The sequence below is a fragment of the Neltuma alba genome, unplaced genomic scaffold, assembly GCF_004799145.2.
Source record: "Neltuma alba isolate B1F8T4 unplaced genomic scaffold, ASM479914v2 tig00004862_pilon, whole genome shotgun sequence".
Lineage (NCBI taxonomy): Eukaryota > Viridiplantae > Streptophyta > Magnoliopsida > Fabales > Fabaceae > Neltuma > Neltuma alba.
The window spans coordinates 1-138,309 of NW_021633885.1; the positions used below are offsets into that span (position 1 = coordinate 1).

At 35.8% G+C, this 138,309-nt stretch overlaps 16 protein-coding genes, 1 non-coding gene and 1 pseudogene across 20 annotated transcripts in view; 13 read left to right on the forward strand and 5 right to left on the reverse strand.

Moving 5' to 3' along the window:
* The first annotated feature begins 11,648 nt into the window (after positions 1-11,648).
* LOC114745985 (probable xyloglucan endotransglucosylase/hydrolase protein 32) lies at positions 11,649-13,265 on the forward strand. Its single transcript, XM_028934164.1, has 5 exons — positions 11,649-11,958; positions 12,063-12,163; positions 12,248-12,465; positions 12,555-12,916; positions 13,039-13,265. The coding sequence occupies exons 1-5, from the start codon at positions 11,763-11,765 to the stop codon at positions 13,089-13,091; spliced, it is 930 nt and encodes a 309-aa protein (XP_028789997.1). The 5' UTR covers positions 11,649-11,762; the 3' UTR covers positions 13,092-13,265.
* Positions 13,266-16,078: 2,813 nt separating this feature from the next.
* On the forward strand, positions 16,079-16,169 carry TRNAY-GUA (transfer RNA tyrosine (anticodon GUA)). Its single transcript is given in 2 exon segments — positions 16,079-16,115; positions 16,134-16,169. It is a non-coding gene; the product is annotated as a tRNA-Tyr (tRNA).
* Positions 16,170-18,218: 2,049 nt separating this feature from the next.
* Positions 18,219-20,319, forward strand: LOC114745984 (dual specificity phosphatase Cdc25). The gene is made up of 3 exons (XM_028934162.1): positions 18,219-18,386; positions 18,508-18,646; positions 19,880-20,319. Exons 1-3 carry the CDS (start codon positions 18,295-18,297, stop codon positions 20,048-20,050), a joined length of 402 nt encoding a protein of 133 aa, XP_028789995.1. The 5' UTR covers positions 18,219-18,294; the 3' UTR covers positions 20,051-20,319.
* A 6,415-nt stretch (positions 20,320-26,734) lies between these two features.
* On the forward strand, positions 26,735-30,187 carry LOC114745983 (ACT domain-containing protein ACR10-like). 2 transcript variants are annotated; one of them, XM_028934160.1, is made up of 6 exons: positions 26,735-27,180; positions 27,471-27,689; positions 28,213-28,318; positions 28,547-28,883; positions 28,966-29,250; positions 29,500-30,187. In XM_028934160.1, the coding sequence occupies exons 1-6, from the start codon at positions 27,027-27,029 to the stop codon at positions 29,635-29,637; spliced, it is 1,239 nt and encodes a 412-aa protein (XP_028789993.1). In that variant the 5' UTR covers positions 26,735-27,026; the 3' UTR covers positions 29,638-30,187. The 2 variants fall into 2 exon arrangements, with proteins under 2 accessions (XP_028789993.1, XP_028789994.1); XM_028934161.1 differs by lacking the exon at positions 29,500-30,187 and adding an exon at positions 29,334-29,492.
* Positions 30,188-30,954: 767 nt separating this feature from the next.
* On the reverse strand, positions 30,955-33,741 carry LOC114745981 (heparan-alpha-glucosaminide N-acetyltransferase-like). Its single transcript, XM_028934159.1, has 13 exons — positions 33,573-33,741; positions 33,310-33,447; positions 33,139-33,220; positions 32,951-33,027; positions 32,721-32,836; positions 32,515-32,623; positions 32,284-32,400; positions 32,060-32,151; positions 31,895-31,961; positions 31,739-31,820; positions 31,539-31,630; positions 31,292-31,435; positions 30,955-31,211 (listed from the first exon to the last, which is right to left on the reverse strand). The coding sequence occupies exons 1-13, from the start codon at positions 33,726-33,728 to the stop codon at positions 31,065-31,067; spliced, it is 1,419 nt and encodes a 472-aa protein (XP_028789992.1). The 5' UTR covers positions 33,729-33,741; the 3' UTR covers positions 30,955-31,064.
* A 2,235-nt stretch (positions 33,742-35,976) lies between these two features.
* LOC114745972 (protein NUCLEAR FUSION DEFECTIVE 4-like) lies at positions 35,977-39,204 on the forward strand (annotated as a pseudogene).
* Positions 39,205-42,615: 3,411 nt separating this feature from the next.
* LOC114745973 (protein NUCLEAR FUSION DEFECTIVE 4-like) lies at positions 42,616-44,635 on the forward strand. Its single transcript, XM_028934152.1, has one exon. It carries the CDS (start codon positions 42,655-42,657, stop codon positions 44,494-44,496), a length of 1,842 nt encoding a protein of 613 aa, XP_028789985.1. The 5' UTR covers positions 42,616-42,654; the 3' UTR covers positions 44,497-44,635.
* A 2,906-nt stretch (positions 44,636-47,541) lies between these two features.
* On the forward strand, positions 47,542-59,257 carry LOC114745942 (alpha carbonic anhydrase 7-like). The gene is made up of 9 exons (XM_028934121.1): positions 47,542-47,556; positions 55,693-55,694; positions 57,236-57,425; positions 57,506-57,723; positions 57,837-57,943; positions 58,125-58,233; positions 58,342-58,506; positions 58,824-58,877; positions 59,029-59,257. Exons 3-9 carry the CDS (start codon positions 57,335-57,337, stop codon positions 59,113-59,115), a joined length of 831 nt encoding a protein of 276 aa, XP_028789954.1. The 5' UTR covers positions 47,542-47,556; positions 55,693-55,694; positions 57,236-57,334; the 3' UTR covers positions 59,116-59,257.
* LOC114745940 (serine/threonine protein phosphatase 2A 57 kDa regulatory subunit B' beta isoform-like) lies at positions 49,249-53,929 on the forward strand. 2 transcript variants are annotated; one of them, XR_003740242.1, is made up of 3 exons: positions 49,249-50,905; positions 52,477-52,936; positions 53,243-53,324. XR_003740242.1 is itself a non-coding variant. In XM_028934119.1 (2 exons), exons 1-2 carry the CDS (start codon positions 49,766-49,768, stop codon positions 53,561-53,563), a joined length of 1,461 nt encoding a protein of 486 aa, XP_028789952.1. In that variant the 5' UTR covers positions 49,254-49,765; the 3' UTR covers positions 53,564-53,929. The 2 variants fall into 2 exon arrangements, 1 of the variants encoding a protein (XP_028789952.1); XM_028934119.1 differs by lacking the exon at positions 52,477-52,936 and having other exon boundaries at positions 49,254-50,905; positions 53,243-53,929.
* Positions 59,258-65,489: 6,232 nt separating the features above from the next.
* LOC114745944 (zinc finger protein ZAT5-like) lies at positions 65,490-66,697 on the forward strand. Its single transcript, XM_028934122.1, has one exon. The coding sequence runs from the start codon at positions 65,768-65,770 to the stop codon at positions 66,563-66,565; it is 798 nt and encodes a 265-aa protein (XP_028789955.1). The 5' UTR covers positions 65,490-65,767; the 3' UTR covers positions 66,566-66,697.
* A 2,128-nt stretch (positions 66,698-68,825) lies between these two features.
* LOC114745945 (ras-related protein RABC2a) lies at positions 68,826-71,245 on the reverse strand. The gene is made up of 6 exons (XM_028934123.1): positions 70,835-71,245; positions 70,427-70,495; positions 70,133-70,198; positions 69,670-69,791; positions 69,096-69,224; positions 68,826-69,018 (listed from the first exon to the last, which is right to left on the reverse strand). Exons 1-6 carry the CDS (start codon positions 70,971-70,973, stop codon positions 68,908-68,910), a joined length of 636 nt encoding a protein of 211 aa, XP_028789956.1. The 5' UTR covers positions 70,974-71,245; the 3' UTR covers positions 68,826-68,907.
* Positions 71,246-73,481: 2,236 nt separating this feature from the next.
* LOC114745941 (splicing factor 3A subunit 2) lies at positions 73,482-76,474 on the forward strand. Its single transcript, XM_028934120.1, has 7 exons — positions 73,482-73,776; positions 73,896-74,065; positions 74,442-74,518; positions 74,623-74,688; positions 74,904-74,978; positions 75,050-75,124; positions 75,802-76,474. The coding sequence occupies exons 1-7, from the start codon at positions 73,625-73,627 to the stop codon at positions 76,204-76,206; spliced, it is 1,020 nt and encodes a 339-aa protein (XP_028789953.1). The 5' UTR covers positions 73,482-73,624; the 3' UTR covers positions 76,207-76,474.
* A 3,248-nt stretch (positions 76,475-79,722) lies between these two features.
* LOC114745952 (protein SHOOT GRAVITROPISM 6) lies at positions 79,723-84,658 on the forward strand. The gene is made up of 5 exons (XM_028934132.1): positions 79,723-79,904; positions 80,424-80,483; positions 81,352-81,444; positions 82,099-82,177; positions 84,568-84,658. The coding sequence occupies exons 1-5, from the start codon at positions 79,812-79,814 to the stop codon at positions 84,615-84,617; spliced, it is 375 nt and encodes a 124-aa protein (XP_028789965.1). The 5' UTR covers positions 79,723-79,811; the 3' UTR covers positions 84,618-84,658.
* LOC114745947 (phosphatidylinositol 4-phosphate 5-kinase 9) lies at positions 82,701-92,373 on the reverse strand. Of its 2 annotated transcripts, XM_028934126.1 has the most exons (9): positions 92,219-92,372; positions 89,769-91,156; positions 88,824-88,991; positions 87,215-87,380; positions 85,898-86,008; positions 85,469-85,656; positions 84,665-84,822; positions 83,785-83,950; positions 82,701-83,307 (listed from the first exon to the last, which is right to left on the reverse strand). In XM_028934126.1, the coding sequence occupies exons 2-9, from the start codon at positions 91,028-91,030 to the stop codon at positions 83,031-83,033; spliced, it is 2,496 nt and encodes an 831-aa protein (XP_028789959.1). In that variant the 5' UTR covers positions 91,031-91,156; positions 92,219-92,372; the 3' UTR covers positions 82,701-83,030. The 2 variants fall into 2 exon arrangements, with proteins under 2 accessions (XP_028789959.1, XP_028789960.1); XM_028934127.1 differs by lacking the exon at positions 82,701-83,307 and having other exon boundaries at positions 83,925-84,004; positions 92,219-92,373.
* An 11,554-nt stretch (positions 92,374-103,927) lies between these two features.
* Positions 103,928-104,983, reverse strand: LOC114745957 (expansin-A9-like). Its single transcript, XM_028934139.1, has 3 exons — positions 104,842-104,983; positions 104,327-104,630; positions 103,928-104,234 (listed from the first exon to the last, which is right to left on the reverse strand). Exons 1-3 carry the CDS (start codon positions 104,981-104,983, stop codon positions 103,928-103,930), a joined length of 753 nt encoding a protein of 250 aa, XP_028789972.1.
* A 4,558-nt stretch (positions 104,984-109,541) lies between these two features.
* LOC114745951 (thaumatin-like protein 1b) lies at positions 109,542-110,825 on the forward strand. Its single transcript, XM_028934131.1, has 2 exons — positions 109,542-109,596; positions 110,085-110,825. The coding sequence occupies exons 1-2, from the start codon at positions 109,542-109,544 to the stop codon at positions 110,759-110,761; spliced, it is 732 nt and encodes a 243-aa protein (XP_028789964.1). The 3' UTR covers positions 110,762-110,825.
* Positions 110,826-112,635: 1,810 nt separating this feature from the next.
* LOC114745950 (thaumatin-like protein 1b) lies at positions 112,636-113,696 on the reverse strand. The gene is made up of 2 exons (XM_028934130.1): positions 113,634-113,696; positions 112,636-113,488 (listed from the first exon to the last, which is right to left on the reverse strand). Exons 1-2 carry the CDS (start codon positions 113,683-113,685, stop codon positions 112,809-112,811), a joined length of 732 nt encoding a protein of 243 aa, XP_028789963.1. The 5' UTR covers positions 113,686-113,696; the 3' UTR covers positions 112,636-112,808.
* Positions 113,697-121,817: 8,121 nt separating this feature from the next.
* Positions 121,818-138,309, forward strand: part of LOC114745946 (protein SHOOT GRAVITROPISM 6) — a 25,465-nt gene continuing 8,973 nt past the window's right edge. The window contains exons 1-35 of the mRNA XM_028934124.1: positions 121,818-121,852; positions 121,927-122,017; positions 122,095-122,149; positions 122,257-122,388; positions 122,962-123,033; positions 123,462-123,552; positions 123,679-123,774; positions 124,196-124,274; positions 124,369-124,432; positions 125,533-125,636; positions 125,832-125,937; positions 126,831-126,920; positions 127,573-127,650; positions 128,249-128,316; positions 128,392-128,491; positions 128,586-128,723; positions 129,404-129,493; positions 129,628-129,693; positions 129,938-130,033; positions 130,153-130,227; positions 130,668-130,727; positions 131,544-131,633; positions 132,000-132,121; positions 133,311-133,440; positions 133,521-133,600; positions 134,405-134,540; positions 135,003-135,084; positions 136,401-136,543; positions 136,619-136,699; positions 136,778-136,878; positions 137,093-137,331; positions 137,415-137,524; positions 137,696-137,827; positions 137,956-138,030; positions 138,114-138,247. Of these exons, the coding sequence (XP_028789957.1) occupies positions 121,840-121,852; positions 121,927-122,017; positions 122,095-122,149; positions 122,257-122,388; positions 122,962-123,033; positions 123,462-123,552; positions 123,679-123,774; positions 124,196-124,274; positions 124,369-124,432; positions 125,533-125,636; positions 125,832-125,937; positions 126,831-126,920; positions 127,573-127,650; positions 128,249-128,316; positions 128,392-128,491; positions 128,586-128,723; positions 129,404-129,493; positions 129,628-129,693; positions 129,938-130,033; positions 130,153-130,227; positions 130,668-130,727; positions 131,544-131,633; positions 132,000-132,121; positions 133,311-133,440; positions 133,521-133,600; positions 134,405-134,540; positions 135,003-135,084; positions 136,401-136,543; positions 136,619-136,699; positions 136,778-136,878; positions 137,093-137,331; positions 137,415-137,524; positions 137,696-137,827; positions 137,956-138,030; positions 138,114-138,247 (3,419 nt within the window). The 5' untranslated portion in view covers positions 121,818-121,839. The remainder of the gene's footprint in view (positions 121,853-121,926; positions 122,018-122,094; positions 122,150-122,256; positions 122,389-122,961; positions 123,034-123,461; positions 123,553-123,678; positions 123,775-124,195; positions 124,275-124,368; positions 124,433-125,532; positions 125,637-125,831; positions 125,938-126,830; positions 126,921-127,572; positions 127,651-128,248; positions 128,317-128,391; positions 128,492-128,585; positions 128,724-129,403; positions 129,494-129,627; positions 129,694-129,937; positions 130,034-130,152; positions 130,228-130,667; positions 130,728-131,543; positions 131,634-131,999; positions 132,122-133,310; positions 133,441-133,520; positions 133,601-134,404; positions 134,541-135,002; positions 135,085-136,400; positions 136,544-136,618; positions 136,700-136,777; positions 136,879-137,092; positions 137,332-137,414; positions 137,525-137,695; positions 137,828-137,955; positions 138,031-138,113; positions 138,248-138,309) is intronic.

A 138,309-nucleotide genomic window follows, 5' to 3' on the forward strand; every position in this document is an offset into this window, starting at 1 on the left:
TACAAGGTTGAGTCCCCTGGCCATAGGCCACTTCCCCCAGCTTCGATCAAACTGAACTGTTTAGAGTAGACTTTCCAGGGCCTATTAATAGAGTCTAGCATGACAATGACCATGGCACTCAGCCAAGAGGTGCATCTAATCAGAATGAAGCCAGAAAGTTTTATTGTTATGAAGATTCTTAGTCAGTTCAAGATGCTATCATCTAATCCCTTGCATAAAAACGACTGATAAGAAAAAGGAGCTAGTAACCAGTCTTCACCAGTCCAGAGATTATCTACAGGGTGAATCTAGCCTAAGAAGTGGTTATACCTTTGTCCTTGAGACTCATGACACTATCTGCTCCATTCCTTTCACTGCACATCCAATTTGATGCTAATCGTCTCTCATAACTTGATTAACAGTAACACAGCTCAATTACATCTTGCAGACATTCATCAGCAGTTATTGACCAGCTAAAGGACACAGCACAAATTGAGCTTTTCCCTCAATGTGCTGACACAAGGTTCATATATATATGATTAAAACTGACAATGATAGCAAAATATATTTATGCCTTCTCTAACTTTGTAAGAAGGATAGATATCTGTGCTCGTTATTTCAAAAGGACACTAACATAATGGCAGGTAAAGAGGTTCGAGACATTGTTATGAACCCATTTCTTTTGTGCTTCGCAGTCATCAAGCAAACTACAATTCAGTCACGCTTTTCTCTAACATTTTGGATTTCACTTCATTGTCCAAGTGTTTAATGCATTTTTCTTATTGCATCATTTGCGCCGCTTGATTGGCAAGTTTGTCCACATGCCTACGATCAAGACATCTACTGGAAATGGCAACCACTTTTCAAGGGTTTCATCACCTTTAAAGAAGTAAATCTTCCTCACTTTTTTAAGAGCATGATTATAGAACACCTTGGAACTACTAATCTCCGTCTTTAATATAAAAGTTAGCTGACTAATTTGAGTAAATCAAAAAAACTAGTTAAGTTAGTTATTTGCAATAAATATGTTTGTCCTTCCTAAAATATCCTTGCTAATCAAGTGTATTAACTAGAACTACCATTATTAAAAGGAATACCTTGAGAAAAAAATAGATAAATATAAGAGACAAAATGGATTAGGATCTTATATTTAAGACCAAAATAAATGTCAAACGAGTTTTATATTAAGGACCAGAGGTAATACTTTACTGGAAAATTTTAGACATGAGAAGAAAGTCAAACTCATAATCAATACAATCTCCTGAACTCTAGGAAAATGATCCTCCCTTCTTTCCGCTGCCGCTTTTTTTTCCTCCAACGCATATACAGCACACACGATTCAAATTTCCCAATTCAAAACCCGTAGTCTGAGGAATTCAATGCAAGCTTATAACTACTATTTTTCAAGGGGAAAAAAGGGAATTGTCACAGTCGGTTTTTTCTAGTTGTCATGCCATCAGAGTGGTTTTTTTTTTTTTGGTGAAATAATTTTTAGGAAAGGGGTTGGGCTCACCCACAATCCAAAGACAGGGCACCTAACACTTATCCACTGGGCCTGTCCCTATGGGCACGGGAGCATGACAAGCAAGCCCTTTTTTTCTCGCCCAATAGGTAAAAATCACCCAACTTCACTACGCTGTGGAGATGCCTCCCCCAGCGCCTCGACTGGAGCCACAACAAAGTGGCACTCCCCAGGATCGAACCCCCCTCTTTGGTGAGAGAGTCCGACCCCTTCGCCAGCTGAACCCACAACGAGGGTTTTAATTGCGCGTATGCACGTACCTCGTGATGGATTCTCTAGGTGTATCTGCAATCTTTAGACCGATCACCTACCCACTCTTTCCTCTTCTGATGCCAAGCAACCTCAGCTGCATCATTAAGTCGTAAGATTCATGAGAGAGGGGGGAAAAAAAAGGTTACAGTATATAGCATGAAATAACACAATTATTTTTGCATTAATTTTCAAAGACTTCATTCATTAACCTGAAAGTTACATTATAACAGCAACAATTTTCCGATGTTCAAACAGAAGGTGGGAATCACAAAATTTATGACATGTACTGACCTATTTATTTAAATCTAGACATAAACTCGCTAGTCTCGACAAAGGGTTAGCTAAGATCTCTGTTTCAATGTTGACTGTCAGACTGCGTACAAGAAGTACTCTATGCATCAACATCTAAATGTGGTGATCAAATATTGGGAAAACAAGATCATATTCTCCGCTAATTTCAGGCTATCATTTAGTGATAGAGTGTCATTGATGAGAGAATTTATATGAAAAGTTGTAAGTTTTTGTGTTTATTGGAACAGAACTACAGTTATAGGAAAAGAATTTACCGCGATTTACAAAGCTTCTTTCCCGGCAGATATCTCTTTTCTGGCATCATGCGAAACCTCTGAAGATTGACTCTGATGGTTGTTTAAACTGCTATCGTTGGGTTCCATTTTTTCTAAAGCAGTAAACCATTGCCTTCAACAACAAATATCCATAAAAAGTAAGTAGAAAGAAGACTGGCCATTTGGCCATCAGCTGTAAATCGCCAGTCATGGACAACAAAAGCTCTGCTCCGAGCAGTTTTAAAGGGTTTAGCTTGAGCCCTCAGGCCTAAAATGAAGCGTCCACATGTACTGACCGGATACCTAAAGAGAGTTCTTATGACTATGATGTAACTAATGAAATTTGAAGTCTTCATTTCCACAATTTGAAGCTACTTCTATATTTTGTTCTTCAGTGAGATTGGAAAAGCCATCCCGTTGCTATTTCAATCAATCAAACGATTCCCTTGCTTCCTTCCTCGACAAGATCCACGACAATCCTTTTCTACTTTCTGAAATTACATTATTCTTAACTACAATCAATCGAATCCATTTTCTACACCCACATTTTGGTAATACCCGGTGTTATCAGCGATTTCGATAGAACAGTAACAGTAACATCCATTAGTATCGAAGCTAAACGATAAAGGAAAATATTCGTTGAGAATGTAAGAGAGAAGTTTAAACAAAAGAGATGCTCGTAACACTGTAAGTTCAGTATAAAAACTCCATCGACAAGATATGAGTGCGCAGTTCAGTTTCAAAAAGTTACATTATGCTCATTGACTATAGGAAAAGCCACATCGCAGAGAGAAGAATATTAAAAAGAATGAAATGGAAAGCAGCGATGAGCCGAGCAAAAGAAAAACGTGGGCAAACCTATTCGGGTCACAGGGACCAGCGCCGAGGAAGAAAGCAGTGTTTGGAGTTGGCGTGTATGTAGCCTACGAAGAAAGAAAGATTTTTTTTGTTTTTCCCGGGAAGTTTTATGAAGACTCGAGAAATTCAGCACGAAAAATAGGAGAAGTAGCTACTCCTGCCAGAGACATTTAAGTGAAAAAAGGATTCCGTTTCTATGTTGCAGGCTCAAAAATACAGACTGATATGATCCCTCCGATCAAGACACGTGGTCAAATCAAATGGCGATGTGACGGTGGCCACATATTTCCGTTTAGCCCGTCTTTCATTTTCAAACGTCGGTTCATTCCAATTGTCAAGCTTGATGGTAATACTCTTTTCTTTTTTTTTCGGTGCATAAATTTTAAGAAAAAAGCCGGGCTCACTAATGATCTAATAACAGAAAAACTAACTTATAATCCACCGCGTGAGCCTGTGCGGGAGCATGTCAGGCAAGTCCATTCTGACTGGCCCAGTAAATAGAATCTCCCAGCTCCACTTAATTGCGAACATGTCTCCTCTCCAGCGTTTCGACCAGCTCAGGAATCAAACCTACTCCATTTGTAAGAGTGTCCAAGCACCTTGCGGACTGAACACAAGGACGAGGGGTGATAGCAAAAATGGTCATAATGAGATTAAAAAATTTATTATAATACATTATTATTGTGTTGATTTTATATTATTAAAAGTTATAATTTCTATTAAAAGTTATATTTTTTTGTTAATTTCATTTATTATTGTGTTGATTTCATTCTTAAAAGTTATAATATATATTAAATAAGAATAAAGTTAAAAATTTATTAAATTTATAAAAAAAATTAATGAGATTTAAATTTTTTCTTAATCTGTATAAAACATGTTAAAAATAATTTGCAAATATAATTAGACAAGTGAGTTTTTTTTTGTGTGGACAATTTGATGTGTGAGCTGCAGGATACTAGTATTGTTGTCCGAGCGTCTATTTAAAAATTTTTATTTGGTTTTAAATGTAATATCATGTTTTTGTCACTCCTATTAAACTTTTTCTTTTCTTGTGATACGCTGTCGGACATTTTCATGTCTGTCCATTAAAATTTATTTACTAGATAATAAAAATATTTTTAAAAAATATTATAAATTGTTTGTGTATTAATTATAGATAACTAGCTCATTCAATTTTTTAAAATCAATGGGAATTAGTCAACATGATATCATGTTTAAGATGGCAGATAACTGGAGTGGGTTTGCAAACTCTTGAACAAAACATGCTTCTGACACTAAAATAAAGTGATACTGCTTCTGGTTTTTATGTAATAGCTAGCTGGCTAATTTGAATATATAAAAAAATTAATTAAATTATTTATTTGTAATAAATATGACCTCATTAATCAAATGTATCAATTGAAATTATCATTTAATGAAACATTTAACATATATAATTATTACAATAATTACATTGAGAAAAGTGAATAAATATGAGAAGTAAAATGAATTAGGATTTTATATTTAAGATAAAATTAAAAATAAAATTAACTCTTATATTAAGAATCGAATGTAATAATTAATTTAAAAGTGGCTTTTTATGTTAAAAGATACAAAGACTCGTTTACAATATATTTCTAAATATAAAGGCTAAAACTTGCATTTACCTATTTTCATTTCAGTTGTGTTGTTTGATGCTTAATGTTATCAATCTTCATACTTACACCATATTAAATTTAAATTAAAGCGGATAAAGTAGTGTTTGAAACGTTGAAGAAAACATGTAATTGGGCGTGATTAGGAAATAATAAAAGACAGTTGGCTAAAATATGTTTTTGGTCCTTTAATTTTATATAAAGTTTTATTTTGGTCCCTTAACTTTAAAAAGTAAGCTTTTAATCCTCTAACCCTAGAACCGTTAGCAAAAAATGATCATATTAAGCTTTTGAATGTTAATAAAACATTTCTAAATGCTATGATATTAAGTTTAATTTTCAAAACAACAATGATTGTTACAAAAAATTATCATTTAAGATTAAAAGTATACTTTTTAAAGTTAAAGGACCAAACTGAAATTTTACATAAAATTAAAAGACCAAATGTATATTTTAGCCAAGACAGTATTTGAAAATTAATATTATTAGGTTAGCGACAGAAAAAGGAAAATAATATTATCATATTTCACAAAATATGCATAAAAATAACAACACTAGTGAAAAGAATTAGTTTCTCATGTTATCAAAAAAAAAATCACAAAATGACGAATTCATGTCATTATTGAAAAAAAAATGATCATATTTGATTCCTAACAATATTTTGAAGGAATTAACAAATTGTTGGTTGAAATGGTAAGTGATTTTATCACCTAAAAATAAAAATACAAATTCAAATCCCGAAAAAGATATTTGTTAGGAGGGCTTTAATCTTAATATTTTCAACATGATAGAGATTAATTTCAAGCCTAAAATAATTTAAGGATACTATGAGGTATAAAAAAACAACAATGCTTTGAAGTAACATGCCTCTAATAAAAAATAGAGTACATGTGTTTACTGAAAATTAGCAATATTAAACTGTTGTTCATAATTTTTTATTTAGTTATAATGATTAAATGCACACAGACGACTAGCAATTGGATTAGTTCGGCCTTTGGACATTCATGGGTCGACCCGACGAGACGTGGATTTAGTTTTGGGACTATCAAATGTTTAAAATTGGTTCATCGTGCCTTGCCCTTTTCATTCGGTGGGCTCTCATAACGACCCAACCAGCGAGGAAACACTGGACCTTTGCAGTTTTTAAGAAGTCTAAAAGACTATGCTTTAATGCTTTTATTTATGACCGTGTCCCTCCGACAACATTGCTTTCAATACAAACATACTAGTATTTATAAAAATAAAAATCTGCATTTATATAATGCTTTAAGTTATAAATTTATTGTAAATTTTTGTCGACATGCTTTTATACAAGTGATAGTTTGACATTTAATTTAATTCTAAATATAAGATTTCAATTCATTTTATCTCTTACATTTATTCAATTTTTTTCAGGGTAGTCACTATAAGAGTTACACATATTAAATATTTTATCAAATAGTAGTTCTAACTAATACACATGATTAGTAAGGATATTTTAGAAAATATAACGATTATTTATTATATATAACTAACTTAACTAATTTTTTAGTCTACCCATATTAGTTAATTAGTTCTTATATTAAGAATAGAAGGTAGTATTAACGTTGACAGGAAAAAAAACTTAACCGATCAATTCCACTCTCTGGTCAGGGGGCGTTCAATTGCACTATGCGAAGGAATAATTAACGAGAATATGGCCATGATTTTAAAGTTTTTTGTTAAATTTTTTTATCAGAATGATTTTAAATGATTTACATCTTGATTAATAACTGCTACTTGACGTTAATTATTCGTTGGGAGTCCGTACCGGCAGCCGTTTTTTTTTTAAATTCATTTTTGTGCCTGAGTACCGACAGTTTGTTTTGCGGTAGCAAAATCCAGCGGGCGAGAGGCGACCTTGTATTCTGGACGGTACACCTTCGGCGCGTTAATGGGACAACATTCACAAGAAAATTTAATACTACTCTCTGTTTATATATAAAAACTAATTGAGTAATTTTAATAGATTAAAAAAATTAGTTAAATTAATTATTTATAATAAATATGTGTTATCTTTTCTAAAATATATTTACTAATCAAGTATATTGATTAGAACTATTACCATTACAATGGCTACCTTAAAAAATAAATAAATATGATAAATAAATTAGATTCAGATTTTATATTTAAGATTAAAATAAAAATTAAACAATCTCTGGGAGGCATAGTATTTTCCATGTTCCTCTTCATCAAGGTATCCCCTAAAACCATGAAGAGAGATGAGGGAAGAGACGAGACTCTATATTGTCTTTATGGAGACCAATTATATTATGAGTTGAACTTGAAATTAAAGCCTGTACATACGCAGCGACAATATGCATGGCACGTATACAACCTTATAAAATTCGAAGCAGGCGTTACTTTCAATTCTAAAGCTAAAGGCTTTTCGTTCTATCGAGTCTAAGGTAAGGAGCATTCCCGCTGATCACAAAGATTGTCTTTTTAAGTGCATTGAGGATAAACGGTAGACTCCTCTTAACTAAATTTCTGCACGCTCCAAGATTAGGGTTTGTGTCCCAATTATCTGTTAAGTACTACCTCCGGTCTTAATTATAAGAGCCAGTTAACTAATTTAAGGAGATTAAAGAAGTAAGTTGAGTTAGTTATTTGTCCTAAATAGGTATTGTCTTTCCTAAAATATCCTTGCTAATCAAGTTTATTGATTAGAATTATCATTATTTGAAGGGCTACTTTGGAAAAAAGTATAAATATGAGAGACAAAGTGAATTGGGGTCTTATATTAAGGACTAAAATAAAAGTCAAATGAGGTCTTATATTAAAGACCGGAGCAATAATAATAGGGTTCCTAGCTACTATTTACGCCAGCTTAATTCAATTAAAACTAAGGCCTTTTTTTGTTTTTAAACCATTCTCCTCAGCGTGGTAATGAAGTGAGCGGTGTCGGTGGGGCCTACCCTTCTTTCCCTAGAATATGAATACCCCCAAATTCAATCATCATATACTTTGCTCTCTTATATTACCGAACCTTTTTGTTTCATTTTTCTGTCTCCACTGGCTGTCACACACATTTGTGTGTGCCTGATGTAATTAGCATCCTAGGGTTTATTTTAACCCATTATTCTCACCCTTTTAATTTCATCTCATCATTTCACACATGTCATTATTCCATCTCATTTGTCTTCATACTTCCCTTCATATATCCTCGCTAATTTGTCGTGCTTCCCTCTGCCTCTATGGTTGTCGAGATTCTCCTTTTCGCCCCTCATATTAAAAAAAAAAAAATCTATCTTTTCATCATATACTATGCACAAAATCTCACGTACCATTTCAATATTAGTATTAATGTAAAATATACAATAAATCGTATTATTTACTTGCGTGTCATAAATGGTGGCACAAACGCAGGAGTCTGCCCTGCTGCAGTGGTGTGTGCCAGACATTATATTACTAGAGATACATAGGGTATGTTTGGATTGGCGTTGGGCAAAACTGACTTCTAACTCAACTGACTTTTGTAACTGAAGTTAGAATAAAAGTTAATTAGGGTATGTTTAGATAGGTGCTTTTAAAAAGTCAGTTAAAAAAATTAAAAGTTGTTTGGATGATTAATAGAAAAGTGAGTTTAGTTGTAAAATGACTGAAAAGGACATGGACTTTATTGAATAGTAATGTTTGATATTTTATGTTTTTAATATGATAATTGTTAAAAAAATATCTAAAATTATTATGATAAAATAAAAATAGTTTATTTGTGAAATTATAAAATATTGATTTATTTTGTTCTCAAGTAATCCCTGTAATGATTATACATATTAAGGAATTTTTATTAATGGGTAGTTTTAATACACATGATTAACAAAAATATTTTAGATAAGATAACATCAATTTATTATAAATAAGTAACTTAATTAATTTTATTAATATCTTCAAATTAGTTATCTGATTCTTATATTAAAAATATGTAGTATCAAATTATTGGGTTTGTTAGGGGTAATTTTGTCTTTTTCCATTACCATCTTTTCTCTCTCCACGTTTGTGACGGCAAAAGCCCCAAAAATTAGCTTCAGCGTTAGGCGGCTTTTTACCTAGAAGTTCATTTGCAAAAACGCTCACCCAAATATTTGGTTAGCATTTATCTGCTAGTAACGTTAGTTTGCGTCATTCCAATGCACGTTTTCCGCTGGAAACGTTGATCCAAACATGCTGATAGCTGGCAGGAAAAGCTGTGGTATTTCTTTTCTGGGCCTCGTAAGAAATTGCCGACGGCTTTTAAGATTGCTTATTATTATTACTTACTTTTCGTTTGAGTGTGGCAACGAAAAGTTGACATGAATCATTCTTGCACGAAAAAACAATTATAGCAATAGCAAGTCTCTTATTATCATGGCTAATCAAATAAATCAGGAGACATATGCCGACAATATGGTCTCAATTAGGCGATAATGACGTCTAATATTAACGTCAAAGTAACAACGACAAGCTACAAATGGAAAGATTCAATCCCATCAACCCTTACTCTGTAACGTTTAAATTCCACGAATCAACGTAATTATTGAACCAGGATTTTATCAAGTCATTATAATTGCACAGGATCTATCTTCATCCTGCACAATGGATATAATTCGTGCCCTAAAATGTTACATACAATTCACTGATGATAATTGCTTGTACTGGAGAATAATGTGTATGTCTTATCATTAACCATCGAGGAAACAAGATAAAATCCCATCACGTGACGCTTACAGTGACTAATAAAGACTTCCGAAAAGAAAGAAAAGAGAGTTGATAGTTTCCTTGCTATATATTGTCTTTGTTTTATGAAATCCAAAACATGCATGCATGCATATTCAAAGTACTTAACCAGTTAATTAATCATGCTCAATTTGTTAGAATCTCGCAAAAAAAAAAAATTGTTCAAATAGCCAGACATGCAAGATCTCAATTAAACAGAATAAAAGCCGGGTCGAGTCGCTTTCATATGAAGAGAACAAAAGTGGGCGATAATGAAACAATGAGGTGAAGTTTTTCTTGGTAGCTTTTTGTGCATTGACAAATGGTGTCCAAAAGCAAAGTCTGCGACAATATGAAGCAGTGAAATTAAAAGTAACATTAAATAGAGCAGAGTGAAGCCAATCTCACGAACCTAATTAATAGGGGTAATTCTACAGAAACTTATCTCACTCCACACAGAAAGCAAAGACAGCCGTATGGTATAGCAGAGCAACCAACTTTGAAGGTTGTTGTGAGCTTCATGATCTGTCGGCCAAGCTGGTCCCACTTCAATCCTCACCACGCCTTCACTTCTTTCTCAATCTCTCTCTCTCTCTCTCTCTAAATCTGTGACCGACAAAATAGTGCGTATATATTCAAAATCTTGGGATTCTGTAGCTATATGTATATAGGTCAATTAAAGAAGCTCAAGTAAGTTGAATTGAATATTATCTTATCTGCATTATTATTGATTTTGCATCCGTTTGTGAGTGCGGCTCTGGTGACAATGTGTTAGTCTTTAGGTTTATCATTTTTTATACATATTGCTCAGCGGTAGGAGTAGCAATATAGCTCAATAATACTATCTGTGTCTTGAGATTCTGTGGTTTGGTCCTGGGGAGCCATGCCTTAAGTTCATGTACTTTTACACCTAAAACTTTTAAACGCCATAAATGTCAGATTCGTGGGACAGTGGTCCACAATATCAAGTATTCTGAATGATATGTATTGGCCTTCTTCTCTCACTCTTAACAGTTAATTGCATCTCCGATTATTGCCCAAGCTCGCTGTACTGATAAAACATTTAGGTTGATATATTTCACGGAGCCTGACACTATTTGCATCTTTGGAGTTATATCCATTTCATTACATCTGATTGTCTACTTGTGAAAGCCACATATAGTAGGTTTAGTTGGAGCAGTAACCTGTATCATTAACCTCCTGTCTGCTGGTATTATTCATGAGTACACATTCAAGCCAAGAATGGATTATAACTTTTTTGCTATCTAGTGTGATTGGCTGCAATCTATTGGACTCTTTCCGCTGATGAATCAGCTTCTTAAGATTATATATGATTCGTACAAAGGGTTATTCTACGTGTCAATCAATGACCTCGCTTGTCTCCTGGTTATCTAATCAAGCTCTGAGGGTCTATTATAGATAGATCCTGACCCACTCTATTCATGAAGTTCACAGATTCAAACACACCATTCACGACTTGCTTTGTCTCATAAGAGTTGGCCGTCTGAGAATTTGAACCTCCCACATTTAAAAAGGGCAAAAAAAATTGTTTGTTCATTTTGGTATTCACATTCAGATTATGGCTCGCTAAATTCACTGGATGGTAACTGATACCAATAGAGGAAGAGGGTATGGTGAAAAGGATAGTGAAGTTGGGTTCATTATATTCGATGATGAAGAAAGAATCTTCTACTTACTAGCTAGTTGTACAAAACTGAAGTTTTAGTGGGAATTAGAAAGCCATGCCTGAACCCAAACGTATTTGTACAATACAGGGAGGCACATTTAAGATATGCCCATCTACCCCTTCTGCGTACTTTCACCTTTTTCGAAGTTTTCCAACTCAGCAAACAGGTTTTGTTACAAAAGTGTGGGAAAGAAAGTGGATGGAACGGGAAAATAAAAAAGCACTGGTAAATTAACCAATGTTATATCATTTAGCAATTAAAGCCTCTGCTTTTTGTCCATAATTAGTATTCACAATAAATTAGTGGTATGCTATTTGGATTCGCCGATGTCTAATCCCTTCTGAATTTCACCACTGAAATCATTGAGGGTGGACCCACTGCTATTGCTATTTATGTCAAAATGTACCGTCACAGTCTTCTTCATTAGGCATCTTCTTCGAGCAGTCTCTCCCTCGCTCTCGCTCTCACGCTCTGCATTATATAGACAAACCAAAATCATTCTGCTTTCTGCTATAAAACTTCGGATTACTCACCTTTTTCTTCTATCTCGATGGCTCTCTTTCTCCTTGCTATATTAATCGCGATGGTCCCTTCAGGCCATGCCTCTTGGCCACCTTCACCAGGCTACTGGCCAAGCTCTAGATTCAGGTCTATGAGCTTCTACAGAGGATTTAGAAACCTCTGGGGTCCTCAGCATCAAAGGCTAGACCAAAACACATTAACAATTTGGCTCGACAGAACCTCAGGTCTGATCATTTCTATTTCCCAATCTCTCATATCTATATTCCTGTAAGATAGAACACGGATATACTTCCACTGCTTTTTTCATTTATTTCTTCTGGGTAAGCAGGAAGTGGGTTCAAGTCAGTTCGTCCCTTTCGGTCCGGCTACTTCGGTGCTTCTATTAAGCTCCAACCGGGCTATACTGCAGGAGTTATCACAGCTTTCTACGTAAGATATGGCCAAATGATCTGATTATTGGTTGCTGAATAAATTAGTTGATTAATTATAGTAAGGTTTTATTTGATATGGCAGCTTTCGAACAACGAAGCACATCCAGGCTTCCACGACGAAGTAGACATAGAATTTCTGGGCACAACATTTGGAAAACCTTATACTCTGCAGACAAATGTTTACATAAGAGGGAGTGGTGACGGCAAAATCATAGGCAGGGAAATGAAGTTCCATCTCTGGTTTGATCCCACCAAAGATTTTCATCACTACGCTATACTCTGGAGTCCTAAGGAAATAATGTAAGTAACGCAAGTCCATTCACTACGTGATAGAAAAATGATTGTATAACAGGGATCAATGATAGTAATAGCAACAATAATAATGTCAGATTCCTAGTGGATGATGTGCCGATAAGGAGGTACCCGAAGAAGAGTGATGCGACATATCCGGTGAGGCCAATGTGGGTGTACGGTTCGATCTGGGATGCGTCATCATGGGCAACGGATAACGGCAAGTACAAAGCAGATTACAGATACCAACCATTTGTGGCCAAGTACAGCAACTTCAAAGCCAGCGGTTGCTCGGCCTATGGGCCGATTTGGTGCCGGCCGGTCTCAGTTTCGCCCTACAGGTCCGGCGGGTTGAGCAGCCAGCAATACAGGGCCATGAGATGGGTTCAGAGATACCATATGGTTTATAACTATTGCAATGATCCCAAAAGAGACCACAGGCTTACACCAGAATGTTGGGGTTGAGTAAAATTGGGGGGCGCTTCATTTAGCGCTTATTATTGTCATTATTTCTCTTCATGTGGCTTGTTTTTCTTCTCTCTCTCGATGTCTTTCAGAAAGTTTCTCTATTTTGCTTGACAGGGGTGACGACTCAGGATGGGTCCCCCACTCCACAAACAACGTTGATGTATTAAGGATGTCCAAGTGAGCCTCAAGGCCCTCCCCAAAAAACACAAGAAAATTTCGACCATTGTGTGGCTTCTTCGTCTTTGTTATTCTTCTATTGTTGTGTAAAGAAATAAGAAAGCCATGAAAGTGCGAAAGAGAATATATTTAAAGAATCAAATGTATAGATGCAATTAATAATATAATTATTGCTTGTGTGTATTATAAATACATCCAAGTTAACATTAGTAGTTGAGTAGCAGTATTTATGAATAGTGTAAAAATTTAGTATATATTGATATATTAATAATAGTGTAAATTATTCTCAGGCTCCTTAGAATGTCTAAAGTTCGCTATTGTTTATTGCTCTCATGGGGTTATTATACAACAGGACACATTAAATAAAGGTTATTTAATTTGTAATTTAAGACGTCATCACCAATGACCCAGCAATTAATTATTTAACTGGAATGGTATCTGTCACAATTATGATTTACTCCCTCCATTCCTTATTATAAAATCTTTTTAACTAAATTGTGTGGTTTACAAAAATAGTTAAAATTAGTTAAGAGCAATTAATATGTAATAAATATAATTTTTTTTAAATATACCTCTATATATAAATGAGCAAATGTGAGGGAGTAATAATAAGATAAATGAAGAAAGAGAATGTATTAAATATATTAAATTAGGAGTAAAATATACAATAATACATTAAATGCTCAGAGAAATTCAAAGAAAATCTTATAAAAAAGAGACAAACCTATTTAAAAAATTAGATCTTATAAAAAGAGATGGAAGGAGTAATACGAATGTCAAGCCAGAAAACAAAGAAGCCGAAATGATCACGTCGAAATCGTTCAAACTTTTCTTTGAGACCTTATTGGATTCGTTTTGGGCCGCGAACATTATTGGATTGGAAATGCTTGTCTTTCGTGCTATATTTTGAATTCTTTTTATTTAATCTAAGTAATTTATGTTTAAATATTTTATTATAAACAAGTAGACAACAGAACAATTATGATTGTTTCTAACTCACTAATATAATTTTTTTTAATACTTCACCTGAAAATATGATTTTTATATCATAAAAATTGAAATTTTAAAGTAAATCTGCGTCAAACTAAATATGTTAATTTATCCCAGGGCACATCAAAACGATCCATTTCTGTATCATTAATTGCCGTTTAATTGATGGGGAACTGATAAACTGAATTTAACGAATTATTCCTTACACTATCAAGTAAAGTCTGTGTGTGTGTTACTTGACAATCAGACATAAATTGCATACTAAAATGAATCGACCATGCATTGGTATATTGATGATTGCTAGCGTCCTAAAGTCCCATTCATGCCCTTATTATTTTTGTCCTCTGTTTTGCATTCTAAAGACAATCGGCAGACAAGTGTGAATTAAATGGGGAACAAGACTAGAAGATCCCAATCAGACTGTGACAGAAGGTACACCAGATTTAATATGACGCAGAGAAACGAGGTTCTTTCTCCATATAATACAGAAAGAATCCATTCATAGAGTGAAGGATCGTCTTTAATATGAACCATTAATACAGAGAAAAGGATCGAACTGTGCATATACAATACACGTTCTGGAAACAGAGTAGATATGATCAGGCAATGTGGAGAAGAAGACCCTGACTTTTTCTGTGCTTGGCATGTTTTGAGGATTTGATGGGAGGTGCTTTGCGTGGCAGAGGTTGTGAAAACGATGCCGGAGCCAGCGCAACACATAGAAGCCGCAGCCATTATTTGCTCCGAAATTGAAACAGAGACCCCTCACTTACCGGCCCCATTATATAGAAATCAGGACATAGCCTGGTTTTATTTCTGATGTAATAAACAAGAGTCATTAATGGGGTTGGTTAGTGTGTCAATGCCAGAGGGGCGAATTAGAGGCTATGTTAATGGCATCCAAATTAGCCAATTAATTGTCGGATCAGTTATATGGGCACGCTTCGTAATAGAGACGTGCCTGTGGATAAAGAATGGTCAAGTCGCTTACTCGTGAGAAGGAGAATAAACCAGAGAGCCTATTCATCCAAGCCGGGTCCTTGCACGTAGGGCTCACGTGAAGTGCAATCTAGCTGGCTTTGCCCAGAGAGATGGCCTCTTCCCCTGTTCCCTCACTATAGCCGTGCTCGTTTAGCCATTGTCGCCTTCTTCTGGGCCACTCTTGTTTTGGAATTTTCTTTAATGTGGCTCAAACACAATTGCAATTCTCTCCAAATAGCTGCTGATCTTCAAAATCTCTCTTTTCTTTTTCTTTTTCCCAGCGCACAGAACGGAAATAAGAGGATGGCAATTTGTTACTTATGACGAACTCAACTTCAAGCAGCGTATACAAGACTCATGCTTCCACCCATATCGTTTTCCGCATCATAGTCTTGTAAAATGTTTGGATGAAATCAAAATTATGGTTTTAAAAATATTTTTACAGCGTACGGAGTAAATATATGAATGGGTTTATCTTGATTTGCAGAAAAATACTTTTAAAAAACACTTTTTCTATTACCCAAACACTTCCTTAAATGATCAACTTTAATAATTATTTATTTAACTTGCCCCAATATACCAACGGGTTTTAATCTAATTGGGTTAACCCAAGTTTAAATACTTATTAAGAAGGATGTCAACATTTAACGTATGACAATGTTTTAAACAAGATTATTTTTAATATAAAGAATACGATGACACTCAGCTTAAGGAAAATGAATACACAAATGAGACACATTAAGAATTTATTTAATGGTGATTAACTAAATAACTAGTGTTCAACAAATCAGTACTTTTTGTCAATCACTACTTAGATAATTTTGATTCTCATTCAAATATTATGTTAGAAATATGATTTTTAGTCGAATTTTTTAAATTAACATCAAATCATTACCTTAAACGCCATTTGCATCAAAATGGGATTTGAAACATCTGCATGCATGCCTCATTTGGGGGCACTGTTTAATTAGTAGAGTTAATCGTTCAGCACCACGAGTCATCAGGTCCGACCTTAGCTCAGTTGGTAGAGCGGAGGACTGTAGTGGGCAAATCCATCAGATATCCTTAGGTCGCTGGTTCGAATCCGGCAGGTCGGAGTTTATTTTTCCCTTTTTTCGCTTCCAAGCTAAAAATGATTTATTCTCTCTTTTTTAATTAATCTTTTGATTCTTAAACTTTTAACTCGTTTTTAACTCAGTTTCTCAACTATTATTCAGCGTGACTCGGTTTTTAAACTTTTAACTCATTAAATTTTTCATATTTAATAATTCAATCCTTTTCATATATAAATTATGTTGAGTCATCAGTTTATTATTTGATGTGGCATAAAAAAAAGTTATTTTAACGTATTAAAAATTGCAATTAGAGCTTCCACCTTGGGAAAAAAAATTATCAACGTTCTTCTTCACACAAAAAAAAAAAAAGTGTGAACCAAATGGTGAACTCCACGCACTGATACTCTTATTCTAATGTCGCAGCAAGCAAGAGGGTGAACTCCGCGTTTTCTCTCAGAAAATCTGCAAATTAGAACAATAGATACAACAAGAATGGATGTAGAAAAACAAGTGAATAGAAGTTTGGTGGACTAAAGACAGAGATTATCAGAAATCACAGCAATTTTATGTCGTACTTGAGAGTCCATCTGAGGTATCCTTCTCTACCCTTGTCTCCAAATATCAATAGCGGGAGAGAGGAAAAAGTGTCCAGGTAGGGCTGCACATGGGTAGGGCTGGGCAGGGCAAACCCCTTGCCCGATGCCCAGCCCGAAAGACGAGCGGGCTGCGTTTTGCAGCCCGCTGCCCGGCCCTGCCCAGTAGAAGCCCTAACCATTTTGGACAGGGCAAGGACGGGTTGGGCAGGGCGGGCTTTTCTGCCCAGCGTAATGACACCATGCCTTATATCATATGTAGAAAAAAAATTCAATTATCGTGTTTTGAGATAAGTGAGAGGAAAAAAATTATCACGAATGAGTCTATCACTCATATATATATAAGGCCTATGTAGTCTTGTTCTTCAACTTTCAATTTCTTATGGGAGGTAAAAAAAAATATATTTAATAATTAGAACATTTAATAATCAAGCTAAATCAGTAGTTCAATTCCTTAGTTTATTCATATAGTTGGCAGATTTTTATAATCATGTGAAAGCACAAAATTTGAAAGGTGGTTTTATTTTTCTTTTTTTTTTGTTTTAAAAAATTGGATGTAAGAGAAAAAGAAAGAAATTTGACTTGGAGTAATTTAGCATATTGAATCTTATATTTTGATATTTAGCTCTTTTATATAATTATAATTTTATGTTCCTTTCATTTTTTCTAATTTTACCTAATTTTTTTGGCCAAAACAAAAGAGATAATTGCTTAAAATAATATTATCTTATATATAATTATATATTTTTTCGGGCAGGGCCAAATGGGCAGGGCAGCATACCCTGCCCGCAGCCCTGCCCTGCCCGTGAATCAGCCCAGCCCGAAGATGCCCATTTTTGCTTGGGCAGCTTTTTACTGGGCTGGGCTGGGCGCTTTTCTTGCGGGCTCGGGCGGGCTTATTGGGCATGCGGGCCTCATGCACACTCCTATGTCCAGGTGCTTTCAGTTCTGCAATTGATTCAACTTTAACGATACAATTCGATAGTGCTGATCTATGTTGGAATTAGATAGTGTTGTCACGGGGCTTGGGCTACGCACAGTGTAGCTGATACTCCCCCCCCCCAAAGGCGGAAGCTCTAATTGCAATTTTTAATACTTTTAAATAATATTTTTTGTCATTAATAAATTGATGACTCAACATAATTCATATATGAAAAGATTAAATTATTAAATATGAAAAGTTAAACAGGTTAAAAGTCCAATAACTGAAACGCGCATAATCATAATTGAAGGATTGAGTTACAAGTAAGTTAAAAGTTAGAAAAGAATAGTCTTAAATATAAGATCTAGTTAGAGAGTTAGTTTTAATAATAATATAACCTTTAATCTATATTATCTCTAACATTTATCAATTTTTAAACTAATCTATCTAATTTATAAATTGATAACATTAGGGCATCTGAAAAACCTGGTATTTTCACATTTTCAGTTTTGACAGAAAATCTGAAGAATAACCAGGAATAAAATATTGTCTAGTTTTTCTTTTGTTTTAGGGCGCTGCCCCCTCTCTTGGACCAAAAACAAAAGAAACAGCTGAGGACGAAGCTGAAAAGCGGAGCAGTGGAGGTCTCTGAATGAAGAAGATGGCTCGCAGCATCTCCTACATAACTGGTTCCCAGCTCCTCTCTCTCAGACGCCAGCCCAATATTGCCATTATCGATGTCAGGTTTTAATCACTCCCCTCTCTGCCCTGATCCCTCGATTCGCTCTTTCTTGCCATGTTTGTTATTTTGATTTGAGAGTTCAATTCAATTGGTATTTGTTGTTGATGGATTCCGAAATTGAAGGGACGACGAACGGAGTTATGATGGACACATAGCCGGGTCTCTTCATTTCGCAAGCGACTCTTTCTCGGAAAACATCTCGAATCTCGTTCAACAAGTCAAAGGCAAAGACACCCTTGTCTTCCACTGTGCTCTAAGTCAGGTTTGCTTCTCCTGTTATTCACATCTACCCTTCCAATTACGTACTTCTTGGCTCTGATTTTATTTTATTGTCGAATTTTCGGTTCCTTTTTCCGGTATTTTGTTCCATCAAATATTCTATAACACTCCCGGTGAAATTCCAGGCTCCTTGATTTCTCAATGAGCTGGGAAGACAGCAAGAAAATATCTCTAGCTAAGGCCTTATAAAATTTGAATAGTCACGTTGCTGTAGTGAAGCCGGTGTATATAAAGTGTACTTAATAGTGAGTCACAGCATATGCTGCTCTCTAACAGCCTTCTTATTACAATCAAGATTAATTAACTTGGGTTGTTGTACCACTAGTGTTATTAAGTTTGGATCAGCATCGGAAGTTCTAAAATGGGATTTTGAACAGGGCAATCCTATTTAAGAAGATATCTGAATCTGTTGTAGATTTAGCTGATGCAGATGGCATTCAAGATTCTGAATGATAAACAAGAATTCTATACTTGTCAGATAGATTTGGCAATCCTGCTCAAGCAGATATCTAATCTGTTGATGATTTAACTAACTCAGGAGAGGTTCAAGATGCCGCTAAGCTAATGCGCCTTAAACTAATGCAGTCAAATAAATGCTGCTCAAACTATATCTTTTTTAATAGAAACGCCCAGGGCAGCATATCGTATTCAAGTAACCAAATGAACAGGCTGCATCCTGCAGTTGATTCCCCCCCCCCCCCCAAAGCCATGACTTATTAGGCTTCACTTGGGCATGTTATTAAGCGTTGATCATATATTCTGAAAAGTTGGCATGGATGGTTCATTTGGAATATGAAACTTTGGTTTTACGGAGCATCAGGATCATGGCCACATTTGAAGTAGTCTTAATTCATTGAAGTCAGATGTAGTGGCCAGAGCAAAGCTGAGTTTCAGACTGACGGCATAATGAATGCCTGCAATTGTCTAGTGGGATGAGAGAGCTCGTCTTGAGAATGAAAAATGAGGATTCAAACTCTGTGATTTCTTTGTGGATGGGATATTGTCTTCCCACCCTTTTCCATTGACCTGGACAAAATGCAGCATAAATAATTTTTTACTCCACTACGTGATTGTTATGTATGTTTATTTTATCCATTCTTGATACCGCAGAAGTTTTAATCTTTCTGAGTGTCTTTCCAATATCTGTTCGTGTGATGCAAGATGGTTCTTTCTGACTTTGCCGGGGGCATAAATTCTAAATAAAACGCTTTTGTAGGTTCGCGGCCCAACATGTGCTCGAAGGTTAGCCAATTATCTTGAGGACTTTAAAGAAGATCCCGGAATAAAGAACATTATGGTCCTGGAGCGTGGCTTCAATGGCTGGGAAGCTTCTGGAAGGCCTGTCTGTCGCTGCAGTGATGTTCATTGCAAGGGTGAGGGTGCTTGATGGAAGCATGATATGATGGTCACGTTCACAAATGAATAATATGATCACATTGTCACTTTACTGTGAAAGACAGTACTATATGTTTGTGAGGTATTTATTCCTGGAGATGTCGTATTATGCATCTGAGGGAATGAATTAAAAAGCCATTTCCTTTGATATGTACTCGATTTGGGCTTAGGGGCCTTGACATTAAATGCTAGAAAATTCTGCTCTAGCGTAAAAGTTTTTGTATATTTTTGTTTCTTAAAATTACTGACTTCAGTCTAAAAGCCGAACACACAACGAACTGACCAGTGACCAATACACTTAATGATTATAAAAGCACCCCAACGGTCGGGTCAGATCCTTCTCCCTTGACGGTCTCCTGTTCCGAACCTTGTCAGTATGATGAACTCTCGTCTCGGAGCACCTGTCCAATTAAATTGTGATTTAAATCATCTTGAGTTCTGCACGCAGATATGTGCGCTCCCGCCGCCGCCGCCCTTCTTCTCTCCCTCTGTTGTGTGTGAAAAAAGAAGCTGAACGGTAAACTGGGCCAATGGGCCCATTTCTTGAAGCCCAGATATGGGTCCACTGACATGGCAACCTGCCGCATTCCGTTGTCCACCACAAAGCTGAAGAAAAGTTGATGCGTTGGCGGAGGCTGCCTTATTCATAAATCATAACTGAGAGAGATTTATTTCTTGTCAATTAAAAAAAAGAGAGAAATTTATTTCGTGGATTCGAATTTTTTAATATCTTGGTGCGATGTCAACCGACCAACGGCTCAATAATATCATTTAAATTATGTATTTTGACTTGATGGCTTGCTTAGCCGACAAGGAAAACTAAGATCACAGCACAATCTAGTGAAATTTCATATTGAGAACGCTCAATCTCTTCAATATTCATGCCCTTGATAATTCAAAACATTTTATATGTTGCTCGCATAATCGGGAAATGCTTATTTATTCATTTCCAAATCCTAACGTGGCCCTGTCACACCAGTTTACAGTAGCAAAGTAATTAAACAAAGTTTTGCTATTGTTCACGTGAACGAGTCGGTGAAGTTGGAGACTGACTTTGACTGAAACTTGATTGCTTCTTGTGGCCTTCCGCGTAGATGCAAGCGGATGGAATTTTGTATGCAGAAATCGAGTTTTTTAAAAGACGAAACGATTATCATGACAAATTTTATATAAAACAAAAAACAAAAAAAGCGAGAAGACGTTTGAAAGATGAAAATTAAATGGAGAAAAGTGGGAAACCACAGTTAGCAGTTCCTCAATGCTGCATTGAAATAGGTCTAATGATTGAAATTACTACTTAATTATACTCTCTCTCCCCCTTAATGGGAGTACAGTGGAAAAGCCATCCCCATTATTGAGCAATCCTTGTTTATCTTTTTTGTTAGCTGTGGCTTTTTTCCCCATTTGGAGCTGCTCAGAATTGTCTGTTTGCTGGCTTTGGGCCCCTCATACCTTGGGGTTTTCTGAGTTCGTTGTCACGCGTTGTCCTACTCCAACATGGTGGCACGGGATCGGCATGCCTATCGTGAAATTCGAAGGCAGCAATGTCAATTGTTAAATATTAATCATATCCCCCTCCTCCTCTTGGCCCATAAGTGTGGAGGTTAATGAAATATAAGCTTTAACCTCTTGTGTTCTTTTTGAGGTATTTTTTCCTATTCTAATTATACGACTGTATTTACAGTCTATTTCAAAAACAATATTCATCCGGTTTTTAATATAAGATTTATTTAACTAATTTGATTAAATTAAAAAATTTAGGTAAGTTAATTAATTATAAAAAATGTGATATGTTTTTTCTAAAGCACTATAATTATCTTTTTTAATATCCTCTTTCTCTTTTCTACTTGATTATGGTTGAATGAAATCCATACGGGTAATTTAGAAAATAATAATAATAAATCTGAGAAACATGTTTTATATTTAAGATCAAAATCAATTTAATTATTAGGTTTCATATTAAGAAGTGGATGAGTATTATTCATTTGTGCTCCAACTAAACTGTGTCCCCTGATCCTTGAGAGGAGGAAAATGAAATCAAGAAGCTAGTAGCAATGCGGGCGTTAATTAACGGCCACCGTAAGCCTTGTTGTGAGGGATAGCATTGGCATCTAATCAAATCTGCACAATGAATCTACGGAATCCTCATCCGAATCCACGCGTCCCCTGCCTATGGGTGGGGTCCCACTTTCATTATCTGTCTTACTTGTTCCCCCCAGTGGTTCCTCACTTCCTTCCTCTTTCCTCCTCTAACACAGCATCATCCTCTCGCTCTTAAAAAATTGAAGGGCCAGGCATGGATAGCGAAATCACCAGTGTATCAAATTCGTGATCTCGCTTTTATGAAAAGGGCTAGCACGTCATTACCATCATTCTCTCTTTCTTCTCATTTTCCTCCCAATTTTTCGCTTACAGATATATTCCTTCTTCACAGTACATTTGCGTGTTTAGGGAGCAGAACATATTTCACAAAATAAATCCAACACTCATGAATATTAATATTTGTTAGAAATTTGCACTGCATTTAAATATTTATATTATGTGAACATACACACGAATAGATTACATGCAGCAATAATAATCACGTTTATAAACACTAATATATATTTATAAGATATTAAATTTAGTATATCTTGCGGTATCTCCCGCCCCCACCACTCAATACTGTATTATGCTCCACCGTTTGTTAGCATCCTTGCTCGTTTGAGAATGGGGTCCCAGCTCCCACTCTAAAACTGATAACTATGATCTCATTAATTATGATTTAATAATTCATGTTGTATTATAATAAACAAATGTCATTATCTTCTTCGCATACAATAATGTGCATTATTTGCGCCAGTGACGGACTTGGACATCGAACAGTTCAGCGCGCCTCTTTTGTTATTTGCATCCCTCTTTGCTTTTTGTGTCTTGTTTGTCTCTGCTAATGCAAATTAATGCCATCATGCATATATAATGTGAGTGCTTTTTTTTTTTTGCACGTGTTTCTTTTTCAAAATACAATCATCGTCAAGTAATTAACGAGCTTGCAATATACTCTTCCGGTTCTAGATATAAAACTCTTATACACACTGGTATAAGGATTTTATATTAAGGACCGGAAGAGTAAAAAGCTCAAAATTAAAGCAACGAGGCACGAAGATTGTAATTATTCTAGTTTTTATCTTAAAAATAGTTATTACTTGTATTTTAAAATTGCTTAACCTCGAAATATTATCACATACAGAATTACAGACTTTAATCTTGACATAATTCAATGCTGTCATAATTAGGTGGCCAAAAAAAATCATCATAACTGGGCGAGTGATTAAGCAATGGCATTGCTTGTTATCAGATTACCACATTTTAGAAACACATCATAGCCGTATACATATATAGATGTTATGCAATACCAGGACATATTATTATTTAAAAAAAAATAGTGAACACGTTTTATCATATCTTTTTTTATTTTGCAATTATTTTATAAATGTTGCCCAGTGGTTAAAATTACAAATAAAAAAAACGTTAGTCAGGGTTGGTGGTAAGCAAATTTAGGTGGAAACAAAATTATAATTTTAAAAATATTTTTACGGTATACGAAATAAATATGTAAAAAAATTTATTTCGATTTATAAAAAAAATACTTTTAAAAAATACTTTTAATCCAATCCAAACATCCGCTTGAAAAAGTAAAAAGGGAAGATTTCTTGAATGACCCGTCAAAGAGGAAAGAATGTCACGTGTGAGGGAACGATCTTTTGGTGTATATACGTTCTGGCGGGGCAGGGCTTGTGGTTCCTAATGATCTGAATCACGAGCTGTTAGGTACTACTATTAGATAAATTTTCTTTTTTAGAGGGGCAGACACTTGATGCTTTTATGGTGGCTTTTTTTTTTTTTTTTTTTTTGAAAAAGATGCCACGTTGCAGATTTGCGTACCGGTATATTTCTTCAAAGTATTGCATAAAATATATGAATAATATTCTTTGTTCTTAATATAACAGTTAATTTAATATTTGATTTGATTTTAAATATCATATATCAATTCATTTTGTTTTTCATATTCATTTATTTTTTTAAGTAAACCTTGCAGTAGTCGAGCAATTTAAAAATATCATCAAATGGTAGTTTTAACTGTTATACATGATTAACAAGAATATTATAAAAAAGAAAACAAATATTTATTATAAATAATTAACCAAACTAATTTATTTAATCTTTCTAAATTAATCAACTAAGTCTTATATTAAGAATCAAAGTAATATATATATCAAATTTGTAATAAAATCACACCATTTATTTATTAAGTTACTGATAATATAATCCACCCTAGCCTCCATAAGGAGCAAAGCTTATTATCGTCACAATATTAAGACCATCTAGTCATATTATCCTGCTACGGGACGTATCTTTGGATCCTCGAGAAACGGGCGAGATGGTTCCAACTTCTCCGCAAACGAATTTTTGAAGTTTCTCCGAGGTTACGGGACCATCGAGTGGTTAAAAAGCTGTAAAGTGTGGCCCTTGGGTCCCTATAAATTGACCCGTCTTCCCTCTCTGCATTAATATTTTTTTTTTCTAATTACTAAAAAATGTCAATAGCAAGTTAGCAGCGTAAAAATATGTAACAGGTTTTAAGACAACAAATAACAAATTCTCACTTGTTATTAAAAAATTTTAGTAATTATTTTATTTTATTAAAATCTTATAGTAATTCTCTCTTATTTTTTTAATATTCTTCCACAACTCACGGAATATTACGTTCAGTTTCGCAAATTTTATCATTTCATATACATTGTACTTCTCTTATTTTTAATATAAGATCAATTTAACTAATTTGATTAGATGAAAAAATTAGGTAAGTTAGTTAATTATAAGAAATATGACATTTTTTTTTTCTAAAACATTATAATCATCTTTCTTAATATCCTCCCTCCTTCTTCTATTTCATTATGGTTGAGGGATTATCTATAGTGATAATTTAGAAAATATTAATAAATATAAAAAATAGATCTTATATTTATGACAAAAATTAACTTAATAAGTAGGTCATTTACTAAGGATTGGAGGGGTAATTTTTCATAATTCAAGAATCACAATGTAATCTGCTTCCCTAATAAAATTGTTTGATAAATAGGTTGACACGCGCTAACAACTTTTTTAAGTCTAAAGTGAATAAATGGACTCTAAATTTAAAAAAAGCCAAAAATATTATTAACAAAATCTGCTAGCATGGCAACTGATGCATAAAAAATTACCGGCTAAAGTATACATTTTGTCTTTTAACTTTATACAATGTTTCAATTTAGTCCCTTAACTTTAAAAAGTATAATTTTAATCCTTTAACCCTAAATTTTTTTTAAAAAAAATGATGACATTAACATCTTAAGTGTTAATAAAATATTCTCAAATGCTAATATATTAAGTTTAATTTTCAAAAAATCTATTATTGTTACAAAAAACTATCATTGAAGCCTAATAATTTTAGGGTTAAAAGATCAAATGTATACTTTTTAAAGTTAAAGGACCAAATTAAAACTTTGTACAAAGTTAAAGGGCCAGATGTATACTTTAGCCAAAATTACCTGATCTATCATTATTTTAAAAGAAATTATTTATTCTATTCAAATTTCTCATAGTCATTGCCATTTGCAGTTGCTTTTTTTTTTTTTTTTTAACCAGCCATTTCCAGCTGTTACCGAACAAGAGCGAGCAACCGCCAACCAGACGGGAAGTAATCCTCTAATTGCTTTTCTTGGCCCTTCATTGGTTAAAAGTCGTTGTAATATTTTGAAACTATAATTATAATTTAGTAAATACTACTTTTCTGATTTTATTTATAAATTACTTTCAACGTATCCCATATAAATAAAAAAAACCTTAAACAAACCTCATTAACTCTTATTGAGAGTTCAACAACTTTTCATTCTATCGTTGTTTAATATACATTATGCTTAATATAAATAAAATTAACACAATAAAAATTAAAAGATAAAATTAAACATTCATATAAAAAATTTTCTTATTGTCCTATTTACCAAAATTTTTCCCCCTCTACTCTATAAGCAGAACCACACAAGTACATCTTAATGGATTAAGAATACATTTTTTAATTGGGGAAAACATAATACTATCTCTAGTCTTAAATAAAGAGCTAGTTGACTAATTTGAAGAAATTAAAGAAACAACTTAAATTAGTTATTTATAATAAATAGACGTTATTTTTTCTAAAATATCCTTGTTAATCAAATATGTTAGCTAGAACTACTATTATTAAAAAGATTAACTTAAAAAAAAAACAAATATAAGAGACAAAATAGATTAGGATCAAAGTAAAAGTTAAACAAGATCTTATATTAAAGATCAGAAGTAGTAGTTTGAAAGGACAAACACTTGAGGGGGTGTTTGGGTAATATCAAAACTATGGTTTCAGAAGTGCTTTTACGGTGTACGAAGTAAATATATAGAAGATTTTACCTTGATCTGCAGAAAAGTGTTTTTTAAAGTGATTATTGGGGTATCTAAACACTTCTGGATTCTTGTTAGAAATAGCCGAAAATAAAAAATTATTGAATCTTATGAGAATCTTTCTATAAGTTTTGCAAATTGTGACTTAAGATGTAATTTTCCATCCTTCTCGAGATACTACGGCGCGCTCGATATTCTCAAGGCTCATAAGTTAGATGAAAAAGAGGTGGGAAATGGGAAAAGGATTCAGCAACTACTACTACCCCAAAGCATTGCATTGTGCAGCAAGGCAAAGTAAGAAAACTGTGGCGTTCTATTCCTTGTTTCCTGGGGTCATCTCATCTCTTTCGGCTTCTCTGTAACTGTAACCTAACACTACCACAGTTAAAACTTTGCTCAAAAGCGAAGAATAATAGTGAATCCTGCTGCTTAGCCTCAAATATTGGATTGCGTTGAATAACAACCACATCAACAATCGTGGGAAGAAGAAGAAGGGTTAGAAGTAGAACAACATTATGGGCATACTGTACGACGACGTTGTAATAATCCGGCCGCCGGAGAAGGAAGGTGATCCAAGCGTGATTACTGTTAATTGTCCTGATAAGACGGGTCTGGGATGTGATTTGTGTCGCATCATACTCTGCTTCGGTTTGAGCATTGTCAAAGGAGGTAACTCAACGTTCATGTAATCATCCATTTGGCTCAGAAATGATAGATGGGGTTGGGATTTCTGATAATCCGCTTTTTTTCTTTCCCTTTGTTGATGTTGCTGTATCTGTGAATTTGATTGAGGGGTGTGTTTGTTGCTTTGTCTTTAGCAAGAGATTCTCTCCTATATTACTGATTCAATCTGCCAAGTTCCTGATGGGCCTCACTTTCTATCCTTGATTACCCGATTTAAAATTGTCAAATTTGGGACTGATTTTAATCTTTGGTTGTCTTATTTTCCCGCATTCAAGACGTATCAACAGATGGAAAATGGTGTTACGTGGTTTTCTGGGTGATTGGGAAACCCAAGACGAGGTGGAGCTTGTTAAAGAAGAGGCTAATTGAGGTGTGCCCGTCTTGTTCTTCTGCGTCTGGAATCTCTTATTACCGCTCTGACTTGCAGCTTCCCAGGCCTCCTGATGTGTTCCTTTTGAAGTTTTGTTGCCATGATCGTAAAGGCCTTTTACATGGTAAGTCTTGGTCTTTATTTATATGTTTAAAATTTGATGGTAGAGTCTTGACAATTTTTAGCCGGCCCAAGGCTTCTTCAGTCTGCTAAACTGTTTCCAGCTTTTCCCCCCATTAAAATCAATTTTCATGATGTTGGCGTTAAATTCGCGTGTTATTTTCCATCATCTCTCATCCATTTGTTCTGCTTTTCTAGAATTCTTTCAGAAAAGCTGGAAATGGGTCGTAGAGATCTGTTAGATTGAAATGAAAATCATCCCCCCCCCCAACCGGCCAAAAAAAAGAAGAAGAAGAACAGGCGATCTTACCACAGCAGTTTGATGCCTTTATCAGGATTCATTCTGGTTTTTAAGGCTATGTTTTATGCTACCCGCAAGCTTATGCTCCTCTTAATTGTAGCGACTCCTACTGTAGATTTCTCAATGAGAAGATATTTGCTTTTTCATCAGACCACGCCAATTAGGGTTGTTCTTTGGAATTTATTATACAGGACAAAATAATGAAATGTCTTAATGATGTCCACAGATGTCACTGAGGTTCTTTGTGAGCAAGAGCTTATCATCAAGAAAGTGAAGGTGTCTACAACACCTGATGGAAAAGTGATGGATCTGTTTTTCATCACTGACGCCAGGTTGTGCATTCTCTATATATCTTTTGAAACAATCTCATTCTGCGAATCGTAAGCCTTCCAAAGATTTTTAAATAGTTATTAGTGAATGGTGAAATATGTTTTCTGAATGAAAATGGTCACTGTTGTTGTTTTTTCCCCCAAGTTCTCAAAATGTCTATATATGTAAATTTCCATCTCCTCTTGGCTTACTGTTTTATTCTTTGTTTGATGATGTAACTATAATATCAGGGAGCTTCTACATACAAAGAAGAGGAGGGATGACACTATGGAACACCTGACAGCTATATTAGGGGATGCCATAATCACTATTGATATTGAATTAGTTGGCCCAGAAATTACTGCATGTTCCCAAGCATCTTCTTTCCTTCCAACTGCAATCACGGAAGACGCCTTTGATTTGGAATTGTCTGATTCAGTTCGGAGTGGAATTCTCTCTTCAGATAAGGTTTCTATTACAATGGATAATTTGCTGAGTCCAGCTCATACGCTTGTCCAAATTATGTGTCAAGACCACAAAGGTCTTCTTTATGACATCATGAGAACTCTGAAGGACTACAATATTCAGGTATTGTGAATTGAAATTTGAATAGGCTGCGTGCATTGGATAATGGCATATGGCCTCACTGTAAAATTTGTTAATCAACCAGATTTCTTATGGGCGCTTCTCTAAAAAACCTAGAGGAAAATGTGAGATTGACTTGTTCATCATGCAAGCAGATGGGAAAAAGATTGTTGATCAAAGTAAACAGAACTCATTGGCATCTCGCCTCAGGATGGAATTACTTCGTCCTCTCAGAGTAGCTGCCGTGAGCAAGGGCCCTGATACTGAGCTTCTCGTGGCAAACCCTGTGGAGTTATCAGGCAAAGGACGACCCCTTGTTTTTTACGATATCACTCTTGCTCTCAAAATGCTAGACACTTGCATCTTTCTGGTAATTACTTATCTATCTCTACGCTTTCTGCTGCTTAGTTTCTTACATTTCTCCAATTGTTAAGTGAATTCATTTCCCCCAAGGCTGCTGCCGCTAAACTTGGGGGATTTCTTCCATTCTCTCTGAAAGACAGGGTTGAAAAATAAAAATGGCCAGAGATGTAGCTGGAAAAGTAAAAGTTACACGTTGTTCAAGATTGTTGTTTTGAACAGACCGCGTGCTAATACTGTGGGTGATTGTTGAAAACAGGCTGAAATTAGAAGGCACATGATTGGGGACAGAGAGTGGGAAGTGTATAGAATCTTGGTGGATGAGGGGGAGGGAATGCGTGTTGCAAGGAGCGACATTGAGGAAGGAGTTTGGAGAATGTTGATGGGCTGGGACTGACATGATTCCTGGTGGTGGCTGGGTGGCTGACTATGGAGCCTATTGGATAGCCCTATGCCTCTCTGTACAGTGTAACTTTGTCTGGTCTTTAGATGTAATTGTGAGATGTATGCTATGAAAACGGTTGTGTTGGCCAATGTTGTACTTTAGAGCTGGAGTAATCCTAACTCGGTGTATATAGAAAGAGAAGGCGTCGACGAGGAGTTGATGCATATGGAAGGAGAGTGAGAACATTTGCACGAGCGAGTAGATGAAGATGAAATATTGTACAAGTCATAATCATATTTGATATTTCCATGGCATGCCCTCTATGAAGATAAGAGCTTCATGGAAAAACTGGGGATTCCGATATCCCCAGCCTGTATGTTCTGCATGGGTTGTTGGTGGTTTTATGTAGAATTTAACTGGATAGATGTCTTGTTCCCTACACGGACAGCAAGGAGTGCAGGAGTAGCTTTCAGAAACAACTTCATTTCTATCCTTAATGCCATGGATTGTGATTACTTGTCCTAACGTCAATCATTATATATATGGTGAAAATTGACAGGGACGGCAGGTATTTTTTTAATATGTCAAAATTGGTGGTTCCATTAAAATATAAACGCCAGCAGGACTCTTACTGTGGTATTTTGGAGTTTTATATTGCTTGATGTGGCTTCCTTGCCAATTATGATTGTTCTCTGCTCACCCAAAGATTCTTATCATTTTATCGATACTTTTAAGATTCCTTGTCCACACTCCCTTCCTGTCGGCATCTTACATAGAACCCCATGGATTCCTCTTACTTGGACAAATCCATTACTATCATATTTATTACTCACTCAAGAACTTGCTTGACGTCCGAGAAGCCTCAGAACCCATTTTCCCCGCCCTCCCATATTGAATTTAATCTGTCAGACTGGTCACTGCATGCTTTATTGTAGGGGTTGAACTGATAAGAGATTAAAGATCGGTAAATTAGGCCACGTGGAGTTTGATCAAAACGTTTGTTCAACCCTTTACTTGTGTACAATATATATTGAGAAAAAGAAATTAATACCGAGAAATGCAGTTGCATGCAGAGCCTACTTTTACTCCATAAAATTTTCTTCTTTTACTCTTTTCTAAAATATAACAACTATAATTATTTTGCCACGAGAATTCGGGTTGAATTTTAACTCAAAGATACCATCTAGTGAGAAGAAAAGTCAATTCTATACCCCTACAACGGGAGCGTATTCAGTGGGATTCCTTCTACGCCAATATTCTGGGATCCACGCTCACAGTTCTAACACAGTAACAACGCTTTTTTCTTCCCAAAAGAAGAACACTGAAAATTACGGAAAGGACTATGGAAATAAAGAACAATGGGACCGTTGTGCATAGACCACCAAAAACAAAAATAATGAGAGAGTTGAATAAACGGACAAGAATCACCGATTCTTCATTTATAGTTTCCAGTATATTCCCAACTTGTGCAATATTCCAGAGACCACAGCCCAGAAACCAATCTCAGCAAATATAACATATAAAAGAGTCCCCACTTTTTCTGAGTTCCAAACATTCACAAACACGTGCTTATGGATCCAGTGTACCTGATTCATTCAAAAATTATCATTGATACAGAACATGATCAAAATAGATCATGGATGATAAAATGGATCTTTCTTCTTACCAGTGAGTTCGGTGGATCTTCGTAGTACCATCCATTGACAAATGCTGCAAGGATGCCTTGTGCCCCCAACACAAACACCAGCATTGCGTTCATTCCTATCCACTCCAAGAACAAGAATGGAGTCCGAAGCCCCCACACATCGATCTGTTTACATAAATATGTTCAAGAAGAAAGGCAAGCAGGAGGAAAATAAAACAACCAAGCATAAAGGAAAAAAATTGTAGTCGAATTACAATATATGATTTACCAGCACGTAAAACCCAGAAAACACAATACCAGCAGCCCCTGCTGTGAAACAAACGTAGCTGAAGCTGTAGAGTTGCTTGTTAAGTGGAATGGCTGCATTTCAGGGAACTCAATGGTTAAACTCCATCATTTTCTCACAGATAGAGAAATTGACAAATATATTTAATTCATTTTCGAAGAGATGCGTCTTTCTAAACTTACCGTCTGTAAAATGGAGAATGATGGCTACAATGAGTAATGCAAACCCCATTGAGACCCACTGCTTGAGCCTCTCGGAGTGACCCTGCACAAAAATTTTGGGACCTTTAACTCCCAAATGACTTGGCAGTTATAGGTAATGAGGATGAATTAACTAACCTTGAAGTGAATCAAGACATGCCCATAATGCACGCCGATGGTCCCGGTCATGATAGCAGATACAGAGCTAGTTCACAGAAAAGTAACACAATAAAGTCCATCCTTTGGAAGCTTCAAAATTAACAGTTCTTCATATATACATGTAACTCGTCAAAAAGAAGAAACCTTAACAAGCCTTCCGGTTCAAAGGGAGCACGGCACCAAGTTGGAGCATCATCGCGCAGAGGACCTTCATCTGGGGAACTGAATGTGCACACCTGCAATACGGCGTAGTAGGGAAAAATAATAAAAACGAGACTAAAAATTGACTTAAGGGGGTTAGCAAACGAGAATTTTCATATTTTACATAAAAAAAAAAAATTTAAAGCAGATATAATTGAAGAAGTGACCTTGAGACGTCTCCAAACAGGATAGGAATACAGATGGTTAACTCCCCAAACTTGTCGGTCCACATATCCAACGGCGTTACATGCAGGTTCTAGGTCTCCTCTGACTCCGCAAATGACCTATTCGGGGAAAGAGAAAGCAAAAAAAGAAAAAGGTAAAAAGAAAGAAAGAGTGTTGCAGTGTGATGCGTGTATATGACTAATGGAAAATGAGGAAGCAGAGAGAGTATATACAGTGTATCTCTTATGTTCATCTTCATTACGATCCACAAAGCTCCAATCTGGCACGTAGAGTGTATACGCTGTGATCATGTATATGAGGAGCGCCACAAAGCTCCCTAACCTATCATAAGGTCACGAATCGACATCATTCAGTAACTATTTTAATAAGAATAGGATGACAAAGAATTTGGTGTCTTTCTCACGTTCTTAGTTCTTACCATTGCCATTTATATGCTTTGAAAATGGAGAGGAGCCCAGGGCTTAAGGAAGTTGGTCTGTGCTTGGCGGTGAATGTTTCTATCAGAGCAATCACGCAGTAAACAAGAGCTATTCTCTGGGCATCCACAAAGACCAAGTGGTTTCCCAAAATTAAGGAATGAGTTGTAGAATATAGACTGTAAGACGACTTCGAATTAGAGCCTCATATATCTCCACAAGTTCAAATTACCTGGAGAATGCCACACCATCTGATTAGCTTCATGTTAACTCCATAGGAGAGGGCATCAGGAGCATGAGAGTAGCCACCTACACCATGTTATATCATCAGAGCCTCTACATTCCTTGTTACACAACTCACTTTCTATGATCGATACAAAACTATTGGACAGAGATATTTGGTTTGGATATTGGTATTACCTTGCAGAAGAATACCCCAGAATATGAGCTTCAATGTCCTGACAATTATCTTCTTCACTGCATCCTTCGTCTTGGGGACTCTCTGCTTTGTTATAACACCATCGACAATGAAAAGATAAACTTTCGAAAAGACATGACTCTGATAAATAAATTAAAACAGAGTGTAGATACCTTAAAAGCGAGGGCAATGGCAACCCCAACAATGAAAAGAAAGAAAGGCATAACAAAATCGGCCAAAGTACATCCATTCCATGGGGAGTGATCTATGCGTGGGTAAGCTACTCCAGCATCGTCTACCAGGATCATCAACTATAATAATTAACATCCCCAAGACACAGCAAAATTAACTTGACAGTTCAAATTCAAATTTTACCACTCTGTATATAGACACGATTCATTAAAGTACTAATGATGAAATGGAGAAGCATACAGACCACTATGGTGAGGCCCCTGAAGGAATCTAAGGTTGCAATCCTTTTAGTCTTCTGCTTCACCTGGGGCTTTTCCTGCTGCTCCGCGTTTTGTTCAACGCCTGTTGTCATAACTTTTACCTCTTTGTCATGCTCATGGTCCTTTTCTTCCAAATCCATATCATTTGGTTTCTTTCTTTCCTTCTCATGATCATCATTCCCCGCAGCTGTATATCCGTGTCCCTCTTCCATTCTCTTTGCTTCACCTTCATCCATGCCTCACTGTTCTCAAACTCCAAGACGTGACTTGTTTTCCAATCTCTTGGTGGAACCAAAAGCGTAGAAAAGGAAGGAGCAATGACGAGCGACAAGTACAAGGACGGGTGTAATTGTATTGACGACCTTGGATTAAATAGGTGGGACGTATTTTATACAGAGATTATAGGATGGGGTCGTACAGGCTTGTGTTTTTCATAGAGGTTGTTGTGCTTTGTTGTTTTTATGATATTTGCATTGCCAATATACTTCTTCTGTAGCTTATTATAAGATCATTTGTCCCTTTTTATAAGTTTCTTTTTGAGTTTTTCTAAATATTTAATGTATTATTACCTATTTTACCTATAATTTAATACATTCTCTTTCTTCATTTATCTCACTATTACTTTATCACATTTACCCATTTATATATAGGAATATATTTGGAAAAAAATTTGTATTTATTACATATTAATTGCTTTTAATTAATTTTAACTATTTTCTTAAATCACGTAATTTAGTTAAAAAGATTTTATAATAAGAGACGCAGTAGTAGTATTTGGTGGTTATGTGTTACCGCATTAATATCTGAAGTGTATTATTTGATAATGTCCAGAGACAAAAAACAACGAACATATTTGGATATATAAGTTCAGATAGAGACGAACAAAAATGGTGGGTGTGGCCGCCTGCAACATTTTTATTAGTGAAATTCAAAGTCGGCTACACACATATTTCGCCTTGTCGCATAGTGGGAGTGAACGATTCATTCATGAATTGACCATGACGCCTAAACTTATCACGCCACACTTAAGCAGCCGGCCGTGAACCTCTCAAAACTAGTTTATAAGGCACCCCAAGCACTACAGCCTGTTTGGTTAAGCGGTAGGATATCAAATAAGCCTGTTTAAATTCAAGTAAGTGTTTATGAAGCATGTTTGGAGTGTTTGGATAATTTTTATAAAATTCTCATAAATTGTGATTTTAATCTTTTACCGCACTTTTAGGATAAGCAACAAGAAGTAGTTTATGTATTTGAAAAATCCCGATGAATCTTCAGCAACTAAATTTTCTCTAATCTACCCCTCATTCTAATGGTAATTATTTTTTTTAAATTCAGTCATTATGAAAATGAAAGTATCCTCGAAGGAAATTATGATGATCATGTTGTTTCATATCCATGACCAAGTGCCAACATAGTTTCCTCAAATGGATCGTCTTCGAGAGTCAATTTGAGATCAAATTTTGAGAAAATAATTAGCTATCATTTTTATTAATTAGTTTTGTTGTTTAAATTTTATTTCTTAGTTATAATTTTGATTGAACATTCAATTTCCTTATTTATGTTACTAAAATTGCTAATCAAATTTTTTTTAAAATTTTCATTAATATCTTATTTATATGGGGGTCTTTTATTTAATATTTGTACTACACATAAATTTTGTAAGTGATTTTAAATAATAATAATAATTTTAAAATAAAAATAATATTTAAATATTCACGTCATTTATTAAATTATATTTAATAAAATTTATTATTAAATATAATAATTATGAAAATGCAAACAATTTTATTAACTTCATGTCTTTTTTAGTAATTATACACCTATAAGTGATTTTAATAAATGAAAACCAAATATAATCATAATTCTTAAAATTACTTATTTAAAAAAAATTTCAAACAGAAATTACGATTAACCAGTATCACTTATAAAATTTACGATTATTTAAAATCACAGTTGTTCACCGCTAATCGAAGCGGACACATAGTATTTAAATCGTTATAAGCTGAAGCAAACGGCAGCATTGGGTGTCCTAGAAAATTGGAGCTCATAGATTCCTGGGATATATGCAAGAGACGTACGTGGATGAGTTTTCCCGGCCGCAAAAGCGGGGGAAAAGTATGGGAATCTGCTCGATCATATTTATCCAGCGTATGGTAAATTAGTTCAAAGGCCTGTCATGTATCCATCGCTGTCATTCACAGCACAAATTCAACATAGGAAAGCATAAAATAACCAGACACAAGTCGGGGACTGATCTCATCATAATATCACGATAAGTAACAATAACACGTAGCCCCAATGCACGATGGTAACTGCTCCGATAAGAAAAAAGAAATAAATAAATAAAATGAAAGGGGTCCCCACTATCCTTCCTAGCTCATGTTATTCACTTATGCGGACCTCACCCTGCATCCTCTCACGGCCCCATATTCCTTCGTTTGCCTACCTCCGTCTTCATCCTCCTCCCTTGTCATCTCCGTCAACATCCTTCAGCGGCCACTCTGCTTCACCAGAGAAGCTTCTCCGCCAACGTTACTGATTAAGCAGAGTTCACCCCTTGTCATCTCCGACGAACCCGGCTGATCCAGTCAAATCTCGAGTCCGGCAATCTTTTTCCTCATTCCGATCTTCATCAGCTCGTCGGCGTCTCGGACTTTGGTGTCGTACACCGAGTGGTAGGACTCCAGCGAGGGGAATTTCTCTCGTAATTGGCTGATCCACGAACCACGATCTATCTTGCTCCCGGAACACCGTCTGACCGCCGTGGTTGAGCGAGTTCCACATCAAGCTGTCGTGGCCGAGGCCAAAGACGAGGACGTTGCAGGGCGATTTTTTCTGAAGAACTCGAGCTGACACTGGAATTTCCCTGGTCAAACTCCCTCAAACCATTCTTTTACTGCCAAGTCTCCCCCGTTGGTTCATAGTGCATATCCGCCCCCTTTACAAGGTTTGAATCTGGTGCTTTAATTTTTAAAAAATATATTTTTAGTCTTGTTTTTATACAACACAGTTTAATTTAGTACTTTAGTTTTTAAAAATTATATTTTTAATCTTTTAATTCTAATATTGTTAAATTTAAATAATAATTTATGGTAATTATTTTAAAAATTAAGCTTAATAGATTAGTATTTAAAAATATTTTATTACTCATCATTTTTTAGTTACAATTTTAAAATTTAAATAACTGAAAATATATTTTTTTAGAATTGAGAAATCAAATCAAAACACTGTATAAAAATTAAATATATATCTTACCCTAATTAAAATATTTGCCTCTTTACTTGCCTGGTTTGTTTTACTCCACCCACCCCTCAACAAAGAATTGCACCTCAACCATTCAACAGCACGTCAGCGCGGACGATGGACATACGGTTATAGCTTCTTGTTGGATTTCTCGTCTATCATTTAAACCGGATCCCAACAGGTAAGGTTATACATAAAAGATGATCCCCTTGGTTCCTCTATCAGTGTCGTATTCTGATATAATTTTCCTCTTAGCACCTGTGATTCTTACTCCGTTTGGATCCTCCTGCTTTCTCATTTGTCTATACAACCTCGTTCCAAACAACAAGCTCCACAACATCAGAGCAACAATGGTAGCCACAGAGGCCAGTACCAGTGGTAGTGGCTCCCCAGAACTGAGAAACATCAGCCACCAAGTGATCACCGGCCGCTGGTTCATGGTCTTCGCCTCTCTGCTAATCATGGCCGTCTCTGGCGCTACGTATATGTTCGGTTCATACTCAAACGACATCAAGACCTCGTTAAGCTACGACCAGACCACTCTCAACTTGCTCAGTTTCTTCAAAGACTTGGGTGCCAATGTGGGCGTCTTGCCCGGACTCATTAACGAGATCACTCCTCCTTGGGTGGTCCTTTCCATTGGAGCCGTCATGAATTTCTTCGGCTACTTCATGATCTGGCTCGCCGTCACCGGTCGTATCGCTAAGCCCCAAGTCTGGCAAATGTGTCTCTACATCTGCATTGGCGCTAATTCCCAGACTTTTTCCAATACCGGTGCTTTAGTCACGTGCGTTAAGAACTTCCCCGGAAGCCGTGGCAGCGTTTGGGGCTTCTTAAGGGTTACGTTGGGCTCAGTGGCGCCATTATAACTCAGCTTTACCATGCCGTCTATGTTGACGACTCCAAATCTCTCATATTGTTCATTGCTTGGATTCCTGCCGCTGTCTCCATCTTTTTCCTCCCAACAATTCGGATATTGAACAACACTCGACAGCCTAATGAGCTCAGAGTTTTTTATAATCTTCTTTATATCTCACTCGGCCTTGCAGGGTTCCTTATGGGATTGATCATCGTACAGAACCAGCTGAGCTTTACGAGGATTGACTATGTGTCTGATGGCATCGTGGTTCTGTCCTTACTTTTTCTCCCACTGGCCGTAGTTTTCAGAGAAGAACTGCACCTCTGGAGAGCCAAAAAACAAGGCTTGATCGGTACTTCTGAAGTGGCAGTCGTCGCTGAAGCTCCGCCTCCAATGACGGAATCAACTCAGCCACAGCTAGAATCTTCCACCAATACCACAAAGCCAGAGAAGGAAAGCTCTTGTCTGGACAACGTTTTTAAACCACCCAACAGGGGAGAGGACTATACCATATTGCAAGCTCTGTTCAGCATTGACATGCTAGTTCTGTTCACGGCAGCAACCTTCAGTATCGGTGGAAGTTTGACTGCTATTGACAACTTGGGACAAATTGCAAAATCCTTGGGATACCCGAGCAAGAGTACCTCCACCTTTGTGTCCTTGGTGAGCATATGGAACTATCTGGGACGAGTAGTCGCTGGTTTCGTCTCCGAAATCTTCTTGACCAAATACAAATTCCCTCGTCCTTTGATGCTCTCTCTAATTATACTACTGTCATGTGTGGGGCATCTTCTAATTGCCTTTGGCGTCCCCAATTCTCTCTACTTTTCTTCCGTGATTGCCGGGTTTTGCTTCGGAGCACAATGGCCGTTGATATTCGCCATCATATCTGAGATATTCGGCCTCAAGTATTACTCCACTCTGCTCAATATGGGGGCAATGGCCAGCCCTCTGGGAGCTTACATACTGAACGTGAAGGTGACAGGTTATTTTTACGACAAGGAGGCGTTGAAACAGTTGCAGGCAAAGGGACCTAAAATGGAAGCAGGGGAAGACTTAACTTGCATAGGAGTTCACTGCTATAAGATGGCCTTTCTCATAATCACAGCATCGGCGGTTATAGGGTGCTTGATTTCTTTGATATTGGTAATCAGGACCAGAAAATTCTACAAAGGCGACATGTACAGCAAGTACAGAGTTGAAGCACAGCCTGGGACGGCCACTCCCAGAAGTGGCACTGTTTCGACCGAGACAGAATCATTGTTGGGACATTTTCAAAATAAAAGATGCGTCGATTGAAAAATGGAATCATTGTAAATTAAGGTGTTTTTATAGAAAGTTATGTACAATGTTAGACCAAAAGTCGCCGAGATCATGTCTTCGTCATAATTTTAAGGCACTTTCACAAAAAGTTATGTACATGGTTACAGCGAAAGTCAGTGAGATCATGTCGATTGTTTTTGTTTGTCTGTGTTAGGTGTGAATGAATGAATTCCAGTTTCTATTTAAAAAAAGAAAGAAATACCTACCTTTAATATAAGAGTTAATAAACGATTCTAATATAAAATTCTAATTTATTTTATCTTTTAAGGTTAGAATGTATTCTTAAAAATATCTTATTTACTATAAGATATTTTTACCAAAGTGTAGTTTCAATAAGCATGATTGAATAAGAATAATTTTAAAAGTCAATATATATTTATCACAAATAACTAATTTAATTAATTTTTTAATCCCTTCAAATTAATTATCTATTAAGGACCGGAGGTAGCATATTAAAACCAAAAGTTGTGATAATTACGATTTAGGTGGGGGAAAAAACCAGATAACCATGCTCCAGTTCATATGAAAACGGGACGAAGAGCGAGCATTGGAGTCCCTGAGAATTTTGGATATTTTCAAATAAGGTGTCGGGAGTTTATTTTCTTATCGCATCTATTTTAAAGACGAAATGCAAAACAAATTTAGGCTTTTTATTTCTCTTCACAGGCAAAAAGTATATTTCAAATTAAATTAGCCCTGCGCACTAAATTCTTTAATCAAAATATAATACAATATATTATTATTTTTTTATGATAACATAATAGATGAACAATTTAATGACGAAATCACACAATTGTTTTCTAAAATATATCATTATCAATTATAAGTTTATTGTATTTGACTGAAGAAATCAAAAAAGTTTGTAATTTACATTTTTTCTGAAATTGAAACAAAAATAAAATTGACGTCTGCCCGACTTTATATAAGTTTTCTTTTTATAATCTTTTTTGGACGCCCTTTATATAATATCTATACTTGATAGAAATTAAACGTTTCATTTATTTTGTCTCTTTTAACAAAGTCAGAAAGTAAATGACAAAAAAAAAAAAAGAACAAGACAGAAGGATGATTGGTCATCGACTTTTTTTTTTTTAAAAAAAAAAGAGTACTAAATTAGAACTTCGTTAAAATTGAAGTTCTCAAATTAAGTACTCATCTTCCTAAACATGACGACAATTTTTTTTTTTTTCAAAAACAAGTTATGATTCTCCCAGTAGAAGTTTAAAGGCCGGTTGGCATGTTGAGCAAGCTTCGGCAGCACAAGATCAAGACTGGGCCTTCTGTTATAGATATGATCTATGAATACATTGGGCCTGAAGCCCAGAAATTGTCGATCGTGGAAAATCGAAGCAAACGTCAGCTCAGCACCGAGTGCGTCTAGAAAGGGGGAGCTCATAAATTCCGGGAATCAAATGCAAGAGGCGCGGATGCGTGCATGTTATCCCAAAACAGAGGGGAGAAAAATGTGGGAGAATCTGTCTGATCCTTTTGGACTCACTGAGGAGTTGTTATTCCATGGGAATCACCCAAGTGCAATGAATTCACAAGGAATCGTCTCCGTTGGTAGACTCCAACCGTGCTTTCACACGGACGTCAATCGCCGTCATACGCAACCCAAATTCAACACAAAAAGCATAAGATGTTCCCACACTGAATCATAACAAATAAATGAAGCGTGGGCCCCAGTTGAAGGTTGTAACTAACTGACCCGAAACGAGAAGGGGGAGGCAGGTGCTGGCAAGGGCACAGGATTCCGATCCCCCCAATCTGGTCAGTCTCTGGTTGCCCTCCAACAAGAGAGCCAAACATGGCCAGTTTGGATGGAGTTGATGACGCGCTATACGACGTCATCCCCAGACGCTCATCAATTCTCAATGGAGTGACGAGGTTGGGCCAGGGACATCATTCTTCCCCCAACACTGCACTGAATCTCAACTTGCATCCGCAATGATCAAAGTGCACTCCATTATTTCCTGTCTCGAGGGCAGGCAATTTGACCCGCTGATATGCTCCCGAATCTGGGAAAGGGAAACAATATTGGCCTTACTGGGAAATATTTTAACCGCGCTTTGGAGCCGTAACAGATACTACTCTACTAATGTCTAAATGTAGAATACGCACCCACCTAGGAGTAGAACCAACTGGCCAGCTCAGGAACGGTCTCTGCATTAAACTCCTAATTAGCACGATCGGGTAAGGGGGCCAAAAACCTCTCGTGAAGAGTTCTCTTTTACTATTATGAAGCCGACAATTTAATAGCTGGACGCTGATGAGTGGATGAAAAGAAAGGAAAAAGGCCCCTCGAACCCACATGAGTACAATTTGGAGATGATGCAGTAATCGTCGCCTATCCTGCCAGGTTACCTTAGAGAATCTTGGAAGCCATTAATATTACAAAATAATAGTCACGAGAGGAAGAATTGTCAGATGATGCTCTCATTATTCTCTATGAACTTTTGTCACTGCCAACGTTCCACCTGGACAAGGATTCTACATCAGCTCCATCCCCCCGAAGTCATCATGTAGGTCCAGTAATTGATTTATCCAGAAGCAGGCATCAGTCAACCCTATGTTGATCTTTCAAATAACTGTTCTTAGACCGCCGGGCTTAAATATAAATTATTCTGAGACCTCTCCTTCTATGATCCTTCTAATTCCAGAGTTTTTTTTTTCCTTCGTTTTCCGGCCGGGGTAAATCCTCCATTAACTTCCGATTTCAAATGAAAACTGATGATTATATTCTTGTTTTATGACGTGAAGCACCTTTGGTGCTTCTAATTTCAGCGCGGTCAAAAAGTAAAAAGGAGGCATCACCCCAAAAGCGCAGGCTGGAACCTTAGGAGATGGGGAACTATACGGTTAAACTCACTTAAGCTATTTTTATGGTTAGATCTCTACCTACCATGCATATCGCTAATTAAAATATTTTACAGAATTACTCGTCTGATTTAGTTTTCGCAAGTTCGAAAAAGTATTGCATCTCAGCCATTCGGCAGAAACAACGGTGAAGATATGGTTCTATGTTCTTGTGTGATTTCTGGTCAGTGATTTAAGCAGATAACAACAAAAGTCCTCCGTCAGGGTCATGTATTGAGATGCCCACCCACGGTAACGAGTTTGGATACTTATCATAATAATTGGCCTTATCTTATAATATTTATGGTTGCGCTGAAATCTAAATAATTCAAAATCAGTTTTAATAGTCTAGATTTAAAATTTTTAACTAATAATTTTTAAATAAAAATTTTATTTTTAAAAAATTTATACTTAGGAGATTATATTTATTTTAGATTATGTACTTATTCAAAAAATATTTTTTAAAAAACAAAAATATTAAATATTAAAACCCATCCATCCATGAGATTTAACAAACATCTAGTTCACACTCCCATTATGTCTTGTCTCTCGTGGGACCCGGCAAGCTTTAGTTACGAGCTTAAATTACAATAATTGCGCCCAACGTTTGTCCTTTTCTGCGCTAATATGATTATCCTCGCACATGTGATTCTTATCCACGAACGCCAACAGCTACCCTATAGTCAACCTGCGTTGCGACTCCGTCAGGATTTGGATCTTCGTTTTTTCTCACTCGTCTATATAAACTCGTTCCCAATCTCAAACTCCGCAACACCATCCCGACAATGGTAGCTACAGAGGTCGGTACCGGCGGCGGTGGCTGGAGAGAAATGAGAAGCTTCAGCCACCAAGTGGTCACCGGCCGCTGGTTCATGGTCTTCGCGTCTCTGCTGATCATGGCCGTCGCCGGCGCTACCTATATGTTTGGTTTATACTCGAATGACATCAAGACCTCATTAGGCTACGACCAGAGCACTCTCAACTTGCTCAGTTTCTTCAAAGACTTGGGTGCCAACGTGGGCGTCTTGGCCGGGCTCATCAACGAGATCACTCCTCCTTGGGTGGTCCTCTCCGCTGGGGCCGTCATGAATTTCTTCGGCTACTTCATGATCTGGCTCGCCGTTACTGGGCGTATTGCTAAGCCCCAAGTCTGGCAAATGTGTCTCTACATCTGCATTGGTGCTAATTCCCAGTCTTTTTCCAATACCGGTGCTTTGGTCACGTGCGTTAAGAACTTCCCCGGAAGCCGTGGCAGCGTTTTGGGACTTCTCAAGGGTTATGTTGGGCTCAGTGGCGCCATTATAACTCAGCTTTACCATGCCTTCTATGGCGACGACTCCAAATCTCTCATCTTGCTCATTGCGTGGATTCCCGCCGCTGTCTCCATCCTTTTCCTCCCAACAATTAGGATATTGAGCACAACTCGACAACCTAAGGAGCTCAGAGTTTTCTATAATCTTCTTTATATCTCACTCGGCCTTGCAGGGTTCCTCATGGTATTGATCATCATACAGAACAAGCTGAGCTTTACGAGGATTGAGTATGTGTTTGATGGCGTCATGGTTCTGTTGTTACTTTTTCTCCCACTGGTCGTAGTTTTCAGGGAGGAACTGTACCTCTGGAGAGCCAAAAAGCAAGCCTTGACCAGTACTTCTGGAGTGGTAGTCGTCGCTGAAGCTCCCCCTCCAATGTCGGAACCACCTCAGCCACAGCTAGAATCTTCCACCACGACCTCCAAGCCAGAGAAGGAAAGTTCTTGTTTTAGCAACACTTTTAAACCGCCAAAGAGGGGAGAGGACTATACCATATTGCAAGCTATCTTCAGCATCGACATGCTGGTTCTGTTCACTGCCTCCACTTTTAGTGTCGGTGGAACTTTAACTGCCATTGACAACTTGGGACAAATAGCAAAATCGTTGGGATATCCGAATAAGAGCACCTCGACGTTTGTGTCCTTGGTGAGCATATGGAACTATCTGGGACGAGTAGTCTCTGGTTTCACCTCTGAAATCTTCCTGACCAAATACAAATTCCCTCGTCCTTTGATGCTCTCTCTAATTATGCTTCTGTCTTGCGTCGGACATCTTCTAATTGCCTTTGGGGTCCCCAATTCTCTTTACTTCTCTTCCGTGATTGCCGGGTTTTGCTTCGGAGCACAATGGCCACTGATATTCGCCATCATATCTGAAATATTCGGCCTCAAGTATTACTCCACTCTGCTCAATATGGGGGCGGTGGCGAGCCCTGTGGGAGCTTACATCCTGAACGTGAAAGTGACAGGTTCTTTATACGACAAGGAGGCGTTGAAACAGTTGCAGGCAAAGGGACTCACAAGGAAAAAAGGGGAAGATTTAAGTTGCATCGGAGTTCACTGCTACCGGATGGCCTTTCTAATAATCACAGCATCGGCGTTTATAGGGTGTTTGATTTCTATCATATTGGTAATCAGGACCAGAAAATTTTACAAAGGCGACATGTACAGTAAGTACGGAATAGAAGTACAGCCTGTGACAACAGCGGGGCCGACAAGTGGCTCTGTTTCCTTAGAGACAGAATCTCATGCAAATGCAACCTTCAGCGCCACCACAAGCGGCGAAGGAGATTCCGATAAAAACAGTAGAACGTGAAGGGGGTGGAATATATAGCGCTTATCTGATGTTTTGTATGTTACGAATTAGAATATCTGATCACTTGTCTCTTGTAGCCATGATTGAAGTATATGAATAATAGAAAATGTTTGGCAGCTTGATCAAACAGTTTACTTTACATAGATTTCTCCCTGAAAGTTTACATTTTATTCTTCCGATCCACGCGCAGATAAGGGAGTAGATAGTAATACACTGCAACAACCAAAGAAGTTAGAAAAGCGCATTTTAAAGGCAACGGGCCAAAAACGATGTCGGAGGTTAAGGACAAAAAGGGGAGAGGGTAATTTCGACATGGAAGTCTGCAACTTGCAATCAGACTATTTATTTATTGGTCACGATTGTTTCGAGTCTCGGAGACGTATGACTAACGATTCAAACTTAGGAGTCAGAAAGTACTCAGCAAATAGGCCAATAAGCATGTTCGGTGGTAGGACAAACTGGTGAGAGAGTAATTTTGACTTGAAAAGTCTGCAACTTGCAATCAGACTGTTGATTTTACGGGCTAATTGGTCGATATCGTTTTCTAGGCGTGCTCCGTGGAAACCTACAGTCGGATGTTCAAAGTCAGTAATAAGAAAATGCATAACAAATTTAGGCTTCGTAGGCAGAAAGTATACTTCTCGTTAAGTTGGACTTAATTACGTACAATTCTTTAATTAATCAATGCAAATTAGGTATATGATCTTTAATGTTAGCACGATGGGTGAACAGTTGAATTAACAAATTATGTAATTATATTAAATAAACATTTAAAATTATGTATACGTAAGTTTTTTCTGTAGTTCAGACAGCAATAGAATTGATGTGTGCTCTGTTTTTATATAACTTATCTTTTTATAACATCGATGGTTGATAGAAGTTAAGTGTTTGGTTTATTTTGTTTCCTTTTAGGAGTTCTTTTTTTTTTTTCCTTAAAAAACATGGATAAATGAGATAGACAGATGAGTGTTCACGGATTGTTTTTCTAAATGAAGATTTAAAGGCTTGCACCTTGGCAAGCTTTGGCAACAGGTGATCAGGTTTTTGAAAATTAGATAGATTCGAATCCTCACGCTACGCTTAGATTTTACAAATCACTTGATAAGTGTAGACGCATTTGTCGGTTCTGTGATTTTCTCGTTATTTACTCTTGTTCAGTGAACGGCTTAATTTTAGACGAGCCATTAGCAATTAAGGACCATTATCTAAAATAACCACAGAGAACCTTCTTCGGCTCCTGCGACCTTTTTATGAGACGATAAATAAGAAGCAAGCAAATATTGAAAAAGTAATTAGGTTTAGTTAGGGGGAAAAAAACTGGAAAGTTGCGGAATAACAATATATATTTTTTTTTGAAAAAAAGGGAGCTCTGTTTATGTGAACCCAAAAGATTGACAAATATTTAGAGAGAGTTATGGGAATCAAAATACTGACGCTGAGATCATGAGTTTGTAATTATAATTAGAGACATGACTGAAAGGAGAACTTTAATGTCATCAAGCTAAAAGGTCACTGAGGTGATAACGAGTAATTCTAGTGAAAAGACACCGTGAAAGTGTGGAGGCATGTTATTTTGTGAATGAGGTTGTTTGGTGGTGCAGGCGAGAACGTTGCTTCTTGTAATTCTATTGATGGATGGTTTCCAGAGAGCGGCTGGCTCGTGGGCGGTGATCACCATTTGCCCAAATGCCTCTCCCCACACATTCCTGTTCAATTCGACTTCACTGACAACAGCGGAGTGCAGCTTCAAGTCAAAAACAGCACGAACGTGGCCCGAATTAAGTGAAAGCGAAAGAAGGGCGCAATCTGGAATTGACGCCCATTTCATCACAACACCACATGCGGCATCCGTTAAGTGGAAGGTGCGTGGGGACTATATCACTACGGCTTCTAAATTAGAGGAGAAATTGAATAAGGAAGCAGTATGTGCTGCCCTGGCCTCCCATGCTTGTGTTTGTGGATTCAAAAAGGTGATTCAAAGAAGCATGGGATTGTGTGGGGCTCTCTGGTCCAACGCACTACCAGTGATGGATATGCCTCGTTTCATTTCAATGCTTCTCTCCAAATCGCAATATTTCCCATCCAATTATCATTTCACGACGTGTTTGGTCACCCTGACGCACCTCCCCTCTTCCCATTTTTGCATTTCTACGCTAACAATCCTTCCGTTCCTAATCATTACTGCCCTCTTAATCTAACCGCTAAATCTTCTGTCTTGTTCTCTCTGGTATTTTAACGTCACTGGATAAACGATAGAAAGGCACAGAATTTATCACTGGGAACAAAGTCAATTTTCGTTTCTTTACCCGCATTGATTGATAAGACAAGGGACGATATCAAGCGATATGGACTATGGAGTGAAGCAAGCAAGCAACACGGCTGGACCTGGGCCCCCACTTCAATTATAGACCAACCTCTGCGAGACACTAGTATATGGATTCAAGCCCATCTGTTTTCTTAACCATTCAATGAGACGGAAATATAATTTCCGTTGGGCTACTTTACCAAGACCCACTACTTCTACCTAGAGAACAAGCGAGGAAACTTTTCCACTTCCACCAACCAAAACCAAAACAAAAAACAAAAAAAAGCGCGAAAACGTCTTCACACACACACACACACACACATTATATACTTGTACAGTATAATAATGGGGGAACTTAATAATGCGATCTTGGGGAATCTAACGGCATCACCTGAAATAGTTATACTGTTCCAGTTACGATTTCTGTTGGAAAGAAGATCGATAAAATTATTATATTATTATTATTTTTCCCCCTCGCAGTTAAAATTCTTAAAATTACAACTCATCCTCCGCATGCAGAAGTGACCTTGATTTTCTGACGCACCCACTCCGCTTTTGTTGTACTCTCTCCGTTTTTTTTTATAAAAGACAAATAACTAAATTACGTTGATAAAAAAAACAGTTAAAATTAGTTGAGGATAATTAATGTTTAAAAAGTATAATGTTTTTTCTAACAATGTCTCATTAATAAGGAGATAGAGTATGAGAGAGAACAATTAAATTATTAAAAGAAAGAGAAGTGGAAGGGAGAGAGAGTATGTTGGAGAAAAATAAATAGGGATAAAATAAAAAATCAATACAAAGAAATAGAAACAACTTTTAAGTGTCTCTTATATATGAAAACATGCTATAAATGAAATGTCTCTTAAAATAAAAGAGCGAAGGAGTAGATATTTGGAGGTCCAAATCGGATGGGACAGAACGTGTGTGGCGGTGAGCAAAAAAGTCAAAGGCTTATCAACAATGTTTCATCAGTTCAAGGGAAAACAATTTTAACGTATCTATATTTTTTTAAAATTGTTAATGTATTTTTAATTAAATTTTTAGTTTTGTTCTATTAACATTATTAACCTTTACATAGAGAATAAAAAATACTAATAAAATAAAATTACAAAAACTGATATAATTAAAAAATAGAATTGAATTATTTAATTAAAAAAATATAGATACTAAATTAAAAATTGATAAAAAAATATAAGTAGCTTTAATATTTCTCCCATTAGTTTCTCATCATTGTCACTTGACTCCCTTCCTCGTGGACACCCTTTCATCCAATATATCCAACCACGCACCACCGGTCAAACACCACCACCATTATCATTATTATTATTACTACTAGTACTATTATTACTACTATTATTATCAAAACAATTTACCTGCCAAAACAACTAGAGATGATTTGCACTTTTATCTACAGAGTTTAATAATATATATACGCACACATACCGTGGGGAACATAATGTAATAATTATTATTTGATATGATATCGATTTAAAGATAAGGTGAGTGCATTTTTTTTGCTTGGTAAATTTTTTTTAAAAAGAGAATGAATGGCATGAGAACCAAAAGACTAAAGTCACGTTACTTTTTAAAAGGTGATGATGAGAGAGTAAAAAGGAGAAATTGTCATTATCATTTTCCCAAAGACATATTTCATACTCATCTGACTCTTATTTTTTAATGTAAACGAATTTTATATTTAAGACAAGATGAATAAATAATTTCCTGCATTAGGCGGTTATAAAACAATCAAAGTGACACCACTTACACCAATCTTAGACATATTCACAGGATAATTAACAACATGCGGTAAAAAAAAAAAAGAGATTGGATTGGGGTAATTAATGTAGGAAGATCTCATTTCATAGTTTGCGGCAACAAAATAAAGGTTTGTTTGGTATGAAAAAAAATGTTGATGAGCCCGACTTAAAAAATAAAAAAAAAGAGCTTAAAAACTTCAAGTTAATTTTGCTTACTCTTTTATCTTATATATTTTTTATTAAAATTTTATAATCCTATTTTTTAATTTTTAAATTAAATTTATTAAAATTTTCATTCTCCTTCTTTTCCTTCCAATTTTCTCATACGAAGGTAAGAGGCAAATTATTTTTGGCCGGCAAAAAATAAGGGACAACAAAAATGTGGCAGTTAGAGCTGAGGACGAGGAAGGAGCGAGAGACGATCCTGGTCCTGGATCCTGACACAACACTGTTACCAAATCCATCAGGTGAACCGTGAACCTGTTACTTTCACTTGCCACGTGGGACCATCTCATTCCTCCTCCTTCACTAATGAGCCACGTAGCCACACACCCGCTCCCCTGGCTCTCTTCGTGCTTTTCCCTCTCTTCCCCTCGGTTTTTTCCCTTAAAGGATTTTCGTAATTTTAGTTATTTTATGGTGAGTAGGAGAAAGACGGGGAAATGATAAATAAACTGGAAAAAATGAAAAGATAAACCGATTTGCCATAAAAAACAAAGCGAGTTTGCAAATTGTAATGGATAATCACTATCCCTCGTCATATTTACCTCTCTAATTCTCTATCTTCCTTAATTATCTCCCCACTGTCGTCACTTTCAATCTCTCCCCCTCTGTATCTGCCACCTATTCCATCTTCAGCGGGCTGATCGCCGGAACGCATCTCCGACCGATTGTCTGGCCAGCATTCTGGTGATGCGACATGGCCTTTTCGCCGACTTGATCCGTTATTTGCCAATTTCGGAGCGCTTTGGAACGTCCCCATAAATTTCCTCGGTTCCACCTCCCACTTCCAGATTCGCGGGCCTTTGTGTCTTGATGCGAAAATTGGGGGAAGAAAATAATTTGTGGATTGGGAACGTAGCATGGTCATCCTTCCCTTTGTTTGATGTCTTCGCTGTACTCCCTCGGAATCCAATCACGGGCTTCATTCTGAATATCTTCATGAGCTTGAGAATATAGGGTTAGGGTTTGTTGCATTTCGAAAATGTTTAAGAAAATCATGAAGGGCGGGGGCAAAAAGCCCGCCAAGTCCGATCCCAACGACGTATCGCTCTATGGAAACGCCCCAGCTGGGAACCGCAATGCGGTGCCCACCAATGTGGGCGCCAACAAGGTTGGTACAGGCGCATCAGGCCTTACTTTAGGCGGGCCTCCGCCATCAGGTGCTATGGAACCCCTTCCATCGTTCCGTGATGTGCCCGTTTCGGAGAGGCAAAATTTGTTCCTTCGGAAGTTGCAGATTTGCTGTTACGTCTTGGATTTCCTGGACACCTTGAAGTCAGTTCGAGAGAAGGAAATTAAGCGGCAGGCGCTAATGGATTTGGTTGACTTTATACAATCTGGGTCAGGGAAGATTACAGAAAATTGTCAGGAAGAAATGATTAGAATGATATCGGTAAATATATTCCGGTGCTTGCCTCCGGCTTCACATGAAAATACGGGACAAGAGGTTAACGACCCGGAAGAGGAGGAACCATGCTTGGAACCGGCATGGCCCCATCTGCAGCTTGTGTACGAGCTGCTACTGAGATATGTGGTGTCGTCGGATACCGATACCAAGGTTGCCAAGCGATACATTGATCATTCTTTTGTGTTGAAATTACTTGATTTGTTCGACTCTGAGGATCCTCGGGAGCGAGAATATTTGAAAACCATCCTACATCGTATATACGGAAAATTCATGGTTCACCGACCCTTTATTAGGAAGGCAATTAATAACATTTTTTACCGCTTTATTTACGAGACTGAGAGGAACAGCGGTATTGCGGAGCTTCTTGAGATTCTCGGCAGTATAATCAATGGGTTTGCACTGCCAATGAAAGAGGAGCACAAGTTGTTTCTTGTTCGAGCCCTTATTCCTCTACATAAACCTAAGCCCGTTGCAATTTATCATCAGCAGTTGTCATACTGTATCACTCAGTTTGTTGAAAAGGATTACAAGCTGGCAGATACAGTTATTAGGGGTTTATTAAAGTATTGGCCGCTGACCAATTGCCAGAAGGAAGTTCTCTTCCTTGGAGAACTGGAGGAAGTGCTGGAAGCTACACAGGGTGCAGAATTTCAACGCTGCATGGTGCCCCTTTTCAGACAGATTGCCCGTTGTCTCACCAGTTCTCACTTTCAGGTTTGTGGTAAATCATATTTTATAATGGTATTGATTCGGATTAATGGCAATGACTCTTAATTATGATGCTGCTTGAACTGCTTCTTTTTATGTGTTTTGCAAAATCTTGCTTGTTTATTTTTTGTTTTTTTTTAATGCTATGCATCTATCAAGGATGTTTGGTTTGATAGGAAAAGCGATAGCTGCCTTATGATGCTGGTATACATTGAAGAGCAACATTCATGATGTCTATTGAACGTTGAACTTGTATGCATACAGGCTATACAAAATTCCACGTGAATATTCTCTTTTGCAGCTACCTATGCACTTAGTATTACTTTATTGAAGTTACAGACGTTACTTGTCTTACAATTTCTAGATTACCTCCCTGCCATGATAAAGAAACAAAAATATGGTTGATGACTTAGGGTATTGAATTGTCATTTTAGTTTTATGGTTAAAAACTGCTGAAGGAAGTTGTTGGCTACCAAGATCTTCTGTGAATTTAATCAATCCTCAGAGGGGTGTACCGAACAGAATATTTAAGATGGCAATAAATCAGGAACTGAATGGTAATGGAGTTAATGTCCATAACAAGACAACTCTATGGACAAGAAGAAGTTGACTGTTAAATTTATTAATCCTTCCTGACAAGGGTGCACTTTACATGGTAAGCATGAGACTTGATCCACGGTTTATTGGGACTTTAGGCTCTCCAACCTCAGAAACTAGCGTTTGGGGTAGGGCTCTTTCAAAGGTTCCTCCAAAGTCCAAACTGCTTCGAATATGAAGGTTCATGAGATGCCTAACCAAGTCAATTCTCCATAGACCACCCCCCACCAAAAAAAAAACCAAAAACCACAAAAAAAAAAAGGCCCTCTCTGGGGCTTGACTGTGTGGGATTTACTACTACATTTTAAATACATGTACGGTAATGAGCCAAATCACAGGCATTATCTACTTTTATTCCCATAAAGAATATGAGATTTCAAGGGGGTGAGGGACACTCACGTGACTTGGGGCGAGAGGTTATCTGCTTTTGGGTTAAGAGCTGGTTTTGATTTCGTGTGTGTGTTTTGCCTTTCTTGCTTGATTTTGTTGATATTGTCTCTGCAAACAACTTAATTGATTTCCTTGCAGAAATTTATTGGTCTTAATTGTAGATCGTCTTGTCATCATTTTACATTTTGCTTTTTTCTCCGGATGAAGAGCCACTCTTTTGCTCTAATTGGATTATATGGTTCTAAAATAGTATTTTTCAAGTATATGCTTCTGTTTTGTTGGGTAGTTCTAATCTGAAAAGTTGTCCGCATTCTTGCTGTTGTTCAACGAAGAATTTCATTGAGGCTCCAACGTTGTTGAACCTCACACCACAGTTATGTAACTGAAGGAGTGTACCAGAACGAGACTACCACACTTGCAGATTGCCAGCCAATCCCTAACAAAATAGGGTGCTTTTTTTTTTTTGTGACTGAAACTTTAGTGTTTTCAAATTGATTAGATCACTTATTTGCTTGAGGGGTAAAAATCTTAGCCAAATAAGCACTGAATTGCATCAACTGGAAACCTGATAGTTATGATGGATTTTGCAGATAGTGAATTCCACCTGGAAATGAATTTCTGTAATACCAGAATTTAAATGCTGGGTAAGCAGAATATACTTTATAACACCAAATCAGGGTACAGAACCAGAATCCTAAAGAAACTATTCTGGGCTCTCTAATTTTTCCTGGAGCCAGCATTTGACGGGCACAGGTCTCTCAAACTGTCGAACTTGACCTTTCCTTTGGGTAGTAGGTAGTACAATGCTAATCGTTTCTTAAATCAGGAGGAAGCATGTTCAACTTCGATAACCGAATTGAGACATTGCAGAATGGCACAGGCCTCTCAAACTGCCAACTCCTCCCTGTTTTCAGCTTCACCAAATCTGGGGTCTGATAATGAATTTTTCAGGAGCTATAGCACATTATTAGGTCTTGATCTTAAACTCAACCAAAAGAAAATGGCGTGAAAATGAGTGATGGTTTTCCGCTTGGTTTGGAGATTGTCGAGGTGATTTTATTTAATCGATGTACATATCGTTCCCTTACCAATATGGTTTTATCACTGTAAGTTGGAAGACCTCCCATAGAATAGGATTTACTTCGGGTATTATTCTGTGAGAATGTGACTTATTTATCTGTGTCAATTTACTGGTCAAGTTATGGTAATCAGAATATTGGTCAATCTATTTAATTTTTTTTGGTCGTCCAACTATTTGAAGTTAGAACTGAACCATTTGATTGGGTATTGACAGATATAGAAATATTTCTGAATGTTCTCCTTAGGAATATTTGCTAAGCCCCACTTGTGATGCAGGTTGCAGAACGGACCCTTTTTTTATGGAATAATGAGCACATTGTTAGCTTGATAGCCCAAAACCGGGCTGTGATATTCCCGATAATATATGAAGCATTGGAGAAAAATATTCAGAGTCATTGGAACCAGGCGGTTCATGGGTTGACTGTGAACGTACGGAAAATGTTCACCGAAATGGATGCCGAATTGTTTGAAGAGTGCCAGAGGCAATATGCAGAGAAAGAGGCGAAGACCAAATCAGTGGAAGAGCAGAGGGAATTGAATTGGAAGAGACTGACTGATGCGGCTGCAGGGAGAGGGAATCAAATGGTTACAGCCTAGTCTGACCTTGCCTCATCACCTTCACAACTGGGAGTGACTGGATATACGAAACGAGTTAGGAAGTAACTTTGCTCCTCTTCATTTCAGTTGGTACGATTGTTTATTAATTTCCTCCTTTCCCTCTTTGCGCGCCCCCCCTCTAGGAGAAAACAAAAAAAAAAAAAACCTTTTTTTGGTCTCTCTTCTGCTTCTTCGCTCTCATTTTATCTCGTTCCGATGATTAACCATTTGGAAAAGAGCCGCGGTAAATGTAACTTAAATGCATTGCAGGTTGATAGCAGTGCCTTCAGATTAAGAACCTTCTGTGAAATACTTTCTTGTATTTTTTCCCCTACAGAGAGAAATATGGAATTTTTTTTCCTTTCATATTTCTGGGCACAGAATTCGAACCTTGTTCTTTGTATCTTAGCATAAGACTGGGCTTTTTCCCCGCCTAAGGTATTTTGCATCAAGGCATGGTGGTTTGTGGGGGTGTTGGGCTGAAACTTACTTTCACCAGAATGGCATATGAGCACGAGCAATGAGCATAAAAGGGAGGAATATTTTTCCCTTCCAAATTTTGGGCACTTCACTTGTGTGACTAATTTTTTCAGGCAAGAAGCGATGCCCGGTTGTTTGTTCCTATGGAAGCTGGCTGCTCGTTACAGTCTTACAGACAATTGCCACGCTCCGTCATGATGTAAAATAGACAGTGTAATTTATTTGATCCCAGATAGCATCACGCGAGTTAATGGAGAACGAAGCACCTGATGCCGATCTACATGCGCGCGAGGCGCTGATGGCATTATTTCTAGCCGACAAAACTAAAATAATTCAAGTGCTGGGGCAACATGCCGAAATTCTAAACAAAAATAGAGGCCCAAAATTTGTCACTTTGATTTTCACCTATCAATAGTAAAGAAATACAATATTCAACTTCAAAGGCTTCCTGCATTTGCTAAAGTTTGTATTGACATTGATAGACTGGATAGCCTCTAAAGAAGACGATGTGGATAGCCTCTAAAGAAATACAATATTCAACTTCAAAGGCTTCCTGCAATTGCTAAAGTTTGTATTGGCAGTGGGAACAGGCAGAACATGCATAAATCACCAGAGACAGAAAAAGACTAGTACAGAGCAATATACAAAATTGATAGTACCATAAACCTTGCGATCGAGAAGTCTAAGGCGATTGTTGGGCAGGTTGATAATGGCCCTTGTTCCAGTCGTCTCTGGGAATACGATGGTGATTAGTTATATCCTCATTTTCATCACTGTTGACGCTTTCTCGGCTTATTTCCTTTCCTGCTGATGCTGATTCTGATTCTGATTCGCCTTCTTTCCTCATTATCATCATTCTCTTGTTCATTCCCCAACCAAACTCCCCCATCGTCACCAGCAGAATCGCCACTGTGACCAACTTGACCTTCGCTTCCATGGTTTAATTTTCAAGCTTTAACGATGATGTCCAAAACAGGATTTACCGTTAACTCTATTTATATAGGTGTTAATGCTTAGAAATATCTCGAGTCTAAATCTGCCCTTATCATTGAGATCACATTGTTAGGTGGATTAGCGGGTACCTGTTATTCATTTTGTTAGTGCCTCTTCATTTATCTCCCCTCTCCTTCGATGATCTGGGTACTGCTGGAGCTAACTTTACCAAATGCTATCGACCTTTTTAACCTCCAATACTGGCGCCTACTTGATATTTAGTTAATTAAATATCATGATAAAAAGAACATTCTGATATTTTCCCTGTCTTTTGATGACAGAACAGAACCATGATCCAACTCTGATGCTATGCCGCGCAGGTGACTTCATTCCTTGCTCCTTCTACGTGTCTTCCCTGCAGGAATCTCTGTAAAAGCAGGACATCATCTACCAAATTATCGACAACATAAGCAATTATATGTCTGGTAAACTGGTTATGGGGAAACGACATAAAAGGTATTTAACTAAAAAAGATGGTTTTGATGCCTAAAGCCGCAAACTACAGTATGTATTGTAGTTACTTCTGGTATCATATATTAAAACAAAACGGGGAGGCAATCTCCAACTGACAAACACTCATATCTGGTATCTACCGTCCATCTTATGATATTTTTCTGCTTTCGAAAAAGAATTACGGTTCAGGTTTACTGGGACAGTAGTAGTTACGAACAACTAGAGCATGACACCTGTACTAAGAAAATGCGAGGCATGATGATGGTTCTGATGATACATGGTCCATATACCCCCCGCCATGATTCGTGATCGGAACTGACAGCTACATAGTATTTTATGTTGGATTTTGGATGCTTCCAGAAAGCGAGTGGGGTTCCACCGACTTCGTCTTTTTGGGACCTAAATATCTTGAAAATCATGCAAATCGAAAATGGAGCCAGCTCATTAGAATGCTCAGAGAAATACGGAACGACTTTATGAATATGAACCGATCGACTCTATTTTATACAGTAATTTACTTTGGACGCGTTAAAACGGCCAATGTTGAAAATCGTGTTGAACATTGGATAATTTTACGATTAAAAGAAATTGCCCTTACCAAACCCCGGTAAGAAAATTTAAACGGACGGGAACAAATTTCCATGCATGTTCCTCCTTTTTTTGATTCCTAAATTGTTGCGTGAAGTATTATATTCGATCCGCATGGAACAGATGTTTGGTCTAATTCAAAATTATTTTGCGGTTGTTAATGCAAAACTTTCTGGAATGCAGGGTGAGTTGAATTCAAAGTTTGGGGGCTACTTGGCAAACAATAAAAATATTTTTTAAAAATACTTTTTGACAAATTAAAACAAATTCTTTTACATATTTATTTTTCATAAAATAACTTTTAAAGCTATGATTTGTTTTTCTACCTAAACATGCTCTCAGAGCATAGTTACCCATATCACGCGGTAAGGGGTTGGTGGGAGGATCCTTTGTGAATGGATGCGTCTCTCGCTGCCTAGGCATTATCACTCCAAAAAAAAAAAAGTGGGTAGACTTGAGCATTCGGTAAACAATTTAAAAAATTCATCAAAAGAAAAGATCAAAATAAACATAATTTAAATCCTTGAAGCCATAAATATGCTTATCGAATTCGGTTATAATTTAAATCCTTGAAGCCATAAGTATGCTTATCGAATTCGGGTAAGCAAGCTCATTATTTCTTTTCGACTCTTTTTCAAATTGCCGGGCAACAACGGTAGGAAATATTGTCCCGCCTTTTTAATTTTTGGGGGATCGAGTTCACTGATTTGGTACAGTATATCAATCCTTTTTATACAAGACACTTTAAAATCCTTATTATAAGCATCAGAGGGCGCATTTATTACAGTTTTTAATGTTATTTTTTAAAAATATTTGTTTCTATTTTTCTCGTCATTTAGTTCCATTTTAAATTTAAATACACAGGTAAAGTTTTTTTTTTTCAAACAGTTAATAAATTAACAGCATCTCGAGTTAAAAAGCAGGGAGTAATAACAACGCGAGTAAAGCTTAGGAATAAAATACTAAAAACCGACAGGCTGGCTGGCTGTCTGTGCATATTCTATGTTGGACTGAGATGTCCCTTTGTCGTCATCATCAGCTGAAGAGACCCAAATTTAATTCAAATCGATCACACACCATCGCTTAATTAGTATTTGAGATTCAGAACAAGCAAAAGGTTCTCACTTGGGAAGCAAGTCTATCTCTCTCCCCTTTCAGATCCTGCTTCCATCTCTATATATACAACCCGGGATCATCCATCCTCTTTCAACTTCAACTTGATTCCTATAGTTTCTAGTATTTTGCTCGAAATTAAACATGAAGCCCCAGAGCAACCTCACAGTTCTTATCTTAGTCCTCCTGGTCATCATTTCGGTACACTCAACACTGAGTAGAGCCCAGGAAGTTGGTATGCAGAATATTTCGCCGTTTGGGTTTCTCCGACTTGTTTCTTGTAATTATTAAGTGTGAATGATCTGTGTTGTGCAGAGGATGAGAGAGAGTTCGATTACGTCAAGGGAAGCGAGAAGGGACCCCAACACTGGGGGGACCTTAAAGAGGAATGGGCAGCTTGTAAGCATGGAGATTTGCAGTCTCCTGTTGACCTGTCGACTCGCAGAGTGAGAGTTATCCCAAAGTTTGGCTTCATCAAAACCACATACAAGACTCAGAATGCTACGCTCAAGAACAGAGGCCACGATATTCAGGTACCTACCCAATTTATCTTACTAGCTCTTTTTCCTCTAAATCTGTTTGGCTTTCATGTCGCCATAGGGGAAAGTTGATATATATATATATGTATATGTATATATGTGTGCAGGTGAAATGGGAAGGAGATGCAGGCTCAATACGCATCAATGGCTCTGATTACTTTCTGCATCAAGCCCACTGGCACTCGCCTTCCGAGCATACTATCAACGGCCGGAGGTCTCTCTCTTGTCTTGTTCTCTTCCATTTCTTTTTTATTTTATACGCTAAGCTCGTTTTCCTAGGAGAGCGTTGAGAATTTCTGTATATTAAAGTTGACAAGCAACAGTAATATTGTGAAAGAGAGTCAGACCAAGGGACAAGCTCAAATTGTTTATTGCAATATATGATGTTGTTGTAGGTATGACCTGGAGCTTCACATGGTTCACAGCAGCTCATCAAACCCAGAAAAGGTAGTGGTTGTTGGACTTCTGTACAAGATTGGTTGCGCCGATCCGTTTCTGTCCAAGGTAACTCGCTCTTGTATGTTTACCGGAGGCAGTCAAAAGGCAGTTTTAAATATGTATGTTGTGGTTCTGCGGGGGTTCAATAAAAGGAATTTGTTGGTTATGTGATAGTTGGAGAAATACTTAAAGGAAATGGTGGATGAAATAGAAGAAGAGGGAATAGGAAAGATTCACCCTTTGGAAATAAGGACGAGGGGCAGAAACTACTATACATATATGGGCTCCCTCACTGTCCCTCCCTGCACTGAAGGTGTCCTTTGGATCATCGACCATAAGGTATATCCCATCTTTTAATCTTCTTCGCTCAAAACCTCAAAAAATAACATTTGTATATATGTTCAAATGGCAATAAAGATAATCAAGTGAAATTAATTATAAATTTTATTACGAGTTTAATTTGTTTTCATAGATTATTATTAATACAATAATGAAGACTATTGAATTCAGAGATGATTGCTTTAAAGCTGTAACAATAATGATTTTTTATTAGTGGAAAGTAAGAGCAGATTATGTATTCAGAATAAGAGAAGTATATAATAGATGCAATATAATCTGATCACACGCGTACCATATTTGAATTTAAACGTGGTCAGGTAAGAACAGTTTCGAGGGAGCAAGTGAAGTTGCTGAAGGAGGCGGTTCACGATGTAAGTGCTATAAGTGCATCTTATGAAAAAATAATTGCTGCATTATTGAAGCTAAGTACTATGTATATATGTCGGTTTCTAATTTGTGTGTGTGTGTGTGTGTCTCACTAACAAATTAATGTGTTTTGATTGAATGAATGAATAATGGCAGCACGCAGAGAGCAACGCCAGACCTTTGCAGCCTCATAACGATCGACAAATAACGCTTCATGTGCCGATCAAGAAACCTCGTTATTAACTGCCCTTGCTATAATTTTAATTTTAATTTGTTTATGCTGTAAATCATATATGAATAAGTATTAATTAATTCATTAGCTATATCATGCTAATGATGGCTCATATGATACGATATGATGCCATTCATTTTTTCTCTTTATACTGTATGATGGCTTCAGGTTCGGCCGAACTCACCACCTTTATACTAAATTTTTACAATAATGAAATAAACATTCACTTTATATAGTATTTATAATCAGTAATTAATTGTCCATGTGTCAGTTGTCTCGCGTTTGTGTTGCTTTCCCATGTTAGCATACCCCCCCGTATCTTATGTGATAAATAGTGGATGCTGAACCTGAACCCACGAAATAATTAACATTATTAGCTATTTGTTAATCAGATTAAACCTCGGAGGAAAACATTCATATGGTGCCTTGCTCCCTCTCTCGTTTTTCGAAGTCTTTAGGCATGGGAAAAAATATAAATTTTAATTAACTAATTAATTTATAGTATTCACGAAAAATTTATTCATAATGCAGCTTGCTAGAAAAATAAAGCGTGGGGCGTGACCATTTTTAAGAAAAGGACAAATGCTGTATATTATTTCTGAATAAGCCGTTAAAAATTGCAGGTCAGGGGAAGCATGTACATATATATATATATATATATATTTATAGTACTTTCTCAGAAAGGACGCACGGAATTGAAGTCGGTTTACTTGGTCAAAACAATAAATATGAACTGGATACCATTTGTAAATTGTAATATTATCATTGGATTCCAGTTCTTTCACTTCCCAAAGTCAATTGTCTTCTTTTATCTTGTTGCCTTTAGATATGTATTACCCGATCCTTAATATAAGATCTTATGGTATAAGATCTCGTTTGATTTTTATTTTAATTCTAAATATAAAACATCAATCTACTTTATTTTTCATATTTATATATTTTTTCTGAAGATAGTCCTTATAATAATAGTAATTTTAGCCAATACACTTGATCAGTAAAAATATTTTATGAAATACAACACCTATTTATTATAAATAACTAACTTAACTTATTTTTTTAATCTATTCAAATTAATTAACTAATTCTTATACCAAAGATACTATCATGTTACCCCTAAATCCCTTGACGCGAAACGAAGTTATTATATATTTAAAGAAAGTTTGTTTTCCACAATGCCGGCTAAATTAAATAGTTCAACAAGCAAGACAGGGTCAGCATTCCAAGGCTTATCAAATCAAGATCAAGTTCAATCGGGAGATGTTAAGGAAGAAATTAATTTAATTTGCGAGTCCAACAAATTAACAAAATATACATTGGTATAAAATTGGGGGCCGTGTTCACAAAATTGGAAAATGGATTGCAAAATCTTCAACTTCGACGTCGCACTTCAAGTCTCTGAAAATTAGCGTGAAACGGAAAATCAGAAGTAAATTAGAGTTTTGATATGTGGCTGTGGGGAAAAAAAAAAAATCATCTGAAGCTCAAAAGGTCTGCAAGCAAATTAAACTTGGTCGATCAAGGAGGATCGAAATTTTAATTATCTTCATAAACTTGTTTAAAAAGAGGTCAGTTGTCACACTTTTCGAAGGACGAAGGTCAGGGCACGGAAAGATCAACATGAACATATTGTAAAAACTAGTGCTTCCAGTTCTTAATACGAGAACAGGTCAACTAATTTGAATAGATTAATAAAATTAATTGTGTTATTTTTTAAAAATATTCTTATTAATTATGTGTATTAGCTATATAACTATCATTTGATGACACTTCTAACATGTGCTACTAGCCAACTACTATAAAGGCTATCTTAAAAATAAATAAATATAAAAGACAAAATAGATTAGGATCTTATATTTAGAATCAAATTAAATGTCAAAATAGCTTTTATATTAAAAATAAAAGGTGGTATTTTGATTGCTTTCTTTAGATCGGACGCACGAAATGAGCCTCAATATTAGTTCAAAGATTTAGCCAGAATTTGAAAACTCTTCAGGCTATAGGCTATAGCTCATTAATTTGTTTGTTATTATTTTGGTCTTTGGATAGATATTTTTTAATTTTAATTTAGTTTAGTATTATATTAATGTGGCGTACTTCTATATAAAAATTTTTTTGTTTCATGTGCCAAGGTTGTTACGAAACTTGTCATCTTCATTTTCCTTTTCTTAACCAAACCTCAACCCCGTTAATTTTATTTCTTTTTGTTTTTTTAAGGGAGAGAGCGAGAATAATGGAGCGTTTGTTAATTAGCGTCAACTCTCAATTATCATTATCACTACAATTTGCCCTTCTTTTTTCAATGAATTTGCATATTTCCCACTAAGAATAAGTGAATGCAATGATCAGGTCAAAATAATTATAGAATGTACTTATTAAGGTTCCAAATTTGCTTCTTAATTAATACAACATCGTCATTATCAATTTTTGTTGTTTAATTACGCAACCCATCATTTGTTATTGTTCACTTGATGACTGGTTGCCTTGTAGCGTGGTATCGCAGCCTACTTTCTCTGCGACTAATGCGAAAATCATGTTCAAACTAGGATCTGATCAAGCAAATAATTAATGTATATTTTTTCCTGAAAAAAACATGAAATTAGCTTATTCATTTCATAAAAAATATTCATCTCGTACGGTATTTGATGATCTTAAACGAAAATTTTTATTTTATTACCAGATTTAATTTTGAACAGCACACGCCATGCATATTAAAATTCCACTCACCGTCACAATTCACGACTCTTAAAAAAGGTGAGATAAGGCATGAGTAGAGGTCAACGATTTAAAGTAATTATACGATTAAGAAAATATCCAAATACAATTGACGTATACTTTTTTATTAAAAACTTAATACTACTATAGTTCAAAATGATTAAAAAGTCAAACAACACAGGACAGCCCTGGCATTTTCTCCCGCACACGATAATTTTGTACATGCAGTTGACTTTCATTTCATGACCATCTTAATAGTACTACGTCACATGAAAGGGAATTAGCTGAGATAAAATTATTTTTGAAAAAAAAAATCTTCACGCCTATAACGCCACTTATACGGTGCTTAATTTGATTGAGATTGTCTTGTGAATTATTAATCAGTCTAATTTGACATGAAACTCATAGGCATTGTAATCAGACGGTGACGGTTTCGATGGCACGAGCAGAGCCAATTGAGGAACGTATTCGAAAGAATTATATAAATAAATAAATTGATCTTATGGACTAGCCGAGTATGCTACGTTTTTTTTTGGGGGGGGGGGATGGAGCGCGCTTTTATTTTCATTTAATGTGTTTTGTACGTACTATAAAATTTGTGTTACTGGTTTTCTGATCTCCCAAAGGCCGCAAGTGACCATTGGAGGCACCATCCTTGAAGTCTAAAACTGGGGGGGGGGGGGGGAGAATGACATATTCCATCACATTCATACATACCAGCCATCAATCAATGTTCAGCCAACTAGATACATATCCAGGTCAAAAAAAACTAACTATATACTCTTGTCTGTAATATAAGATTCTGTTTGATTTTTATTTTGGTTTTAAATATAAGATCCCAATCCACTTTGTCTTTCATATTTATATATTTTTTTTTCAAAATAGCCCTTCTAGCAATGATAGTTATAGTCAATACACTTGATTAACAAGGATATTTTAAGAAAGACAACACCTATTTAGGACAAATAACTAACTCAACTTACTTTTTTAATTTCTTCAAATTAGTCAACTGGCTCTTATAATTAGGACCGGAGGTAGTACATATATAATCAGGGTATAATATTAGTTAATGCTTTGACTTTTGGGGAGTGTATCTGTATATGTATCAATATCACATATGGTTGGATTAGATTATCACCAGCCAGCGCTGACTTCATCCCGATCGACGACCTTTTCTTCGTTAATTTTGAAGAAAAAAAGAAGGAGGTGGGGGGGAGGCCTCAAAGCTGTATCTCTCATGGAGAGCAAACCTCAAGAGAGAAGTTGCTTTTGTGTGTTCGGATGATACCACCACTAAAGGGGAGCAAGCTAAGGAAAATCGTTAATTTCCTCAAAAGAAATGTTAGCAGCAAATGGAAGTTTGTTTATCTGATTCAAATTCTGATCATTTGGGATGGGAGTGGCTTGAGGGCTACCAAACCGCGTTACTGTGAGGCTTGCGTTATGTCAAAGTTGCTTATTAATTTGTTTGGATTCTTCTGTATTGCCTTTTCTATTTGTTTTGCTATTTCCCTTTGTCCAAAATTATGAAACTACTCTGAGCATCAATAAATTAAATTTGCCATCATTAAAAGAAAAAAACATAAAAATTGCCATTGTATGTCATGTTCCCTGGCTTCTCACCATAGGAATCTTAATCGGGCTATAGGAAAAAGGACACGTTTGGGCCGCTTCGCACTTTTAATCGGGCTCACTCGAGTCTAAAATCTGGGCCCACTCAACCCAACCTACGCTCGATTTTTTTTTTTTCCTCACGCTCTTCCGTCTTGTTGCATTAAGTGGGCAGATTAATTGGTGGAGGGAGGCTTACCAAAAAAACAAAAAAACTGGTGGAGGGAGGGGATTCGATCCCCATCACGTCGCATGAGGAGAAATCCTAAAATAGAGATGTCTAGATTAATGTTTGAGGGTATAATATAAGTTCGTTCTGCCCAATATTAGTATCATCTAGAAGGAGTCATTCAAGTATCCTGTTCTTGACTTGAGTTGAGTTCGGACCTTGTCTAAAATTTTTGTATAAAAAAAAAAATTAGTGGGATGCTAGGAGCACACTCAACTTTTTATAGCCATGTATTTGCCACTCCAATAGACAACTTGTTCATAACAATGGACTTCGCGGTATGCATGGCTGTATATCATATGTACGAGGAAAGGATCGTGGCTGTTATATATATGGCTTCTCGTCTAGCCCCTGCATTACCATTAATTAAATTTACACATGGATCAACACAAACTCAAGTACTGGTATTATACAATAGTCTCCAAGAGTTCACTTTTTTTTTTTTTTCCCAAACCATCAATTAAGACGCGTGCCGGATCGCTATCAATGGAGAGTGTCGCGTACGATGAGTAGTAAATAAAGAGCATGAGACAGCGTCGCATATTTATTTGATACTGTAAAGTTAAAAGCAGTGATATTTGGTAGAATATCACAAAATGAGGCATCTATTTGATATGCAGGTAGCTGCTCTCGTCTTGTCAAAGCGTAAGCACCATTAACTGATTGATTGATGTTTATAATGATCGGGAGACATGAGAAGGTGGAGGGGCAGTGTGGGCAATGGATGTATCATGGGCATGATGAATAAAGTGGTCAAAATATTGTACTCAGGAAAGCCCAAGCTTTAAGCTCATGCGTAGATATGGAGAATTATATGATATGCTTTGCTTAATCAGAACCCACAAAGCAAGTGATGAACCACAAGAGGCGGCGCTGATCCATGTTGGCGTACCAACGTTAACGCCATTCACCATTCCTTGCGTACGCCAAGAATCTCTCTCTTCCTCTAACCCATATTGATATATATTACACTGCCAAAACCCTTACCTCCACACAAACACATACACACTATATATGTTACTTGGCTTTTAGGGGACCGACTACTTCCATGCCGGGGATGCTCTGATCGACTTGTTTATTCTTTTTCTCTTAAGAAGTGAAAAAAGTCATTTCAATCACTCAGTTAGTGCATATTCCTCGAAGTAACTGCATCGCCTTAATTTGTATACGGAACTATGGAAGTTACAAAATCAAATGAAGTAGTGGACCGCGAAAATGAACAGCAAGTGTGTGGGTGAGTATATGAGCAGAAGTTGAATGGTAGGCGGGAAAACCCGGCCAAAAGACGCAGTATAATGCTGCCAGACAATACTTGTAACGGACGCCAAATGATTATTGGGAGGTAAAGACTGAGATATGTGAAGGAAATAGATTGATTGGGGTGGAATTGACGTCGTGATTATTGCCCACACTGAGGCAGTGACTATAATAAAACAGTGGGTTGGGTCAACTCCACATGAATTCCGTCCCCCGATTAAGCGCCTGTGTCTGTGTGCGTCGTGCACCATTCCGCCATCTCAATTCAATAATATGCATGCCTCTTTTCTTTTCTTTTTTTTTTTTTGGCCAAAAGATAAATCGGAGATCGAGGGGTAGCATTGGACGGATGGATGAAAGAGAGGTAAGTTATTTAAAAAGGAATGACGAGAGAAGAGAAAGAGACACAATAAGGGAAGGTGAATAAAAGGCAAATATTAAAAAGGGAAGGGGGAAAGTGGGGGGAAAATTTGTGGTTCGAGGCTTGCGTTCCAATCCTCCAGAGAGAGGAATCGTTGAGAAAAAGCAATGGGTTTGCTTCAAAGCCAACCGAATCTCACTCCTTTCCTCGCCCTTCTCATGCTACTTCCTCCTTCATTTCTCTCTCCTTCCTTTGCTGCACAATTCATAATAGTATTCCTATATATAGCCTTCTCAGGTTGGGAACTCAGCCCTGGCAGATTCAACCCTTCACCCTTTTGCCCTCTCTACTTCTATCCAATCCTTCTCACGCCGCCAACATCCCCATATCTCTATGTTCATTTATATTCGTTAGCTCCCACAAACTCAACTCCCTTCAACATCTCTCATCTCTCTTCATTATTAGGGTTCAGTGCTGACTTGACTCGTTAATCATGGAGGATATCATTCAAGAGGAAGTTATGGTGGGGTGCAAGGATCAGGCACAAATCATGAAGGGCAAGCGTACCAAGCGTCAAAGAGCACCATCCCCACTAAGGCTAGCCATAGCCATGCCTTGCGCAACAGCCAGCAGCAATGAGATCTGTTCCGGCGGGTCCGACGTCGCAAACACGTCCTCATCTGAATTGAGGGACAGCACGCCGTCAACGACGATGCAGACGGAGGAAGAGGAGGACATGGCCAATTGTTTGATTCTTTTGGCTCAAGGCAAATTCTCGCACCCCGTGGGTGTGCCCAAGGATGGGGCACACCTTTACCAGTGCAAGACTTGTGACCGAGGCTTCCCTTCATTCCGAGCGCTTGGAGGACACAGAGCCAGACACAAGAAGACGAAGCCCAACCCGGAAGACAGTAACCATGTTGGTTGCGACGATTACTGTACCGGCACTGCTCTCTCCTTGCAATTATCAAGTAGCAAGGTTTCTTCGTATAACGGTAACAAATCATCGTCCAAAGTTCATGAATGTTCCATTTGTGGGGCTGAGTTCTCTTCCGGGCAAGCCTTGGGGGGTCACATGAGAAGGCATAGAACCTTGGTGAACGCTTCAGCAACTACCACTATCACCAGCAGCCCCGAGGTCAGGAAACCCAGAAACGTCTTGAAGTTGGACTTGAATCTTCCTGCGCCTGATGAAGATCATGATCATCGCGCTGAATCCAAGTTTCCCTTTCACTCCAAAGACTCTGTCCTCGTCTTCTCGGCGTCTCCTTTGGTGGATTGTCCTTACTGATCAAGTATTGTGGATTTATTAACCTCGCCGAGAAACAAACTTGATTTCTTTCTCTTTTCGCTCAGGTTAATGTGTATCAGATTAATGCCCATTCTTTGATAATTGCCTTCCAATATTCTTTTAATATTGTTCCATTGATTCGCCTTTACTACCCAATCAAAATTGGATTGGATTCACAACCTCTTCATTTGTTTTCACGAGCAAGTAATTTATGAAAGAGAAAGAGAAAACAAAAGTTGAGGGGTATCAAAGGAAAAGAAACACAGTAATCCTATGCTACGGGTTCGCCACCGCCCACCAACAAAACCTCAAACCCAAAGTACGTAGTGGATTACATCATTTGGGATATCTTCTTTCGTTTTCGAGCGCGACGAGTCCCGCTGATCGCAAAAAATGGCACCACGATATAAAATAGTTGTACTGGACAAAAAAAAAGGAGGTACTTTGGACGAGTATTTTTTTTTTCACCTGACTTTTGGACGATTATATTAGATACTATATCATGTGATTTTACAATATAATTCTCCCGTCCTTATTAATATACAATATATATAATTGTTGAGTTAATTTAGGTCTTAAATATAAGATCTATTCAGTTTTTCTAAATTAATCTTATTAATACTTTTTTAACCATAATCAAATAGGAAAGGGAGTGAGGATACCAAAGAAAATGATTATGGTATTTAGAAAAAATATATCATATCTCTTATAATTAACTTACTTAACTAATTTTTCTAATTTAATCAAATTAGTTAAATAAGTCTTATATTAAAAATCAGATGAATAGTATTTTGAATTAACTTGTCAGCACTTCGATTCAAGTGATGGAGTTTGCATTTTTTAGAAGTAAAATGATGCACCTAGACAATCATTACAAAGTTAAATAGACCTATGACCAGTAATTTATTTGATATACAGGATAAATATAAGCTCTTGAAAAATATTTTTTTTCATCTTATAGAAAATTAGAGGAATAGTCATCCACGCAGCTTATGATTTATTATGGATTATATGCGTGGATGGTATTTTATATTGATGAGCTGCATCATTCACTCCAGACTGGGCGAGAGTCACCCACAGGCCACAGCTTATTTGGGTGGAAGACGAACCTATAGTGTTATTTGTTCCAACATAAACATATGTAGTCAAATTACGTGGGACACGTTTCTCCACAAGCATCGCTTAGTCAACGTTTTGACCTAGAATACTAAAAGGAAAAATGTGGGATTATGGTGATTTCGACCCCACATCTGGTCCTTACAAGATAAATCACACGCACAAAAGGACCGGTCCGAACTTGGAACTAACGAAGAATAGGGGTCAGGTCAACTGTGTGTGTAGTGGAAGGTTGTCGGCAACAAAAGATGGTGAGATTTCGAGATTGCCAGTGACAGAGGTTGAATATATGATTGTCCTTTCGATAGAAAAAATAAAGGGAAGAATATATGATGGTGCTGTATATGTTTTACATGGTGGGTGGAATAAAAGTGGCTGGGAAGCTTTAATTTCCAGCAACGTACTAATTATTTGCGTGCTCCCTTTTTGACTCCATTTTTAACCCACTCAGCAATCGAACCCTTCTAACTTCTACAGGATAATGCTTCTCCTCTTCCCTTTATAACTTACTTTCGTCTTTTCTTTTTAGGAATACAAATAACGACGCGAGTTTGTGGTCACGGTGAGGCTAAGTTTTTTTTCCCTGTGGATATCCTTTGATTGAATCTCCTCTCTCTAGCCTCCGCTGATCATGATAGCCAGGCATTAAAAACCGATTCCGCCATTGAACCGAAGCTGACAGATTGATTCACTGTTCAGTGGTCGGGCAGTGATTGAACCAGAATCAGATCGGTCTGGACTAAATTAATACATTTTAACTATATAATATTTTAAAGAAAGATATAAAAGGTAAAAGATAGTTTTATTCTTCTTCAGATCTCTATTTTGAGCTATTTTATAGAAGTTGCTGGTGGTTCTTGCTACTATTTGAAGTGATAGACATCATTTTATCCTGAGTTTTTCTTCTGCTTTTTATGTATTCATTATCTTTAACATGCTTTCTCTTAGCTATAGAATGTTGGTTTGGTTGATACGTTCATGGTTTTACCAACTTGGTTTTATACAAAATAATATCGAGACATGAAGGCAAGACATATTTATAAAAGATAATAAACATAATCTGAGCGCCATTTATCATTTGTACTACAAAGTATAATGCAACGGGCAGACAATGACTAGTCAGAAACGAAGGTTTTTTTTTTTTTTTTTTTTTTGGGGCCTGGCTTAAATATACAAGGTGTGTCCAAGCTGGGCTAATAAAGATTCACCGTCCACAATGCTGCATCTTAGGAGCAACAAGCACTGGTTTCAGATGATTTGGGTTCCTGTTTCTGCTTTAAAACATTCCTTTTTACCGCGGTTGATCCTTCTTCCAAAAGGCTAGGAACTTCCATTATCTATCAAACAATACCCAATTTGTTATATCCATGTCTAGTTAACAATGCGCAGAATAATCTGAGTCTCCAAAATGTACCTTTAGAGCAAGTTCCTCGAAGCATTTCTCCACGTTTTCTCTAGTTTTAGCACTGCATTCCAGAAACAAGGAGCCCAACTCTTTGGCAAGAACCAGTCCCTCTTCTATACTCACAACCCTTTCAGAATCCTAAACACAAATAAATAACAGTCACGTAAACTAATGAACAGATCACTTCAAGAAAAAAGTTGCGCAAGGACAAGAACCCTCAAAAGATGATTATCCTAAGCATGCAGGGCTTGCCCTTAGGAAAGGGACGCTTTTCATTTAATTTATTAAGGCCTTATCCCGTTGCCTATGTCACCATTGTTTATTCTGCCTAAAACTGTCGCAGTATAAATTGATTAGACTTGTGCCTCACTGAGCAGAGACACATGGTCATGGAAGATAGAACCCGAATTTTCATTCATTACCCCAGTATATGGAGATAAGATCAAAAATTCATAATTCATGATACCACAAAAAATATATTTCCCGGCAATTCTATTGATGGAAGATTTCCCTGTAATCACCAGTTCGTTCCCATAACTTGTATATACAAAGTACAAACACAAAATCATAGCAGAAATTTTACTCTGTCAACTTTGTTGCCAACCAGCATCTTCACGCAATTCTGATTAGTTGAATAGAGTTCCACTTCCTTAGACCATATTTCTGATAAGTTTGTAAATGAGTCTCTCCTTGTAACATCATAGACTGAAACGAAAGCAAATAAGCACTGTGTTATACCAATTCCAAATCACTGATGTTGTTAACAATCGCTCACATACTAAGACCCAAAGTCATAAAGGCATGGCCTGAAACTGTAATTCCCAATAAAGGAAATTATTCCCAGGAAATTCTTAATTTGATCATCATATATCAGGCCTCACTCCAACACAACTGATGCCAAGCCATGACCATCAATTACAGTATCAAGAGTCATAATATAGTTTAAAGCTAGCTTCACCTACCGGATTTTGCATAAAGAAATTCTCTACAGAGGCCTCTAGCCAGAACTCAACATGCATATAAATTTTAGAACAAGTTTAGCATACCCAGAATGATTCCTTGCGCTCCTCTATAATATGAGCTTGTTAGAGTTCTGAACCTCTCCTGCCCAGCTGCAACATATATAATGTTTTATTAAGTGAAAGCATTACTGAACAGTCACTTGTGTCAATGGACATATACTCCACATGCTATGACTCAGATAAAGGATATATTCTATTCCATCTGTTTGCTTCCAATATAAATGCTTCCACAAGTCTAGTTGCAGAGGGAATATTAATGAGAAAAAAGAGCATAATTTCAGGAATCAGATGGAAGCACAAGATTTGAGTGCAAGTTACCAGTGTCCCAGATTGTTAATTTTAATTTCTTCCCGCCTACCGTGAGGTGCTTGATCTTAAAATCAACGCCTGCACATGATGGAGACAAAGGAAAAGTTAGATTAGATCATTTCAGAAACGGAAAGCAGCTTCTAAAAGGTTCGAAGTTGGTCTGCCAACTTATCATTGAAACCAATTTAAGAAGTTCCCAGAAAGTGGATTGTAAATTTAGGAAAGGAAATCAGAAGACTCTGTTTGCTTGACACGAATCTAAAAGAAATATCAAATGAAATCCGTCGGTTGTTTAGTTCAGATTGGGGGTGGAAAATAGCAATCAATATATTAGTGTCTTGTCATGACAGGTTCAAGCCCAAGATTTCCTGAGCAACCTGACAGAATGAATAAGAAAATGAGGGATTAGATAAATACCAATGGTGGGGGCAAGATCTTCAAGAGAGTTTGAAATGAAGCTGACGAGTAGACTGCTTTTTCCCACACCAGAGTCGCCGATCAACAAGATCTTGAAAGAGAGATCATACCCACTGCTCTGACCTGAAGATGAACTCATTTTCTCTCTCGCTCTCCCCCCTTTCTCTGTTTGATGAATCCTTTTTCAATGGACTCCCTCTGCCTATCTCTCTAGAAAGTACAGTGAAAGAAACGTACATATATAAGGATGTGGGGGGAGGGAGAGAGCGCAAAAGGGGAAGAAAAGCTTAAAGATACCCCTGTAATGAAGTGCAATGGGGCATCTTTCATTTGATTAAAGAAAACGGCCACCTCGGTCTGAGTTTCTTCAGACTCAACTGACTCACCAAGGCATTTATTCTTTTCTTTTTCTGAGCTTATAAATTCCCCAACTTCAAATATCAACCAATATGCGGTGCTCAAGTTACAAATTCCAAGCCCCACGGGTGAGGGATTGGGATGGTTTGCTCCGTAAGCAATGCCCTTTAAAGATGTTTGCTTTTGTGTTTTCACTTCTTGGTAAGGTATAAGGCACTTTTTTTAAGCCAACAATCATTAAACCGAATAAAAAAGGGGTGCCAATCGATTTAGGAAGGCACAGACCCTTGAAAACAGCACCATCCTTGCCTTTGATCTCTTTACTGAAAACCTTCAGTGCCAGAGCTTTTTCGTTTTCATTTCCGGGAACTTGCTCAAGCAAAATCTTTAACGTGAACAATACCTTAATTGCGTCTAATTTGATGCCCATTAGTCTGCTACACACAGATCATATAAAAGGCTAATCATTTTGCATCTGGGATGATCTTAATACTACCTCCCGTGCTAATTATAAGAGTCAGTTGACTTATTTGAAGAGATTAAGGAAATAAGTTGAGTTAGTTATTATTGTCTTTCCTAAAATATCCTTACTAATCAAGTGTATTAACTATAATTATAATTATTAGAAGGACTATATTAAAAAAAATTAAGTAAATATGAGAGACAAAGTGGATGGAGGTCTTATATTTATAACCAAAATAAAAATCAAACAGGATTTTATATTAAGAATAGGAGGTAGAACTGAAAAAGGGGGCCGAAACATTTAAAGAATGGATGTGGGTGAGGCAGTTGGGCGTGAAAGATCAAGATGGCATGACCCATCGGGTGAAGAGGCCCTCTCAAATGGCAGAAAAGCAAAATAACAAAACCTCCGGTGTGATGTTGGGTGGGAGGTCACTATTTGCTTTTCCTTTCATTACAGGATTCTTCACGACTCATAATACACTAATATGCTCACTCTTTACACCAAAGATGTTTCCTTTCCCAAGACACTTCTTGCACGCAGACGTTATTTTAATCCTCAAAATTAATGAGACATATAATAGCTCCATAACAATGCCTTTCCGTGGAACTTTTTTCTGATGTTGGCGGGACTGAAAAGGACAATGTAGCTCTGTTCATTATGAATCTTAGGAAAATACCAAATTAAAAAAAAAGGAACAGAAACAGAGAGAAGCAAGGGAAAGCGAAGACTCGAGGGGGATCATGATTGCGGAGCTAGAATATTTAGCAGCATGCAGATGATGAATAGCTCGAGGGATTGGTGGAAAGCTGGTAAGGAAGAGAGTTACTTGATATAAAGAAACTTTAGGTGGAGGGCAGGGGAAGGGGAAGTGCTTGATTGATTCGGATGTCCCACGTTTTGATGGAACTGGGGCCATTGTGCCGGTGGTTCGCCTTTGCTCTGCTCTTTCTCGCAGATTCGTCCCCACCACCACCACCTCTACCACTCCCTCCGTCTTCCTGCTTCCGACACGTTGCCACTGTGACTTCCGGAACTGGGGATTAAAAAACTTGTGATTTTTCGGTTGGGGGCCAATATAATAACTTGTAAGTTTTACAAATTAAACTGAAAGAACCATTTGCTGGTCCAAAAAAAAAACTGAAAGAACCGTTAAAAAAAATTACTACATTCTTTGAGTTAGTAAAAAATTAAATTTATTCTAAATATAAAATTTTAATTCATTTTATCTTTCAAATTTTTTTAAAATATCCTTATTAATTACATATGTTAAGGAGTTTTCAAAATAGTTATAATTAAAAAGAACACTTTAATAAAATCAATTTATATTTATTACAAATAATTACCTTAACTAATTATTTAATAAGCTGGTATTACTTATAAATATTTTTACCTTGATATTCATTCTTTTAAAAAATTAAAATTTGATATTACAAGTAGTATATTTTATGAGATTTAAACATTAAATTATAATTTACATAGTTGGAAAAAATTTATAATTTTCATGACATAAACAAAAATTGTAGAATATTAATGGTAACCTATTTTTATGATGGAAATTTTGATCTATAAAAGTTAGGTTAAATTATAAAGTATTTTTAATATTCCTGAGGCAAAAAAAAAGGTCTTTTAAATACTCCAAAAACAAAGTAAGGGGCTAAGGGCTATGACTTGACTTTGCTAACAGGCCAATCCTCTGACCTCTGACTGTAGTCTGTCCATTCGTTGGTGGGCTGGGCATCTCGGATCATATTCAAGCTTGCAACCGGATGATCCGGACCAGGTTGAAGTCGAACAATTAAAAAACAAAAAAACAAACGGCATCCATAATGCGTTGCCTGCGTGTTGTTTGGCGGCCTGGGGTTCCCAATTTTGCGTCATCGTCTTCATCCTCGTTCCTCAGTGGCCTCGGACGACATCACGACACAGTTGTGAAGCAGCCGCAGTGATTGGCGGGAGCAGCAGCAGTAATGGATCGCGATTGGGGTTCGAAGCCGGGCAGTGGAGGCGCTGCCTCCGCCCAGAACGAAGCCATCGACCGTCGTGAGCGTCTCCGCCGACTTGCCCTCGAGACTATTGACCTTGCTAAAGACCCCTACTTCATGCGCAATCATCTTGGCAGGTCTTCCCTCTCACTTCCTCTTTTAGCTGGACATCCCTACACTTTGTGTTTTTCCCTGTGCTTCTCAGATTCAATTGCTTACGGGATTCTCTTGTATTCGCTGTTTTTATATTTTGAAGCTATGAGTGCAAGCTCTGTCTCACTTTGCACAACAATGAAGGGAATTATCTGGCGCACACACAGGGTAAGCGGCATCAGACCAATTTGGCTAAGAGAGCAGCTCGCGAGGCCAAAGAGTCGCCCGCTCAACCTCAGCCCCACAAGCGTAAAGTCTCCATTCGTAAGACAGGTAAATCTTATTTACATTTGGTGAAGGGAAATGTTGTTTGGGAAATATGTTTTAGGCATCACTATCATCCTTAGCCTGGTGGCTTGGGCTTTACTTTGCTAGATTAGATGTAAATTCAAATTTATTTTAGAAAGAACGGTTTGGTTCATTCAGCGAATCAATATATATATAATCTGGATAGCTTGTGGGTACCAAATGTGTCACTATTCTTTGCTTTGGTGCTTCTTAACGCTTTGATGTGCATATAGCTTGAAATTTGACAGATTTAAGAAAAACACATTTACCTTTTTGTTTAAACCAAGCAAAATTTTCTTCTTACCATCTTCTTGAATAAATAAAATGAAACTTATTTCCTGAATATTCAATGTGTTGACAGTGAAGATTGGTAGACCTGGGTACCGAGTGACCAAGCAATATGATCCAGAGACAAATCAGAGATCTCTTCTTTTCCAGGTGTTCCGTCAGCTCAGTATTATTCTTTTATATATATAAAATAAAATTCTTTTGACATAAGATATTATTATTTTGTTTATATTTACTTTTGCCATGTGACTTAGATTGAATATCCTGAGATTGAAGACCTAACAAAGCCAAGGCATCGATTTATGTCTTCTTATGAGCAGGTAGACTCTTATTATATTATATTGCTTTTAATTTCTTCTAAATTCTAATACCTTCTCCTGCCTTTTAAGGTTTTTGCTGGTTTGGCCAACTACTAGTAATTTATTATAATGAAGTCTTACGGCATTTTTAATTAATTATGCATGAAAAACCTGTGTTAGTGTTTAGTTCTTTCACATTATTATTATAATTTCTATTCATATTTTCTTGGATACAGAGAGTGCAACCCTTTGATAAGAGATATCAGTATCTTTTGTGCGCAGCTGAACCATATGAAATCATTGCTTTTAAGGTATGTCATTGCTGTTGTGAATGGCTCACCTTTGCATTTCACTGTTTGTGCTGATTATTCTACGTTTTTAGGTTCCCAGCATAGAGATTGATAAGTCAACTCCAAAGTTTTTCTCACACTGGGACCCAGACACAAAGATGTTTACGGTCAGTGGTTTTATTCTTTGATTTCTTTCTTCCAGTGCGTTGATGCCTTGACTGTACAAGTTGATTTGTGCACATCTTTGTCTGACATTTGTGGGATCAGTAATTATGTTGATGAAGTTTCTGTTTCGATTGATGAATACATTTATAATCAACATTCCCCCCTTTGAAATAAATTTTGAAAATGAAAAGACAAGTAAACAGTATTTAACCAAATTTTATACTTCCTTATTATAAGACCCCGTTTGACAAATTATAAGACCCCAATCCATGTTTTCTCTCATATTTATACATTTTTCCAAGATAATCCTTCTAATAATGATAGTTCTAGTTAATATACTTAATTAGCAAGGATATTTTAGGAATGACACTTATTTATTACAAATAACTAAGTTATTCCTTAATCTCTTCAAATAAGTCAATAATTAGGACCGGAGGTAGTACTTGTCAAGAAAAGGAATGCTCAGGCATGTATAAGTAATATATAGAAGGTGATGAAACTTCATACAAGGATTCTGGTGTGTAAAACTTTTGCAACTATTTAAGTATACATCAATTGCCGGAGTTTGATCAAGTTAAAGCACACCTTGATGCGAACTGTGAATCAAGCAAAGGAGCTGACTGCTGATTGCTTTTATTTCTACTTTCTAATGTGAAAAATGGGGTATTACATTTTGCAGTTGCAATTGTATTTCAAACCGAAGCCGCCAGAGGCAAACAAACCCCAGCCTCCCTCAACAGCCAATAGCACAGCTGCCCCTGGTGCTCCACCAAGGCCTTTGCCTCCACCGCCTCAAGCTCCACCACCACCACCTCCTCCGCCCCAAGGCTTACCACCTGGTGCACCTCCTGGAAATCCTCCCAGAGCCCCTCCGCCTCCGATGCCTGGATCATTGCCGCCGCCACCTCCTATGTCAAATGGCCCTAGATCTGCACCTCCTGTTGGCAGTAGCACAACAGCAAGTTTCAGCATGGGTGCTAGGCCTCCATCTCTGCCACCTGGGCAAGGTTTTCCAGGACAACAAATGCAGGGTCAGGTTGGTCATCCACCACCACCACCACCGCCACCTAGAATGGGGCAGTAGGTTCGTTATGGATACTTCAATGCGAGAGCAATGTCTTTTTGGACTAATGGAACGATGCTGCTGGGTTGGCAGATTATAGACTGAGGACTGTAACTAAGCCATTTGGTCTCCCGAAACAATAGAAGAGAAAAGAAGGAAAAGGAGCTGTTGGCCATTTTAGAATTACTTGCGCGCTTTTCTTTTGATCTGCATCTTCATTGATTCTTAATACAAAGGACAAGTTACTATTACGATTTTAGATTATGAAGTCATCTAGCATTTTGCATCAGTGCCTTTGTGTGGGGTTGGAATGGAAGGGGCGGGGTTTTGAAACTAGCTCTTCCCCGGAAGCCAACGGGTGTAGATGTATTGGATTTTTATTTTTGGACGAGTATGGGTCTGTTTAGGATAGCATTCAAAAATAATTATAAACATATTTTACGTAAGTTAGAATAAAATTTTTGTTACATGTTTATTTTATATTTTGTAAATATAAATTATTCTAAACGAGTCTATATGTATTGGATTCATCGTACAATACTTGTAACAAGTCATCTATTTTGAGTTATGCATATTAACTTTGCGTTGGGTCTTGAGTGAGGGCATTATTCAGCTTTTGAACAATAATAACTTCGCCAATGATCATAAAAATTTTTATAGTAAATGTGCAATTTTAGTTTTTGAATAATACAATTGTACTCCTCCGGTCTTAATTATAAGACCCAATTGACTTATTTGAGAAGATTAAGGAAGTAAGTTAAGTTGGTTATTTATAATAAATAAGTGTTGTCATTCCTAAAATATCCTTGCTAATTAAGTATATTGGCTAAAACTATCATTATTAGAAGGATTATCTTGGAAAAAATATATAAATATAAGAGACAAAATGGATTGGGGTTTATAATTAGGACCAAATAAAAAGTCAAATGGGTCTTATAATAAGGACCGGAAGAGTATTTATTATTTTTTTATTAATAACAAATAACGTGTTAGTAAAAAAAAATAGAAAAATAAAATCAAGATAAAATTGTCTCTTTGCCTATTTTTATATGCTTTGATAGTTGATTAACAATTAATAATTAAATTGGCGGTGAAGTGGCCACCGTCGGTTTTTCCACCAGTAAGCTGTCATTAATGAAGCAATCAATCACGTCAATGAGAACTGAGTGGTTTCTTTACACCAAAAAAGTTAAAGATAATTGATGAATGGAAGATTAATGAAAAAAAGATAATAAAATATCTTTAAAAATATTAAAAGGCAAATTAGAATGAATGAATTTTTAAATTTCTAATCAGATTTCTTATACTATTTTAAATTTTTAAAATATTGTAAAATAACAACATTTCTTTTTACTCCTAGTAACTATTTTCGTATAGATATCAACTACACAAGAATAGTAAATAATTAAATAAGAGTAGTCATCAAATTTTTAAAATTGAAAGCAATCAATTGTAACACTAGAGTAGTTAATAGCTAAATAAGAATAATTATCAGAGTTTTAAAAACAAATATAATTAATAGCTTAAAAAAGAGTAGCCAATATATATAATCGTAGTCACTAAAGTTTCGAAGACTGGTAACTGGAGTTTCAGTGACATGTCATGGAGCTCTGTTGGCCAGCTGTAGGAGGGGTTGTCTGCTGGAAATCAGCCAAGGGTAGATGGAATCTTTAAAATAAAAAATAAAAAGCATTTATGTGATTTAGCAGGATTTGAAAATTTTAAAATAATACAAGAAGTCTAATTTAGGGTTTTCAAATTCACTCACATTGTTCTGTTATTTTGCAATTTTTAAGGTATTTTATTATTTTTTCAAAGATTAATTTGACATCTTTCTACAGCTTTTTTTTTTAAAAAAAAAGACTCTGTTTGGCTTTTACGACGGCTTCGGTGTTAGAAAGAAAATAAAATGACCGCTCACCAAGGGGAAAGAAAAGGACCATTCTGCTCTGATTGACTGATTTTAGTATACTTCTGCTGTCTTACTTCCATTTATAAGGTAGAAAGAGGGAAAAAAAAATTTATCCTATTTGTAAATTATTTTATTAAAATTTTAATATGAATATATTATTATATAAATAATTTTTTAAAAAATATATATTAAATAAGAATAAAATTAAAAAATTATTATATTTTATTAAAAAGATAATGCAGTTTAAAATTTTTTATATCTGTATTTTATACGTTAGAAATGTTTTTACGATAAGAGTATTTAATCTCAATTGACCGCTTCATAAATGACGGCTCACTGGAGCAAAAAACGACCGGTGCCATTCCACCGCCAATTTATTTATATGTTGCCCGCGCTTTTCTGTTTCTCTGGGGTGATCATCACGCGATGGCAGACTCTGATAGGTCTGGGCAAATATTTCTTTCTGCTCCTTAGATTTCTTCTTAGGCTTTGATCTATTTCACTCTCTTGCAGAGGCCGTCCAGGTTCCTGCGTCGTTACTCGCCGGTAATTCGTCAGAGCGGCCTCCATGGCCTCTCTCAAAGACATTGCTTAACTTTGATTATCTCTTTATTTATTTGTTCATTTTGTTATCATATTTCACTGCGCTCTGAATCTTATGGCATCGCATTTGCAGGAACCCACTCCTAGTTCTTGATTGCTGCGCGGCGGATCCCGAGGAGGACATAGGGTGCTTTTAAATTCTTGTTTGACATTCAGTGCGAAATGATAACGGAAGAGAAGTTCAAGGACGGCACTGTTAATTATTTCCTTTGCTTTTTTATTTGAATGTTTCAACGACTCGAAAACATGGCGGAAATTTTTCAAGTGATGGCATACGCAGTTCGAGCGCTAGACATAAAGGAAACCGATAAATCTTTTATGGCAAAGCTATAGAAAATTGCTACCTCTGAGATTATACCTTCTAAGGTCTCTTTTTTGATTCCGGAATATTCAGTAATTGCTGCTTGGATGGCCTGGCTTGAGATATATAACGTAGTTCCACTCCGCGTCAGATATTTATAATGATATTCTATGAATTCCAGCCAGTGCACAATTGAAGGGAGGACGGTTATGCCGCTTATTTTCAAGTAGGTAAATAAAATCCTCTCTTTATCCATCAAATTTACGCCAGGGATTTCCTTCATTTCTTGGAACCTGTTAGTTCTGGCAATTCCCTATCTACTAGTTTCACCTAAAAACCAATGTTGAATGATTTTATATAACATTCTTTGGCCTTTTCTGTTGAAGATGATTGTTCCACGGGCCTACACCAATGCAGTTGCTGTGGTAAGGGTTTGATACTCTTTCCTAGTGAACTTAGCATAGGGTAGTTCAATTTGATTATCAGATGCTTGACTATTTTTTTCTCATGCATAGGGCAGTTTGATATCTGTTTTTGCTTGAAGAAATCCTTTCTATCACAAAATGTCTAGGCATTTACGCACGTTTGTTGGGAAAGTGAAATTCTATGCATGCAGAAGTTTTTTCTGGCATGTCATTGCTACTAGATGCATCTCAGGATTGTGGCAGCATCGATCTTATGCCAATGATATGTTTAGTTTGTGTAAAACCCATGCTGATATACCGGCTGTTGAGGGGCGATCCTTGGTTTATAGTCGTTTTTTACTACAAGATCGTTTTTTTTAGCACAACAGTCCTAATTTTATAATTTATGATGGATTTGTGTATAGGACTTTTTGCTCGTTCGGTGGTGCTTTTGCATGATCCAATGGCTATGGATCAGCTGGCTTCCGATACTTTGATAGTGAGAACATATAAGCCTCGAATATGGTGCACTTTTTTCATAATAAATTATTGTTTGTTATATACCTATAGTCTTATTGCATGGCTTATGGTTAAATCTCAGCGGGAGAGGGAGAGATAATCTATTTTTAGTTTGCTTTAACTTAGCATATACAGAACAGTGCTAGCTTTCAGCTGGAACAGAAATATTGTCACCCGTCTTTCTGCAATTTTTCTTCATTCATATCGTCTCCGACTTTTGAATTACTGAAACAAGAACTTTATGTGAGAGTTGAAGCCCCAAAGGGAGAATTAGGAATTGCGAGACATACACATCTTTTTCCAATTATAAGGATTACATCCGTGGTCTCTTTCTTGGGGTCTTATTTTGTATTATCTTTAGTTTACAGATTTACTTAAACTTGAAGGCACATTTTCCCTTGTTTTGAACAATTTTCTTGATATCTTGAAATCAATTTTTCTCAGTAGATTAGTCTCAACTTTTAGCATTTATTTTCGAAGAAATAATTGCTGTTTGCAGGTTCTTTCTCATCTGGTACCTTTATTTCCAAAAAATGTCAAGTTGTTTTGGCAAGATGAGGTAATTGTTTGAGCTAGAGATTCAGTTTGAATTATATTAAAGTCTCATGTTCTGCGTGATATAAGGGAGGAGTTTAGCTAAATGCATAGTTTATGCTTAGTTCTATATGCACGGAGAGTTGCGGTACCAGCAAGATTAGTTTGCGATAAAGATTCAAATAGTATCTCCAGCTCTATGGTAATACTGCTTTCTTTTTTCTTTTTCTTTTCTTTTTTGGTAAAAAAGAATTTTTTTAGGAGAAAAGAAAACAATGCAAAATGGAGATCTAGCATTCAAGACTAAAGGAAAAAGCTTTATAATCTTTAGCGCAGCCTAGCTTTCTGTCTGATCGCAAATCCATAACAGACGTCCTTTAAAAAAAGCTAAAGAACATTAGCTAAATTAAATTAGTATTATGGTCGAAGTCATCAACGCATAAAGTATTTCATAGTTCTTCTAGAATTACTTTCTCTTGCATGAATATAAGTTGATTTAAATATTGAAGCTTTAAATGCTAGCTGCGACCTCATGCACTTGCAGGGGATTTAGGTTTTTTTTTTTTAAAAAAAAAAAGATGTAAAAGAAAATCACTTAACAATCACATCAATAAATAGTATTATACTCACCCATTCTACTTTTCTGTAGAATATTGATTGCATTTTTATTAGCTTCTATTATCTTTTAAAACACTTAAGTAAGCAGACAGTTTATCAGATCTAAAACCTCTTTATTTTTCTTAGCTTATTTCACTAGTCATTTGTAAATTTTATTAACGAATCAACCAAAGGCTTCATGAGTTATTATTTGCCATGTTCTGCTTTCTTGTGTTGGTCACAAGTTTGAGAATTTGATCTCAAATCCAATTGTAATTACTTGTGTGCTTGGCAAGCTCTGGATTCCAAAGATGAAGTCATATGTCAGCGCTGAGGACTTGAAACAGGATCCATCTTATCAAGATACTTGGGATGACATGATAATTAATGTGAGTGTGATTAACTTCTGAAACATCCCGTGTTTTTCTTATTATTGTTGTAATATTTAAAAAGATACTACCTCCGGTCTTTAATATAAGAACTAGTTGAATAAATTAATTTGAGTAAATTAAGAAAATTAGTTAAGTTAGTTTTTTGTAATATATATGTGTTTTTTTCCCTAAAATATCCTTCCTAATCAAATATATTAACTAGAACTACCATTATTACAAAGATTAACTTGGAAAAAAATATATAAATATAAGAAACAAAGTGGACTTGAGTCTTATATTTAAGATCAAAATAAAAATCAAACGAGCTTTTATATAAAAGACTGGAGGTAATATTACATTTTGGTCAAACTTTCTGTTGAATGCATGAGATGTTTTATTCAGGTAAATGGGATTCCTTAGAATGTTTTGCAATTCAGATTATGTTTCATTAGGTCAATGTAAACAACCAATGGAGTTGCTGAAGTGGTCAAATATATTTCTGAAATTGATACACTTTTTAAAGTCGGCAAATTGATAGGTGATTATATTTATTGTGGTTATGAAAATAATGATCATATAAAATTCAAGTTTTGGACATTATGCGGGAAGTGATGTTAGTCCCTTCTAAAATGCTAGAGATATTTATAATTTTATATATCTTTTCTGTTACAGTTTCTTGCTGAATCTTTGCATGTGATTGAATATGAGCTCTCTATGCACCTGACGATGAACATGCTGCACTTCTTCTCAGGTATCAATGCGTTCTTAATTAAATCTAGTAAAAGCTTGACATACTAGATATTGCTTTCTACCTTGTTTTAGAAGTTGATTGCTTCAAATGTTGAATAATCAATAAAAACATAATATGGGAAAGTTATTGGGGTTTGTAATACTAAGCTAAAGGTTTGCTAGGGCATTAGGGAATGTCAGTTGATTCATCACAATTTGTTTGACATCTGTACCTTTTTATATGAGACAGATTGCTTGTGATTTATCCAAGACTTAGTAATTTGCTTAATTCTTAATATTTTGAAGCTGTATTCTGTAGAAAAGAAATTTAGCGATCGTTGGTTTGTCACAAAGATATTGCATCACTTCATTACAGTTTTCACTCTTTATGTTTCCCTTTCCAACTTCTTTCTGCATAACAGGAGCAAGAAAACCGAGTAATTCTAATGTCCTCCTGAGCACATTGAGAATAATTATGTATGAGCGTTTAAAAAAATTGCCTTGGGTTATCCATGACATGATTTAAGCTGCAATAGATGCGATGATACACAGATCAAACCCAAACTTTATATTATAAAAAGAACAGCTTTAAATGCAGTGGGAAGAAATGGATATAAGGCGAAATCAGGCCATGAATCTTTACAAACTAAAGAAGATAAAATTAAACCCACATTTTCCACCCAATGGTTCAAGCTTTGAAGCAAATTGTTAGGGTCATCTACCTTAGAATACTTACAATATCAGATAAAACCTCTTCCCAATAACACAATCACCAAGGTCGCTATGGCCCAGCCAGCCACTTACATCCAACAGCGTGCACAAAAAATAGAGGGGCCCCCGGGGGGGGGGGCCCTAGCAAAGGGGATCAATCGACTTTAACCTGTCATTGCATTTGGTGGGAACACTTTCTGAATAAATTCCAAGAAGCGATGTGAGTAGAAAGTAGGGTCCACGGCTGAGATGGATAATGAATCAAACTGAAGAGATTTATACGCATGTTCAATTTTCTTAGTCATATTGTAATCTTGCAATATGTCAATGATGCCCAGGTACAGAACAACATCATACACCTCATGGAACATTTGTTTCTCCTGTTTTCCTGGAATCAGTTCTGCCCTCGCTGGCATGTTGACACCTAGCTGGATTTGAAGTCTGCTCAACAAGTTGCGAAGAGGGGGAAAAAAAACTTCAGTCTCCAAAATTTCATACAGATTATCTTTCTAGCAAGAAGGAAAAATTTTGATCCCAAGTGACGTGAATAGGTACCAAAAAGAACAAAACAAAAATGAGAGATCATTTTCATAAGGATTAGCTCCATTTTAGCATGTAGCAATAGTTAGGAATCTCATAGCCTTTTAGGATCCAGTAAGACTCCAGTCACCGAAAAGACCATGAAAAGTTGATGTTTGCAGTTGAATTTGTGGTAAGGCATCCCATGTACTGTGGAATTAAAGTATCAAGTCCCAGACTTTGAAAAATATGTTCAAAAAAAAGTTTTGGTTACAGAGATTAAAACAACAGTGAACACAATTTTCTCTATATTTTCCGAACACACTTGACAGGATAGCAAGAGCACTGGGACACAAGGAATTCTTAGCAAGGCCATTTGAACGTGTACAGAAACCATACCTTGCTGTACCAGGCAGAAGGAGATCTACCTCCTCATAGCCAGCAGCTGAAGCTCGCAAACGGCTACCCCTTATGTGTGAACCCACAACAACACTACCATCATCTTCTCCCCGAGGGACCAGAACAAGGCCTTGTGGGTAGTTGGATGCTTCATCCTCTAGAGGGTCTGTCAGTTGATCAGGAGCAGTGCATCAAATTAATTAGTTTCACCTTTCAGGTCCTACCAGAAAAGCAAGAATAGATGACATGTATAGGGGGAAAATATTCTGGTAATATGGGAACTAGTACCCCTAATAATTTGGACGTGAAAGTGATACTTGTGCTATATGGCAAGTGAGTGTTTTAGCCCAGATTTCTTAAAATTGTTGGGTCAATCAAAGGCCAACCAGGACCACAAGTAAATGTCCCTGTGAGAATTAATCACCTTTACTGCCTAATGCTTAAATAAGTAGTGCTTCTATCGTCTGCTGGTTACACTTAAGGTTGGGGCATGACATTGTCCTTCCATAGTAGTCATTCGTTTCACTCGAGTCTCGGGCAGATCATCATGCATCATTCCCAAAGATATTGCTAAAAAGTTGACTCTTTTTAACAGGTTTAGTATAGGTTACTTTCATTTCTACCAGCATAATCGTTCTCCTTTTCCTTCTTCTTGTCCTTCTTCTGCTTTGTAACTTCAGACTTGTTTATTAATGAGAATTGATCTTTTTATCTATATATATATATATGATCATTCGCTTCACTTGATAATTTCTTATTGTTTGCGAACTTCTAAATGACGAGGCCTCAAATCAATTGCAAGCCGTGATTTGAATTACGCAAGAAGCATGTAAAGCCAGACGTTGTATATCTGTTTTCATGAATCGAATCGAACGCTTACCTTCCTCTGCAAGCATTGCTAGTCCATCTGTATTGATGCTTCGGCTGTGGGACAGAAGAGAACGCAGGTGTTGAGGGGCTCGATAATGTACACCAAGGAGAAGGCTGTAATCCATAATGTGCTGTGCTTCCAAAAACTTGCTGTCTGTTTCAATCTGCCTGCAGAAAAATAGAGGAAATATCCCATATTTGCTGGTAAGGTCCAGGCTTCAAAATTCGGCCCTTTTGGCAGTTGTTACTTCTAAAAAGCAAAAATTTATGGGGGAAAGGGAAAAGATCCATTTCGTGACAAAAAATACGTAGTTATAACATACAACATCAAAATATGTGTGCGAGTTACGCTGATCCATGGGACAATCGCTTCAAGAACCCATAATGTGCAGTATAATAAGATATATGTACTCCTCCGGTCCTTATTATAAAACCCAATTTGACTTTTTATTTGGTCCTAATTATAAGACCCAAATCCATTTTGTCTCTTATATTTATGCATTTTTTTCCAAATAATCCTTCTAATAATGATAGTTTTAACCAATATACTTAATTAACAAGGATATTTTAGGAATGACAACACTTATTTATTATAAATAACCAACTTAACTTACTTCCTTAATCTCCTCAAATAAGTCAATCGGGTCTTATAATTAGGACCAAAGGAGTATTTGTTTTCTATTTGCTCTTCTGCTCTTTGTTGCTTTGTCTAAGGACAATATTCCATTCTTTTTTCCCTCTCTAATATTCTCGTCTTGAAAATATGCCAAATGTAATGGAGAAATGTCAGAAGGTTTTTTAAACTGCCGCTTACTTTAACAAAGACTCTCGCCAAGATGGTTCCAAGTAAAAGCAGTAGTTCAGATCCAAATCTTTAAGAGTGGTATTCTCATCAATTTCTATCTTGTCTGACGAGCGTCCAAGGGATGATCCTTTTAAATCAAACCTCCGATGGATCCTTAATTCTGTGCAGAACATATTTCCCATCACAACAAAGCGAAACTGCACAACCAATTTATGTACATCCATTAGCCTCTTCACAAAGGAAACAGATTATGAAAAGTCATATTGCATAAAATGTGCAAATTATGATAGGGTCCAATTTTTTTATGTAGTAAATAACATGCGTATATTAAAAATTCTAGATTGCAAGTATTAAGGCCAAAGTCCTTTTATTAACAATTATTGCTATGACCCTGAAAAGCGACACAGAAAAATGCTGCTGAATCAAAATCAATGTTACCTTCTGTCCACTTGAAGGTTTAATCCTGTGAAGACCAAAGAATTTTGTGATGAGTGTGTTCTCATATGACTTGACATGATGATGATAGTCTGGAAGCATTCGTAGAAGAACCTACAAGTCAATTTTCTGTCACTATTATCTGAATTTTACAACCAATAAAAAGGAACTAGTAAAGAGCAAGTCAATATCATTGCCAAATATGCATACCACAAATTGTTTCCACAAGTATTATAAAGTTTGTTTTCCATTTCACATAAAAACAATGTCATAGACTTATAGGAGATTATTTCTATCACTTGAAATTATACCATAAAAAGATCAATGTGGCCAGAATTTACCACGCAACCTGTGAGTGGTGGTTGAAGAGGATTAAGCTCACGAATTGTCAGTGGGTGCTTTCTAATGAATTGCTTTGCTTATATTTTTTCTTCCTTATAATTAATTTTTCATTTGCAAAGTTGCGCATACTAGAGACTTTGCTTTGAAATTTCCTGAATAATCTAGTGGTCAACCTACACAGACATGGCAGCTTCCTGAATTTCTACAGATTTACTATTTTGCCTTCAATTTTCTGTCTTCCTCCAAAATATTGAACTAAGGTTTCTTAATCAATGACCATGAAATGTGAAGAGATTATGACTGTTTCATACAGTTAGATGTGTTTGCTACACAGATAAAACAAAGCTACAACAAGAAGAATTTGAATGCACCCTCCTTGAAACTTGCAATCTGTACTGGAGAAGAAAATTATAACATCCAGCAACTGTTTAAACAAGTATTGAGTCCCTTAAAAAACTGGGGGCAGATTAATTCTTTTCCAAAGTATATTCTGCCATTCTGCAGCACATATTGATTTCTAATTCCACATTTTCTATCTATCAAAAAGCCAATAGGTGAACTAAAGCGCAAAGGATGAATAAAATGGGGTCCACTAAGGACAGAAGAAAATTAAAATGAGATATCCACAACATGAAATGATGAAATATTCCATACATAATGCTTTTTAGGGTAAATAATTATAGGTTAAGGTACATCCAGCACCTCAAAATATTTTGTGGTGCATCTGGCACTCCGAAATATTTTTCAGTTGTATCCAATACCTTGAAGTGTTTTTTTTTTTGCCTTGGTGCTGGACACACCTAAAAAAAAAAAAAAAACTTTGAAGCGCTGGATGCACCTAAAAAAAAAGTATTGAGCGCATGTAAAAAAATACTTTAGGATGCTGGATACACCTAAGAAAATACTTCCAGGTGTTGGATGCACCTTAACCCAATAATTATTAATACAAGAATGTAAAATGTAAATAATTGAACACACCTTTACTTCAGATCTCCTCAGTGTCTTGATCATGAAACGATCATCTTGGGACAGGAAAAAGACACTACCACTTTTTCCCGGAGAAGATAGTTCTCTGAGCGCATCATTTCCACATATGGACATCATGTAGTCAGCAGCATCAATCTTAAACAACTCCCTCAGATTTCTGCAAGAGGTCATAAGGAGGTCAATTATAACAACCATACCTAAAACTAGAACGAGAAAATAGGGCCTGTGACAGCTATCCCTGCCAATGAATAACCATAATTAGAAAGCGTGAAAGGTCAACCGCCATGGTTGCAATTAAAGTTCTCTAATTGTTGTTTGCCTTTTCTTTTTTGTCAGTAATCCTGAAGAAAGAGAACGTATGATTATTGTTTTTTACATCCCAACAAACTCATCAAACCAAACATTAAGTCACAAAATATCCAATACCAGTCAAAGCATAACTCAGCATCCAGTGATCCTGCCCAGATTAATTTATCAGCCCAACGAAAATGTGCACATTAAGAGAGCACTCAGAAAGTACCCATGCAGGTGATGCAAGAATTCAACTCGTCCATATGATTCAATAAACAAGTACATGGTTATGATTTACTGTTGAACTTCACACTTGCACTCATGTCACAAGGGCACTGTAATTGTATACAAGAAAGATGAAGGAAATTTATGGCGCACAAGATGACATGCAATGTTTCGGGTTTGCTGGCTCCATACATCCTTTTTCCCTTCAGAATAGATTGTCTGGACTTCTTGGTTAGCCTCGGGCCAACAGGTACACGCAATTTGGAGCAGTTTCTCTCTCACTATACACTATAGAGATTATGACTAAAAGGAGGGAGGGCCAAAATTCTGTAGCAGTATGTAGATTTTTACACTTCTATGGTGTACTTGGCTGGTGTGGGATGCTTGCATCTTCAAGGGCCTATCTCTGCCCCCACATAACTTATGAAATAGAATTGTGCTTAAGGCTTACTCATGTTCTGCTCATGGTTGAATCAGGGGGCTTTCATTTCTCATGTGCACGGATATTTCATAGCTTTCTTGCTTTCTGTACCCAATTTCGGCTCTTCATTTTCTTAGTTTTAGTGTTTTTAAGAGTACCCTGTCTTTACACCAGTTATATCTTTTCGCTGCTCCTTACTGAAATCCTTATGCAATCCAAAAATAAAAATAAATGTAATGACAAAAAGCCTTGGGACAATTCCAACCCTGGGGATAAGATAGAAAATTAATAATAACCATAGAAAATACTAGTGGTATATCAAACTTCTTAACTTTGAGAGAACAGCATAAAAACTGAAGAATCAGCCATGCATGTGATGATGCGATCTATATTAATACTGTCCATTTGTAAGCAGTGATAAGAAGTAATTATTCTAAACAGGTGCTGGAAGCGTGAATACTGTATACATGTTCTCCCCTTATCCAAGAAGTCAAAAACATCTTGTCCAGATCTACGACGAGCCAAGAGTGACTACTTAATTCAAGAGCCAAAGCAGCTTACCAAATCTAGATAAATTTACATGCATGCCTGGTAAGTAAATAAATTATACAAAGGCTACTTAAACAGTCATGGCTTAAAGTTACAAAAGGATTAACTGCTAACCTGAAAACCATTGGACAGTAATCTTTCCATTTAAAATCCTCCGACTGATGAGGAGGTGTCAATTGGGAACCTTCTCTGGGAAAATTCATCCAAAAGCTTGCTCTGGGACCAAAATCTGACATGCGGACTTCTCGTCTCTGTATGGGTGTAATCTTTCCTACTGTATATCTAACCACAGCAAAATGCATTTTTACATCAGCAATGGAAAACCATGCAAGTAAAAACAAATAAAAGATAGCACCAGGATAACTATTTAGCTTCTGGCTTTAGTATGAAAATGTGCCTCTAATGCTTATGGTTGCCTCCTAATGCTCTGGTACCCAAATCAGCAAAAGCAAACAGGATATGACACTTGAGTTCTACTGTAGAAGTAGGGAAACACGAGAAGCAAAAATCTTTTGACCCGAGGTAAATGCCTACTCAGTATTCCTTTCTCAAAACGAGGATTTTAATAATTACATTTTTCCTCCGCGCTGCAGTGGGGAGGTGATCTTCATAGTTTGTTATTCTTTTGCACTGGATCACTAATTTATAATAGAAATGTAGAGTTCAAAGAGAGAAAAGTTGAAGGCAGAAAATAAATATCCTCAGTCTCTTTTGGAGTCAAATACCTCCGATCTAAATTGCTGGTCCCGACAAGGGAAAAGTAACATGACCTCTGACACAGTTAAATATGTCCATAAGGAAGACCTATTGATATCACTTTGTTAAGATCTCCTCCTAACAAAAGTTTGTCTAGAAGCGCCACTGATAAATACACACGCATATAGGAGTATGAAACCAAAACTGCGAGAGCTGCAACACCTCAGAATGTTTGCATATGCATTACGTTAAATTAGAAATCAAGCAGACAATGGCAGACGGCAAAATCTTGCGGCATTACAGTGATTCATGAAAATACTAAAGCAAAAAGTGAGTGAAACAAGTCAGGATAGAGACCTTTACCTTATTCCAAGCTGCAAACTGAGCATTAGATCGTAACTCCTGTGACCTTTGATGATTGCTTCACCAGGTCTTTTAATCTCTCTAGCAAGTTTCTTTTGAAGCCGTTTTGCCCTTCGAGATGTTGAAGAAAAACTACTATTTAATACTACCTCGCTTATTAATACCCCTTGCATATACTCCCGTTCCAAAATTGGGATATTTGAATTAACCTCTTTATCTCCGCTTTCAAAGGCAGATTCTGTTGAACCTAATGTTGAATCATGCCCAATAACTTTCTCAATAGACACCTCAAGACTCCAGCGCCTTTCAAGAGAAACATTTCTGCTGCGAGACTGTTCCAGATTTAACAGGTTTCCCTTTACAAGTTTATCAGATGAACCACGGCTTGATCTGTGGTTGTCACCAACCTTCACAGATCCCATATCAACTGAAGCGGCATGATGAATATGTGCCTGGTTCTGTTTTCTCAAATCTGGCAATAACCCTCTTTTTCTCAAGGCATTGAGGTAGACTTCTTGTATAGATGGTAGACGGCTTCCTTGAGGATAATACGTTCCTTTGCCATCTTTTAAACCCCTTGTCCAGGTTCCAACATAGCAGCCTCCATCGCTCCATGTATATGCTCCAAATCCATGCATCATACCGTTTAGCCAACTTCCTTCATATGAATCCCCATTTATCCAGGTCAGAGTTCCTTTTCCTGACATCTTCCCACCTTTCATATTCCCTAAATATACATTTCCATTGACCCACGTATATTTGCCAGGTCCTTCTGGTGTTCCTTGAATCCATGAGCCTTCAAAGATATCTCCATTAGGATAAACTTGATAACCCAACCCATGTTTAAGATTCAACCGCCATCGACCTCTATAGTTCAACTTATCAGAACCAACATATGTTCCTGTACCATGGATGTAGCCACCAGAGAACTCACCTTCATACACAGCTCCAGAAGACCATTGTAATTTTCCAATACCATGTCTCATCCCCCGTCTCCATTCACCCTCATAGATACAACCATCTGACCACACATACTTACCCTTGCCCTCAGGCATGTTACCAAGAAGGGCTCCGGAATATGACTCTCCATTAGGAAGTAAGAGTTGTCCAAACCTAAAGCCAGCAAGTTCAGAGGAATAACCCGATTCACCATTTGTCAATACAGATATATCTATACCAGAAACAGCATCAAGAGACCTTGTTCTCTCTGCACAAGGAAGTGCTCCATCCAAACGATCAGCTATGGCCACAGGGCCAGACATGCATAATGGCAAAAAGGAAGATTTCCTTATAGAATTATAAGTATTCCCGGTTCCCAGCAGCTACAAGGCAAGAAGGATTGCGTATAGGAAATTTTACCAGGAGATTTACACCTGAAACTTTTTCACCTTGACAGGAGAAGAGGAGTCAGGGAAAAAACATAAATTAGAGATTTGCTATCATAATTGAAGGAAGAGACACACATTCTGTTCATCAATAGACGGACGCACAACTGAATCCTATAGAGCAGTGACTAAGCACTCTGTCATTTTCACAGAGTTTGCAGAAAGCATTATACAACCACAGTAATTAGAAAAACAAAGGGCAACTGGAACTGCTTATACAAGCAAAAGGAAGTAATGGCAAATTTTGGATGCAAGATAACAACTTAGTAAATCTAAAGAAATAAGGATTGCGATCATCCACATGATAGAAGAAGAGTATTTGTATGGTAAGTTGAACATGTCTTCTTCTTTTTTAAACTTTTGGCCAACAGTAAGCTTGACATGTTAACTTATGGAAAAGTTGAATATAAGCAAGTTTAATTTTCCTCTACAAAGGAGCAAGAACATCTGGTTGTTTCAACCAAATTGAAACGCACAGAATTGTCCTTGGCTGCACACAAAACAGAGCAGTTGCGTTGAGGAAGCATATAGAATCCAGAAAGACTAGAGACAAAAGTTGCAAATATTAACTTTGTCCTTCCACGACAGAAATAAACGCAGCTCCACATGTTATGGTTGAGCAATATATTTTTTGTTCAGGTTTCCTATATCTACTTTGTAGCACCGAATTTCCTAAACGAAGCAAGAACCGAGAGGTGAATACATATTTCAACAAAACAGGTTCTCAAAATAATATTCATAATGAAGCCTATCGGACTTCTGATGAAACCGAAAAAAGAGAATCTTCTTCCACACGATGATTCCGAAGAGAACAAAGTCTATCAGTAATATCAATATTTTCTATAAATCTGTTGAACATACTGCAGCCGGAATATAACAGAAAGACACAGCCTCGGAAAAAGTACACAGAAGCAAGTTCTTAACATCCGATTATTGACTGCACATTATTGAAGATAACTACAAGAAGCAGAAGAGCTCGCAAGTCGCAACCTATGGCTATGGACAAACTTCAATGCCCGTAACTGAACAAGAAAGGAAGACACAGATTGATGCAGATAGAACTACCTTCAAAGGAAGAGAGTCGTAGAGAATTGAGACAGTAAAACACAAGAAATGGTCATTGAAAACTTTGAGGCATTCTCTTCTTCCCAGAGTTTTACTTTCGGATCAATCCTGGCGATCATCAAACGGGATCGGATCCCAAGCTACTCGTCTTTGTCTTAAGCTAGAGAAGTAGAGATAGACTATATTTCAAGGAAAATAAATTCTTTTTTAAAGAAAAATAAAATTACAAAAATACCGTTCCCTCGTCCTCGTATTCTATCACCTGGCTACTAAAAAGACAATATTGTCCACCTATAAGCAGCGCGTATTTTAATCTGACAGTTAAGTTCAATAATTATTATTATCGTTATTAATAATCTAATAATTATCAAATGATACCCCAAAATGGCAAAATCTAATTCGCGGCCTACCTTCCCCTGCTGTCAATTTTTACAAATTAGTTTAATTAATTTAATTAATACAAGCAAAATGGGCATGTCCCGTTTAGAACGCCAAATAGGTACGTCGCGGGGTGGGCCCAGGGGATGACACGGAACGCACCGTTTAGGACAGAGGAGTTTCGTTTTGACGTGGTTTGTACCGATGCGGGTGATGGGGATGGCCGTCCCGCCGCACAAAAAGCCCACCGTATATAAAAGGTAGTTTTGAAAAGTTATGTTTATCGCTTACTCACTTTTTGTCCACTTAATTTCACACACTAAAAAATGACGGTCCTACAATGCAAATTATTGGTTCCAATCTATATTGCAGTACCATCGGGTGCAATATTGTTTCAACTTTGAACCAGTTTAGTAGCTGTGGGTCCATCCACCTCACCCTTAGTAGCTGGTAATTAGTAGGAAATAGGTGACTTGGTTCCAGCGAACTTTTTCTTGACCAAGGCTTAATTTATAACGGCTACTCTCTCATGATTATTACTTACTCATTTATTTTTTAATATATTTACCGTCACTTGCTATGAACATAATGATGATTTTTATAATTTGATTGAATTAATGAAAATGACGCCATCCATTAAATAAAATGTTATTTAACTATATTTCACTGTCGTGTTGTGGTAGACAAGGTTATTAACTGCTTTTTGACTGGAAATGGGAAGCATTAATTCACGGAGGGGAAAGTTGCTTTCCTTTTTAGCCTTCATAAGACCAAGAAATGCCTTTTGGATTGAAGGTGAAGTTTGTAAAGGGAGAGACGCAATTCCCGGAGGAGATAAAAGAGTCTTGGAAGAAAAGTCAAACAGAAGTTAAAGGAGACACAAGGAATATTGCAGGTGCAAGGGCAATGGACAGAACCTGAAGCATCATCGACTTTCAAGTGAGCTAGATTCCTAGCTAGCCAAAAACACAAATAAATCACAGAGGAAACTTGTGCCACAAAGCTCCAAATCCTCACCACCCAACTTGGCCAGTACTTTTTTTGTCCAGAGAATTAAAGAATTTCAAGGTTCCAAGCATAGGATTCAACTTGTTGAATGCATCATTTGTTAAAATGAATCATTAAGAAAGGTACGTGAGGTTGTTTTCTCGATCGGAAAATGCAGGCCTTTTGCCCAGAATCAAATAAGTGACGAAGAAAATATATTAAGAAAGATTATTGTAGTATTTTAGAAAAAACATATCATACTTTTTATAATTAATTAATTTATCTAACTTTTTTAATCTAATCAAATTAGTTTAAAATATCTTATATTAAGGACCGGAAAAGTAATATATAATTAATTAATCAAGTTTGTGCCCACGGAATCCACCTTCTGCAGGATTTATTACTCAAATAAAAGTGGGTGCCGTTTATATCTCTGTCCATTATTATTAGTATGCTGCTCGCTTTCTCTTTCCACGATGGATTAAATTAATTCAAGTATTGCTCAGGGTTTTCCCTTTTAATTTGTCTTCCAGCTGTGCCTACTAAACTCAGCAGTACATCATTTTAAGATTAACTTATTGAACATGATCATCAGATAATTATGAAAAAGGCCACTGCATATGCATGAAGATAATGTTTTTTTTTTTTGTAGGGTCATTATTCATGGCATGCATTCTCTCTTCCAATAACTTTTAATGGCGGCTGCCGTAACTGCATGTTTCCTTCATTTGACATGCTGCTATTCAAGTCCCAAAATATGAATTTGACGATAGTTAAGTCTGGACAAATTTAATGAAAATGAATTATAAATTATTGATCTGGGTGGTTACGTTAAATACGAAAATTTTAGTTGTGAATCGCACGTTTGGGTTTTTTTTTTTTAGGTCGGTTTCATTTATTTGAAGCCAGGACTACTTTTACGCTTACAGGTTACAATGATCCGAACGAATATTTTCAATTTGTATTAACAAGGTTTTTTTAGCACTTCATGGTGGTCCTTAAATTCAATTTTAAAACTTAAATGTCATTCCTCTGTTTTTGTTTTCTGCTTTGATTATCTTCAAATGCTACTAGTAAATTGATTCCCTGTAAGAAGAAAAAGTTTAGCGTGCAGGAAAAACGATTTTTTTTTCATAATTTTTAAATTAAATATTTTCGGTATAAAACCCCCCCCCCCCCCCCCCCAAAAAAAAAAAGGGTTCCTGGCCGCGCCTTTGAGTAGAGATGACTGAAATCTGGGAGCTGGTCGGCCGCTATAAAAAAATTTATCGGATATCGATAGAGCAAAGGCTCGTTATCTATACACTCCATGATGAGAAGTTGTATAGGCCTTGTCATTTTAATACACACACACACACACACACACACAGAAGTTGCAATAAACAACCTCTCAACCCCTTACTACTTTCCTAATTAATACTACTTCCGGTTCTAATTATAAGAGTCAGTTGATTAATTTAAGGAGATTAAAAAAGTAAGTTGAGTTAGTTATTTGTCCTAAATAGGTGTTGTCTTTCCTAAAATATCCTTACTAATCGAGTGTATTGATTAAAACTATCATTATTAGAAGGGCTCCTTTTAAAAAAAAATGTATAAATATGAGAGACAAAGTAGATTGGAGTCTTATATTTAGGATCAAAATAAAAGTCAAACAGAGTCTTATATTAAGGACCGAAGGTAGTATAAGAATTAGTTAACTAATTTAAGTATATTAAAAACACTATTTAAGTTAGTTATTGATAATAAATAGGTACTATATTTTTTAAAATACGCTTATTATTTAAGTGTTATCAGATAAAATATTTAACATACCCAACTATTACAAAAACTATCTAAATAAATAAAAAAAATATAAAAAATAAAGTAGATTATGATTTTGTATTTAGAACCAAATTAAAAATCTAATAAATTTTTATATTAGGCACCGGAAGAAATATCATTTATGTAAGCCGTTTCTAAAATCTAATACTCCTCCGAAGGCTTTATGTTTAGGACTGGGAGTAGGATAACAATAATTAGCAAGCTTAAAACATTCACGGGATTCAATGATCATCTGAACACAGGCTTTTTGACCAAAAAAGCAAAATAACACAGGCTTGTGAAACACAATTCTTGTCCCATCCCCAAGTTAATTACTTTCAAAGAGATTTGTTTTAATATTATTACGAGCCCTATTTATTCAGCAGGGGAAAAAAATTTAATCTTTATAAATTATTTTATTAAATTTTTACTATGAATATACTATATTGTTTCTCATCTATTATAATATAGATAGTTAATTTTTAAAAATATACTCCTCCAATCCTTAATATAAGACCTATTTAACTAATTTGATTAGATTAAGAAAGTTAGGTAAGTTAATTAATTATAAAAAAATGTAACATGTTTTTCCTAAAATACCATAATCATCTTTCTTAATACCTCATCTCCCTTTTCTACTTGATTATGGTTGAGGGAGTATCTATAAGGGTACTTTAGAGAAAATTGATAAATATGATAAATTGGTCTTATATTTAGAACCAAAACAAACTCAACAATTGGGTCCTATATTAAGGACCGAAGGAGTATATATTAAATAAAAATAAAGTTAGAAAATTGTTATATTTTAATAGATAGTTAGTATCTTATAAATAAGATTAGATGAATATTTGAAAGAGTTCCAAGCGAAATTCTTGAACAACGTTATTAACGGGGAAAAAACAAAGAAGAGATCCGAGCTCCTAATGTTAATTTGTGCATCACATCCCTTCTAAGATGACGCTGGGGAGGAAAATAACAAGCTCGTCCCCCGTGTTTCTTAATTCTTGTGACGGTTGAATACTTCAACGAACCACATCGCTTTCCCGCCAACACGTGGAGGACGGAGAAGTACGTCGTTGATGTATTCTTAAAAAAAAAAAAAAAACTAGCCTATTGAAGTTAGGAAATTAATCCCAGTTGATTAATATATAGTTTAATGAAGAATATATTGCAATTTTAGGCGGTAAGAAACTGCGAATATAATCAGAAAGCTACCCACGATAGTATTTGCCCCGGCCGAGAGATAGCGTCGGTGGGCATTTGGAAGTTGGAACCTTTTGAGTGCGCGTTCATCATTTAGATAAATACCTCTTGAAACACTGGCTAGCTTTTGTGGCTGTCGTTGCTAAAAACGAAAAGATTAAGCAGAAGGATGATCATATATGATACTCTTCTGGTTCTTAATATAAGATCTAATTAAAAAATTAATGTTGATCTTATGTACAAGATTTATTTCACAGGTTTATTGTTTTTTTCAAATTAATAACTCAATAGATATTCTCCCAACAGCAATCAAGTATGAGAGGGAGGGAGAGAATTAAAAAAAATATTTAGGAATGTTTTAGAAAAAAAACGTATTATATTAACTAATTTAATTAGTATTTTTAATCTATTCAGATTAGTTAGTTAGGTTTTTCATTAAGGACCAGAAGAATATATATATATAGGATTATCGTATTAAGGTTAACACTGATTTGTCATGCATATATTACCTCTTTTTATTAATATAAGAACTAGTTAAAGAGTTACATTTAGTCATAAATATAAGATTTCAATTTATTTTGCCTCTTACTTTTTCAAACATCCTTATCGATTACAAGAAGTTTCAATAAAAAAATATCACAATACACATAATTAAAGAGAATATTTTATAAATGTGTCAACACACACTTAAGATAAATAATTAATTTAACTAATTTTTTAATATCTTTAAATTATTTATTTATTTTTTATATTAAGAAAGAGCCGCATCATTATGTAAGGCGCACCGTCCACTTCATCGCCAACCCTCCCCCATTAACCTAATTTCTGATCAGAAATGTCAACGTCTTCTTGTTCTGATCTAACAGGAATCATCATCGTGTTATTGAACAGAAGAATCAAAATTTAGCATGAAAAGAGACCATATGATGAAATTCTTAGTGTGTTGGATTTTGGTTCAAGCTAGGCAGCTGGAATTTATTAATTAGTGGAGGATGTGTAGATGTTGAATTGAACACATGACGATATACATAAAAATATAAAGCGTGATATTGGTCGGCAAGATATTGTGGGGGGAAAAGGACACATGGAGAACGGGCAAGAGAGTTGTGTTGGCTTAGCTAGCAACTTGTGGTTTCTGATTCAGATAAAAAAAAAAAAACTTGTGGTTTCTGAAAGCTTGGTCCATCGCTACCGCTCTCGTCATCTTATGATTACCAATTATTATATGGCACCAAACCAATCTGTCGGTAATTTCTTTTTTCTTTTCTCATTCCGCTATTTCTTAATTAGCTAGTTCCTCCCTGGTTTTCAGCTTTGACGGCTAATCATGGTTATATAATGTGTATTATACTCTTCCAGTCCTTAATATATAATAATTATTAAGTTAATTTTGGTCATAAATATTATTTCTCATTTTTATCAATTTTTTCTAAATTACCTTTAAAGATACTTTTTCAACTACTACCTCCAATCCTTAATATAAGACCCTGTTTGACTTTTATTTTGGTCCTAAATATAAGACCCCAATCCACTTTGTCTCTCATATTTATGCATTTTTTTCCCAAAGTAGTCCTTTTAATAATTATAGTTCTAGCCAATATAATTGATTAGTAAGGATATTTTAGGAAAGACAATATCTATTTATTACAAATAACTAATTTAACTTCTTTCCTTAATCTCCTCAAATTAGTCAACTGGGTCTTATAATTAGGACCGGAAGTAGTATAATCATAATTAAGTAAGTGAGAAAAGAAATATATTAAGAAAAATGATTATAGTGTTTCAGATAAAACATGCCATATTTCTTGTAATTAACTAACTTACGTAACCTTCTTGATTTAATTAAATTAGTTAAGTAAACCTTATATTAAAAACAGGAGGAGTATTTTTCTTTTTCCCCTTTCTATGGTCTCATTTTAGCAACGACTTCCGCATCCTTCCAACCGACCTTCCGCCCGCTCTCCCTTTTTTTAATTTCTTTTTGGTTTTTGGCCATTTGCAAGGGGAAGCTATTTTTTATTGGTATTGTTATTTTAAATATTTGTTGGCAGACATTTTTATTTTGATTAAATAATAATATCTTATTTGTAGTGCCGTTAACCATCGCTACATCACGAGTGATCCATGTTAATTAAAATCGTATTGATGATTAATAGAATCGCGTCATTTTCTTCGATGGCCACTTATTGTTTTTAAAAGGAAACAAATAGGCATCGTAAACGTAACATGGCGATTAAGTGATGGGTAACGCTGCTTAAGCCAATTCTGGAATTCAACAAATTAAATTAGAGATATCACTTCTGGTTCTTAATATAACAACTAGTTAAAAATTATATTTAGTATTAAATATAAGACTTCAATTCATTTTTTCTTTCAAATTTATAATTCTAAAGTATTTCTATTGATTATACATATTAAAGAGATTTTTATTTAAAGATAGTTAAAATTAAAAGGATATTTTAAATAATTCAACTCATATTTATTGTAAATAATTAATTTTAACAATTTTTTTAAATTTATTTACCTTGATTGAATAATATTTATATTAAAGATTAGAGGGAGTCCAAATCCTGCCGAGAGGGGTCAACTATGCACTCATAGTCACAGCACTATGCGCCAGCTTGGTGCATTATTATTGTTATTATTTGGTATTATGGAGTATTTATTTATCCTTCTGAGGGAGCTAGGGAGACTGAGGAGGTGTTTAGGAACATATAAAAGTGTTTTTAAAAAACAATTTTTTACTAAACAAGACAAATTTCTTTATATATTTATTGCATATATTGTAAAAATATTTTTAAAACCGTGATTTAGTTTTTATCCAAATATCTCTTTAATTGAGAGGAACACATTATATAATTGGTCTCATAGAAATCATTCCGCACAAAATACAATTTCAAACAATATTATTACACATAAAACGCATAAAAAGTTTGAGTGAGAATCTAATGGGCAGCAATATCTTATATCAAATGACAAAAATACCCCCAGCGGGTGTTGGGAAGATGTTACTCAACTCTTCTCAAATTCACCTATCATGCGCGCTTGCTTGATTTGCCGACGTAGCGTAGCGACCCTCTATATGGCAAGGCATGCCCACTGTTGTTTGCGTTGCGTGACGTATGCACCTTAATACAATTTTGCCGATTAATTTAATCATAAAATTACTTATTGTTTTTTTTAATAATGCTTCCTGGCCTGAACCAGGAAAGTAGCATGACATGAGCTGTATTCAACTTTTCCCACCTTAGAACCTTTAAAAGTCTTTCTAAAATTGAAATTATAAAATAAATAACGAATGTGTGCGATGTCTACTAAGGGAAAATGATATTTTAAAAAAAATTTAAAAATTGTAATATTCTAATCTCGCACCTAAGACTTCAAAGTTCTAAGAAGAGAAAGCGATGATATGATATTTTATAAATATAGTTAAATAACAAAAATGTCCTTATATCAAAAAATTTATTAACAAATTATGAACTAATAATGACAAGTGTTGAATAGTAAATGATGACAAATATACTGATAATAACAAGTTACTCCTCCAATATTTAATATAAGACCTATTTAACTAATTTGATTAGATTAAGAAATTAGGTAAATTAGTTAATTATAAGAAATATAAATGTTTTTCCTATAACACCATAATCACCTTCCTTAATATCTTTTGTTCCTCTTCTACTTGATTATGGTTGAGGAAGTATCCATAAGAGTAATTTAGAAAAAAAACTGATAAATACTACCTCCGGTCCTAATTATAAGAGCTAGTTGACTAATTTGAAGAAATTAAGAAAGCAAGTTGAATTAGTTATTTGTCCTAAATAGGTGTTGTTTTTCCTAAGATATCCTTACTAATCAAATGTATTGATTAGAACTATCATTGTTAGAAGGGCTACTTTGAAAAAAAAATGTATAACTATGAGAGACAAAGTGGATTGAGGTCTTATATTTAGGACCAAAATAAAAGTCAAATAGGGTCTTATATTAAGGATCGGAAGTAGTATGAGAAATAAGTGTTATATTTAGGATCAAAATCAACTTAACAATTAGGTCCTATATTAAGGACCGGAAGAGTATTTATTAATAAGTTATAAATTGACAATGACAAGTGTTGAACAACAAATGATAAAAAATGTCTTGACAATGACAAATTTAATAGCTTTTTTTAAAAAAAAAATCGATATATGAGCATTTTAGTTGTTTGATTATATTTGCAAAATACCATATTAGATATTATTTTCTTTCTTGAGATTTTGACCTCCCAGGTGCTTAAATTTAAAAATTGTAATTTTCAATTTTTTTATATCATTTTTTCCATCTATTAATTATACTCTTTTTTTCATTTTGTTTATATCTTCTCACCTTCTAAAAACAACAGGAAGTATTGAATGATATTCAATTTTTTAATATAAAACTTCATATGAAAAATCTGTATTAATAACGACGCACTGACTACAAGCCGTGGCCAACACTTTTCTTTTCTTTTTTTGGTTTTTCGTCTTACTTTATTTTTTTAAATAATAGATCATTTTACAGAACCAAATTTATATGAAAGGGAAAAAATCGCGTGGAAAAATATATAAGAAAAAGAAAAATGTTTGGTGGTTATCGCTTTCTATGCTTGTCTGAATCAGTTGCACATAGTTCAGAGTTACACCACATAAAGATTCCTTTAAATCCACACACACACACACACAAACACATACCGGTTATTTCTGTGAAGGAGGTTCGCCTTCTAGGATTAAGATATTGTCTTATTTATAATAATAACATTTTATATTATTAAGACCCACAGAGCAACATTATCCTCAACCCCACAACCATTTGTCCCACTCGCATTGAATGATATATGTATAAATAAAATAAATGAAGATTGAATAATTCAATTTCAAATGTAATTCAGTCCAATTTTAAATTAAATTTATCTTTCAATGTCGCTTTTCGTATATATCAAGCCTGACGATGTTCATTTGAATGATTGACCCGCTCGATTCGTCGATCCCTGCGTGGAATTTGCATGTGTGGTTCATATATATCGCACGACACCATATGCATATGCAACTATACGTTACTATTCTCTATATGTGTTAAGTAATTATGAATTAGTCTCGAGTAATTAATATTATCAACAATGATCCACCATCGCAAAAGAAATCTTTTTTTAAAAAAATTGTAAAATCACTATCCCATAATTACTAATTAATCAACAAAGCACCCACATTGAAGCATACCGTCTGGCCATTGCTAATTGGTCTGGAAGCATATCCGGTGACATCACGGCGGCTTCAAAATATTTTGATTTTGGCTAATATTACGTTTTTCAATTAAGTCATTGGACAAAACGTTTTTTTTTTTTTAATTAATGGTTCATCCTAAGATCTATAATTGTTGATAGAATATAATAATGTCATACAATTCATCCATCCGACGCCACTTAGTTAAATAACGTCTATTATCGTTAATGTTAACTAACTACGTTTCAAGGGCACAATAACATATTACTATTCCCCCCTTCTCAATTGCGTGCCAAGATAACGTGGTTGTAGTATCACATTAGAAGACGGGGGAGATATAAAAGTAGGTAAAAAGGACAAAATGACGTACTGTAGCTATGGCTAGAAATCAAAAGATTAGTTTTGGACAAAATAACGTAGTTTTTTTTTTTGGCCAAACAAAATAGCGTAGTTTTGGTTACGTAGTTTTCGACACGCACGCTGAATTATAAGATTATATCGTGCTAGGTTGTGTGGCATGTTGTGGGTTAATTTAGCAAGTGGAGGAAGAATTGTCACAGTCAATTAACATTAAATACGTACATAGTACTATAATATGATTCAGAACTTCAACTAGCTAGGAGGTTGTGATGAAAGTGATAATGGCCTTTCTCACGACTAAACAACGGGGCACTGATATAAAAGTAATTAAAATCTGACCTAACCAAGTCGATGGAAACCGCATCACAAGCAGGAGCACACGAGTGGGCATTTCCCCAAGTGGAGGATTAGAAAGGCACGTGTATTTATAATCTCCAACAAGGGTAGTGGCCAGCTAGCATAACCTATACACGACATAATGATCGATAACATACATACTCCTCCGGTCCTTAATATAGGACCCAATTCTTGAGTTGATTTTGATCCTAAATATAAGACACATTTATTATATTTATTAATTTTTTCTAAACTACCCCTATGGATACTCCCTCAATCATAATCAAGTAGAAGAGGGAGAGGGGGTATTAAGAAAGATGATTATGGTGTTTTAGGAAAAATGTGTCACTTTTCTTATAATCAACTAACTTACTTAACTTCCTTAATTCAGTCAAATTAATTAAATGGGTCTTATATTAAGGACCGGAGGAGTATATTGGAATTTGCATGTTCCTCAGGTTCCCTGAATTTTGGCACATGTGTAAATAATTGTTTAATGTAGCCTTCATTTGCTTTCATTGATCGAAATCAAATTTTCGAGTCTTTCTTTGTATTTTTTGCTAAAGCATAGGTATCCTTCTATTAGAAGTAATCTTATTCGAGATACTGTCGGGTACTAAATGTGTTCACCTTTCCCAGCAAGGATTCGAATCTTAGTTCATCACGTTATGAAGGATTAGTCTCTTCTGCTAGACCCAATCCCTGTTGGTTAATTTTCAAGTCAATTTGAATGTATATAGATTAGTGAATTCTTTCTTGGGCCGAATATTGTTTGGATAAGATTAGCGTCCGGTGGAGAGAAAATTCAAGTGCCAAACATTAATAAAACCCAACGGGCTTCCGACCCAATTAAAGATGCCTTGAAGATCCGCAGCGGATGAAAAGGAGCCCGCTGCTGCACCCTTCATCCTGGAATAATCGCAGTATGCCGAATAATGCCAGCAGACAAGTGTTCTCATCCCTGAACACGATCTACAAGGGAGCGAAAAATAGTGTTGTTTTACCGAAACGAGTTTTATTGCTTATCACAATAACAAATAAGATGATACTTATTATTGTAGTGAAATCTAAACTATTTAAAATCAGCTTTAATGGTCTAAATTTAAAATTTTCAACCAATAAGTTTTAAGTAAAAAATTTCTTTTTAAAAACATATAGTTAAGAGATTATATTTATTTTGATTACATACCTATTAAAAGAAAAACACTTTTTAAAAAAACAAAAATATTAAATATTAAATATTGGTTGTTTATATTAAATTTAAATGGTTGAGATTTAATAAACATTATGATGCTTATCACTGTGATGAGTACTAAAACTGGTTTTTCTTTTTCTCATAATTAATTAACCGAAACAACATCTGTTTTTACCAGGTGGCTAGGGTTTAGGAAGACCATTATCTACACGTACTCTAAACAAAGTTCTGGGCTTCATAGGTTTGGCCGAACTCCCAGTCCCTGGGACAAACAGAGGAGGAGGTCACGGCCTGGCCATCGCTTGTTTGGACACGGAAGCTCAAGTCGCCTCCGACTAACTTATCATGAAGCACCCATTTCTGACCCCACTCTCTCTTCATCTCTTTCCATTCCGAGTTCCCACTCTTCACCTGCACGCCCACCACATCACCGGCTCCTCCCACATTCCACAGCGACACCGCGTTGTAGTATGGATTCCCTGTTATCTTCAATTTAATCCCTCCCGTCTTCTTGCACGGTACCCTATTCACACACACGCACGCACACCGTCGATCTCATCAGGTGCACAGATTGAAAACTATTAGAGCTATATTATCAACACAGGGCTAATGAACCTGCGGTACTCGACGGGGACTACGCCGGCCTTGAAGTCGGTGGCGATCTTGGTGAAGGAAGATTTGGCTAAATCAAAGTGCTCTTTTGGAGGATTGCACCATCCTCCATCGGAGCCTGGCGGGCAAAGGTTGGTGGCAGTGACCTCAACAACGGGTTGGCCTGGCTTGCACCATTGAGGAGAATCCACACATCGAATTTCGTAACACGCCCCGCATTTCTGTCCCTCGTTGAACATCGCCGAGCTCACCGCTGCTGTATCAACGTACCCTTGTCGTGCGACATCATCGTATCCACATGCTCCCCCTGCGCGCACATGTAACTAGATTTAATTAACTAGAAAATATATCTTGACCCAAAAAAAACCTAGAAAAGATATCATATACTCTTCCGGTCCTAAATACATGACCCTTATACACACTGGTATAAGGGTCTTATATTTAGGACTGAAGGAGTGTAATGTTAGTTATATAGTAGTATCAATTAGAATTTTGCAATGCTTGTTACACGCACACACCGTATGATGTGGAGCTTCCTTCGTAGAAGGTGGCCTGAGCTTTCTTCCATGGACCTGGGAAAGTTGCGCGCACGCAAGGGAGCGGAACAGCCACGAGAAAGAGGAAGGAGGAGGCGAAAAGGGTGGTAAAAGAAAAGGCCATGGTGACAATTGAGGTTTACCAAATATTATTGTCGTGGGTTTCTGTTTCTGGTGTGTGCATGGGATCTCTTATCGTAGAAATGTTTTGACTAAATATATATGCGGTACAAGAAATTGGCAATATTAAGTATACTTTTCTTGTTTAGGCACAGGGGCGAGATTTTCACTCTGCGCCTCTCTTACCATATGAGGTCGCCAGCCACAGGCTATTGTTGGTCGGATATTTTCGGCATCAGATTGAAAAAAATGGATTATCAAATATCTTGTTGTTTAGGTCTTTTATTACTAAAATATGAAATTTAGAAAATAGAGAATGGGCCCGCCGGGGGGGGGGGGGAACCTAAAAACCACAGGGAGACACAAATGTACACAAACTTTTCTGTATATATAGTAATGGACTAATGGGACTACCAACGCATTTTCATGCAGAAGCTCAAGCTGCGAAAATCACTTTTCTGAACAAGTGTCCTTACACAGTATGGCCGGCAACGCGAGCCGATGACCAGAGGCTCTAATTGCCCACGACCGGCCTTGAGATCGTGAAAGTACCATCCTCTTGGTCTGGTCGGTTCTCAGCTCGAACTGGATGCTCTGCTGACTTTGGCAAGGTCGCCTGCTCCGCCGCGGACCTTAGGCCCCGATGAAGATAGATGGCCAGATGCCATGGTGCCGGTGGGCCCCAACTCTTCGGTAACCTGGTTTTAGTTGTTGGGCCAGGTGATTAACAAAATCCTAAGAAAACCCGTGTTAAGGCTGGGCCTTAGGCTGGGATAAGTACCATCGCGATCTGGCCCCCATGCACAAGCTCGCACCCATAATTGCAAGGGGATTTTAAACTTTGTTAATGTTAAATAAAATAAAACAGTAATTAATGAGCCTTGCGCGCACAGTAGAATAATTTTCTGGAACATTTTATGAGGTGTTTGGATATCACAAGAAATACTTTTTAAAAGCACTTTTTTACAAATCGAGATAAACTCCTTCACATATTTATTTTGTATACTGTAGAATTACTTTTAAAACTATAGTGTGGTTTTGATTCAAACACATTCTTAATATAAAGTGAATGAAGCAATCAGAATTGGTTTATTTAATATCTTTTTTTTTTCAGTGAAATGTTTTATTTAATATCTTCAAAGTTCAAACACAACTTTGAATTCAGCTTTCCCGGCTAATGCTCGTTGATTAATTTTACCCACTCTTTACCTTCTAAGACCCGCAAAAATTATGGAATTAGAATTAATTAATGCAACTAACGGAGTGTAGTCTTCTTTCATGGATTGTGTGGCGGGTTTGGTTTCTTCAGAATAAGTGCTCTTGTAACGAACCGCCGCCATTGGTATTTCATCAGAACGATTGGGTACGCAGAGTAATAAGGGATCTCATTTTTATGAATACGTATGTCGACGGACCATGTTGTTGGCATTGTGTTCTTATTATTAGATCATTTTCAGTCTCCTCTATATTCTCCGTAATGGCTCAACTGGGTAATAAATTAAACTAAAATGCTTAATTTGAAACCAACCGCTGAGTTTAATTATCCTTGCGTGACCGCGACCTGGATGCCCATTATCTTCAACGCTAATAAATACTCTTTTGATTCTTAACGTATGACCTAATTAATTAATCTAAGTAAATTAATTAAAAATATTAGTTATATTAATTAACATGACTTTTTTTAAAAAAAAATATCCTAAGCATATTTTCTAATTTTGTCATCTCCTTTCTTACTTAATTATTGTTGAAAGAATATTAATATGATCAATTTGGAAAAAAATTGATAAACTTGTAAAATAGATATTATATGTAGAGTCAATATCGAGTTTTTAATTTAGCCTTACATTAATAACTAACATGGTAGAATATTGTTCGTAATGAGTAATCTTAATATGTCAGAGACTTGCACATGTTAGCCTTGGATTCAACATTCGAATGAAACACACGCACGCCTCCCAACCAGCAGCATTCTTCTGGAAACGTGGAAGTTTTATGATGGCATTGTTATTGATATAATTATTAATTAATCTCATATATCATAATTAAAAATGGAGCAGCCGAGCAGATGTTATTTGTACATATAAAATTAATTAAAGTAATAAGAGATAATAATGACATTGTTTTTTATATGTTTATAAAGAATTTTGTTTATACAACCATGCCCAAGCATTACGCCAAGATCAGTGATGGATAAATTAAAAGATAAACTCATGGGGGATGAAATTAAAGACGAAGTCAAGTCAGGGGAAGAAAATTGGACCTCAGCGCGCATTGGTTGAGGTATTGGAGTCAAGTCCAAAGTGACGCCAGGTCTGGTTTCTTCGTCAATCCTCAACCACATCGGGTTTCTTCTATGTTGAACAAACAAATGTTGTAGTGGAACAAAGATAAAATATGCCAAGCAAATGTGGATTTTTTTGAAGGCTGGTTAATTATAAAATAGACAGGTGTATATTATTGACTAATTTCATTCAAAACCCTTTTTTTCCGTGTGCAGAAAGTCCGTAAGAAATCCCAAATTAAATACCGCAATTGACTAGAAAACAGCCTTAATTGGATGGGCTCATGTTGTTCACCTACAAATTCATGCATCTATGTAATAACATTATAATATTTCAGTTCATGAAGTTTCTAATTTAATCTTTAAGTTATCTTTATAAATAAAGACATGTAGAAAAGCTAGTAATAGAATACAAGGGTCACTGCAAAACCGCGTGTGGAGAAAAGATTTAGTTAATGGCACATGATTCGTTACTTGCATCAGTTAAAAGCAAATTTCCACGTCTGAAGAGAGAAAAGTATGGAATCAGTTGATCAGCTTCCATATTGGTGACTCTGGTTAGTTAAACTAATTCGTGTACACTTATTCAAATGTATGTTCAAATGCGTGGAAAAGCTAGACCTGAACAAACTGTATATATGTATCCAGTTGGAGGAGATGATATCCGCTACAGCTATCTTTCAGGAGTTAAATGGACGCTCCTGATTGCACAAACCAAAACGCACGGTTTCATTAACTTAACATGGTGAGTTACGTTGCAAATTTTGTTTTTGTGCAAGCGTGATGGATTGTTCTGGCATCCGATTATACAGTATATAAAGTAAATATGTAATAAAAATTATTTTGATTTGTATAAAAACACTTTAACAAGTGCTTATGGGGTTGATAAACAATTCCGTACAACAAAAAAGGTTAAAATAATATCACAGATTGCGCGCGCAGGCATGGGATTATATATATATATATATATATATATATTAAACTTAAGTGTCCCATTATTTGCATAATTATTACTCAGAAAGTAGTAGCGTAACTAGTGTTGTGAATTGTGACCTGTGAACAAATATACAATTTACTATATCTTCGTTATTAATTGATTTGATATCATATCAGTAATATTTATAAAAACAGAACGGTGCAGCTTGGAAAGAACGAAGCAAAGGAAAATCTAGTTTATTGTGTAAAAATAAAAGAGAGAAAAAACCTGCCTTAACATTTATGCTCTCCTGTTTTATGAAGATGATTCCCCCCGCAATTCTTCATTTGAAGCTCCCATTTTCTGAACTTTGCGGCTATATATGACTTGCATAAAAGAAGTTTTGGTGCGTATGTTACTCCTCTGGTCCTATTTATAAGGCAGAGTGAGATGGTACTTTTTGATCCTATTTATAAAATATTGAGAGAAATTTTTTGTATTGATGTATAATTTTATCCCTAATTTATTATTGTGCTGACTTTATTTACATGAAGTATAATGTATATTAAATAAGGATAAAGTTGAAAAGTTATTAAATTTTAAATGAAAGTTAATGAAATTTGAGGTTTTCCTTAGTTTGTGTAAAATATGCTGAAAGTGTCTTATAAATATAACCAGAAGGGTACTTGTTAACTAACTGGTGGTGACAAGAAAAATAAAATGACAGAAGTGCCCCTTCTGTTTTCTCCATTACTCCTCCCTAAAACAAGGCAGCTGTGTCTACTTTTCATGGTAATCTCTCAAGTTAATCATATTTATAAATCACTTATAATATATTTTACACGGACAAAAGAAAAACTTCAAATTTTATTAACTCTACCTTAAAATTCAACCATATTTTAATCTTATCAATATTTAATAAATATACAAAGTTAATACAATAATAAATAAATAGTGAAATTGTACATTCATGTAAAAATTTTCTTTCTTTGCCTTATAAATAGGACTAATTTTTTTTTTCTTTCTCTGTCGTAGAGGAATACATTAATTGATCAAGCAAAATCAAACCACTTGTCGTATATAATATAATATGAATTGTGAGGGTGCTCCTTAATTACATATTAATGGCAGAACTTTAATTTTATATATTAATTACTACTCTATTTGGGTTTGGGCAGAGTATGGATTTTCAATATACTTAATGCGTCCACTTATGCTCAGAAATGAATGCTCCCCGATGCACCATGGACACGTGACAAAGGCTCACTCTCTGATGCTAGCTTCATCAAGCCAAGCTGCCTCTATATATACATTCCCTCCATCGCCACCTCCAAACTCCCACTTACATTACCTTCCTTTACCACCATGAATACTCAGCCTGTTCTCTCCCTTACCCTGGCCTCCTTCTTCTTCTTCTTCGGTATGTTCGCATTTATATATACCTCTTCTGTCTTCCTCTAATATTTCTCTCATCATCACTTTATTCTTCTTCCTTTTAATGTCTCTTCTTTTTTAAACTCTTCTGGTCCTATTTATAAAGTACTTCCAGCATGTTTGACATAGACTAAAAAAATCTTAAATTTTATTAGCTCTCATTTAAAATTTAATGACTTTCTGACTTTATCCCTATTTAATATACATTATACCTTGTATAAACAATATAATAAATAAAGAGTAAAATTATACATCCATATAAAAAATTTCTCTTGGTGCCCTATAAATAGGATCAGAAAATATCTTTTCTCTTTACTATTTAAATAGGACCAGAGGAGTAAACACTAGTAGTTGACCTATATTTAAGTTATATATTAAGTTCACGTTTGATTGTGCATGTATTCTCGGAATACTAAACGCATACACACATTTTAGCTGCGTAATGTTCAATAACGCACACGCGTTATCATGCAGGAGCTCAAGCAGCCACAATCACTTTCACCAACAGGTGCCCATACACTGTATGGCCGGGAACTCTAACCGGCGACCAAAAGTCTCAACTACCCACAACTGGGTTCGAGTTGGCTAGCGGAGCGTCCAACACTGTGGGCGTTCCGTCTCCATGGTCGGGCCGCTTCTGGGCGCGAAGCGGCTGTTCTAATAATGCCGGAAAATTCACTTGCGCCACCGCAGACTGTGGCTCCGGCCAACTAGCATGCAACGGCGCTGGTGCGGCCCCACCCGCAACCCTAATGGAACTCACCGTAGCGGTAAACGGCGGACAGGATTTCTACGACGTGAGCAACGTGGACGGGTTCAACGTCCCCATGTCCATAGCTCCGCAAGGTGGAACTGGAGCGTGCAAGCCATCTAGCTGTCCGACGAACATCAACGCGGCGTGCCCGGCGGAGCTGCAAGTGAGGGGCTCAGGTGGGAACGCGATCGCGTGCAAGAGCGCTTGCTTGGCTTTCAATCAGCCTCAGTATTGTTGTACTGGGAGCTTTGGGACGCCGGCTACTTGCCCTCCCACTGATTACTCAAAGTTTTTCAAGCAGCAATGTCCTGATGCTTACAGCTACGCTTTTGATGATAAGAGCAGCACCTTCACTTGTTCTGGAGCTCCTAACTATGCCATCATGTTCTGTCCTTGAACCTGAGGTTGAAGATGATCTCTCATAATTATCATTAAGTGCTCTACATGATATATAATAATGGCAGGAAATATGTATCGTGAGGAGGGAATGAATCGCTGCATTTAATGGATGGTGAATATTGTACTATCGTAGCTTTGCGTATTAATAGTTATACATGTATCTTTCAGTTACTGTATCTACAAAGATGTAAATACATATATTATTATTAATTATAATAATAAATTATGTTTCTTTTGACGACTTTCTGAATGCCTCGGCTTCAGAGCGCATATACGTATACGAGTTGTTAGAGAACATGAGAAAAGAGGAGTATTAATAATTGTTTCTACAAGTGTTGGAAAATTTGTATGAGCTTTTCAAGTTACTTGTTTTTTTCTTTTTGAAAAAAAAAACGGCGTTATTAACGGTCCATTAAAATATCTGAGCCCAAATTACATTGTGCAGTACCAACGCGGTCATATAGACATACTGCCTTCGTCCCTTATTATAATATCTAATTTTTTGAATAAGTTTATCCCATTTTATAAAATCCTTTTTGAGTTTGTCTGAGCATTTAATGCAGTATTACCTATTTTACCCATAATTTAATGTATTGAGTACATTCTCTTTCTTTATTTATATCACGATTACTCTCTTACATTTATCCATTTATATATAGGAGTATATTTGGGGGGAAAACTGCATTTGCTGCATATTAATTACTTTTAACTAATTTTAACTGTTTTCTTAAACCGCACAATTTAGTTAAAAAGATCTTATAATAAAGGATGGAGTAGTATAGTTATCAGGTGAGACAAACGAGTTAATTTAGCTAGCAAAATTAAAGCGTGAGCCATTGAGTTTTATTAAACCATGTGGTGCTATTAGGGCTCAGTAAGCACTATTTAATAATGAGGCTAGGTTCTTTACTCGTGTGGATGAATTTTGTTCACTGTAATTTCCGCTAAAATAAGTTGTTTACTATGATACAAAATTGGGATATTTTGATAAACAATTATCCAGAGAAATATTTTGATCCCGGCAATGGCCATGACCCCCAAAGTTTCATTTTTTTCAAATACCATCAGGATACAAGCGGTGAGAGATAAATATACAGGAGCTTTCCTTTTCCGTCTAGTTAATCAACAAATTCCACCATACTTGTTATTGTTATATCAACTCATTGTGATCTTGCTCATGTACAGTTGTGATAAGTAGCATTGACTTTTTAGTAGCGGTTACATTTTGAACGCTACTACCTCCCAATTCAGTATTAAAAATATTAGTTAAATTAGTTATTTATAATAAATATATGTCGTTTGGCCCAAATGTCTTTGTTAATCATATACTACCTCCGGTCCTTAATATAAGACTCTGTTTGACTTTTATTTTTTGATCCTAAATATAAGACCCCAATCCACTTTGTCTCTCATATTTATATATATTTTTTTTCCAAAGTAGCCCTCATAACAATGATAGTTCTAGTCAATAAACTTGATCAGCAAGGATATTTTAGGAAAAATAACACCTATTTAGGACAAATAACTAACTCAACTTACTTCCTAAATCTCCTCAAATCAGTCAACTGGCTCTTATAATTAGGACCGGAGGTAGTACGTTGAAATTATCCATTAATGAATGTGTAATCATCATGGGGATTACTTAGAAGCAAAATAGATAAATATCATAGACAAAGTAAAATGATGTCTTATATTTAAGATTAATTTGAATATCTAGCTAACTTTTATATTAAAAATAAGGAGACGTAGTTATCTATACATGCGATATATAAATTGAGCGTTTGTTCAGTAGCCCCGGTGCTATGTATATCGACACGTAAATGGGTTTGAAGGCATTCAGAAAATTGAAAGAAACATTTATATATATATATATATATCTCCTTCTCCAGATACAAGAAAGATGTATCGATAGTACAGGATAAAATCACCAATAAGAGCGGCCAATTTATTCTTCTCATCAGACCTTAATTATTTATTTCATGCCATTATTATTTGTTACCTGGATATATAATTAATAATATGAGAGCCCATCATCTCGCCAGCGTTCAAGGACAGAAGGTAATGACATAGTTAGGGCCTCCAGAGCACGTGAAGGTGCTGTTCTTGTCATCATAAGCGTAGCTGTAAGCATCAGGGCACTGTTTCTCGAAAAACTGGGAGTAATTGGTGGGTGGGCATTTGTCTGGCCCGCCGGCGAAGCTCCCAGTACAACAGTACTCGGGCTTATTGAAGGCCAAGCAAGCACTCTTGCACGCGATCACCTTCCCATCTGAGCCCTTCATTTGCAGATCCGCCGGGCACGCAGCGTTGATGTTCGCCGGACAGCTTGACGGTTTGCAGTCGCCGGTACCGCCTTGCGGAGCTATGGACACGGGGACGTTGAACCCATCCACGTTGCTTACATCGTAAAAATCTTGTCCCTTGTTTGCCGCCACAGTAAGTTCGACTAGGGTCGCGGGTGGGGTTCCACCAGCACCGTTGCATGCCACTTGGCCGGAGCCACAGTCTCCTGTGGCGCAAGTGAACTTGCCCCCGTTATTAGAACAGCCGGTTCGGGCCCAGAAGCGACCCGACCATGGAGATGGAACGTCCACAGTGCTTGACGCTCCGTTTGTCAACTCGAACCCGGTCTTGGACAGTTGAGGCTTCTGGTCACCGGTTAGGGTTGCCGGCCATACTGTGTATGAGCATTTGTTGTTAAAAGTGATTGTGGCAGCTTGAGATCCTGCTTGAAGTTAAACATATATGTGCATTACAACGTGATGTATTTAAAACATAATAAACAGAAAAGTAATATAGAAATTAAAAGGCGAGAAAACAGAGAAGGTGAAAGAAGTTAAAGGAAGAGAAGGAGGCCATGGTGAACATACCAGAGAAAAAGAAGAAGACCAGAGTAAGGGAAAGAACAACTTGGGTATTCATGGTATGAGCATACGATGTTGGTAATAATAGGGAAGGTATATGTGTGTGTGTGATCTGTGTACGAGAATGAGAAGGGGCGAGGAGGGAAGAGGCGTATATATAGGCACCAAGGCTTCAAATGTTGGACTGTGTGATCAGGTAAATGTCCATGGCACTTCCGTGTACGCATTCAGCATTGAAAATTCATAAACTAACACTGTCTCTCTCTCTCTCTCTCAAAAAGGACAGATTTCCTCGTCTCTTCTGCCACAGATATTCAAGGAGTGACTCGTAATTTACATTCTAGTCTAGATGTTTGATTTTAGATAATCTCTTCGTTACTTTTTAACTAAATAATCCTATTTAAATAAAAATTAAATCCATGTATAATCTGTATGTATCCATTTCAAAAGAAATTTTTAATTTACATCTGTCCTACTGGAATCTGATCTGCTCCAACTTTCTCACTTTGTGAGCATTTTTTGTCTCATCACATCACCAAATTTTCCTAGACTGGTTTGAAATAGTTTACGGAAATATACTTATACTACCTCTTGTTCTAATTATAAGAGTTAGTTGACTAATTTGAAGAGATTAAGAAAATAAATTAAGTTAGTTATTTATCATAAATAGGTGTTGTCTTTCCTAAAATATCCTTTTTAATCTAGCTATTAAAATTTAATCTGTTCATTATAATGAATAATGTTATATATATATATATATAATGCTTGAGGGGAAAAAACGGTGAGGTTTTCATTCTGATAAGTAAGCATCGTGGGAGCAGGGTGAGGGAGGGCATGGAACAAAATGCGGCCGCCAGCTGTTGCGTTACGTGAGATAAGTCAATAGCTCGTCCATCTGTCTATTTTAGTTTCAGGCCCAAAAACAAATTAAATGCCACCATTTTATTCAAGTGTCAATTTTAATTTATGTTTGTTTCCCAAGAAAATCTAACCATGGCGTCTTTGATTCAGTAGAACCTGCGATTGTTTGTCTATTCGATCATTAATAAAAGGGCTCCACCCTTTTTTACGTGGCCGGCAAGCAAGATTGTAAATATTAATCCTTTAATTTAATTTTTTTTCCTTAGCGAAGATAATATAATCCTTGTTTATAATTTGGACGGGATCGATAATGCTAGTCCAACGTGGTGGGAACACAAGAACTGAGCGCCGAGGAGGAAAGCCTTTGGGCCCGAAATTTGTGGGTGAAACTGACGTACATCCGATGTCGCTTTGGACTTGACTACTTGAGTACTCCACTTCCTTCCGCACCTCACTGATGGATGCCTTGAATCAATTTAATACTTTTATTTTCAACATAAGTGTATATTTTTACGGATAAGAACTGAGTCTAATAAAAAAAAATTAGTCTCTTATAATAGGATGAACCGATATTCAAATCCCTACTAAGAAAAGTACTTACAAGTAGTACTCAACGATATTTTAAATAAAATTGTTTCTAATACATGATACCTATGCCTAGTAAAAAAAAGTGTATGTTTTTCTTAAAAAAGAAAACATCTGTATGACTATTAACAACAAAAAAGATATATATATACACATACACACATATCTATGTATGTACTACCTCTTGTGTTTAATATAAAAGTTAATTAACTAATTTAAGTAGATTAAGAACGTTTGTTAAGTTAGTTATTTATAATAAATTAGTGTCATCTTCCTTAAAATACCCTTTTTAATTATATGTATAAAATATTAACTAAAATTGTCATTTAATGAAACATGTAACATATACAACTACTAAAAAGACTACTTTAAAAAAAAAAATATGATAGGTTTGATGGACTGGAGTCTTATACTTAGGACAAAATTAAGAGTCAAACTAGCTCTTATATTAAGAAGTACTACCTTTTGTCCTTAATATAAAAGCTTATTTAATTTTCAACTTAATTCTAAATATAAAACCTCAATCTATTTTATCTCTCATATTTATTTATTTTTTCAAGTTAATCCTCGTAATAGTTACAGATGTTAAATAATTCATCAAATGTCATTTGATTAATAGGGGTATTTTAAGAGAAACAATATCTACTTATTATAAATATTTAACTTAAAATAATTAACTAACTCTTATATTAAGGATTAGACGAAGTATATAAAATCACATATCAAATGTTTTAAGGCGTGGGTCTAGCCGGGCATGAGAGTGAAAAATCTGAAATGGCCCCGGCGATCACCGATGTCAAGTCCTCGTTGGATTTTGGACTTTACAGTAACATATGACGAAGGGAGTGGATCCATCTTGACCGGAAAGCCCCGGTTATGGACAACTTTCGACAATACATTGGGCCAGCCCTTTTGGAATGTGGAAGCCCAAAACCATCTTCTCACTCTGCAATGTCGAGGCTTGAGAAGGGTGTTCGGCTTTCACGTTTGCAACCCCGAAAGTTCTTTTGCCAAATGCACTTTGATCTAAATCAAGAGTTAGTCTGGCAAGCAAGCCGTACAATGGAGAAAGTTAGTTTTGTAAAAGTTGCTGGGAGTAGTTTTTAACATTTTCAATTCATGTAGTGATGTTAAGTAGTTAACGAACTTTTAGCGAGTGAACTTTTAACGCATGGAGTTCTGCCAGACTACAAACCAAAACTCACGCATACTTCTCACGTCATCATTAACAATACTGTACACTTTTGTAATTACCTCACGTTACACTTAAGGCTCCGTTCCAGTTGCGCAATGTGAGTATATATATCGATTGGTTTGCTTTCTTTAGCTAGGTGTTTCGATAGAATCAAAACCATAATTTTAAAAGTGTTTTTACAATGCACAAAATAAATATGTGAAAGAATTTGTCTTATTTTACGAATTTTTAGATGCTTCCAAACACCCCCTAAACATACTAATAATAACATTTCATCAAACGATAGATAGATCCGATGAAAGTGCCACAACTTGTACGATAAGAGTTCTTGTCTGCTTGTTATTAAGCCTCACATGCCTTGATTATTATTACACCACTTTATATTCAGTCTGGTCTTCAGACCCACATGTACATGCACAGGCGTACACACTTGATATTGCCCCATACATATAACGATCCACTATATTGTTTTTGCCCATTTCTGTTTGGAAGATTGTAGCTTTTCTACCACTGATCCTATATGTATATTGGTGAGTGGAGCGAGTGGTTAATGAGTGCAAAATCCTTGATCAATTCAAACCTCTCATCATCAACCAAACCAAAAAATATATATATTGCCCCTATAATATAACATTTTTAATGCACGGTCTGAACAGATAAATGGAATTCACATATGTACTGTACTTGAAGCCGAACAACATATGGTTTCCTGGAAAGAGGAAGGGGTAAAACATAAAGTTCATTTTGATGTGAATTACTTACCTACTCAAGGAGATTTTTATCAAAACTTGTGTGTGGGGGTACAACTGATGAAGAAACTCTCTTTTGCAGGAAGGGTAATTTCCATTGAAATCAGAAACAACCAAAAAAGCGTCGTCCATAAAATATAATGGAGGACCCAGCGGGCTCCACCTTTTGATAATATAATCACTGAGGAGTGCGATGAGTGCATAATTCGAAGTGTTTTCTGGAAGGCTATCGCTGGTTCTCCCTTTTGGCATGCCTGCTACTTTTCGCTGATCATGAATATTTCAATTGTTCATCATCTAGGGATCGTTTTATTATTTCTTAAGGAAAAGTGGAGTTATTCTAATCCTAAGCTTCATCAACTGCAATTTTGGTGCGAAATTATAGATTCTATATTCAGATGATAAAGTTTTTGGGGCGGGGGGATGTCCGCTGAACATGGGAGGGGAAAATGGAAATCATACATAGCTTGTTACATAAACAAATTCATAAATTTTGCAGTCATAAATGGGTTGTTCATCTTTCTGCCCAAAAAAAAAAAACTGTTCCCCTTGCATGCCAGTTTACTGCTGTATATATAAATACAAAATATTTGGTTTGATTGATTGGATAGTAGATATATCGGTTTTGGAGGTGTTCTTGGGTGGATCCTAGTGCCAAGCTTTGAGGAAAATTGAGAAGTTCATGAAATATGACTGTAATGGAGTTAAATGATTGACAAGGTCTCGCTGGAACGTTATCTATCACCGCAGATCCATCCACGGAGGAACCGAGCAATGCTACTCAACCACTAAAGATGTGCGTGGATTATTGTGGCCGTTTTTAAGCATGATTTGCCCTCTCTTCAATTCCATGCGGGCGTTTTATTCATACTGCCTCGCAATTATGAGAAGCCCCAGATACCAACATCACACTACAGCCAAATCACAGCGACGACCTTCGGGATCAGCCCAACCAGAAAAATTTAACAACAAAAAGACGGCCAACATGGTTTAATACTTGCCGCACGGTCTCCGTTCTGAAACAGCGAATTAAGAGTTGCTTCACTTGGTAAAGCGTTCGAATCACTTTCGGTACTTAAGGTAATGAGCATCGTGATGTTTATTATTCTAGTGAAATCTAAACCATTTAGGTGCGGTTTTAATGGTCTAAATTTAAAAATTTCGACTAGTAATTTTAAATAATTTTTTTTAAAAACTTACAGTCAGGAGATTATAATTATTACCTTCGGTTCTTAATAGAAAACCTTATCTGATTTTTATTTTGATTCTAAATATAAGACTCTGATCTATTTTGTCTATCATATTTATTTATTTTTTTCCAATATATTCTTTCTAATGACAATAGTTTTAGCCAATGAACTTAATTAGTAAGGATATTTTAGAAAATATAATATTTATTTATTATAAATAACTAACTTAATTTATTTCTTTAATCTACTCAAATTAATTAACTAGCTCTTATATTTAATATTGGAGGTAGTATTTTATATTATGTACTGATTTTAAAAAATTAAAAAGGCAGAAGTATTAAATACTAAATTTGAATGGTTAAAATTTGATAAGTATCATGGTGCTTATCATTATAATAAGCACTGAGACTGGTTCCTTTATTCCTAAGGTGTCGGTTTATAATTTTTAAGGTCGTGAATTTAAATCCTATCAGTGGTTCAATACCCATCGCAGTGATAAGCACTATGATGCTCTTTGTTGTGGTGTAATCTAAACTATTTAAAATCAATTTTAATGATCTAGATTTAAAATTTTCAACTAATAATTTTTAAATTTTTAAAAATCTTACAATTAAGAGATTACATTTATTTTGAGTTATGTATATATTAAAAGAATTTTTTTAAATATTAAATCTCAGCCATATATCCATATTAAATTTGAATGGTTAATATTTGATGAGCATAATGGTATTTATCACTGTGATAATCATCGAAACTGATAGGGGAAATCACAAATAAAGACCCTCGAATTAGCAAAGTCACTCTATGGTCACCTGAATATGCTAAATTACTATGAGGAAACCGGTCTCAAATTGTAATTATGAAATCATGGCCAAATTACCAAAATACCCCTCTTTAATTTTTTTTTTTAAAAAGAAAGCCACTACCTCACCGGAATCCGGCCACCGGCGCCGGAGCTCCGGCGGCCGCTTCCGGCCACTGTCGGCGGCCGGACGCCGGGGTCCAGCCGCCGGAGCTCCGACGCCGGCGGCCACTTCCGGCGGTCTTCTTTTGTTTTTTGTTTTGAAACTGTTTTTTTTTTAAAAATTGGGGGGAAGTGAGGTTGGGGGGATTTGATCCCCCAACCTAATGCTTCCCAAAATAAGGAATGACCATTGAACCAACAAATTTTTATTAACATTATAATGCAAAAAAAAAAATAAGTTAACTCATTTACTCTTGTTCCAGGTGATAACAACAATACATTTGGAAATAACAAGTTCTGATTGTAAAATAACACGTCTGGAATAAAAATTTAACAATATGTTTTTTTATAACAATAAATTTTGTTGCAAGTAATAACAACAATACATTTAAAAATAACAAGTTCTGATTATAAAATAACAAGTTTGGGATTAAAATTCAATAACACGTTTTTTTTATAACAATACACTTTGTTTCAAGTGATAACAAAAATACATTTAAAAATAACAAGTTTTGATTATAAGATAATAAGTCTAGGATTAAAATTTAACAACACGTTTTTTTATAACAATTAATTATTTTATACTTTTAAAAAATAAATTATTTATAACTTATAAAAAATATTTTTAATATATTTATTTCTCTAAAAAAATACTTTTTAATCTGTATATCTATACAACTCATTATAAATCAAACTACTTCTTATAAATTATAAAGTATTTATAATAAGGCATTTTTGATTTATTAATCATAGTATAAATTTTATATTATTTCATTCTTTAAATATTAAAAATAGTTTTTATATTTAAAGAATAAAATAGTATTTTTAATTATAAATTAGAGATAAATTTCATTTATAAATTTAAGCAGTCAAAAAGTATTTTTAATCCACAATAAATTGTACTATTTATAATTTATAAGAAGTAGTTTGATTTATAATAAGTTGTATAGATATATAGATTAAAAATTTTTTAAAAAAAAATTAAAAAAGTGTGTTGCCATTTTTCCTAAATTTTATTTATAAATTTGAACAATAAAAAAGTATTTTTAATCTATAAAAAATTATACTTCAAGTTCTGATTATAAATTGGAGATAAAAATTATTTTTTAGCAAATTAAATAGATTACAAGTACTTTTATAAGTTATAAATAATTTATTTTCCAAAAGTATAAAATAATTAATTGTTATAAAAAAAAGGTGCTGTTGAATTTTAATTCCAGACTTGTTATTTTATAATCAGAACTTGTTATTTCCAAATGTATTGTTGTTATCACTTGAAACAAAGTGTGTTGTTATAAAAAAACATGTTGTTAAATTTTAATCCCAGACTTATCATCTTATAATCAGAACTTGTTATTTTTAAATGTATTGTTGTTATCACTTGAAATAAAGTGTGTTGTTATAAAAAAAAACGTGTTGTTAAATTTTAATCCCAAACTTGTTATTTTATAATCAGAACTTGTTATTTTTAAATGTATTGTTGTTATTGCCTGCAACAAAATTTATTGTTATAAAAAAAACATATTGTTAAATTTTTATTCCAGACGTGTTATTTTACAATCAGAACTTGTTATTTCCAAATGTATTGTTGTTATCACCTGGAACAAGAGTAAATGAGTTAACTTATATTTTTTTTTGCATCATAATGTTAATAAAAATTTGTTGGTTCAATGGTCATTCCTTATTTTGGGAAGCATTAGGTTGGGGATCAAATCCCCCCAACCTCACTTCCCCCCAATTTTTTTTAAAAAAAACAGTTTCAAAAAAAAAAAACAAAGGAAGACCGCCGGAAGCGGCCGTCGGCCGACTTCGGCGTCCTGTCGCCGACAGTGGCCGGAAGCGGCCGCCGGAGCTCCGGCGCCGGTGGCCGGATTCCGGTGAGGTAGTGGCTTTCTTTTTTAAAAAAAAAAAATTAAAGAGGGGTATTTTGGTAATTTGGCCATGATTTCATAATTACAATTTGAGACCGGGTCCCTCATAGTAATTTAGCATATTCAGGTGACCATAGAATGATTTTTCTAATTCGAGGGTCTTTATTTGTGATTTCCTCATAATTTTTTAAAAAAATTCTAAAAAAATGACTGTTAAATTTTAAAATCAGAAATTATTATAAAAATTATTGTTATTTACTTTTTGAATGTACTTATTTTTTTTAAGAACATAGTAACCAATACTGATTTAAAATTTTAAAATGTAATAATAATTTTTTTAAGAATTTTCTCTAATTTTTAACACAGTTCTTTTTTACTGCTTCAGTGTAAAAAAAAAAAAAGAAGACCATTTTGTTGCGACGATTGTTTGCTTCATTAATGACAGCTCACTGAAAGGAAAAAGACCGTTGCCATTTCAGCGCCAATTTACATACATGTTGCCCGCGCATTTCATTATCTTTGATTAACAATTAAAAATTAAAGATAATTAGTAAAGATAATTAGTCGATGGAACATTAATTTGACAGTACTCTAGAGCCTGGGGAAAAAAAAAAGACATTTCGTCCTTAAAAAAAAAAAAGGATCATTCTGTTCTGATTGATGGATTCAGGATCGTGATTGATTGCTTCGTTAATGACAGCTTCCTGAAAGGAAAAAACGACCGTTGCCATTTCACCGCCAATTTATATATATATGGTGCCCGCGCTTTTCTGTTTCTTTGGTGTGATCATCACGCAATGGCAGACTCCGGTAGGTCTGCGCAAATATTTCTTTCTGCTCCTTAAATCTCTTCTCAGTCTTTGATCGATTTCACTGCCTTGCAGAGGCCGTCCAGGTTCTGGTGTCGCTACTCGCCGATGATTCTTCCATCGTTAGAGCGGCCTCCATGGCCTCTCTCAAAGACATTGCTTCATTGTGATTATTTCTTTATCTCTGTTTATTTTGTCATCATATTTCAAGGCGCTTTGAATCTTATGGCATCGCATTTGCAGGAACCCACTCCTAGTTCTTGAGTGCTGCGCGGCGGAATCCCGAGGAGGACGTAGGGTACTTTTAAATTTTTGTTTGACATTTAGTTGGAATTGATAGCGAAAGAGAAGTTCAAGGACGGTACTGTTAATTATTTCCTTTGGTTTTGGATTTGAATGTTCCAGCGATTCGGAAACATGGCGGAAATTTTTCAAGTGATGGCATACGGAGTTCGAGCGCTCGACAGAAAAGAAGTTGATAAGTCTTTTATGGCAAAGCTATCGAAGATTGCTACCTCTGAGATTATACCCTCTAAGGTCTCTCTTTTCACTCCGGAAAATTCGGTAATTGCTGCTTGAAAAGCATGGCTTGCGATATATAACGTAGTTAACCTCTGTGTCAGATATGTACAATGATATTGTATGAATTCAAGCCAGTACACAATTGAAGGGAAAACGGCTATGCCGTTTATTTTCAAGGCCTTAATTATGCTGTTGCTATTGAACACTTTACGTTTCGAAATCTGCAATTTGGATGTCTGTAAATCTTGATGCTAACTTGAATTTTTTTGACGATGGTCCTCGCTCATAATAGTCACCTTTCACCTAGTACATGTGGTTTATGTTAACGTGTCGCGCTAGTCGTAAACACATTCAGTTTTAAGGCATGGTAGAATTTTACCACAGTACTCTTAGGTACCACATTTTCTGTCTTTATAATATGGATATAAAATGTTCATCTCATCCTCTGTATAGCCTAATAATTTCGCCTCTTGCGCATCATTTTCTTGTCATGACAGTTATCTTAGGACATCTTCATTAATGGCTTCATCGAGTTCAGAACTTTACCTTACTTGGTATAGACGACTAGCTCCTGTGCTTCTTTTGCAGGAACTCAATTCTGATTGGCTACAAGCAGCAACGAGCCTACTTGTTGCAATAGGCTCACATATACCTGACCTAGTGAGCTATTTTCTCTGATTTTATTGTATTAAAATGATTTTCAAATATTCTTTATTTTAATATGGAACGAAAAGACACGGCTAAAGGAATAGAGGAGACAGGTAGAAAGAAAAATATTGTTAGATAGAGCTCTTGAATATCTGGATATCAATCAATGAAATCCCCAGTAATCTATCTTTACCTTTTGATTTTTTTTTCTAATATTTCATTGCAGAAATTAGATCTGAACATTTTATGCCGTGCTAAAATATTATCTCCTCTATGTTAACCGAAAAGAAAAGAATTATCTCCCTCTCTTGTAGGCAATATTAGTGGCTTCTATTTGTTATTCTTCATTTTATTTCACTTCTCCTACTTTGTCCTGGATTCTAAACTGGGTTCAATCTTCTATCTTTTGCCTGCCCCTCTCTCTTGAATTGGAATTGCAGATGATGGAAGAGATTTATCTTCATCTATTAGGGCCAACTTCAGCATTACCAGCTATGGTCCAAATCCTTGCAGAATTTGCTTCTTCTGATCGTAAGTAAATTGTCTCTTGGAATTTTTTCTGCAGCTACAATTTTCAAGTCTTCCTTTTTTTTTGGGGGTTGGTTTTCAGTTCTGCACTAAGCACTGATTTTTTCTACCTTTTAAATCTGTTAACAGCAATGCAGTTCATTCCCCGTTGGAAAGGTGTTCTTTCTCAAATTCTACCAATTCTTGGAAATGTGCGAGATGCACACCGGCCAATTTTTGCGAATGGTGTGGCAAATCTTGCTGTGCTTCCTTGATAGCCAAATGATTTCAACTTTAGACGTCTAGGTGCAGGGTTGGATGTGGTATATTTGGTTACTTGTTTTGAAATGGTCGAAGTTGTAGATGGGTGTGTGATGTACAATCACTGAAATTAAAATTGGCTTTCAAATTACTTTGAGCAAGTTCCATGCCTTCGTGGGCAGAATATAATACATCATGTCACGTAGACATAAAACAGTGGAGCATTGCAATCAATTATAGACATCTCTTAAACTCCCTTCCAAAGTCAGGTCATTCATTTTTGGGGCATATTCAATTACACTGATGCTAATAATATTTTGTAGCTTCTTTCATTAAAAAAAGAAATATTGTGTTGTGGAGTTAGTTCATTTGCATGTTAGTAGTAATATTTGTTATCCTTTTCCAGCATTCAAGTGTTGGTGTCAAGCGGCTTGCCAATGGAGTATGGATTGCCCTACACATTCCTCCCTTGATGGTGATGTCATGTGAGAAAAATATATGGTCTTCTAGTTCTTTTCCTGAATTCCGATATTTTATTTCCCTTTTTTCCTGTCTAAGGAATACATGCTAGTACTGCAGGTCCTTTCTGAATTCTGCTTTTGAGCTCTTGTTGAGGGTTTGGACTGCTTCACGTGATCTAAAGGTTTGCTTGTAATTGCTGTTCTATTATTGATTTGCATTCTGTTGCTGCTATATCCTTCTTTTCTTTCTACCTCTTCCCCCTCCCCCCTCTTCTTTTCTTCTTTTTGGCCCCCAATAAAAAAATACTACTGTAAGTCACAATACTGAAATCCCATTTTTAATTCTTATATTCAGTCAATCATATGATTTCAGGAAGCTGATGTTTTCTTTCTTAATAGAAACTCCTCTACCTAATCTTCTATAATAGACTATTTTTGTATTAGTTAAAAAAGTTGCCTTCTTATCAAGCCGTATCTGTTAAGAAATACAATGTTAAGAGAGAAATGTAAAAATGGACCCTGTCGTGCCAATATATATTTGAAAGGACTAAATAAAGAAACCATCAGTTTAAGGCATGCGTGATATTAAAATAAATATGCATTGTGTGGTTACTATTTATTTCTTCTTTAAAGGTTTTAAGACCAGTACTTGATGGGTACGCTAGGAAAAGGATACAACTTTACTTTCCGAGGGGATATATTCTCTTGGAGAAGTGAAAAGCTGAATATGGCTGCATGTACTAGAGCATAGGTTGAGTTCTGAGTTATACGACTCATGGTATGTGAATTATGATGGCTAAAGATAATCTTAGAAGATTTGAAGTTTAATGTGGAAGGTTCAGTAAAGTTCTAATAAATCCACTATCAACAATGCAGATAATCTGGTACAGACATGACTGCACTCAGCATGTTGAAGTAGATCAACACTTTGATAAAAATAATTTCTAATTTGTACTCCTTTTGTTTCTTCTTATGACCAACTTGTAAATGCATTTAATCATTGAGTTATCGAATGCCATATCTTAGGAATTAATTGTCAGGCTTGGCACCCATCAACTTGTGGGGAGTGTTAGAAATAATTTAAATAATGTATTTCTTTAGGCACATGTATACAGGCTATCTGCTTTTAGTCCCTGATATACTTGTCTTCTTGAGTGGTAATGCCCATGTAATATGCTCATTTTATACAAAAAAGAGTTTCAAACATCGTGTCATGTTTGTCTAATCGCATTCATTTTGTTTCTTATTTGTCTTTTGCTTCTTTCAACTTGTTGGGATTTAGGTTCGGGTAGCATCAGTGGAAGCCTTAGGTCAGATGGTTGGTCTTATAACACGAACCCAATTGAAGGCAGCTTTACCAAGGCTCATTCCTACAATGTTGGATTTGTAAGATTTACCTACACATTGCTTCAAACTGCATATTCAATTGCCTTTTTATTTTTTGTGCAAAACATTTTCTGTATTGATTTTATGATGTTCTTATTGCATGAGTTTGTTTCAGTGCGAGACAGGAATTCCACAAATATTTGGAGTAAGACAGTATTTATAGTATAGTTTAATTTTCTTTTTTCCTATTGTCAGGTATAAGAAGAATCAAGATATCGCTTTTTTAGCCACATGTAGTATCCACAACCTCTTAAATGCATCTTTACTATCAGAAAGTGGTCCTCCTTTGCTTGATTTTGAGGTAGCATAAAATATAAAGTTCATATTAAAAAATTCCTGGCTAGTTGAGTATCTTTGTCTTAGACTCTAGTTCTCCTATGTTCTTTTTTTTTTTTCGGGTTGTATCATTGGTGCTTGCTTGCTTAGTTTCTTCAATCAAAACCTACACCTTGTTATTTTAATTTAATTAGTCATGCCGTTTAGGTTCATCTTAACTGTTATTCTGAAATTTCAATTATTCTTTTGTTCTTTGAAAAAAGGAGAGGCTCTTTTATTGAATTTCTTTTCGTTAATAAGTGAACTTGCATTTGACAAGGGGAAAAAAATATTGTGTAAGGTCACCTTGTCGTGTGAATTACTGGTCTAACCTGATATTGTTTACTTTGTCTTTCTTTTCCTCTTCACATTGTTATTACTACTTCTCACATTTATATTACTAACATGTTGATATATGCCCAAGTAATTATGTGTTGTAAATTGTTTCTAATCCAGTAGAACTAGATGTTGATCGAACATTTCATGTCATTCTACTGAGTGTTGTGGTACTTGAGCATATATTTATATACGAGTAGCTGGATATGGATTTTTAAACACTACAAATAACAGCAATGTCTTATATGTGGCTGCTGTGAATCTGGATAATACCGTGGCACACAATTGATGGATCTGACAAAAACTGAACTTGAAATTCCCAATACTCTTCTTTGTTTCTCTTTGGCTAGCCTTTCTTTACTGAATTAACTATATAATGAGGTATCGAACTGTTGTCTTGCGCTTATTGTGACCAATGCATAAATGTAGCTGGCTTAGTTTATATCTTTTCCTTATAAATAGTTGCTTTATCTACTATCTTCTAAGAATCTGAGTTTAGAAATTTTTCTCTCCATCCATTTAAGAAATTTTGTTGGCATGTAGGACCTAACAATGATTCTGTCAACCCTTCTTCACGTGGTTTGTATTAATTATAATAGCGAAGAAAAAACAGATTTCTCAGTGGGATTGAAGGTAATACTGCCCATTGCATTTGTAGTATATAGTTTCATATCATAATTTCCGTTTCTTGCACGTCATAACTGTTGGATGACTTCTTCTTCTAAATGTTTTTGCACGTCATAACTGTTGGATGGCTCTATTATTTTTGTGTTTGATGGTTATAATGCACGTCCATTTTTGTTGAGATATATCGGAGCTTGTTATTAGTGACTGAGGGTGGCAAATGGGTGAATTATGGATTAGAATTTCCCTTTAACCTGCTTAAGATAAAGTTAAAACAAATTTTAAAATAATACCATCCCTCCATGACCCATTTTGTAGATGAGTATCCATCTAGCTATTGATCCATGCAATTGGATTTTCATCTTATCCATCCAATCTACGAATTACTAAAAGACTATATTAGTATGTATAGTTTTTGCAAATAAAAAAAAAAATGATGACAGTGTGGAATCTCGAATTTATTCATTCATTAGGACATTTACTTTTATTTCCTTATTTAATCTAGGCAGCTTTGGAGTTTTATGAGAATTGCAGAGGGTTTGGTGAACCTTTTTGAGCTTATGATTTTGTTTTCTCTTTTGTACTTTTATCCTGAGTTTCAGCTCTCTCATAATGATTTTTTCCCCAAAAAAGATGTTATTTATTGTAAACTGAATGACAGATGTATAATGAGGTGCAACATTGCTTTCTGACGGTTGGCTTAGTGTATCCAGATGATTTGTCTATGTTCCTTGTAAATGTAAGTACCCGCAACTCTTCATAGTCTATCTTCTAGAAGTTATTATTTCTTTCCCAAAGTTCTTATTTGTTTGACTTCATAACGGAAGAACATTGATTAAAATGAGAGAGAAATTAAATTGCAGATAACAAACTCTCAGCCTATAATGAAGTGTTAAAATAATTTATTTATTAATGCATTCCAGTCTGAGTTTTTCCCTCAATGGAATCAAGCTCCTGCACATATCACCACACCATTGCAGAACTCTGCTAACGAAAAACTACTTAAATTACATGCAACTATCCTTTGAGGAGAGTGCATTTGGTTTGAGCTACGATTCATGGGAAGTCAAAAATAATTTACTCTTTTATGTCTACAAAGTGCTACTCACAAAAACTAATCCTAACAAATATCATGTAAAAAAGAACTTGCAACAATAAATTCATACTTCAGAAATGAAAATGAAAATGAGTGGAGTAAGGATTTGTCTTCACACTTTTATCCTTTTGATCCTTCATTCTATTAAATAATCTTCTTTTATTACCAAAAAAGAAAAAGAAAAAGAATCATGGTTCTTTAATTTTATCATAACTTCTCCTCCTCGGTTCTTCACTGCCAGAAATGCAGGTTGAGGGAAGAACCTTTGACCTTTGGTGCACTTTGTGTTTTGAAGCATCTTTTGCCAAGGTTTTCTTCTTTTCTAATTCTCATGCTAATTATTATCGATCCTCTAATAGCAGCTCACTAAAATTCCTTGTGAAGGTTGTCTGAAGCTTGGCATGTTAAAAGGCCTCTTCTAGTTGAAGCTGTAAAGTTTTTATTAGATGAGCAGAATTTAGGTGTGAAAATGGCACTTTCAGAGGTAAATCAACATGGATTAATTTTCCTATTGTTTCTTTCAATATTGTACACTTTTTGCTTTCTTCCATATATAAGATTTGCTCATTTGTTTTTAGTTAATTGTGGTCATGGCCTCACACTTTTACTTGGTTGGCACTTATGGAGAGCTGTTCGTTGAATACCTTGTACGCAATTGTGCTTTAACAAATCAAAATCAAAGTAATACTGAGAATAGTGCAAATAAGAGAGTAGAGGTACACATTTGTTCTCTCTCTTGTCATTTTCATCTATTTTTTAAGTTTTCCAGCTTTAGGTTGTCATGATTTTTATAAGAATTTTAAACAGTGTTGCTTTCGTCTTTCATGGTCAATTTTTTCAACAGTGCTTTGATTTATTTGCTTTGCTTTGTTTTTTTTCCCCGTTTAGAGAAATACTCTTTGCTTTGCAGTGTAGTTCTTCACTCATTATTTGTATAGTATGATCTTCTATAAAAGAAATTTTTTTATTTATTGAAAAAAAATCACACGTATATGTTTTATTATTCTACTGTATTTTTACATGTCATGAAATCTGTGGAAACTTGAATATAGAACCAATAATTGATAAATTAGATTGAATAATACCTAGTTAAGAAATCAACAGAATAAAAAGTTTCCCTACTGGTTTGGGACGCACTTGGAATCTCCCACAACACTTCCAAATATCTCTCTACATACCTCTTTATTTTTTCTTACAAACTTTCCTCTTGATTGAAACACTAAAGCCAAGCCCTTAAACCGACTGGCTCCGCTCACAAAATACCAGAAACTGCCCAAAAAGTGTTACATATCAATTCTCTAATTACTCCTCTCTTTTGCATCCATCTATATAAACTGTCTAAGATAGACTCTTAATTTGGGGGCTATCAGATTCCTAACCCTGTTATTCTTCTCAGATGAAAATTGGCGCTGTTACACTGGAAGAGTTAAGAGCAATTTGTGAGAAAGGTCTCCTTTTAGTGACTATCACAATTCCCGAAATGGAGGTAAATTAAATCCTTTCTTTATCCATCACATTTATGGTAGCGTTTTTCCTTCATTTCTTGGAACTTTTTAGTTCTAGTAATTCCGTATCTGTCTACTAATTTCACCTAAAAACCAATGTTGAATGCTTTTACAGAACATTCTTTGGCCTTTTCTGTTGAAGATGATCATTCCACGGGCCTACACTGGTGCAGTTGCTGTGGTAAGAGTTTGATACTCTTGCCTAGTAAACTTAGCATAGGGTAGTTCAATTAATAGGTCAGTTCAATTTGATTATCAGATGCTTAACTAATTTTTTTCATGCATAGCTTCAGGTTTGATATCTGTTTTTGGTCCAAGAAATCCTTTATATTACAAAATGTCTAGGCATTTGCATGCTTTTGTTGTGAAAGTAAAGTCCCATCCATGCAGAAGTTTTTCCTGGCATGTCATTGCTACTTTTATAGGTTTGCAGATGCATCTCAGATTTGTGGCGGCATCGATCTTATGGAAATCATATGTTGAGTCTGTGTAAAACCCGTGTTGATATACCAAATGTTGAGGTATGAGCCTTGGTTGATAGTTGTTTTTTTTTAAATCTTTTATTTTTAATATTATTATAAGATCGTTTTGTTTAGGACATCAGTCCTAATTTTATAATTTATGATGGATTTGTGTATAGGATCTTTTTGCTCGTTTGGTGGTGCTTTTGCATGATCCTTTGGCTAGGGATCAGCTGGCTACCCATATTTTGACAGTGAGAACATCTAATCCTTGAATATGGTGCACTTTTTTCTTATACTAAATTATTGTTTGGCATATAGCTATAGTCTTATTGCATGGCTTATGATTAAATCTCAGTGAAAGAGGGAGAGATAATCTGTTTTTAGTTTGCTTTAACTTAGCATGTACAGAACAGTGCTTGATTTCAGCTAGAACACAAACCTGTCTCCCTACAATTTTTCTTCATTTATATCGGGAACGCATGTTGTGCGAGAAGGATAAGGATAACATGTACGGTCTCATTCTAGGGGCCTTATTTTGTATAATCTTTTGTTTACAGGTTGTAACTTCAACTGGAAGGCAATTTTTCCCTTTGTTTTGAACAATTTTATTGATATCTTGAGATGAATTTTTCTCAGTAGAATAGTCTGAACTTTTAGCATTTATTTTCAAAGAAATCATCTCTGTTGGCAGGTTCTTTGTCATCTGGCACCTTTGTTTCCAAAAAATATCACCTTGTTTTGGCAAGATGAGGTAATTGTTTGAGCTAGAGATTCAATTTGGATTATATTAAAGTCTTATGTTCTGCGTGACACCAAAAGTTCTTTAGTAGTTGATACGGCAGCAAGATAAGGAATACTTTGGCTAAATACATAGTTTATGCTTAGTTCTATGTGAACTGAGAGTTATGGTACCGGTAAGATGAACTTATAGTTTGCGGTAAAGATTCATATAATATATTAAGCTCTATGGTAACATTTTTTTTTTTGGGGTAAGAATTTCTTAGAAGAGAAATACGAAATAGAGAGCTAGTATTCAAGACTAAAGGAAAAAGCTTTATAATCTTTAGCGTAGAAAAACTTTCTGTCTGATCGCAAATCCATAACAGACGCCCTTTGGGGAAAAAAAAAAAAACAGCTAAATTAAATTGGTATTATGGTCGAAGTCATCAACACATTATATAAGTTGATCTAAATATTGAAACTTTAAATACTAGCTGAGATCTCATGCACTTGCACGGGATTTAGGATTTTTTTTTGGGGAAAAAAAAGGTGTAAAAGGAAAGCAACTTAACAATCACATCAATAAATAGTATTATACTCAGCCATTCTACTTTTGTACAGTATATTGATTACATTTTTATTAGTTTCTATTGACAGTTTGTCAGATCCAAAACCTCTTTATTTTTTCCTAGTTTATTTCACCAGTCATTTGTAAATTTTATTAACAAATCAACCAAAGGCTTTGTAAGTTATCATTTGTCATATTCTGCTTTCTTGTGTTGCTCACAAGTTCGAAATGTTAATCCCATATCCAATTGTAATTACTTGTGTGGTTGGCAAGCTCTAGATTCCAAAGATGAAGTCATATGTCAGCGATACTGAGGACTTGAAACAGGATCCATCTTATCAAGACACTTGGGATGACATGATAATTAATGTGAGTGTGTTTAACTTCTGAAAAGTCCTGTTTTTCTCTTATTATTGCTGTAATCTTTAAAAAGATATTACAGTTTGGTAAAACTTTCTGTTAAGTGCATGAGATTCTTTAGAATGTTTTGCAATTCAGATTCTGTTTCATTAGGTCAATTTAAACAATCGATGGAGTTGCTTAAATGGTCAAATATATTTCTGAAATTGATACACTTTTTAAAGTTGGCAAATTGATAGATGACTATACATATCGTGGTTATGAAAATTTGATTATATAAAAATTCATGTTTTGGATATTATGTGGGAAGTGATGTTTAATCCCTTCTGAAATGCTAGAGATATTTACGATTTTTTTATATCTTTTCTGTTACAGTTTCTTGCTGAATCTTTGGATGTGATTCGAGATGCAGATTGGATAATGTCTCTTGGAAATGTTTTTACCAAACATTATGAGCTCTATGCACCTGACGATGAACATTCTGCACTTCTTCACCGGTATCAATTCTGTGCCCTCAAGTGTTCTTAATTAGATCTTGTTAAAGCTTGGCATACTAGATATTGCTTTCTACCTTGTTCCAGAAGTTGATTGCTGAAAAAGTTGAATGATCTATAAAATCCCAATATAAAAAGGCTGTTGCGGTTGTAATACCAAGTTAAAGGTTTGCTAAGGCATTAAGAAATGTCAATTGATTCATCACAATTAACTTGTTTGACGTCTGTACCTTTCTATATGACAGAGATTACTTGTGATTTATCCAAGACTTGGTAATTTGCTTTTCTTAATTCTTAATTATTTGAAGCTGTATTCTGTAGAAAAGACATTTGGCAATGGTTGGAATGTCACAAAGATATTGCATCTCTTCATTACACTTCTCATTCTTTCTGTTTCCCTTTCCACTTATTTAATGTTCTTTACCTTCTTCTCTAAGAGTCTCCGAGTTCATGCAAAAGCTTTAGGATAATGACGCAGAACAATTTGCTTTGAATACTATTTTGAGCCATGATTTTGATAATATGGAGTACATCCCAGATAAGACTTTGCTTGAATACGCCTCCTCACATGTATGCCATAAAAGGGTACTAAGTTGTTTTCTTGCTTGCTCTAATTAATTTCTTCCTACCAGATTAAGAGGGGGAAGTAAATTTGCAATTTGAAAGGCCTTTTACTTGAAAAAATCATTTTGAAATTGCTGCTCAACATATTCTTCTCCTTTCTGTGTGTCTTTCTGTTTTGTAACCATAAGCAATCTATTCTTGGCTAATAAATAGTCTTTTTTCAAAAAATATATTTGCGTGTTCTTTAGACCCCATTCTGGAAGCCCACAAAAGTAATGGAAGGAAAGGTTATTGTCTTGGAAATAAGTTTATTGAGAATGTAAAAAAGTCAAATTAGCCTATAAAGTTTAAACTGTGTTTGTTTAGACTGAAGGATGGAACTTTTTAAAGGAGATTGAAAGAGACGAAAGACACCCAAAGAAAGAACTGTTAGCTTTTCGTAAAGTTCATGTGGTATTCTCAATCTGAATTTAAACCTAAGGTCTTACCTAACATATTATTATCCTCCAGTTTTATTGGCTTGATCACGAACCCTTTTGCTTCCCTCTTTTACTGCTATTAGCAAAGTTATATACTACTTGCTTACATTGAAAAGGGGGTAATGAAGAAATGATAATGTTCTTTACAGTTGCTTGGGGATGCTGCTTCAGAAGACTACTGACAGAGCTTACGTCTACAATAAAATAGATTGGATGTATAAGCAAGCAAACATTGCAATTCCAACAAATAGGCTTGGCTTGGCAAAAGCAATGGGATTGGTACTTAGTAGGTTTATCTTTTTAGATGATTTTTCCATTTTTTGTTGCTTTTTATCTTATTTAGTCTCTGCTGGTTCTAGGTTGCTGCATCCCACTTGGATACGGTGTTGGAGAAGCTTAAGGATATTCTGGATAATGTTGGACAAAGTATATTCCAGAGGTTGATGCCAGTCCTGAAGGATTCAGTTTATGATATGTTTTTTCCTTACCATCTCATATCACAATTTCACACATTTCGTCATCTCTTTCTGAGTTTAGCTTTTGTAGGAGGATGCCCAATCCTCCTCATATTATCTTCCTTATCTCATAATACAAGCTTTTTTATCAAGCAATAAATTTATTCCATTAGCACATGAGTATATATGCATTTATTAAAATTTCAATTTTGATCGCTTGTAAACTGAAATAGGAGGATCATTATAAGATTCAAGATAAAATAAATCCCCTTAAATAACAGATCCAAATGAGTCATGTTTATTACGATGGAGTGTTAGAAAGATATCGGAATTAGTTAAGCTTATAGGATCGGTAATGCGTTACCATGTTTAGAGATACTAGGGAGTTAAGAAGTTCATAAGTTAGGGAATAGCTGCTTGTAGTTCACTCAAAGTAAAGTTCTTGCGTCATCCTATGTTTAGGGTGTTAGTTTGAACTGAGGTTGGGGGTTGGTGTTATGTGCATCTTAGTTGAGTCTTCTAGTTAAAATATATTTCATTTGGTTCTTCCTTTTCTTCTTCACTTTTGCATTCATTTTCTCAACAGAGAGTACGCACTTCAAGATGAAACTGTCCTGTAAGTGATAGGATATATGAATTGCGTTTGTTTTTATTCTTTATGTGGACAGCTAAGTTCTTGATTTGTGTCATAACATATCACGTCATTGACATTCTGTCATCGCTTTCTTTTCTTTAGCTTATTATTTTAAGCATTTGTTGGAACTGCTTGTATTTATCATCTGTTGCAGGATTATGTCATTCTTCTCTGATAGTTTTCGAACAGAAGAGTCTGACAATATTCACGCTGCTTTGGCTTTAATGTATGGGTATGCTGCAAAGTATGCTCCATCAACAGTTATCGAAGCCAGAATAAATGCTCTTGTTGTAGGTCATTTTATCCTTGCTTCACATTACCTGGTGTTTGATGAAGGGTTTGTCTTTTGTTGTTTGCCTGTGTGATGCTACCAAGCTACCAAGAAGTCCTCTTTTTTTTTTTTTTTTTTTTCCTGTTTTCTCATTTAATTTTCTTGTGATTTTATCCTGGACAACAACAACTAAGTGGTAATTAATCAGACCCATACTTTAGAACGGCTGCAAAATTGTTGTGATTTTCTAAATAATTCAAGCAATTGATGTTTTGACTCATCCTTATGCCGTAAAAGGCTATTGATCATTTGCATCATTACATTCACTAGTTGGATGATCACACTTTATTGTAAAAAAATGGGGCGTTTCACTTCCTTAAGTTATTTGTATTTAATTTTTTATCGAATCCATTAATGTTTACGGTTAGGTAAAGTTGATTTGCACCACATTGCTTTTTTTTCCACCTTCTTATTCTTGTAGGGGACCAACATGCTTTCACGGCTTCTTAATGTGCGACACCCCAGAGCAAGGAAGGCTGTCATCACAGCAATTGATTTACTAGGTCTGTAATTATCTCTTCAAAACAAAGTATTATTTATCACCATTGTTATTTTTTTCTTTGTGCTATTCTTATTGTTATATGTTAAGAGATATTAGAATGGGTAAATTACCCAAAGCTTGTAGTTTGGCTTCTTTGCACTTGAGTGCCTCTAGTTTGGAATTCATTTTAGTATCATACATTTTAAGTTATTACATTAGTAATTCATGATCTCATTGTATTATCTTTTGGATGAAATTCATTGGAATTTGCCTTGAGAAGTTAATTCGAGCGTGACCAATAAAGTCTTTTTTCATCTGGTTCAGATTGCTGTGTTCTTGTTGGAGAATAATCAACATTATTCGTAAATATTTTTGTAATTAATCCCAGAGCTTTCTGATGTCTATAAATAGGGATTCATCTGTGTATAAACTTAAGCTATTCCATTATTCCCCTTTATAGTGCTCCATGCCAACTTTTGTACACCCTAATTTTACTGGCGAATCTTTGGACCATATCATTTTCCTTTATAGGATGCATCCTGCTTGGAAGATCAAACCTGCTAGGCTTTTTACAGCGTTAAATTAGTGATGGAAAGTAGGTGATGTTATAAGTCGAAGACTGGATATCCTACTGTAATCAGTGATGCTCCAAGACCAAACAAAGTAAAGGAAGAAAAAAATTCAGCTTGGCAAAGCTCACCAATCTATCTTTATCTCGGTAAAAGAAGCCTCTGGAACACTTAGCAGCTAATATCTAGAGTTACAAAAGTTGTTCCAAAATTGTAGGACAAACCCAGTTTTACACCTAACATCCTAAATGAATCAAGACTTCTACTACATAAATACGTAGAAATGAATTGATAGTATCCTTAGACAGAAATATACATAAGCATTACAGTCCCATGAATTACTGTAGGGCCTGCGAACCTTTGTATGAAATTATTGTACTGCAGGAGAGAATGCTTTGTGTGGTCTGTGAACCTTTGTATGAATCCTCTGAGCTCTTTAAGTATTGAAGTCCAAAGGAACAGATTAACCTTTGAGCGAGTCTTGGACTTCCAACGCTGCTGTTATTAATTGTTCAAAAAGGAACACGATTGGACAAGAAACCTGGATAGCAGGAGTAATCCATGAGAGAGCATGTTGTCAGTCACATTGCTGAATAAAAAATGATAAGCTAGAAAAATTGACGAATAGCTGATGGATTTTTTTTTCCTTTGGTCAAATAGATTTTTTCCTCTGCTAATGACTATAAATGGAAAGAATAAAGTCCTAAGATTGCAATACAAGTTCTACCCATTAATAAGTTTTTCTTATCAATCTTGCATATGAACTCAGGTAATGCTGTCATTAAGGCCGCTGAAAGCGGTGCATCATTCCCTTTGAAACGAAGGGATCAATTGCTTGATTATATATTAACTTTAATGGGCCGAGATGACAGTGACGGATATGTTGATTACTATGAACTCTTGCGCACTCAGGTAAACTAAAAGATGTCACTTGATTATGCCTTAGTCTGAGAAGTCTGAGTGTATTGTCTCTTTGATATTATGCAGGCACTTGCTATAAGCGCTTGCACTACATTGGTCTCAGTGGAGCCAAAACTAACAGTTGAAACTAGAAACCATGTAATGAAGGTATGTATTCCATTGAATTTTCTGAAAGTATCAGTGACAGTATTTCAGCTTTCTGTGTTTTCCCGGTGAATGTGACAGGCCACATTAGGGTTCTTTGCTATACCGAATGATCCAGTAGATGTTGTTAATCATCTTATAAACAACCTGATCACTCTCTTATGTGGAATTCTTCTCAATAGGTAATTTAAGTATGAAGGTTGTACAATCCTGCTGAAGTTTCTTTTTTCTTTTTTTAATCTTGCATTTTCTTTTGGCTACTACTATATTGTTGCTTTTTTTCCCAGATTTGATCAATTATCCTTTTAGATATTGGAATTTCTGTACTAGATCTGCCTTTGTGTGACTAAAGGTTTTCTTTTAACTTTTACTAATTAATGGTAATGTAAAAATTAGTGGAGAGGACGGAAGAAGTCGGGCGGAGCTATTACTATATATCTTGAGGCAAATTGATCAATTTGTTTCTTCCTCCATCGAGTACCAGAGAAAACGAGGTTGTCTTGCAGTCCATGAGATGCTTCTCACGTTTCAGATGGTTTGTGTTAGTGGGTATCGTGCCCTGGGCTGCCATGCAATTTGCGCTCATAACAAGCAAATTGATCGGACTCTATATGGGAATTTTTTAAAGCTACCATGTAAATATGTTCCATTGCTAATTATTTATTTATATTTCTTATATGTATCTAATATTTTGTTTTCATTATTGTTCAACTGCCAGCTGCATTTGTATTGCCAAGTCGTGAAGCTATGTGTGTGGGAGATAGGGTAATAATGTATCTTCCTCGTTGTCTTGATACAAATCCTGAAGTTAGAAAGACATCTGCTCAAGTGAGTAATCGAGAAATCTTCTCTGTGGTGTAAATAAATTGCAGTCTCTGCTGAATTTTTTCTACGGCGTAAAATATTATACTTTTTTTATAAATACTTGAGTACTGCTGCTCACTTTTACAATAATTTCTGTCTCATTATTTAATATTTATATTTGTTTTTTATCGCCAGATTCTTGATCAACTCTTTAGCATTTCTCTCTCACTTCCAAAGCCTGCAGCTTCTGGTACATCTCCTGAAGATAAAGAATTGTCCTACAGTGCTTTGTCTTCTCTCGAGGATGTCATAGCCATATTGAGGAATGTAAGTTCATTGACTCCTATTTATTGCCATGCTTATACATTTTTATTTTTTTCTTCCGTATTATAATTGCTGAAGAGGAAAACTGAAATCCTGAGGCCAAAGATCTGTTTTCGGGCATGTCTATTCAGGATACTTCTATCGATCCATCAGAAGTTTTCAACCGGATTGTGTCCTCTCTCTGCATTTTGTTGACGAAGGACGAGGCAAATTTCTTCCCTCCCTATTCTTTGTTTCTTAAGACCTTCTAACTAACATGACTAACAACTTTGCTGATGATTACAAGCAGTTGTCAACTACTCTGCATGGCTGTTCTGTAGCTGTCTGTGATCAAGTCAAGCAGTCTGCTGAAGGGGCTATTCAAGCTATTATTGAGTTTGTTACAAAAAGAGTGAATGAGCTGAGTGACATTGATATCTCAAGGTTTTAGGCATAACTTTTATACTTGTATTATAGCAGGAACTGCACCTGATATTTTCTCCGTT

What these genes read in the sequence shown, in the direction of transcription:
- LOC114745940 (XM_028934119.1), top strand. Translation starts at nt 49,766, where the DNA reads ATGTTTAAGAAAATCATGAAGGGCGGGGGCAAAAAGCCCGCCAAGTCC. An exon ending in TCACCAGTTCTCACTTTCAG is followed by an intron (nt 50,906 to 53,242) that starts GTTTGTGGTAAA and finishes CTTGTGATGCAG; the next exon opens with GTTGCAGAACGGACCCTTTT.
- LOC114745952 (XM_028934132.1), top strand. Translation starts at nt 79,812, where the DNA reads ATGATGGATTTGTGTATAGGACTTTTTGCTCGTTCGGTGGTGCTTTTG. An exon ending in TGGCTTCCGATACTTTGATA is followed by an intron (nt 79,905 to 80,423) that starts GTGAGAACATAT and finishes TGCTGTTTGCAG; the next exon opens with GTTCTTTCTCATCTGGTACC. An exon ending in GGGATGACATGATAATTAAT is followed by an intron (nt 81,445 to 82,098) that starts GTGAGTGTGATT and finishes TTTCTGTTACAG; the next exon opens with TTTCTTGCTGAATCTTTGCA.
- LOC114745942 (XM_028934121.1), top strand. Translation starts at nt 57,335, where the DNA reads ATGAAGCCCCAGAGCAACCTCACAGTTCTTATCTTAGTCCTCCTGGTC. An exon ending in CATACTATCAACGGCCGGAG is followed by an intron (nt 57,944 to 58,124) that starts GTCTCTCTCTTG and finishes ATGTTGTTGTAG; the next exon opens with GTATGACCTGGAGCTTCACA. An exon ending in TTTGGATCATCGACCATAAG is followed by an intron (nt 58,507 to 58,823) that starts GTATATCCCATC and finishes AAACGTGGTCAG; the next exon opens with GTAAGAACAGTTTCGAGGGA.
- LOC114745941 (XM_028934120.1), top strand. Translation starts at nt 73,625, where the DNA reads ATGGATCGCGATTGGGGTTCGAAGCCGGGCAGTGGAGGCGCTGCCTCC. An exon ending in AGTCTCCATTCGTAAGACAG is followed by an intron (nt 74,066 to 74,441) that starts GTAAATCTTATT and finishes ATGTGTTGACAG; the next exon opens with TGAAGATTGGTAGACCTGGG. An exon ending in ATGAAATCATTGCTTTTAAG is followed by an intron (nt 74,979 to 75,049) that starts GTATGTCATTGC and finishes CTACGTTTTTAG; the next exon opens with GTTCCCAGCATAGAGATTGA.
- LOC114745944 (XM_028934122.1), top strand. Translation starts at nt 65,768, where the DNA reads ATGGAGGATATCATTCAAGAGGAAGTTATGGTGGGGTGCAAGGATCAG.
- LOC114745951 (XM_028934131.1), top strand. Translation starts at nt 109,542, where the DNA reads ATGAATACTCAGCCTGTTCTCTCCCTTACCCTGGCCTCCTTCTTCTTC. An exon ending in CTCCTTCTTCTTCTTCTTCG is followed by an intron (nt 109,597 to 110,084) that starts GTATGTTCGCAT and finishes GTTATCATGCAG; the next exon opens with GAGCTCAAGCAGCCACAATC.
- LOC114745947 (XM_028934126.1), bottom strand. Translation starts at nt 91,030, where the DNA reads ATGTCTGGCCCTGTGGCCATAGCTGATCGTTTGGATGGAGCACTTCCT. An exon ending in AACCTTCAAGTGGACAGAAG is followed by an intron (nt 85,657 to 85,897) that starts GTAACATTGATT and finishes TTGGTTGTGCAG; the next exon opens with TTTCGCTTTGTTGTGATGGG. An exon ending in CTTCTGCCTGGTACAGCAAG is followed by an intron (nt 83,308 to 83,784) that starts GTATGGTTTCTG and finishes CTTGTTGAGCAG; the next exon opens with ACTTCAAATCCAGCTAGGTG.
- LOC114745981 (XM_028934159.1), bottom strand. Translation starts at nt 33,728, where the DNA reads ATGGATTTGGAAGAAAAGGACCATGAGCATGACAAAGAGGTAAAAGTT. An exon ending in TCAGGGGCCTCACCATAGTG is followed by an intron (nt 33,448 to 33,572) that starts GTCTGTATGCTT and finishes TAATTATTATAG; the next exon opens with TTGATGATCCTGGTAGACGA. An exon ending in GAACCGGAAGGCTTGTTAAG is followed by an intron (nt 31,962 to 32,059) that starts GTTTCTTCTTTT and finishes TCTGTGAACTAG; the next exon opens with CTCTGTATCTGCTATCATGA.
- LOC114745984 (XM_028934162.1), top strand. Translation starts at nt 18,295, where the DNA reads ATGAAGAAGATGGCTCGCAGCATCTCCTACATAACTGGTTCCCAGCTC. An exon ending in ATTGCCATTATCGATGTCAG is followed by an intron (nt 18,387 to 18,507) that starts GTTTTAATCACT and finishes CCGAAATTGAAG; the next exon opens with GGACGACGAACGGAGTTATG. An exon ending in TCCACTGTGCTCTAAGTCAG is followed by an intron (nt 18,647 to 19,879) that starts GTTTGCTTCTCC and finishes ACGCTTTTGTAG; the next exon opens with GTTCGCGGCCCAACATGTGC.
- LOC114745983 (XM_028934160.1), top strand. Translation starts at nt 27,027, where the DNA reads ATGGGCATACTGTACGACGACGTTGTAATAATCCGGCCGCCGGAGAAG. An exon ending in TTTGAGCATTGTCAAAGGAG is followed by an intron (nt 27,181 to 27,470) that starts GTAACTCAACGT and finishes CCCGCATTCAAG; the next exon opens with ACGTATCAACAGATGGAAAA. An exon ending in TGAAGGACTACAATATTCAG is followed by an intron (nt 28,884 to 28,965) that starts GTATTGTGAATT and finishes TTAATCAACCAG; the next exon opens with ATTTCTTATGGGCGCTTCTC.
- LOC114745957 (XM_028934139.1), bottom strand. Translation starts at nt 104,983, where the DNA reads ATGGCCTTTTCTTTTACCACCCTTTTCGCCTCCTCCTTCCTCTTTCTC. An exon ending in AGGAAGCTCCACATCATACG is followed by an intron (nt 104,631 to 104,841) that starts GTGTGTGCGTGT and finishes ATGTGCGCGCAG; the next exon opens with GGGGAGCATGTGGATACGAT. An exon ending in GTCCCCGTCGAGTACCGCAG is followed by an intron (nt 104,235 to 104,326) that starts GTTCATTAGCCC and finishes GTGTGTGAATAG; the next exon opens with GGTACCGTGCAAGAAGACGG.
- LOC114745945 (XM_028934123.1), bottom strand. Translation starts at nt 70,973, where the DNA reads ATGAGTTCATCTTCAGGTCAGAGCAGTGGGTATGATCTCTCTTTCAAG. An exon ending in ATTAACAATCTGGGACACTG is followed by an intron (nt 70,199 to 70,426) that starts GTAACTTGCACT and finishes TATATGTTGCAG; the next exon opens with CTGGGCAGGAGAGGTTCAGA. An exon ending in AGCGCAAGGAATCATTCTGG is followed by an intron (nt 69,792 to 70,132) that starts GTATGCTAAACT and finishes CTTTCGTTTCAG; the next exon opens with TCTATGATGTTACAAGGAGA.
- LOC114745973 (XM_028934152.1), top strand. Translation starts at nt 42,655, where the DNA reads ATGGTAGCTACAGAGGTCGGTACCGGCGGCGGTGGCTGGAGAGAAATG.
- LOC114745985 (XM_028934164.1), top strand. Translation starts at nt 11,763, where the DNA reads ATGGCTCTCTTTCTCCTTGCTATATTAATCGCGATGGTCCCTTCAGGC. An exon ending in GAGTTATCACAGCTTTCTAC is followed by an intron (nt 12,164 to 12,247) that starts GTAAGATATGGC and finishes TTGATATGGCAG; the next exon opens with CTTTCGAACAACGAAGCACA. An exon ending in GCTTACACCAGAATGTTGGG is followed by an intron (nt 12,917 to 13,038) that starts GTTGAGTAAAAT and finishes TTTGCTTGACAG; the next exon opens with GGGTGACGACTCAGGATGGG.
- LOC114745950 (XM_028934130.1), bottom strand. Translation starts at nt 113,685, where the DNA reads ATGAATACCCAAGTTGTTCTTTCCCTTACTCTGGTCTTCTTCTTTTTC. An exon ending in GGTCTTCTTCTTTTTCTCTG is followed by an intron (nt 113,489 to 113,633) that starts GTATGTTCACCA and finishes AACTTCAAGCAG; the next exon opens with GATCTCAAGCTGCCACAATC.